The sequence below is a fragment of the Artemia franciscana genome, chromosome 4, assembly GCF_032884065.1.
Source record: "Artemia franciscana chromosome 4, ASM3288406v1, whole genome shotgun sequence".
Taxonomy (NCBI): Eukaryota; Metazoa; Arthropoda; class Branchiopoda; order Anostraca; family Artemiidae; genus Artemia; species Artemia franciscana.
In genome coordinates, this window is record NC_088866.1 from 49,340,236 (window position 1) to 49,484,414 (window position 144,179).

Sequence of the window (144,179 nt, forward strand, 5' to 3'; positions counted from 1 at the left end):
TCCAAGTGTCGCTGCATATAAACAGATTTTCAGGTTTACCGACCCTCGAACATGCAACGTACAATTGTCCATGGGAAAAACAATCAGTATTAAGATCTATACCACATTTTTCTAATGATTGACCTTGAGCTTTGTTAATGGTGATGGCAAATGCTAATCGAATTGGGAATTGCAATCTTTTAAATTGAAAAAGCAGATCCGTTGGAATCATGGGAATGCGAGGAATAAGAACAGCCTCACCCTCATAAGGCCCTGTCAAGATTGTGGCCTCTATTAGGTTTTCCATTGTTTTTTTTTACGGCAAGTCGCGTGCCATTGCAAAGCTTTGGTGGGTTGATATTTCTTAAAAGTGTTATTGGTACGCCTATTTTTAGTTGTAGCACGTGTGGTGGAAACCCTGAAGGATCTATGGAATTTAAAAATTCAGATGGATAATTAACCGCTTCATTTGGTTCCAAAACTGTGTCGACTGACTTGTAAAGGACTGCCTGGTCTCGAATCTTGGTCAAAACAATATTGTTGATTTCGTGGACGTCTATATTCTTGGGTGCGAGAATCGCTCTTTCACTTAGCCATTTATTATTTTTATAATTTTTTAGAATATTCGGAAATACTTTTTCAATCAATTCATTTTTGGACGTCACTAAATTACAGAAATCAGCAGGTAGTTGTATACGTCCTGAAATTGAGTCTACTGTTTGACCAGAGTCATCGTTTTGCAATTGGACACGCATATTTGTAGTTAATTTTAACATTTTTACGTGTGCCCATAAATTAGAATTTTTTAGGCAAGCATTCATTTCGTCTGCAGGAGTTAAACTACGTAAAAATTTCGAATATACAACATTCTTGGCTTTCCCATTGTCTCTGCATATACAAAGCCGTATGTACTAATAATGACATCATATGCAAACGCTCTTTTTACAAACAAACAAACATGCATACACACAACTCGTTTTTATATAGATAGATAGATAGATAGATACAATACAAATTAACTGCGTCAAACTTGCGAATATACAACATTCTTCGCTGTCCAAGTGTCGCTGCATATAAATAGATTGTCAGGTTTACCGACCCTCGAACATGCAACGTCCAATTGTCCATGGGAAAAACAATCAGTATTAAGATCTATACCACATTTTTCTAATGATTGACCTTGAGCTTTGTTAATGGTGATTGCAAATGCTAATCGAATTGGGAATTGCAATCTTTTAAATTGAAAAGGCAGATCCGTTGGAATCATGGGAATGCGAGGAATAAGAACAGCCTCACCCTCAAAAGGCCCTGTCAAGATTGTGGCCTCTATTAGGTTTTCCATTGTTTTTTTTTTTACGGCAAGTCGAGTGCCATTGCAAAGCTTTGGTGGGTTTATATTTCTTAAAAGTATTATTGTTACACCTATTTTTAGTTGTAGCACGTGTGGTGGAAACCCTGAAAGATCTATGGAATTTAAAAATTCAGATGGATAATTAACCGCTTCATTTGGTTCCAAAACTGTGTCGACTGACTTGTAAAGGACTGCCTGGTCTCGAATCTTGGTCAAAACAATATTGTTGATTTCGTGGACGTCTATATTTTTGGGTGTGAGAATCGCTCTTTCACTTAGCCATTTATTATTTTTATAATTTTTTAGAATATTCGGAAATACTTTTTCAGTCAATTCATTTTTGGACGTCACTAAATTACAGAAATCAGCAGGTATTTGTATACGTCCTGAAATTGAGTCTACTGGGAGCTTTCCGTTTCCAATTGTCAGCAATTGATCTGAAAATGTTTGACCAGAGTCATCGTTTTGCAATCGGACACGCATATTTGTAGTTAATTTTAATAGTTTTACGTATGCCCATAAATTAGAATTTTTCAGGCAAGCATTCATTCGTCTTCAATGGCTCTGGTGGTGCAGCCAATAGAGGAAGTTTAACTTTTCCTGAGGCGCAACACATTCCCATTGTTTCACCATTGAATTTCAAGGCCTTGCAATAGGGACAAATTTTAGACATTGTCCCGATTTGAACACATCTACTCAAGCTATTATCATCGACTGGGTTGTACCTGAATGCCAGGCGATAACTTTCAGGTTGCTCTGATTCCTCGGCACGCTTTCTTTTCTTACTTTCTCTATCAGCAGCAAGCCTGATTTCTTGCTGTTCTTGTGATTCCTCGGCAAGCTTTCTTTTGTTACTTTCTCTATCAGCAGCAAGCCTGATTTCTTGCTGTTCTTGTAATTCCTCGGCACGCCTTCTTTTTTCACTTTCTCTTTTAGCAGCAAGTCTGCTTCCGCTTTGCTCTGGTAGTTCCTCGGCACGCTTTCTGTTCTTTTTTTCTCTTTCAGCCTCAAGCCTGTTTCCTTGCTGTTCTTTTGATTCCTCGGCACACTTTCTGTTCTTTCTTTCTCTATCAGCCTCAAGCCTGTTTCCTTGCTGTTCTTTTGATTCCTCGGCACGCTTTCTGTTCTTTCTTTCTCTATAAGCCTCAAGCCTGTTTCCTTGCTGTTCTTTTGATTCCTCGGCACGCTTTCTGTTCTGACTTTCTCTATCAGCAGAAAGTTTTTTGGCATAGACTCTTTGAGCATCTTCATCGGCTTTTGCCATGGTAAGTTCATCAGTCATTATAAACTTAAACATTAACAGATTTCTCCGTGAACATATGTCTTAAATATCTTGAATGACGTCACCGTCAAAGCAAAAATGACGACAACTTATTTCTTGACGTCAGTCAACACAGAAACATGACGTCACCTGATCCACAGACAGACACACAGACAGACAACTTATTTTTATATATATAGATAGTAACAAATAGTAACAAGTAACTTTGAATAGTAACAAATATATCATGGTGGTCCTACATTTTCATTTTAGCTTCAAAATTGTTTTATATTTTTTTCTGAATAGTATTTTAAAAAACATTTTTTCAACTTTAAGTCCATTTGGAGATAGAAGCTTGTATTACTTCTTTTTATTGTTATTTCAATCTTTTTAGTCTTTGATAAATCCTTTAGAATAAAAGGCAGGTCTTTCTATATTCCAACTGAAGGATTGTCATATATACCACAGTTCTAAACGGACCACAAAGTGTGACAAAAATATATAAAACATTTCAAAGTGTTTTTTGGGGGGAGGAGGGGGCTTACGTGGTTTATGCGGCATTTTCAATACTGCATAGTAGAAATTTCAAAACAAATATACAAAAATATAAGGCAGCGTCATGCAGCCAGGGGGCTGGTGCCCCTGCTCCCCTTATAGGCGCCCATGGTTGGGATATGATAAACCTATTTGTTAGAAGACTTACTGTATACTGAAAAATAAAACAACCAATAATTATATAGACATATTGTATGTGTGATAATCTGTGAACTCTATTTTAGACATGACCTTCACAAACGATGGAAATTCTACTGTTCAAGAAGCCTCCGGCCTAATCAATTTTGAGAAAATGCATCTACTCGCTCAGACACTCAGAACACTTAGATTCTGTAGGGGACGTCAACTGTGTAAGTCTACAGAAGTTGTTCACTTTGACTATCAAAACACTGGTACAAAAGCTTACAAGGCGTCGGGTTATTTTTCATGGAAGGGTGGCGGGGTCAAAATTAATAATTAAACTTTGAATTTATAGAATTTAAAAATTTACCATTTGTCAATTAATCTGGAGGGGAGGGTCCATTTGGACCGATGACAGAGATTACCCTCCTCGGTTGACTGTAAGCTGTTAACCTGAGTATACAAGAAATATTTCGAGGAACATAGAATTTGGGTATAAGATGACAGGGCATATACTTCATCAGACCCTCTGGACACTTAATTCTGTAGAGGATCTCAACTATTTAAGTTTGTATTTACATTTGATTATAAGGGCGCAGTTCATTTCCTTAGGAGGTACTGGGAGATTTTCCTTACTGGGAATCGGGCAAAATACGAAAAATGTGCATTTGTACCCCAATATTTTTTAAACAATCTGAATTAATTCCTCTGGACAAATCCGGAGATGCTATGATATTAGCACCATGTTTAAACTCAATCTACAGTAGCGTAATTTACTTTAATGGAAAATTGTGGATCAGTAGACATAAGGTCCTTTTTATACCAAGTCTCTTAGAAACCCTTATATATTTATGTTTCAACTATAACAATGTAACTTAACCTTGTTGAGTTTATTGGGCTTTGAACGCAAAGCGTCCAAATATCAATCGAACAGATGCTGATGACCTGTAAGCCAGGAGCGACTCGCGCTAAAAGTTCACAAAACCATAAAAAAGGTGTTGATAAAACTATATAAATCAAAGAAATCATGATTATAAAAATGGTAATTTTAAACGTTTTAAATTCATCAATTTTAAAACAACCAAAATTTAAAAGCCGGGGAAATTTGCTTGATTTTTAAGAAGGGGGGGGGATACCCCCTGAAAAGACGACTGATCTTGATGGAAATTCAGCCATCAAATTTAACATAAAAGAGAACGGTGTCGTAGAGGTTTGAAGCCCTTATCTACAATGTTAGAGTTGACATCCCCCCTAATATGCGGTGTAATTGCTGTTAGTTTTAATCCTTATTTCATTCTTTATTTTTTATTTTTTAACTTTTTATCTAATCATCTAAAAAGATTTCCAGGTTTTTTTATTATTGAATTCTTTATTTCCATTTATAAGCTTTTTTTTATAAAGGACGGGCTGATCTGTTGTATTTTGATAAGATGGCTTAGGAGTAAATAGTCAGCATTTCTGGTATCATATCTACTCTCTAAGAGGCTTATTTTTATTTATTTAACATCAATTATTAATAGAAATATGCTCTCTTAGAATTTCAACACTACTCTTTAATTTCAATAAAAAAAAAAAAAAAAATGGTTTATCTAACGTGTTTTGCAGCCAAAAACAGCACCTTACTCTGGCTGACTTGTGGCTGATAATTACTTAAACATAACATTTTGTGTAACTTGGGGTCGGAAATTATTTCCCCGAGACAGCCTTTTATTTTTAGTTTGGTTTTAGCATAGTAATGCAGTATTATTCTAAACTGAATGACCATTACACTATGGTTTCATCATAGTATTACAATATTTTTTCAAGTCTATCTGGCCCTTTCGGATATAAATTGTTTTTGAAGGTGGAAAGGGTGCCATTCAGAATTATAGAATTTTAGCAATAAAAAGGGGCCAAACTTAATTATTATTTAATTTGGTTAGCCACTTTCCAAATTCCTTTGATGACTGGTATGCTACAGCTGCCCCCCTCCCCCAGATCGAAGAACACAAAGGAAAAAATTATTAAATAACAGATAACTACAGATTTAAAAAAAAAACTTGAACTCTCCTAGCGTGTACTTCTGCATTGGCTGTATTTTTGTTAAGTAAGTTAAGCTTGTTTGCACTTATCCTTCTAGATGTGAATTCTGTGAAAAAAAATTCAACTAATATAAGTTAATTCTCTCGTTCCCTTCGTTCTTTAATTCAGCAGATGAAAAATATATCGGCCAATTAATCTTCATTATTGTAACCTCATAATCTCAAAGAAATGTTTAGATATAAAAAGAAAATATCCTTTTTTAAGGAACATTTTATTGGTTTTGCTCCAACGATCCTTTGTAAAGATCCAAATATTGTTACAATGAGAAGGCTATTTTTAGGCCCTTCCTTCAACCGTCTCTCTCTCTCACCCCTCCCCCTCTCTCTCCCTATGTAGCTCCTTCTCTCTCCCCCTCACACTCTCGTTATATGTTCAACCCCCTCCTGTCTTCCTCCGTATTTTTCCGCTTTCTCTATCTTATTCCTTTCATTGTCTCCCTCCCGATAATTCTTTATTTTCTCTGTGATTTAGAACACAAAGTCTCTATCTTCTTCGCTTTTGACACTTTTCTCACAATTTCTTTGTCAACTCTCTAATTCGTCCTTTTGTTTGTGTGTTTTTCTGCCCTTATCTAAGTTCAAATACATAGAAACAGAACAATTACTAAAAAATAATTATGACTTAAAAAGTATCCGTTCTTTTTACTGGCTTAGTATTTCCCACAGAAGAACCAATCAGGTTTCAAAAAGGTGAAGATATTTATCTCTCCGGAAATTACATTTCCTTGTTAGTCTAGATTTGTGATTCATAATTAGTGGTCCGTGCATTTGCAACAGAAAATGAGGTTATTTGGCTTTTCTTTATGGTATACCCTACAGACATAAAGTTTATCGCCTGCAAAAATTTTCGCAAAGCAAACCGATAGAATTAACGAGTATTTTGTAACACGGAAGTATAGGGCAGCTATCGTTTCCTTCGCTGTTTGCTTTAATTAAATTTTCTTTTTCAGTAAGTCAACCACCAAAGCCACGTAGTGAAATGGAGGTTCAAAATTATCTTCGCAATCTTCGAGTTATTGACAACCAAAGGATATTAACAGGACTTTCTCAACGCTTAGAACCGAAACGACAATAGTCTAAAAATTAAAAATTATGGGACCAGTTCTTTATGTGCTCTCTTCTTTTATTTTCTATCGCTTTGTATAATTGTATATCTATTTTTTGTTCCGGAGTCTGATTCGTCAAATATATATCGCATGATAAACTTCTTAATAATCGAATAGCTGTTCACAAGTAACGGAGGTAATCAGAATCAGGGCCTCTCATTTTTTTCATACTGTATACACTTTTGAATCCCCCTCTCTTTCCCCTTCTTTAATAGAGACAAAAACACGTCTAATATCATCTCTTGTGCCCTTAGTGGTGTTTGCTCCCGTATTGGGACTGGAGTCTTAGACCTGGATGGAATAATTGCGAAACAAGTACAAGACTCGATAACCCCGGAATTTGATTCCCGTTGATGAGGTTATGCGAAAGTGTCTCCCTAACAATCAATACAAAATAAAGAAGAAGTTACACCATGACCTTTTTGGTCCCACGATAGAATATGGGAAAAAATCATGTGAGAATATGCAGAGTATGACAGGAGTATAAAATGTAATTATTGAAATAGAAAATGAGCACAGTAGAATTTGAGGCTATACTCGATAGAATATGATAAAAGAAGCAGAATAAGGGTATACTGTTCTTAATTAGCCACCCAGTCAAAATCCTGTCATACCTGACGAATCTTGGTAAAAGCCATTTCTGAGGCATCCAAGATTAAGGGTGGGAGGGGGGGTAAGTAAATTCAAGATGTATACTCGGGCCACGCTTGAACAAAAAAGAGGTCAAATGTTCGTAGGGTATTTAAATGTTCGTAGGGTATTCGTAGGGTTCGTAGGATTTTTCTTCAATCTTCAACAGCTTTCCCTCAGCGCAATATTGTTATAAAGAATTAGGAGGTTAGAAAAAATGAAGGCAAAGCTAAACAAAAAATCAAGCTTGACAACCTCTTGGACACTGGAAGGAGAAATTAGTAGATAGATGAAGAAAGTGGTAATCGTTTGCAGAGTAGGAATTCTGGCTGGTACAGAAAAAAAATGCCAATGAAAAGACTAGTTCAATTTAGGGAGGTTTATTTGTATCAAGTTTGAACGAAAATAAAAATTTCAAAGGTGTGTCGCTATATAAAAAGAACTGTTACCAGTAACTCCAATTTACTATCAATATAACCGTAATGTTGACGTCGTTTACTGGCCCTAGCCGTTTTTCCTACAGATAGGCTTCATATTGTCAATCAAGAAAAGTCAATCATGACGTCACGACATGACGTGAATCAAATCAAGACGTTACACATGTTCTGAAAGATAAAGGTAACAATTACGTGACAGTATTCATTGGTGGCATGCTTATCCTTTGGCCCAAGATAGATTGATGGCCCAAAAGCACGATCTTTTCCTATCTGTAATCCTTCAATTGTAAAACACGGTCTAGCCATACTAACCGTTCTTTAATCGTGTCACTAAAAAATTATAATCAATTCATATTTTATTACAGCTTAGGCTACTGTAAGATATATGGTAAGTCGAAAAAGTACCCAGGGCGAATTTTTTTTAAGCAAATCCAAATGTGTTATTATGCATTTTATTACGTTTTTACGAGTCGGACAAACGTTTTCGGGAGGGGAAAATTCAAACCCCTCCGCTGAATACGGCCTTGCGAGTATCTAAAGCTATCCTTTGACAATTCGTTTCGAAAATATTAACAGATCTTCCTCAGGCTTTAAAAGCATCCACATTTCAAAGCCATGCTTAACCACAGACATTACTTTAGCTTCAAATATTCTAATATTAGTTCATAGACGCATCTTTCTAGTCTTCCAAACCTTTTTCAACTGCAAAAAATATCTCTTACCATGGTTATATTACCTTTTATATCTTCACTGCACCCACCCCTATACTAATAATAGCACCAAGTTAAGTGAAATTATCCAATGAAGCAATCTATTTGATTGTTGATATGTTCGTAAAGCTCAATTGTCACGTGATCTGTCAGGCCCCCTCTCTGTCAGGTAAAATGACTGAAGAACCTACAATGGCAACAGCCGAGGAAGCTGCTCAAAGAGTTTATGCCAAAAAACTTGCTGCTGATAGAGAAAGTAAGAAAAGAAAGCGTTCCGAGGAATCACAAGAACAGCAAGAAAACAGGCTTGCGGCTAAAGAACGCAAAACCGAGCAGTTAGATGAAAATCCACCTGGACAGCAAGAGTCAAAACATATCAAAACTGAAAATTATAGCGATGATGATTGGGTTTGGGATTTTGACTTGGATAAGGTCATCAATGCCTACCAGATTTAAGTTAAAAAAACAAAGGTTCGTCGATATGTACTTCATAGTGACGCTGAAAAATAAAGAAGAAAAAGAAAACTGAAAAAAGAAAAAAGGTAAAAAACTAAAAAAAAACTAAAAAGAAAAAACACTCAAAGAGAAATTACAGACCGGGACACAAATGACGACCGAGACAGAGGGAATATAAGTGACGACCGGGAACCTCAAAGAGAAATTACAGACTGGGACACCCGGACACAAATCACGACCGGGACACAGGGAATATAAATGACGACCGGGACACAGGGACACAACTACAACGGGGACGCCGGTGGCACAGGCGGGATATATAAATTACGACCGGGACACAGGGATTGTTCGAATAGAAATTACAGACCGGGACACCGGGACACAAATGACGACCGGGACACCGGGACACAGGGAATATAAATGACGACCGGGACACTCAAAGAGAAATTACAAACTGGGACACCGGGACACAAATGACGACCGGGACACAGGGAATATAAATGACGACCGGGACACAGGGACACATCATTAGAATAATGAGGTATAGATCTGAATACGGATTGTTTTTCCCATGGACAATTATATGTTGCATGTTCAAGAGTCAGTAAACCTGACAATCTATTTATATGCACAGACAATGGGACAGCGAAGAATGTTGTATATTCGCATGTTTTACGTAGTTAAAAACATATATTTATATCTATCTCTATTCACAGGTTTAACATGTTCTTAACTACGTAAAACTTGCGAATATACAACATTCTTGGCTGTCCTATTGTTTGTGCACATAAATAGATTGTCATGTTTACCGACTCTTGAACATGCAATATATAATTGTCCATGGGAAAAACAATGTGTATTCAGATCTATACCTCATTATTCTAATGATTGCCCTTGAGCATTGTTGATGGTGATTGCTAATCGAACATTCCCTGTGTCCCTGTCGTCACTTATATATCCCTCTGTGCCCACCGGCGTCCCCGTTGTAGTTGTGTCCTTGTGTCCCGATCGTCATTTATATTCCCTGTGGCTCGGTCGTCATTTGTGTCCCGGTGTCCCAGTCTGTAATTTCACTTTGAGTGTTGCGGTCGTCATTTATACTCCCTGTGTCCCGGTCGTCATTTGTTTTCCGGTCGTCATTTGCTGTTGCCATTGTAGGTTCTTCAGTCATTTTACAATTAAACATTATTCCGTCCACGATCTTCTTACAATTAAAAATTTGTTTTTGAAGGATTTTCTTAAATACATTTAATGACGTCATCGTCATAACAAACATGACGACAACTAACTTCATGACGACATGATGACAAGAATACAAATTTTGCAACAAATATGAAAATATGCATATTTATACGCATATAAATACGCATATTAATATGCATATGAATACAAATATGCAAATTTTATTTTGATTATTCATGTACGTAGAGGCAAAATAAAATCATCCACTAATTCAAAAACGTTGAAAAACTAAATTTAAAAAAACAAGGTTTTTTCAACTGAAAGTAAGGAGCGACATAAGAGCTTAAAACGAAGAAATTGTTCCGTATATGAAAGGGGCTGTTCCCTCCTAAACACCCCGCTCTTTACACTAAAGTTTGACTCTTTCTCAAAACTCTACTTTTAAAATAATAAAACACTTAAGTGTAAAGAATGGGGCGTTTAGGAGGGGACAATCTCTTTCATATACGTAATAATTTCTTCGTTTTAAGCTTTAATTTCGCTCCTTACTTTCAGTTGATTTTTTTTTTCAATATTAATACGTTACAGAGGACCAGTTAAACACTTGTACCTTTTATGCTTGTGCTTACGCTTACGCTTGGCAGGTGCTTACGCTTGTTCTTCGGAGTGACGGAGAGAAAAGTGCCTTTTCTGGATTGCAAGGTGTTGGTCTATCAGACAAAACAAAAGGAATATATGTGAAAAATAGAAAATGCCTAGAATCCAAATTAACGTGACCAAAAAAATATTATATTACAGAGTAGAAGTAAAAAAAATATTATTTAGAATTTTAAGAATTAAATTAACAATTTGGGAAAATTGGAAAAAAATTGAAAAAATTAAAAAATGGGAAAACGACCTACTTTCCGTGTAGCCCTAGACGGTTGGCCAAAAAGGACAATCTTCGGTAATCTGTCTTCCTTCATCCGTATAACGTGGCCTAGCCATCTCAACCTTTCTTTCATTATAGCCCTAGAAAATGAATGGCAAAATTATTTAGCCTATTTAGCTTAGGCAAATTATTATATTCAAAATAGCCCTTCATTTTCAAAACTCACTTTCTTGAATGTCAAATCTATTGACGAAACTTTCTCTATTCACGGTCCAGTGTATTTTACCACTGTTGACTGCGATTATTAATTTGTTATCATAGATTCATAGATTCATAGATTCATATAGATTCCACAAAATCTAAAAAAAAATCCAAAAACTAAATCCAAAAACTGTACATAGAAATAGATTTTCAGATTTACCGACTCTTGAACATGCAACATATATTTGTCCATGGGAAAAAAAATCCGTATTCAGAGCTATACCTCATTATTCTAATGATTGCCCTTGAGCTTTGTTGATGTGATTGCTAATCAAACATTATTATTTAAGAATTAACGACGCTTCTTGACTACTAAGGTCCTTGCTACGGCCCTGCAGTGCATTCCTGCAGCGTGATTCGATCTCTGGGTCCCGTATTACCAAGGTAAGGTCAAATCCACTGCGCCACCACAGGACCTAATCAAACATTCCCTGTGTCCCCATCGTCATTTATATATCCCCCCTGTGCCCCCCGGTGTCCCTGTTGTAGTTGTTTCCCTGTGTCCCAGTCGTCATCTATAGTCGACAAACATTACGTCAGTGAACACACAAACATGACGTCAGTCTACACACACGTCCCAGTCGTCATTTGTGTCCCGGTGTCCCAGTCTGTAATTTCTCTTTGAGTGTCCCGGTCGTCATTTATATTCCCTGAGTCCCGGTCTGTATATACATTCCTTTTTGAATTGGTATATGATGAAATAAATTTTTTGTTTTTTCCTTTTTTCTTTTTAGTTTTTTTTTTGGTTTTTACCTTTTTTTTATTTTATTTATTTTTTCTTTTTAGTTTTTTTAGTTTTTACCTTTTTTAGTTTTTTTATTTTTATTTTTAGTTTTTTTAGTTTTCTTTTTCTCCTTTATTTTTATTTTTTCCTTTTTTCTTTTTTTTTCTTTTTCAGTTTTTAGTTGTTTTAGTTTTTTATTTTTTATTAGTTTTTAGTTTTTTTTCTTTTTAGTTTTTTTGTATTTGTTACCTTTTTTAGTTTTTTTCTTTTTTAGTTTTTAATTTTTACCTTTTTTTAGTTTTTTTGTAGTTTTTACCTTTTTTAGTTTTTTTTCTTCTTTTGTATTAATGCTAAAGCCAAGGTTCGAACCAGGAACCTCTCGGAACTAGAACCTGGAACATAACGCTTTACCAACTCAGCTAATTCGGCTTGAATACATTTACCTTTTTTAGTTTTTTTTATTTATTCTTATTTTTTTAAGTTTTCTTTTTCTCCTTTATTTTTCAGTTTTTTCCTTTTTTAGTTTTTTTTTATTTTTCAGTTTTTAGTTTTTTTAGTTTTTTTAGTTTTTTTGTTTTTTTATTAGTTTTTTTGTAGTTTTTACCTTTTTTCAGTTTTTTCAGTTTTTTTCTTTTTTAGTTTTTAGTTTTTTAACTTTTTTTACTTTTTAGTTTTTACCTTTTTTAGTTTTTTTTCTTCTTTTGTATTAATGCTAAAGCCAAGGTTCGAACCTGGAACCTCTCGGACCTAGAGCCTGGAAAATAACGCTTGTCCAACTCAGCTAATTCGGCTTGAATACATTTACCTTTTTTAATTTTTTTTTATTTATTCTTATTTTTTTAGTTTCCTTTTTCCCTTTATTTTTCAGTTTTTTTTCTTTTTTTTATTTTTGTAGTTTTTACCTTTTTTTATTTTTTTTAGTTTTTTTTTCTTTTTTAGTTTTTAGTTTTTTACCTTTTTTTAGTTTTTTTGTAGTTTTTTTTTGTAGTTTTTACCTTTTTTAGTTTTATCCTTCTTTTGTATTAATGCTAAAGCCAAGGTTCCAACTTGGAACCTCTCGGACCTAGAACCTGGAACATAACGCTTTACCAACTCTGCTAATTCGGCTTGAATACATTCGTTTTTCAATTGGTATATGATGAAATAATTCAGACGTCATATGCGGACAGAGACGTCACTCGACAGACAGACAGACAACTTATTTTTATACTAGCTGTTGGGGTGGCGCTTCGCGCCAACCCAACACCTAGTTGGTGGGGCGCTTCGCGCCCCCCCAAGCCCCCCCGCGCGCTTAAGTCGTTACGCGCCATATTAGTTACGCGCCATTGTAGTTGTGTCCCTGTGTCCCACCTGTGAATATAGATAGATTTATATATGTGTTTCAAACTACGTATAAATTGCGAATATACAACATTTTTGGCTTTCCCACTATTGGGAGCTTGCCGTTTCCAATTGCCAGCAATTGATCTGAAATGTTTGACCAGAGTCATCGTATTTCCGAATATTCGGAAATACTTTTTCAATCAATTTATTTTTGGACGTCACTAAATTACAGAAATCAGCAGGTAGTTGTATACGTCCTGAAATTGAGTCTATCGTATCATAAATGTCTTTTTGTTCCGACGTTAACTTGGAAATGTTATTTTGTACGTACGACAATAGATCACTCGTACTGTAACTTTGTTAACGATCCAATTCTACACATGTCGAAACAGCAGCGATACGGTTAGGTGAAGGCATTCCCAAATCCCGAAGAGGTTTGTTTGCCATACGTACGCACAAATCTTCTATAATAACTAAAGTGTAGTTATAAATTTCTGATGTAAAATCAAAAGTCATATCTGACGTCTCTAACTGTTTTCGATTTAGTATATCTTCGGACATTTTTGACTTACATTTTTCCCATAACTGTGTAGGAGCTGATGGAGAGCAAGTTGTTAAAATGATGCCAAACAATGCACGAAATTGACTTGGGGTTGACGTTTCGCACTAATGGGGAATATGGAACAACCCACTGGTTATCTACTTCGATGGTGGTACCGTTGCCACCATCGAATCCTGGTCGTCATTTATATTCCCTGTGTCCCGGTCGTCATTTGTGTTCCGGTATCCCAGTCTGTAATTTCTCTTTGAGTGTCCCGGTCGTTATTTATATTCCCTCTGTCCCGGTCGTCATTTGTGTCTCGGTCTGTAATTTCTCTTTGAGTGTTTTTTCTTTTTAGTATTTTTTAGTTTTTTACATTTTTTCTTTTTTCAGTTTTCTTTTTCTTCTTTATTTTTCAGCTTCACTATGAAATACATATCGCCGAACCTTTGTTTTTTTTAACTAAAATCTGGTAGGCATTGATGACCTTATCCAAGCCAAAATCCAAAACCCAATCATCATCGCTATCATTTTCAGTTTTGATATGTTTTGACTCTCGCTGTCCAGGTGGATCTTCATCTAACTGCGCGGTTTTGCGTTCTTTAGCCTCAAGCCTGTTTCCTTGCTGTTCTTTTGATTCCTCGGCACGCTTTCTTTTCTGAATTTCTCTATCAGCAGCAAGTTTTTTGGCATAGACTCTTTGAGCATCTTCATCGGCTTTTGCCATTGTAAGTTCATCAGTCATTTTAAACTTAAACATTAATAGATTTCTACGTGAACATATATGTCTTAAATATCTTTAATGACGTTACCGTCATAGCAAAAATGACGACAACTAACTTCAATTCGTCAGCCGACACAGAAACATGACGTCACCTGATCCACAGACAGACAACTTATTTTTATATATATACTAGCTGTTGGGGTGGCGCTTCGCGCCACCCCAACACCTAGTTGGTGGGGCGCTTCGCACCCCCACAAGCCCCCCCGCGCGCGTAAGTCGTTACGCGCCATATTAGTTATGCGCCATTGTAGTTGTGTCCCTGTGTTCCACCTGTGAATATAGATAGATTTATATATGTGTTTCAAACTATGTAAAAATTGCAAATAAACAACATTCTTGGCTTTCCCATTGTCTGTGCATATACAAAGCCATATGTACTAATAATGACGTCATATACAAACGCTCTTTTTACAAACAAACAAACATGCATCCACACAACTCGTTTTTATATAGATAGATAGATAGATAGATACAATACAAATTAACTGCGTAAAACTTGCGAATATACAACATTCTTCGCTGTCCAATTGTCGCTGCATATAAATACATTGTCAGGTTTACCGACCCTCGAACATGCAACGTACAATTGTCCATGGGAAAAACAATCAGTATTAAGATCTATACCACATTTTTCTAATGATTGACCTTGAGCTTTGTTAATGGTGATTGCAAATACTAATCGAATTGGGAATTGCAATCTTTTAAATTGAAAAAGCAGATCCGTTGGAATCATGGGAATGCGAGGAATAAGAACAGCCTCACCCTCATAAGGCCCTGTCAAGATTGTGGCCTCTATTAGGTTTTCCATTGTTTTTTTTTACGGCAAGTCGCGTGCCATTGCAAAGCTTTGGTGGGTTGATATTTCTTAAAAGTATTATTGGTACGCCTATTTTTAGTTGTAGCACGTGTGGTGGAAACCCTGAAGGATCTATGGAATTTAAAAATTCAGATGGATAATTAACCGCTTCATTTGGTTCCAAAACTGTGTCGACTGACTTGTAAAGGACTGCCTGGTCTCGAATCTTGGTCAAAACAATATTGTTGATTTCGTGGACGTCTATATTTTTGGGTGCGAGAATCGCTCTTTCACTTAGCCATTTATTATTTTTATAATTTTTTAGAATATTCGGAAATACTTTTTCAATCAATTCATTTTTGGACGTCACTAAATTACAGAAATCAGCAGGTAGTTGTATACGTCCTGATATTGAGTCTACTGGGAGTTTTCCGTTTCCAATTGTCAGCAATTGATCTGAAAATGTTTGACCAGAGTCATCGTTTTGCAATCGGACACGCATATTTGTATTTAATTGTAATATTTTTACGTGTGCCCATAAATTAGAATTTTTCAGGCAAGCATTCATTCGTCTTCAATGGCTCTGGTGGTGCAGCCAATAGAGGAAGTTTAACTTTTCCTGAGGCGCAACACATTCCCATTGTTTCACCATTGAATTTCAAGGCCTTGCATTAGGGACAAATTTTAGACATTGTCCCGATTTGAACACATCTACTCAAGCTATAATCATCGACTGGGTTGTACCTGAATGCCAGGCGATAACTTTCAGGTTGCTCTGATTCCTCGGCACGCTTTCTTTTCTTACTTTCTCTATCAGCAGCAAGCCTGATTTCTTGCTGTTCTTGTGATTCCTCGGCACGCTTTCTTTTGTTACTTTCTCTATCAGCAGCAAGCCTGATTTCTTGCTGTTCTTGTAATTCCTCGGCACGCCTTCTTTTTTCACTTTCTCTTTTAGCAGCAAGTCTGCTTCCGCGTTTCTCTGGTAGTTCCTCGGCACGCTTTCTGTTCTTTTTTTCTCTATCAGCCTCAAGCCTGTTTCCTTGCTGTTCTTTTGATTCCTCAGCACGCTTTCTGTTCTTTCTTTCTCTATCAGCCTCAAGCCTGTTTCCTTGCTGTTCTTTTGATTCCTCGGCACGCTTTCTTTTCTAACTTTCTCTATCAGCAGCAAGTTTTTTGGCATAGACTCTTTGAGCATCTTCATCGGCTTTTGCCATGGTAAGTTCATTGTAAACTTAAACATTAATAGATTTCTACGTGAACATATGTCTTAAATATCTTGAATGACGTCACCGTCAAAGCAAAAATGACGACAACTAATTTCATGACGTCAGTCAACACAGAAACATGACGTCACCTGATCCACAGACAGACAACTTATTTTTATATATATAGACTAGCTGTTGGGGTGGCTCTGTGCATATAAATAGATTGTCGGGTTTACCGACCCTCAAAGATGCAACATACAATTGTACATTGGTAAAGATATATACCGCATTTTTCTAGTGATTGCCCTTGAGCTTTGTTGATGGTGGTTGCAAATGCTAATCGAATTGGGAATTGCAATCTTTTAAATTGAAAAAGCAGATCCGTTGGAATCATTGGAATGCGAGGAATAAGAACAGCCTCGCCCTCATAAGGCGCTGTCAAGATTGTGGCCTCTATTAGGTTTTCCATTGTTTTTTTTTTTACAGCAAGTCGAGTGCCATTGCAAAGCCTTGGTGGGTTTATATTTCTTAAAAGTATTATTGTTACGCCTATTTTTAGTTGTAGCACGTGTGGTGGAAACCCTGAAAGATCTATGGAATTTAAAAATTCAGATGGATAATTAACCGCTTCATTTGGTTCCAAAACTGTGTCGACTGACTTGTAAAGGACTGCCAGTAAGTTCCAGTAAGAAAAGTCTTCAATGGCTCTGGTGGTGCAGCCAATAGAGGAAGTTTAACTTTTCCTGAGGCGCAACACATTCCCATTGTTTCACCATTGAATTTCAAGGCCTTGCAATAGGGACAAATTTTAGACATTGTCCCGATTTGAACACATCTACTCAAGCTATAATCATCGACTGGGTTGTACCTAAATGCCAGGCGATAACTTTCAGGTTGCTCTGATTCCTCGGCACGCTTTCTTTTCTTACTTTCTCTATCAGCAGCAAGCCTGATTTCCTGCTGTTCTTGTGATTCCTCGGCACGCTTTCTATTCTTACTTTCTCTATCAGCAGCAAGCCTGATTTCTTGCTGTTCTTGTAATTCCTCGGCACGCCTTCTTTTTTCACTTTCTCTTTTAGCAGCAAGTCTGCTTCCGCGTTGCTCTGGTAGTTCCTCGGCACGCTTTCTGTTCTTTCTTTCTCTATCAGCCTCAAGCCTGTTTCCTTGCTGTTCTTTTGATTCCTCGGCACGCTTTCTTTTTTCACTTTCTCTTTTAGCAGCAAGTCTGCTTTCGCGTTGCTCTGGTAGTTCCTCGGCACGCTTTCTTTTCTGACTTTCTCTATCAATATCAAGTTTTTTGGCATAGACTCTTTGAGCATCTTCATCGGCTTTTGCCATTGTAAGTTCATCAGTCATTGTAACCTTAAACATTAATAGATTTCTACGTGAACATATGTCTTAAATATCTTGAATGACGTCACCGTCAAAGCAAAAATGACGACAACTAATTTCATGACGTCAGTCAACACAGAAACATGACGTCACCTGATCCACAGACAGACACACAGACAGACAACTTATTTTTATATATATAGAAGATAGATAGATAGATATATAGATGATAGATAGACTAGCAGCGGAGAAAAGAAGAGGATAAATCTGTGTAACCCTTGTTAAAAATTTTATTTTCCTTGCTGTTCAAACCAGGGAACTAGACATTTCATTCATAGATAATCTTATTTTGAAGAACTTTTCATGAAGCTAAAATTATAAAAAGAAAATATGCATAGCAAGATTTATTCTTAGCTGTCTCTAATTTTTCCTTATTTATTTTTTCTAGTTTTTCCAAATTGTTAATTTAATTCTTAGAATTCTAAATATTTTTTTTTTACTGCTATTCTGTATATTCTGTGCTATTCTGTGTAAGAAAACACTTAAAATGGAGGGATCGGGGTGAAACTTTGTGGTAAAAATAAGGGATTGACATAACCGGAACGGATCTTCTCTCTTTGGAGGAGTTGGGGGGTTAATTCTAAAAATAGAAAAATGAGGTATTTTTGACTTACGAAAGAGTGATCGTATCTTAATGAAATTTCATATTTTGAAGGACCTCAAGACTCAGATCTCTTATTCTAAATCCCGACCGGATCCAGTGTCATTAGGGGGGGGGCGGGAATCTTAGAAAACGCTTAAAGCGGAGAGATCAGGATGAATTTTGGTGGAAATAATAAGCAAATGTCCAAGATAGGTGACTGATGTAACCGGACCAGATCAACTCTCTTTGATGGAGTTGGGGGGGGATTAATTCGGAAAATTTAGAAAAAATGAGGTATTTTTAAATTACGAACGGGTGATCAGATCTTAATGAAATTAAATATCTAATAGGATCTTGTGCTTTAGAACTCTAATTTTGAATCTTGACCAGATCCGGTGACATTGAAAGGAGTTGAAGGGGAAACAAAATTCTTGGAAAACGTGAAAATCGAGTTATCTTACGAATGAGTTATCGGATCTTAATGAAACTTGATATATAGAAGAATCTTATGTCTCAGATGCTCTATAATCAATTCGAATCGGATACAAAGATATAGAGGGTTGGAGGAGGGAAACAGAAATCTTGGAAACCGGAAATGTTGGAGAGTCCTTAGAGTGAAGAGATCAGGATGAAACTTGATGGGAAGAATAAGCACAAGTTTTAGATACGATACAAAATTGGTACGGATCTGTTCTCTTTGAGGGAGCTGGGGGTTGTTAATTTGGAAAAATCAGGAAAATTGAGGTATTTTAACTTTATCTTTTGTATTTTAACCAGGTCTTTTGACATTGGGGGGAGTTGGAGGGGAAAACTGGAAATCTTAGAAAACGCTTATAAATGTCATAGATACGTGATTGACCTAACCAGACTGGATCCGCTCTCTTTGGTGGAGTTAGGTGGTGGGGTTTAGTGCTTTGGCGAGTTTGGTGCTTCTGGACGTGCTAGGACGATGAAAATTGGTAGGCGTTTCTGGGAGCTGTACAAATTGACTTGATAAAGTCGTTTTCCCTGATTCGAGCATCTGAGGGGCTGAAGGGAAAGAAAAAAAATAGAAAAATTGAGGTATTTTTAACTTACGAGTGGGTGATCGGACCTTAATGAATTATGATATTTAGAAGCACTTTGTGACTCAGAACTCTTATTTTAAATCCCGATCGGCATTAAGCCTCTGATTTTCCTTTTTAAAGCAATCTATTGACTCTTAGAATTTCGCTAGAGCTCAAACCATATGAGCTCTTGGCTCTTGGCTCTTTCGACCTCGTCACAAGTGCCATATGAGCTCTTTGCTCTTGTTTACGCTAAAAATTTGACTCTTTGTCACAGTTCTATTTTTTAAAACAATAAAAAACTTTAGAGTAAAGAGCAAGGCGTTGAGGATGGAAAACCCCTTTCATATACGGAATAATATCTGTCCGTTTTATGTTTTAATGTTGCTCCTTACTTGAAGTTAAGAAAACTTGTTTTTTTATTTAATTTCTGAATGTTTTTGAATTAATACATGTTTTAATTTTCGCTCACAGCACATGAACAACTAAAACAAGATTTGCACATTATTTTTTTTTTTGGCAAATGGCTTTTTCATAATTCTGATCGGATGATTTTCATAAAAATGAGGTGGGGGAAGAGGCCTATGTACCCTCCCATATTTGGTTACTTGCAATGCAAACAGAACGTTTTATTTTTTTACAAACTATTTATTCGTAAAAAATTACACGTAAATTACGAATGAACTTACGTAACGAACTATTATATTTGTAATTTATATACTTATATGTGTGGGTTCGGCCCCACATCAATACCTCGCCCTTTACACTAAAGCTTGAATTCCATCCCAATTCTTTAACAACTACCCCTGAATCACAAAGGCAGTAGAATAAATATTTGAAACTACTAAAACATACTTTAGCGTTAAGATCAAGGTATTGTGGAGGAGACGAACCCCCTTATATACATAATATTTTCTGTTCGCTTAAAGTTTTAATGCTGCTCCTTACTTCCAGTTGAAAAAACTCCTTTTCTTTTTATGTTCTCATTGTTTTTTTAAATAATCCTAGAAAATCCAACGCCGCCTTAGATACTCCCACGTAGCCCCCTCCCCTCACCCCAGTCCCACTCGAACTCGAAAAACTCCCCCCTGAAAACGTCTGTGCACTTTCCAATAACTATTACTATATGCAAACAATGGTCAAAGTTTGTAACTTGCAGCCCCTCCCCCGGGGACCGTGGGGGGTTAAGTCATCCCCAAAGACATAGTTAATAGATTTTTCGACTATACTGAACAAAATGGCTATGTGAAAATTTTGATCCGTTGACTTTGGGTAAAAATGAGCGTGGGAGGGGGTCTAGGTCCCCTCTAATTTTTTGGTCACTTTAAAAGGCACTAGAACTTTTAATTTCTGTTAGAGTCAGCCCTTTTGTGACATTCTAGGACCACTGGGTCAATACAATCACCCCTGAAAAAAAAACGCATCCTTGATCTGTCTCCTGGCAAAATATACAAAATTCTATATTTTTCTAGAAAGGAAAATGTTCCTTTTTTCAACAGTCTTGACGAGGGAGGGAGGAAGGAGCAGCAACCAAACTCCTGTTTGTAGTACTTTCTGATTGTTTGTAATTCGATTTCATTATTCATTTTAATTTTTACTCGTTTCAGGATCTATTCATTTGTCTAAATCAGTATCTTCAGTCTTAATATTTAAAGTGATTATTAATTTTAATTTATGTTCATTTTGTGTTTCATCGTGTTCAATGACGTTAATTTATAGCATTTTTAAGTTGCATTATTTAGGGTTCGACTCATATTGATTTTTGGGGTCCGATATCGATATATCGGTATCGCACTGATAAGATTTTGCAATAATTTGACGAAAAAATTCTCCTCCGAAAAAAAAAGCATACCTTAAGCTTACAACCCCCTTTTTCTGCCTATAGTCGTACTCAAATGTTTATCCCTGGCCTAATCAAACAGTTCGTGGTAACGAACTGTAGTAAGGAGCGACCCGGCTCAATAGTAACCAAAACTCTAAAAAATTGAAGTTTGATATCAATAGCTACATCAAAAGAATCGCATATTAATGCTGATTTTAAATATATAAGTTTCATCAAGTTTAGTCTTACCCATCAAAAGTTACGAGCCTGAGAAAATTTGCCTTATTTAGGAAAATAGGGGGAAACACCCCCTAAAAGTCTTAGGATCTTAACGAAAATCACACCATCAGATTCAGCGTATCAGAGAACCCTACTGTAGCAGTTTCAAGCTCCTATCTACAAAAATGTGGAATTTTGTATTTTTTGCCAGAAGACAAATCACGGGTGCGTGTTTATTTGTTTTTTTGTTTTTTTGTTTTTTTGTTTTTTTTTCTTTTCCCCAGGGGTCATCGCATCGACCAAGTGGTCCTAGAATGTCGCAAGAGGGCTCATTCTGACGGAAATGAAAAGTTCTAGTGCCCTTTTTAAGTGACCAAAGAAATTGGAGGGCATCTAGGCCCCCTCCCACGCTCATTTTTTCCAAAAGTCAACGGATTAAAATTTTGAGATATCCATTTTGTTCAGCATAGTCGAAAACCATAATAACTATGTCTTTGGGAATGACTTACTCCCCCACAATCCCTGGGGGAGGGGCTGCAAGTTACAAACTTTGACCAGTGTTTAGATATAGTAATGGTTATTGGGAAGTGTACAGACGTTTTCAGGGGGATTTTATTTTGTTTGGGGGTGGGGCTGAGGAGAGGGGGCTATGTTGGAGGATCTTTCCTTGGAGGAATCTGTCATGGGGGAATAAAAATTCAATGAAAAGGGCGCAGGATTCTCTAGCATCACTGTAAGAAAACAATGAAAAATAAACATGAAAACGTTTTTTCAAATGAAAGGAAGAAGTAGTATTGAAACTTAAAACGAAAAGAGATTATTCCGCATATGACGGGTTCTAAGAATACTTTAGCATAAAGAGCGAGGTATTTAGGAGAAGATAAATACCTTGCTCTTTATGCTAAAGTATTTTTAGTAATTTCAACTATTTATTCTAACGCCTTTCTGATTCAGGGGTCATTCTTAAAGAATTGGGACAAAACTTACGATTTAGTGTAAAGAGCGAGGTATTAACGAGGGTACAAACCCCTTCGTATACATAATAAAAATATAAGGTTATGAAAGTTTGTTACGTAAGTTAATTCTTCAGTTACGTATATTTTTTACTAATAAAAACGGTCGTTAAAAATTAAAAGTTCTAGTCGCCTTTTTAAGTAACAAAAAAATTTGAGGGTAACTAGGCCTCCTTCTCCACCCCTTATTTCTCAAAATCGTCTGATCAAAACTAAGAGAAAGCCATTTAGCCAAAAAAAGAATTAATATATAAATTTCATTTTAATAATTTATGTGCGGAGAGCCAAAACCAAACATGCATTAGTTCAAAAACGTTCAGAAATTAAATAAAAAAAACTAATTTTTTTAGCTGAAAGTAAGGAGCGACATTAAAACATAAAACGAACAGAAATTACTCCGTATATGAAATGGGTTGTCCCCTCCGCAGTCCCTCGCTCTTTACGCTAAAGTTTGACTCTTTGCCACAATTCTACCTTTTAAAACAATTAAAAACTTTAGCGTAAAGAGCGTGGGACTGCGGAGGGGACAACCCATTTCATATACGGAGTAATTTCTGTTCGTTTTATGTTTTAATGTCGCTCCTTACTTTCAGCTAAAAAAATTAGTTTTTTTTTATTTAATACACACCAAAGAACAGCCTCAGTAACTCACTCTGGATCCCAAAACTTAGGCCACTTACAAGAATTGTTTGATTTTCATTACCCTTTTTTATTAGCAGCTTCTGAGCAAATAAAAGAAATGGCATATATTTGCGGAGCTTCTGAGCAAATATTACGCATAATATATGATGCAGACAAAATTACAAAAGAAAGATGATTGACAAGAAAAATCATGAATGATCATATTAACGAGTTCCTACCAAGATAATAAATTACATCATTTCCATCCCCCAGGAGTGAACGTATCGTTTGTATATCTATAACACATGCGATATTACAAAAGGATCATAGTTAAGTATAAATACCAAGCGTAATTAGTCTATTAAAAAAAAAGGCGTCTCAAGTATTTTCGTTGTGCCTAGAGACCAATTTAGCAAGCTAGACCATAAACGGTACAAGAGCAATCTGGGCAGACAAAGTAAAGGGTGTTTTTAACAAATTCTTAAGTAATGATAAACTAAAATGAAGAAAAAATATATACAGTCAGAAGACATCTGTCAGTAACAATTACAACGAGTCAAAAACAAAAGTGAAAAACAACGAACTAGACGGCTAGAAGATATGACGTCATGTGCCAACATAATTTTGAATTGAACTTTTTTGATTGAAATTTTTTACTGAAACTAGAAAATACTTGAAAATTATAATTTTCATTTAAGTTTTATTACATACATAAAATCAACAACCTGGACCATCAAATGAGACGAGATCAAGACGGGTGGTTAAAGAAAAGGGCATTGGCAATTTGTCTCAAATAATCAAAATCCAAACTGAAGAAGAAAGAAAAAAGATTTGAAGATAAGTGACAGAAAGAATGTCGAATGAAAATGCCAAAATTGTGTAAAAATTGAAAATGTGTCGAAATTGAAAATGAAGAGCAAAGATAAGTTCGGGTTAGAATACATGGGAAAAAGAGAATTGCAGTGCGTCAAAAATGAAAAAGAAAGGAATATTACGTTAAAAGAACAACGCCATCACAATTCGACGTCAATAAAATGTGGCACAATATCATAGATATCATCAGATGCCATAAAAAACAAAACTGTTTATTACAAGTATTGCTCTTGAACGTTCAATGTGTTCCCTGGAGAGCTCTCCATGTGCCCGAGGAAAGAATCGCAAAAAAAGCTGACTCATTTGGATTTTGCTACTTTAAAAGTAAATGGTAAGTGGCAAGTGGAGAATTTTAAATGCAAAATTATTTGAATTATTCTGTTTCCTAATTCTTGTGTTTTTCAAGGTATGATTATGGATATTAAGAAAAACAAATAGATTATTATTCAGTAGAGAGTCCAAACAAAATTGTGAGAACTGAGGCTTGCGACTTAGTGATATGTTATTTATAATAGTAATAGTAATATGGACTTTCAAGATTGTGTTCTTACTTGTGAAAAGCAATTCCATTGCGGTATATGTAAGCGAGGTTTTAGTAGGAACAGTGACCTCACTAGACACATGAGGATCCACACCAGTGAAAAGCCATTTAAGTGTGACATATGTGAGCAAGGTTTTAGTCAGAGTGGCAACCTCACTAGACATATGAAGATCCACACCGGTGAAAAGCCATTCAAGTGTGACGTTTGTAAGCGAAGTTTTAGTAGGAACGGTGACCTCACTAGACACATGAGGATTCACACTACACACATTAAGATTCATATCGGTGAAAATCCATTCAAGTGTGACATATGTGATCGACGTTTTAGTAGGAATCACGACCTCACTAGACACATGAGGATCCACACCGGTGAAAAGCCATTTAAGTGTGACATATGTGAGCAAGGTTTTAGTCAGAGCGGCAACCTCATTACACATATGAAGATCCACACCGGTGAAAAGCCATTCAAGTGTGACGTTTGTAAGTTAAGTTTTAGTAGGAACGGTGACCTCACTAGACACATGAAGATTCACACTACACACATTAAGATTCATATCGCTGAAAATCCATTCAAGTGTGACATATGTGATCGACTTTTTAGTAGGAATCACGACCTCACTAGACACATGAGGATCCACACCGGTGAAAAGTCATTCAAGTGTGACATATATAAACAAGGTTTCATTACTAACGGTGACATCACTACACCCATGAGTATCCACACCGATGAGTGAGGTATTTGTAAGAAAGGAACCTCACTACACACATGGGGATCCACACCGGTGAAAAGCCATTCAAGTGTGAAATATGTGAGTGAGGTCTTAGTCAGAATGTTTGCTAAACTAGACACATAAGGATTTACACCGGTGATAGGCCATTCAAGCGTGGCATATGCAAGCAGGATTTTATTCAGGACTAGGACCTCACTAATCACGTGATTATCCATGCCAGTGAAAAGCCATTCGAGTGTGATTAAATGAAAAAAAAAGTTTTCACTGAAATGTTATCTCACAAGACGCCAAAGGAATATGAAATGTATGGTAAACTGAAAAAGCTGAAAGAATGCTATTGAACATTAGAAGGGAATTTAATCTTATTAAACAAAACAGGAAAAGACATTAAGTTTGATAGATATAACGAGAGTTTCAGTCAAAACGCCCCAGACATTAAATCTCTAGAAGTGTTACAGGCGTTTAACACCCTTTTTAGCTGGAATTTATCAAAAGCTTCAACTCTGTGTAATTTGAGTTCATTCAACAGTTCATTCAATGCTCTCGTCAGAGTAAGACGCATTTAATACCTCTGTGTGGATTTATGTGAAAAATATTATTTCATGATCTTTTGGATACTCATTCAATGCTGAAAACATTATTTCAAGAACTGTTGAATATTTAGTAATACTTATTAATATTTGGATATTAGCTGTTGGGGTGGCACTTCGCGCCACCCCAACGCCTAGTTTGTGGGGGCACTTCGCGCCCCCCAAGCCCCCCCGCGTGCGTAAGTCGTTAGGCGCCATATTAGTTACGAATATATTACGAATATACAACATTCTTTGCTGTCCCATTGTCTGTCCATATAAATAGATTGTCAAGTTTACCAACTCTTGAACATGCAACATAATAATTGTCCATGGGAAAACAATCCGTATTCAGATCTATACCGCATTTTTCTAACGATTGCCCTTCAGCTTCGTTGATGGTGATTGCTAATCGAACATTCCCTGTGTCCCCGTCGTCATTTATATATCCCCCTGTGCCCCCCTTGTAGTTGTGTCCCTGTGTCCTGGTCGTAATTTATATTCCCTTTGTCCCGGTCGTCATTTGTGTCCCAGTATCCCAGTCTGTAATCTCTCTTTGAGTGTCCTGGTTGTCATTTATATTCCCTCTGTCCTGGTTTCCCGGTCGTCATTTGTGTCCCGGTGTCCCGGTCTGTAATTTTTCTTTGAGGGTCCCGGTCGTCATTTACATTCCCTGTGTCCCGGTCGTCATTTGTGTCCCGGTGTCCCAGTCTGTAGTGTCGTCTTATAATGACGTCATATTCAAAGCCTTATATACTTATAATGACGTCAAATGCAAACCCACAAACAAAGAAACATGCATATATACTACTTTTTTTATATATATAGATACAGTTTCTTCTTTAGTTTTTTTTTCTTTTTTAGTTTTTTCTTTTTTTTAGTTTCTTCTTTTTATTGATTTATTATCTTCAATTTGTCAATGTTCATTCTAACATTGACACTTGGACAAATCTTTACGAGCCAAGCATGCTAAAGCTCCAACAATTTATATTAAACCTTAAAATTTGGGGTATCTGTTTTAAGGTTTTCGAATTACTTTAATCTATTGTCAAAATATATTGAAATATTTGTGCAATTCCAGTTTTTTTTAGTTTTTTCTTTTTTTAGTTTTTTAGCTTTTTTAGTTTTTTTTCTTTTTAGTTTTTTATCTTTTTTATTTTTTACGTTTTTTCTTTTTAGGTTATTTCTTTTTTTAATTTTTTAATTTTTAATTTTTTTAGTTTTTTTCTTTTTAGATTTTTTTAGTTTTTTACCATTTTTCTTTTTTCGAATTACTTTAATCTATTGACAAAATATTTCGAAATATTTATGCAATTTCCAGTTTTTACATTCTAGTTTGTTTTCTTTTATATATATAGAAGATATAATCTGGCGTAACAGACAAAGTGTAACAGACATAACAGACAGACAACTTATTTATATATATATACTAGCTATTGGGGTGGCGCTTCACGCCACCCCAACACCTAGTTGGGGGCCTCCCCGCGCGCGTAAGTCGTTACGCGTCATTTTAGTTACGCGCCATTGTAGTTGTGTCCCTGTGTCCCACCTGTGAATAGAGATAGATATAAATATATGTTTTTAACTACGTAAAACATGCGAATATACAACATTCTTCGCTGTCCCATTGTCGGTGCATATAAATAGATTGTCAGGTTTACTGACTCTTGAACATGCAACATATAATTGTCCATGGGAAAAACAATCCGTATTCAGATCTATACCTCATTATTCTAATGATGTGTCCCTGTGCCCCGGTCGTCATTTATATTCCCTGTGTCCCGGTCGTCATTTGTGTCCCGGTGTCCCAGTTTGTAATTTCTCTTTGAGTGTCCCGGTCGTCATTTATATTCCCTGTGTCCCGGTCGTCATTTGTGTCCCGGTGTCCCGGTCTGTAATTTCTATTCGAACAATCCCTGTGTCCCGGTCGTCATTTATATATCCCATATGTGCCCCCGGCGTCCCCGTTGTAGTTGTGTCCCTGTGTCCCGGTCGTCATTTATATTCCCTGCTTCCCGGTCGTGATTTGTGTCCGGGTATCCCAGTCTGTAATTTCTCTTTGAGGTTCCCGGTCGTCACTTATATTCCCTCTGTCTCGGTCGTCATTTGTGTCCCGGTCTGTAATTTCTCTTTGAGTGTTTTTTCTTTTTAGTTTTTTTTTTAGTTTTTTACTTTGTTTCTTTTTTCAGTTTTCCTTTTCTTCTTTATTTTTCAGCGTCACTATGAAGTACATATCGACGAACCTTTGTTTTTTTAACTTAAATCTGGTAGGCATTGATGACCTTATCCAAGTCAAAATCCCAAACCCAATCATCATCGCTATCATTTTCAGTTTTGATATGTTTTGACTCTCGCTGTCCAGGTGGATTTTCATCTAACTTCGCAGTTTTGCGTTCTTTAGCCGCAAGCCTGTTTTCTTGCTGTTCTTGTGATTCCCCGGCACGCTTTCTTTTCTTACTTTCTCTATCAGCAGCAAGTTTTTTGGCATAAACTCTTTGAGCAGCTTCCTCGGCTGTTGCCATTGTAGGTTCTTCAGTCATTTTACAATTAAACATTTTTCCGTGAACAAATGTCTTAAATACCGTTAATGAAGTCACCGTCATAGCAAAAATGACGACAACTAACTTCATGACGTCAGTCGACACAGAAACATGACGTCACCTGACAGACAGACACACAGACAGACAACTTATTTTTATATATATAGATAGATTAGTACAATTTTAATGTAAAATGGGACGTAAAAGGAAAAATCCGAATCGAGAAGGTATGAATATTCCACTAGACACCTCAGATGATAGCTCTAGCTCGAAAGCGGAAATATCAATACTAGCTGCAGATTTTAAGCAAATTCTTGAAATCGTAAAAGGAAATGGCAATACATTAGACAGTTTGTGCAATCAATTAGGTACTCTTACTACAAGGGTCGATAATCTGGATAAAGAACATTCGGTTCTTAAAAATAAGATGGTTAATAGTGAATCGAAAATTGGAAAAATTGAAAATGATACGTCCTGCCTAGATTTGCAATTAAAAATTTGTACCGATGAGTTAATAAAATTAAAAAGAAAAAATGATTATTCAATGTGTCGGATTGTGAAATTGCAAGCCGCCAAGTTAGAAAATAATATCATCATAGGGAATGCAGTTTGTGAGGATATTGATAACACTAAAGCTTTATTTACAGAAGTTGTTCGCCATGGATTAGAATTGCCTGAAGTAAATTTTACAAGCTCGCAATATGACAGAAATCGTAAATTCTTAAAGGTGACACAAAATAAAAAAGACGACAAGTTTTCTATTATAAAAAAATGCAAGCAAGCTGAAGGACAAGACATTTCATGGAAATAATAGCAACTTGTTTATTAGTGATGATGTGCTAGCCGAAATTGGTAAAATTCGTAAGCTGATTTTAGCGAAACGGGATAAATTGCGGAAGATTCTTAGATATGTGGCATGGATATCAAAGGGGATTCAGACAAACTTGTTTGTGAAAAGACCTGACGGCTCTATTACAAAATATTCCAGCATACCAGAGGTTGACAACTTTCCAAAAGCCCAAGGACATGTACATCATAGCTTTGCAAGTGATGTTTCAGTGAAATAAAATCATATCGTCTAATAGTAAAGCGCCCTGTTAGTATGTTTTAAAATATACAAGTAGGAAGCGTTTAATCATGTTTTGTCTCGTATTTATTTGTTTTTTAGTTATCTTCTCACTAATTTTAGTTGCTCTATATATTTATTACGATTCCTTTTCTTTAGTTATCTATTTTTTTGTGTTTTTTTACTGCTTGTTCTGAAGCACACAGATTGAAAGAATTTGTCTTAGAATGAAGACATTTCTCTTTTCTTTTCTTAGTTATTTCTGTGTGAGTTACCTTTTATTTTTGTTTGTTGGGCGCATGGGTCGTGGTGTGGTTATTCTTGTCATGGTGGTATTTGATAATGGATAGAGATAGCGATGGAATTCTATCATCAAGGTTAAAAGAATTTGAGCGAGATTCTCTTTTATTTCATTCAGTTTTCCAAAATATTGTAGCTAGTGATAATGAGGATAATAGCAGCATATTAGATATGCCAAAAAATCAATATTTATTTTTGAATGGATTGGCAAAGAAAAATTTTAGAACAAGGAGGATATCGTTTTGGAATTGCCGGGGCTGGAGGACTGCAAGGGATACAATTGACACTTTTCTATCGACATCAGATACGGACATATTCGGTTTATGCGAAACTTTTTTAGATGAGTTTTCAATTGAAAGTATTCATGTTGATGGTTATCAATTGTTTCATGTTGGAAAGAATATGCAAAAGAAAGGTGGTCTTGGTGTTTTAATTAAAAGTTTAATACCAACCCGTGCAAGACTAGACTTTTTGCCGATGAATATTGAAATGATATTTGAGTCCTGTGTTGTTGAATGTTTTTTTCCAAATAATGAGAAGATTCTAATCGCAGTTATTTACCGTAGTCCGTCAGCTAGTCAGATGGAGTCTAGGAATCGTTTTGAAAAATTTATGGATAAATTAGCTAGTCTTAATACTTCTTATCTAGTTATGGGATATTTTAATATTGAATTAATGAACCTTGTTTCTGCTAATCAGAATAGACTGAATAGTAACACTTTGAAATTTTTAGAATGTCCGCTATCTCATGGATTATATCCTGTATGTCTTGTACCATCCAGAAAAACTGATACGTCATATTCACTAATTGATCATATTTTTTCACCTAAAAGTGCTGTTAGTACATATGTCATTCCTGATGATTCATCTGATCACTGCATACTTATGGCTGATTTTTTGCGATATTTCCCGTATAATGAAAAGAAATCAACAAAGTGAAGAGACTTTGGGGAAAAAAATTGTCAAAATTAAAAGAAGCACTCGGTAGTGTAGGGTGGAGTTCAGTAATTGATGAAATGGATTACTTATCTTTTATGAGTTTGTTCTATTTTTTTTTGTCTGTACCGTATTATATTATGAAATCATTATTACGATGAGATGTTGATGTTTTTTCTTATGTTTTTGCACTGTCCCAGCCTTACGAGCTCTGCTCTCTGTTGGGGCATAATATTGTTTGTGTATTTTTTGAGCTGAATAAAGAATAAAAGTTGAAAGTTGAAAAGACATTAAGTTTGATAGATATAATGAGAGTTTCAGTCAAAACGCCCCAGACATTAAATCTCTAGAAGTGTTACAGGCATTTAACACCCTTTTTAGCTGGAATTTATCAAAAGCCTCAACTCTGTGTAATTTGAGGACCAAAATGTGCATGTGAAATCTCCAATTCTACCCAACTCTCATGGTAAGCTTCAAACTGACGTGTCAAGAATTTTTGACCAATGGGAGATAGTAGTGATGACGTAAAGAAGCTATATGCATTCTCCAACCTTTGTACTGAAGAGTTTCGATCTTGTTGAAACTTGTGACGCAAAGGGAGGGATGTATTTTAGGATGGAGAACTAAAGTCCTATGTCCTAGAAAAATTCACATTGTTTTAAGCTTATCTTGATAATCAATTCGAATTTAGTTTATCCGTTGCTTATCATTGTTTAATTTCTTATATCTTTTCGTGAACAAGCATTTTATTTTTAACGGAATCAATAACATTGTGCATAGTAAAAGAATGAGGTGTTTTCAGTGCCAAGAGTACGGATACGCTGCTAAGGACTGTAAAAACGCTACTCGCTGTTCCCTTTGCAGTGGCAATCATGCGAACAATAAAGAGAGACCCCAGGATGTAAAAGCTGTTGTATCTAATACCAAGATGGATTATATGTAAATGTAATGATTGACGAATCATAGATCTATAGGCATAATATTTCATTGCGCTGCATTTCTCATCCATTTCTTTGTTAGTGGCTGGATTTATCAATTTAAAATTAAAGTGATAACAATTTTATGCGTATCAGTAGGCATCAATTCGATTGCTGTTTTGAAAAGAAGCACTAAATTATTATTTTTGTGGAAAAGATGTTGCAACTGGGAAACAATTGTCCTTTCAACGTCTTTTTCTTTTATCATCGATATCACTTTCAAGTTGTTTTGTTTGTTTTACCTTGGCTTGTCTTTCGTCACTATGAAATACATATCGCCGAAACTTTGTCTTTTTTTTTACTAAAATCTGGTAGGCAGTGATGACCTTATCCAAGTGAAAATCCCAAACCGAATCATCATCGCTATCATTTTCAGTTTTGATTCTCGCTGTCCCGGTTTATTTTCATCTAACTGCGCGGTTTTGCGTTCTTTAGCCGCAAGCCTTTTGGCATTATCTCTTTGAGCCACTTCCTCGGCTGTTCCTTCTGCCATTGTAGGATTTATACTAAATATTCTCTTTGAATCGCAAGCCTTATATACTTATCTATGGCCCCCTGGATCCGCCCCTGCTCTAATTTTCCTACTACTCAGAAAACTGCAAAATTCAAGACGAAAATGAAGCTGCATGGCATTCATGACGTAGAAAGACTTTTTGAATAGTAACAATCATGGAATAGTAACAAATAGTAGTAGTAAGAAACATATAATAAAATAGTAACAAATAGTAACAAGTAACTTTGAATAGTAATAAATATATCATGGTGGTCCTACATTTTCATTTTAGCTTCAAATAGATTTTTTTCTGAATAGGATTTTAAAAAACATTTTTTCAACTTTAAGTCCATTTGGAGATACAAGCTTGTATTCCTTTTTTTCATTGTTATTTCAATCATTTTAGTCTTTGGTAAATCCTTTAGAATAAAAGGCAGGTCTTTCTATATTCCAACTGAAGGATTAGCATATATACCACAGTTCTAGACGGACCAAAAAGTGTGACAAAAATATATAAAACATTTCAAAGTGTTTTTTGGGGGGGAGGAGGGGGCTTACGTGGTTTATGCGGCATTTTCAATACTGCATAATAGAAATCTAAAAACAATATATAAATTTATATTTATATACATGACATGACCTTCACAAATGATGGAAATTCTACTGTTCAAGAAGCCTCCGGCCTAATCAATTTTGAGAAAATGCATTTACTCGCTCAGACACTCAGAACCCTTAGATTCTGTAGGGGACGTCAACTGTGTAAGTCTACAGAAGTTGTTCACTTTGACTATCACAACACTGGTATAAAACCTTACAAGGCGTCGGGTTATTTTTCATGGAAGGGCGGCGGGGTCAAAATTAATAATTAAACTTTGAATTTATAAAATTTACAAATTTACAATTTGTTAATTAATCTGGAGTGGAGGGTCCATTTGGACCGATGACAGAGATTACCCTCCTCGGTTGACTGTAAGCTGTTAACTTGAGTATACAAAAAATATTTCGAGGAACATTGAATTTGGGTATAAGATGACAGGGCATCTACTTCATCAGACCCTCTAGAAACTTAATTCTGTAGAGGATCTCAACTATTTAAGTTTGTATTTACATTTGATTATAAGTGCGCAGTTCATTTCCTTAGGAGGTACTGGGAGATTTTCCTTACTGGGAATCGGGCAAAATACGAAAAATGTGCATTTGTACCCCAATATTTTTTAAACAATCTGAATTAATTCCTCTGGACAAATCCGGAGATGCTATGATATTAGCACCATGTTTAAACTCAATCTAGAGTAGCGTAATTTAATTTAATGGAAAATTGTGGATCTGTAGACATAAGGTCCTTTTTATACCAAGTCTCTTAAAAACCCTTATATATTTATGTTTCAATTATAACAACGTAACTTAACCTTGTTGAGTTTATTGGGCTTTGGACGCAAAGTGTCCAAATATCAATCGAACAGATGCTGATGACCTGTAAGCCAGGAGGGACTCGCGCTAATAGTTCACAAAACCATTAAAAAAAAATGTTGATAAGACTATAAACTATATAAATCAAAGGAATCATGATTATAAAAATGATAACTTTAAACGTTTTAAATTCATCAATTTTAAAACCCTCAAAATTTAAAAGCCGGGGAAATTTGCTTGATTTTTAAGAAGGGGGGATACCCCCTGAAAAGACGACTGATCTTGATGGAAATTGAGGCATCAAATTTAACATAAAAGAGAACGGTGTCGTAGAGGTTTGAAGCCCTTATCTACAATGTTAGAGTTGACAACCCCCCTAATATGCGGTGTAATTGCTGTTAGTTTTAATCCTTACTTCGCTCTTTATTTTGTATTTTTTAACTTTTTATTTAATCATCTAAAAAGATTTCCTGGTTTTTTTATTATTAAATTCTTTATTTCCATTTATAAGCTTTTTTTTATAAAAGACGGGCTGATCTGTTGTATTTTGATAAGATGGCTTAGGAGTAAATAGTCACCATTTCTTGTATCATATCTACTCTCTAAGAGGTTTATTTTTATTTATTTAACATCAATTATTAATAGAAAAGTTAACATTAGTATAATATGCTCTCTTAGAATTTCAACACTACTCTTTAATTTCAATAAAAAAAATTGTTTATCTGACCTGTTTTGCAGCCAAAAACAGCAACTTACTCTGGCTGACTTGTGGCTGATAATTACTTAAACATAACATTTTGTGTAACTTGGGGTTGGAAATTATTTCCCCGAGCCAGCCTTTTCTTTTTAGTTTGGTTTTAGCATAGTAATGCAGTATTATTCTAAACTGAATGACCATTACACTATGGTTTCATCATAGTATTACAATATTGTTTCAAGTCTATCTGGACCTTTCGGATATAAATTGTTTTTGAAGGTGGAAAGGGTGCCGTTCAGAATTATAGAATTTTAGCAATAAAAAGGTGCCAAACTTAAGTATTATTTAGTTTGGTTGGCCACTTTCCAAATTCCTATGATGACTGGTAAGTTGCAGCTGCCCCCCTCCCCCAGATCGAAGAACACAGAGGAAAAAAAAAATTAAATAGCAGATAACTGCAGATTTAAGAAAAAAAACTGAACTCTCCTAGCGTGTACTTCTGCATTGGCAGCATTTTTTTAAGTAAGTTAAGCTTGTTTGCACTTATCCTTCTAGATTTGAATTCTGTGAAAAAAAATCAACTAATATAAGTTAATTCTCTCGTTCATGTCGTTCTTTAATTCAGCAGATGAAAAATATATCGGCCAATTAATCTTCATTATTGTAACCTCATAATCTCAAAGAAATGTTTAGATATAAAAAGAAAATATCTTTTCTTAAGGAACATTTTATTGGTTTTGCTCCAACGAGCAAAACCTTTGTAAAGATTTAAATATCAAACAGTTCGTGGTAACGAACTGTATCAAACAGTTCGTGGTAACGAACTGTAGTAAGGGGCGACCCGGCTCAATAGTAACCAAAACTCTAAAAAATGGAATTTTGATACCAATAGCTGCATCAAAAGAATCGCATTTTAATGCTGGTTTTAAATATATAAGTTTCATCAAGTTTAGTCTTACCCATCAAAAGTTACGAGCCTGAGAAAATTTGCGTTATTTTAGAAAATAGGGGGAAACGTCCCCTAAAAGTCATAGAATCTTAACGAAAATCACACCATCAGATTCAGCGTATCAGAGAACCCTACTGTAGAAGTTTCGAGCTCCTATCTACAAAAATGTGGAATTTTGCATTTTTGCCAGAAGGCAGATCACGGATGCGTGTTTATTTGTTTTTTTGTTTTTTTGTTTTTTTTTGTTTTTTTTTTCTTTTTCCCAGGGGTGATCGTATCAACCCAGTTGTCCTAGAATGTTGCAAGAGGGCTCATTCTAACGGAAATGAAAAGTTCTAGTCCCCTTTTTAAGTGACCAAAAAAATTGGAGGGCACCTAGGCCCCCACCCACGCTAATTATTTTCCCAAAGTCAACGAATCAAAATTCTGAGATAGTCATTTTATTCAGCGTAGTCGAAAAACCTTATAACTATGTCTTTGGGGACGACTTACTCCCCCAGAGTCCCCGTGGGAGGGGCAACAAGTTACAAACTTTGACCTGTGCTTACATATAGTAATGGTTATTGGGAAGTATACAGGCGTTTTCAGGAGGATTTTTTTGGTTTGGGGGGGGGGGGGGTTGAGAAGAGGGGGATATGCTGGGGGAACTTTCCTTAGAGAATTTGTAATGGGAGAAGAAAATTTCCATGAAGGGAGAGCAGGATATAGGCTACTAGCATTATTTTAAAAAAAAATACAATTAAAAAATAAAAGTGAAAAAGCTTTTTCAGCTGGAAGTAAGGAACAGCAATAAAACTTAAAACAAACAGAAATTATTACCCATATGAGGGGCTCACCTCCTTCTAATACCTCGCTCTTTACGCTAAAGTATTTTCAGTAATTTAAACTACTTATTCTACGGCTTTTGTGATTCAGGGGGTCATTCTTAATGAATTGGGATAAAATTTAAGCTTTAGTGTAAAGAGCGAGGTACTGAAGATGGGGCGAATCCCCTCATATATGTAATAAAAACATGAGAATACAAAAGTTCTTTACGTAAGCTAATTTATAAGTTACGTAAATCTTTTACCAATAAAAAGATTCGTAAAAAATTAAAAGTTCTAGTTGCCTTTTTAATTAACCAAAAAATCGGGGGGCAACCAGGTTTCGTCCCCCGCTCTTTTTTCTCAAAATCATTCGATCAAAATTATGAGAAAGCCATTAAGCCAAAAAAAAAATATGCAAATTTTGGTTTTGATTATTCCTCTGCGGAGAGCCAAAATCAAAACATGCATTGATTCAAAAACGTTCAGAAATTAAATAAAAAAAACAAGTTTTTTTAACTGAAAGTAAGGAGCGACATTAAAACTTAAAACGCACAGAAATTACTTCGTATATGAAAGAGGCTGCTTCCTCATCAACGCCCCGCTCTTTACGCTAAAGTTTTTTACTGTTTTATAAAGAAGAATTGAGAGAAAGAGTCAAACTATAGCGTAAAGAGCGGGGCGTTGATGAGGAAGCAGCCTCTTTCATATGCGAAGTAATTTCTGTGCGTTTTAAGTTTTAATGTCGCTCCTTACTTTCAGTTAAAAAAACTTGTTTTTTTTTATTTTGTTACAGTTACAAGGCTAGTTTTAGGCTCTTCCTTCTACCGTGTCTCTCTTTCACCCCCTCCCCTCTGTCTCCCTGTGTATCTCCTTCTCTCCCCCCTCACACTCTCTTATTATATTTTCACCCCCCCCCCCTCCTGTCTTCCTCCCCCTCATTCCTACTCCCTCTCTCTGTATCCACACTTTCTTTCGTTTAATATTTTTTCGCTTTTTCTATCTTGTTCCTTTCTCTTTCTCCCCCCGATAATTCTTTATTTTTCTCTGTGATTTAGAACACAAAGTCTCTATCTTCTTCGCTTTTGACACTTTTCTCACAATTTCTTTGCCAACTCTCTATTTCGTCCTTTTGTTTGTTTGTCTCCCTGCCCTTATCTAAGTTCAAATACATAGAAACAGAAAAATTACTTTAAAAATAGATTATGACTTAAAAAGTTTCCGTTCTTTTTACAGGCTTAGTATTTCCCACAGAAGAACCAATCAGGTTTCAAAAAGGTGAAAATATTTATCTCTCCAGAAATTACATTTCCTTGTTAGTCTAGATTTGTCATTCATAATTAGTGAACCGTGCATTTGCAACAGAAAATGAGGTTATTTGGCTTCTCTTTATGGTATACCCTACAGACATAAAGTTTATCGCCTACGAAAATTTTCGCAAAGTAAACCGATGGAATTAACGAATATTTTGTAACACGGAAGTATAGGGCAGCTATCGTTTCCCTCGCTGTTTGCTTTAATTAAATTTTCTGTTTCAGTAATTCAACCACCAACGCCACGTAGTGAAATGGAGGTTCAGAATTATCTTTGCAATCTTCGAGTTTTTGACAACCAAAGGATATTAACAGGACTTTCTCAACGCTTAGAACCGAAACGACAATAGACTAAAAATCCAAAATTATGGGACCAGTTCTTTATGTGCTCTCTTTTTTTTATTTTTCTATCGCTTTGTGAAATTGTATATCTATTTTTTGTTCCGGAGTCTGATCCGTCGAATATATATCGCACGATAAACTTCTTAATAATCCATTAGCTGCTCACAAGTAACGGAGGTAATTTGAATCAGGGCCTCTCATTTTTTTTCATACTGTATACCTTTTTGAATCCCACTCTCTTTCCCCTTCTTTATTAGAGACAAAAACATGTCTAATATCCTCTCTTGTGCCCTTAGTGGTGTTTGCTCCCGTATTGAGGTTGGAGTCTCTGACCTGGATTGAATAATTGCGAAAGAAGTACAAGACTCCATAACCCCGGGATTTGTTTCCGGTGATGAGGCTATGCAAAAGCGTCTCCATATCAATCAAAAACAAAATGAAGAAGAAGTTACACCATGACCTTGTAGGTCGCAGGATAGAATATGGGACAAAATCATGTGAGAACATGCAGTATGAAAAGGGTATAGAATGTAATTATTCAAATAGAAAATGAGCAGAATAGAATTTGAGGATAAATTCGATAGAATATGATAAAAGAAGCAGAATATGGGCATACTGTTCTTACTAGTACATGCTGGTTCTACGGTGTGTATAACTATTAGGCTTGTACTTTATTAGCCACCCAGTCAAAATCCTGTCTACCTGACGAATCTAGACAAAAGCCAGTTCTGAGGCATCCAAGATTAAGGGTGGGGGGGGGTAAGTAAATCCAAGATGAATGCTCCAGCCACGCTTGAACAGAAAAGAGGCCAAAGGGTCCTATGGTATTTCAAGATTTTTCTTCAATCTTCAACAGTTTTCCCTCAGCAAAATATTATTATAAAGAATTAGGAGGTTAGAAAAAAAGAAGGAAAAACTAAACAAAAATTCAAGCTTGACAACCTCTTGGACACTGGAAGGAGAAATTAGTAGATAGAAGAAAAAAGTGGTAATCGTTTGTAGAGTATGAATTCTGGCTGGTAAAATAACAAAATGCCAATGAAAAGACTAGTTCAATTTAGAAAGGTTTATTTGTATCAAGTTTGAAAGAAAATAAAAATTTTCAAAGGTGTGTCGCTATAGAAAAAGAACGGTTACCAGTAACTCTAATTTACTATCAATGTAACCGTAATGTTGACGTGGTTTACTGGCCCTAGCCTTTTTTCCTACAGATAGGCTCCATATTGTCAATCAAGAAAAGTCAATCATGACGTCACGACAAGTCAATCAAATCAAGACGTTAAAAATGTTCTAAAAGATAAAGGTAAAAATTACGTGACAGTATTCATTGGTGGCATGCCTATCCTTTGGCCCCAGATGGATTGATGGCCCAAAAGCACGATCTATTGCTATCTGTCATCCTTCAAGTGTAAACCACGGTCTAGCCATACTAACTGTTCTTTAATCGTGTCACTAAAAGATTATAATCAATTCACATTTTATTACAGCTTAGGCTACTGCAAGATATATGGGATGTCAAAAAAGCACCCAGGGCCATATCCAGTATTTCTTTTTAATGGGGAGAGGGTTTAACAAAAAAGTTTTTTTAACGAATCCAAAAATGTCATTATGCATTTTATTACGTTTTTACGAGTCGGACGATTTACTATTATTTAAGAATTAACAACGCTTCTTGACTACTAAGGTCCCTGTGTCGGCCCTGCAGTGCATTCCTGCAGCGTGATTCGATCTCTGGTCCCGTATTACCAAGCTAAGGTCAAATCCACTGCACCACCACAGGACACGAGTCGGACGAACATTTCGGGAGGGGGAGATTCAAACCCTTCCGCTGAATACGGACTTGCGAGTATCTAAAGTTATCCTTAGACAATTCATTTCGAAAACATTAACAGATCTTCCTCAGCCTTTAAAAGCATCCACATTTCAAAGCCATATTTAACCACAGTCATTACTTTAGCTTCAACTATTCTAATATTTATTCATAGACACAACTTTCGAATCTTCCAAACCTTTTTCAACTGAAAAAAAATTTCTTTCACCATGGTTATATTACCTTTTACATCTTTACTCCCCCCACCCCTATACTAATAATAGCATCCAGTTAAGTGAAATTATCCAATGAAGCAATCTCTTCGAATGTTGACATGTTTGTAAAGCTCAATTGTCATTTGATCTGTCAATCTGAGTTGGTTCAATCTGATTACGAGACAAATCAAGATGACTTAGACACCTTGAACAAAAAATGATTTAGTCTTGTTTTGAGTGCTCTGTCCGTGATACTTTCTTCTTCTTGTTTGGATTTTTATGAAGATACTCTTGCATAATCTTAGAATATGTGTTGAATTAAGGGCCCTGCTTCTGAAATTTGGGACTCAGACCCAGAGGCTCAAATTCTGGGTCCTGTATTACCAAGCACAGATCAATCCTACAGCACCACTTCAGTAAACCCAACACCATCACAATATTAGATATAATGGCTACACCGTTAAATGAATAAGGGCTAAAGCTTTAAATGAATAAGGGCTACCACGATTGAATATAAACACTAATAAGTTTATGAATAATTTATTTTTAACAAATAAATAAATATTCGGTTTCATAATTGTTAAGGTATATTCATAAATAGATTCATGCTAATAGGGAAAAATTAATAACATTAAATTACTATGAATAAGTACTATAGCTTTAGTTTAAGACAATTAAAAAAATCACTTAGATACGTCCAGATATTTTGCTTGACGTTCAAAATCTCTGTCATCTAAAATGCAGAAATACCAGACTTAAGAGGTCAAGCATACAAGAAAATAATATAAAGAGATAAAAAGCCGTTATGTAATAAAAGAAAAACGAAAAACCCGTCTTAACAACTATATTTGTTGTTAAGTAAAAGTTCTTGACAACTCCAATATGATGGAAAAATATGCTAAACAAACCTAAACAAGCTTAATTTTAACAGGGTGGCAAATAAAGTCCACTGATATCATGGTTATTTTAAAAACGTACCCCCCTGTATCACTAGTTTAGGTCAATGCTCTTGCGCACGATGAAACGCAAGCACATGTATGCTGGGAATTAAAATCTGTACCATCTGTCTCAAGTCTGATACAACAGTCAGTAGTAGTTTCAGGCCTCATAATCTGGAAAGAAGGGGCAAGGTATACCACAGGAGTATAAAATATAAAAAAGAAATTAATGTCAGATGACAAACAAAATGGGGAAGCTGTCCTCCTGCCTAGGCCTAGAACCACCATTGTCAACAATACTGTGAGATGATCTTTGATTGAATGAAAGTGATTGCAAGAGATCATTTTAAAGTAACCTGAGGCGTTTGCACTGGCAGAAAGTTATTGTGAGGGAAAGTGGTAGTTTATGCATTTAGTCAAATTATCACTGACCGCCAATGAAAACATTTCTTTCTCAAGTACGTAAGATTTTCTTGCTGCTCAAATTTGAGAGAGATGGTAAATATAGCGTTACGGGAGTCTAAGCTAGTGAATTGGCAACCATATTCACCGTCCTGTTAATGATGTTATTGTCAAATATTTGAGCATTATCTTATGATATTAGAATATAATAAAAATAAGGGTCTAAAAAGCACCAAAAGTACCGTGGCATATTTACGAATATAACGTATGTTGTATTCCTTCGGGACGACCACATGAAATTGTTTTTGGGACGAGTGGTAAAACTGGTCTCTGAATAGATATCTAGCATCTCTGAAGATATACCTGGACATTGGGAATCTATAAGATGACAACAGTTTCACAATCGCAGTCGTCAGTGGTAAAATAAACTGGACCATGAAAATGGGAAAAGTTTTGTCTATAGATTCGACATTCAAGAAAGTAAGCTTTGAAGACAAAAGGCTATTTTGAATATAATATTTTGCCTGCGCTAAATAGCCGACCCACTACCGATTGAAGAATGGCCTTAAAAGTAAAGATGGCGTTAAGAAAAATATAAATTTAAAATTCATTTTTGTGAGCTGCTAAACAGCATTTAGTATGACAGATCGGTTAATCAACTCGACACTTATTAAGAATAAAGGATATCTTCCTCATTCAGTTTTTAATAAGCTTTTGAAAAAATACTCGAGGAAAGCTAGAAGAAAATATGCTGCAATACAGAGAAACCAGACTCATGAAGGTTGTGGTAAGTATTAATTGATTTCTTCTCAGTTATAGCTTACCATATGATTGAAATAGATTCTTTTACCGTTTTCTGGAAGTTGAATTTCTGAGATGAAGGTTTATATGGTAAAATTCCAGTTGAGTGACTTCTTACTATCTCAGAAAGGGGTTAGGTTAGGAAAATGAAAATTTCAGGGATTGGTCTACAGGCTAAAGTATATCCTGGGAAGGTACTTTGAAGAATCCACCTTCACTCCTTCTCCCTTTAGAGAGCCCTGAAATTTGCTTACATGACATTTCTATAGCTATTAATTTTGACAAAACTACATTTTACCTTAATTTCCAGTTACCAGTTGCTTTTTCTCTGCCTTAAGTTCTGAAAAAGCAATTCCTGTCGTTTGAATAGAATTCTGAGTCATATCAATGTTTTTTTCTCAAAATTTAGGAAATGTAGGCCTATCTTCATATCTTTAGAACCTTATAAATTAGGATTGAGCAAAATAGTGAATCTGAAAACAATTTTGTTGTACTTCTTTAAGCAGAAGGTTTATTCTGCAAGATTTCACATTTATATGCACATTTTTAAAGGTCATCAAAGGTCAGGGCCCTCTAGAGGGAGAATGAGCAGAGGAAGGTACTTCAAAATACCTTCCAAGGACATACTTTAGCCTGTAGACCCATCCCTGAAAGTTTCATTTTCCTAACCTAACCCCTTTCTGAGATAGCAAGAAGTCACTCAACTAGAATTTTAACATTTAGATCATTCTATTTGTCTTGGACAGTAGGTTTAGTTGAGTTAGGGAAATGAAACTTTAAACCAGAGTTGTGAATGATCAAATGCATAATTTACCAAAATATTGCTTGAAATGCCTTTAAAAGTGTATAATAATGTAAAATTTTTTTAATATAATATTAAAATATTCTGGATATTATAAGGTAATAATTTCTTTGTTTTAGTGTTTTTGTTTAGATTCTAAATAGGCTATTCCTTGGCCTAGTCTATATAGGGGAATGTCAAGGAGAGGGTGTACCCACTTGTGAGTTAATTGCTTATCATATATAGAAATAGCATACAAAAGCATCAAGTAGTATGTTTACCTTGCTCCCTCCTATATCAGTAATTGAAACATATATATATATATATATATATATATATATATATATATATATATATATATATATATATATATATTGACCTCTACTCCTTCCCCCATCACAGGGTGCTGACCTTCTATGATCTTTGGGCTATTAATCAAAACAATATGTAGTAAATGTTACACCATCAGTAATACTGCTGTAGGCTATAGCTGGTTTTAGCTGCCTTCCAAGGCAGCCATATCCAAGGTGTAGTTATTCAGCCTATCAGGGTAAAGCTTTACTTTCATCACAAGGTTTCAAAATGCATAGTACTGCATATAGCAAGATGCTTATGATTGCATATTGTTTCTTAGTCATTATTACTGAAATGTGTCTATTTTTCAGCTTTCTAAAATCCCTCTTCAATAAAACTAAAAATGTGTAAAGGGGGTAGGGTTTTGAACCTAAAATAACAAGGTTTGAAAAAAAAAGTTGGCAGGGTTTAAAAACTAAAATATCCTCCCTTCTAACTTTTAACACAGAAGCTTGCCCTTAAGTAACCACAATCTCTGCAGCAAATGGGGTTGTAATGATGAAACATCAAACAAGGCTTAACCAGTCAGACCTCACCCTGCTGCCTGCAGGGCTCATTGACTAATAGGCTTTGCTCTATAAGTAATGTTACCTATAAGCAAAATTGGACATTGCACCGCCTACCTTTTGTAATATTTAATTAATCACTCTGATTTGCTGGTTCAAATTTTATCACAGGCCAATGTCACAACAGCTACTATTGCATTTGTTCAGAAACGGCTAATTTAAATGTGAAAGTGAACCATCTTACAGATTAGCATTAATGAAAATGGAGGTTTTTAATCTTTCAACTTCCTACTATAGAGGAATTACCAGTGATGACTGGAATTAGGATTTAAGATATAATTTCATTCATATTGTGCTACCCCAACTTTTCCCTTGGCTTCAAACCCCTGCCCACTTAATACGTTTTTAGTTTGCCCCATAGATGAGAAGGGTCAACCAGAAATGGATGTGCTTCTAGAATTAGCATTTCTAAGTGCCATAATATGGAAACTATGCTGCTTTGCAGCATAGTTTCCAGTTTAGACAGCTTGTGATTAAACTAAACAATTACCCTTAGCAGAACTAGACTATTTAGGCAATTGAAACTTTCAAAAATTAGTTCAGATCCTGAAAAAAGTTCCCAAAAAAATCCTAGAAATTTTATTCTCCTAGCTCATCTGCTCTCTTTTAAACACTAAAGAAAGTTTTTCTTTGCACTCTAATTTTGTTCTAAGTTTTGTACAGAAAATTAGGCCATACCTAATTGTACAACCTAATTTTCAAGAAAGCAAAAAACCCATAATTTACAATTCTAACCTGCTGGCTCTTTTAAGAAAGCATCTTTACCTTTTGTTTTTTTTTAAATCCCATCATTTAGAATTCTAAAGCTTGTTGCAAAGTTAGAATTTTTTTGTTCTAAGGAAGTACAAGTTTCATAAATGCAGCATACATACAGCCCTACTAAGGTTCAATAAGCTATTCTAACCTCATAAGCTTACTCTAGTGCTTCTAAGATTAAAAGATCTAACTTTGAAACAAATTTGGTTTCCTGGCTCGAATCCTGAGAACTGCCCAGCAAAATCCCATAGACTCTGGGACAAAACCTGATATTGATTTTTCATAGTTAAAACCAGTGATTGGTCTCTCTTTACAGAATTATTAAACCTTTCAGGTTTATGTTTATGTTTTGTTTATGTTTATGTTTTGAAAGGTTTAAACAACTTTTTTAAGATTGTATTAGCTATTGGTCTATTCCTTTATGAGTCTTGCTCACATAGCACAAAAACATCTTTTGATGCTCCTTAAAAGCTATTGCCTTACAGAGGGGAAGGGGAGGGATAAAGATAGATGCTTAAAGACACCACTGCATGTCTTTATTTAAGGTGTGGTTCTATGCATGGTTCTTTCATTCACCCTAAAGCTTTGCATGACAGGGAAAAACTGATATTCTAGGGCTTTACCACTGCTTTTTAAACAGCAATTTTTTTTACCAAAGATGTATTTGAGATTTTGGTGAAGCTTCTATTTAAATCATAAATTGATTTGTCTAATTTCTATAGAAAGTTGATAAAACTGTGCAATATGACTGGTTTGTCACTTTAGTATTTAGATTATTCTTTGTTTTTAGGTTTCGTTGATCAGTTGCTGTTCTGCTTTTGCTTTTATAGCTAGTTTATGTAACATTTCAGTTTTAATTTGTAGTTGCTGATATGAGGAATTCTGTTTTATAGTTTTTTTTTTTTTTTTACTAAATTTCTTAAAAGAAATTCTATTCAACATTACTAAAAAAATAAAAGAATAAACCATCCCAATAGTTCTGCTCCTCCTTGCTGGTTATAGGCTACTATTTTTCCAATCCCCCCCCCCCTTTATGTGTTTTATTAACCAGTTTAATTTGTTACACAATTCCTACTATCTTTACTTGATTTTAATCTTTTTGACATGTTGAGTTATGCTTCATGTGTGCCTAAGATATAATAAGCCCAATTTACAAATCAGATAAATGTTTTTAGTTTTTCTGGAGATTTTCCTTTACTCTCCCTCCACCCTTTATCCACCATGGATAGTAAGTGAAAGGAAAGATTATTAAATCCTACTGAGATATCTGCAAGGCCAGTCTCATGCTATGACTCATATGCTTCTAAATGCCTTTGATTTGTGTCAAGCATAGATCAAAATAATGACTTACGTTGTTATATGCTCTGATCAAACACGGGGGGGGGGATGCTTCCAGAACCTCTTCATATCTCATTATTTAGATTTATTTTTATTATATACTAGCTGGGTCCCGGTGGCTTCGCCGCCGGGCCCCAGCATGGCAAGCGGCAGGCTTCTATATATGGATTCTCATCGTCCCTTGTGTTCTAACCGCAGACAGTGCTGGGTCCTGGCGGCTTCGCCATCGTGCCCCAGCCTGGCACGCGGCAGGCTTCTATATATGGATTCTCATTGTCCCTTGTGTTCTAACTGCAGACAGTGCTGGGTCCTGGCGGCTTCGCCATCGTGCCCCAGCCTGGCACGCGGCAGGCTTCTATATATGGATTCTCATTGTCCCTTGTGTTCTAACCGCAGACAGTGCTGGGTCCCGGCGGCTTCGCCACCGGGCCCCATCATGTCACGCGGCAGGCTTCCATATATGGATTCTCATTGTCCCTTGCGTTCTAACCACAGACAGTGCTGGGTCTCGGTGGCTTTGCCACCGGTCCCCGCGGGCCCCAGCATGGCACGCGGCAGGCTTCTATATATGGATTCTCATTGTCCCTTGTGTTCTGGGTCCCGGCAACGCTATGCCATTTTTGGATCGAATTGATGACGTAAATTGGTTTGGTTTTCTGTTTTAAGGTTTTCAAATTGCTTTAATCCATTGTCAAAATATATATAAATATTTGTGCAATTGCCATTTTTTTTACATTTTAAGCAATTTAGTAATAATTTCTTTTTGACGTTAATTGGAACTTTGACAAATTTTCTTTGAGCAGCAAGCATTCTAAACTTCAACAATTTCTACTAAACTTCAAACTTTTGGTTTTCTGTTTTAAGGTTTTCGAATTGCTTTAATCCATTGTCAAATATATTGAAATATTTGTGCAGTCACCAGTTTTTTACATTTTAAGTAATTTAATAAAATTTAAAAAGAGCGTCAGTTTTTTTAGCTCGTGTAACGGTAATAACGATAAAGATAGTGTAACGGACACTACATTTATATATATATATATATAGATTTTGCTCTATTTTAAAATAGATCATCTCCCCAGTAGGCCTACTGCTTTGAGAATTTGCATTCTTTTAAAATAGAATGATGCATATATATTTGACTACCATATTTTGCTAAAAAAAATATGTAATTAAAAAATAGTTAGTTTATAACTGTGTACTAAATATGTTTTGCAGAAGAAAACATCAGTGATTTTGATGAAGCTGCATATGAAAGTGAAAGACAGAGGCACTATGAGGAATGGATAGAAAGAGACAGGATTGTACATGAAGAATGGAAAAAGAAAGAAGAGCAAAGAATTCTCCTTCAAAAGCAGAAAAAACAGGAAGAGGTTTCAAAGTTTTTTTTTTTCATTTATACCTCTCTTTGAATTACTATGCAAGTCTACATTTCAGCACTTTTAACTGCTAGTCTTAAACTTTAAATCTTGTAAATGTAAACGTAGATTGAAGAGACTAATAGATCTAATAAATTAATAGAATTAACAAAGCATTTAATCTATATATATAAAAATAAGTTGTCTGTGTGTGTTTGTGTCGAGTGACGTCATGTTTGTGTGTCGACTGACGTCATGTTTGTTGATTGACGAAATTACACCCCAGGACATCGGGACACAAATGACGACCGGGACGCCGGGGCATCTATATATATAAAAATAAGTGGTCTGTGTGTCGAGTGACGTCATGTGTGTGTGTCGACTGACATCATGTTTGTTGATTGACGAAATTACACACCGGGACATTGGGACACAAATGACGACCGGGACATAGGGAATATAAATGACGATCTGGACACTCAAAGAGAAAGCGACCGGGACACAAGGAATGTTCGATTAGCAATCACCATTAACAAAGCATCAGGACACAAATGACGACCGGGACACAGGGAATATGAATGACGACCAGGACACTCAAAGAGAAATTACAGACCGGAACACAAATGACGACCGGGACAAAAATGACGACCGGGACACAGGGAATATAAATGACGACCGCGACACTCAGAGAGAGATTACAGACTGGGACACCGGGACACAAATGACGACCGGGACACAGGGAAACAACAACAACGGGGACGCCGGGGGGCACAGGGGGATATATAAACGACGACAGGGACACAGGGATGTTCGATTAGCAATCACCATCAACAAAGCTCAAGGGCAATCATTAGAATAATGAGGTATAGATCTGATTACAGATTGTTTATCCCATGGACAATTATATGTTGCATGTTCAAGAGTCGGTAAACCTGACAATCTATTTATATGCACAGACAATGGGACAGCCAAGAATGTTGTACATTCGCAAGTTTTACGTAGTTAAAAATATATATAATGGCGCGTAACTAATATGGTGCGTAACGACTTGCGCGCGCGGGGGGCTTGGGGGGGGCGAAGCGCCACCCCAACAGCTAGTATGTATATATATATATATATATATATATATATATATATATATATATATATATATATATATATATATATATATATATATATATATATATATATATATATATATATATATCTATATTCACAGGTGGGACACTGGGACACAACTACAATGGCGCGTAACTAATATGGCGCGTGTCGTCATGTCATCATGTCATGTCGTCATGAAGTTAGTTGTCGTCATTGTTATGACGATAACGTCATTAAAGGTATTTAAGAAAATCGTTGAAAGACAAATTTTTAATTGTAAGAAGATCGTGGACAGAAAAATGTTTAATTGTAAAATGACTGAAGAACCTACAATGGCAACAGCCGAGGACAAAAAAAGCTGCTCAGAAAAAAGCTTCCAAAAAGGAAGCTGCTGCACCAAAATAACTAAAAAGTAAAAAGAAAAAAAACTAAAAAAAAACTAAAAAAAAGGTTAAAAACCAATAAAAAACTAAAAAGAAAAAAAAAGGGAAAAACACAAAAATTTATTTCATCATATACGAATTCAAAAACAAATGTATATACAGACCGGGACACAAATGACGACCGGGACACAGGGAATATAAATGACGACCGGGACACAGGGACACAACTACAACGGGGACGCCGGGGGGCACAGGGGGATATATAAATGACGACGGGGACACAGGGAATGTTCGATTAGCAATCACCATCAACAAAGCTCAGGGGCAATCATTAGAATCATGAGGTATAACTAAAATAACTAAAAAAAAGGTAAAAAACTAAAATCTAAAAAAAGGACCAATTCAAAAACGAATGTATATACAGACCGGGACACAAATGATGACCGAGACACCGGGACACAGGGAATATAAATGACGACCGGAACACTCAAAGAGAAATTACAGACTGGGACACCGGGACATAAATGACGACCGGGACACAGGGAATATCAATGACGACCGGAACACAGGGACACAACTACAACGGGACGCCGGGGGGCAAAAGGGGATATATAAATGACGACGGGGACACAGGGAATGTTCGATTAACAATCACCATCAACAAAGCTCAAGGGCAATCATTAGAATCATGAGGTATGGATTTGAATACGGATTGTTTTCCCATGGAAAATTATATGTTGCATGTTCAAGAGTCGGTAAACCTTACAATCTATTTATATGCACAGACAATGGGACAGCTAAGAATGTTGTATATTCGCAAGTTTTACGTAGTTAAAAACATATATATATATATATATATATATATATATATATATATATATATATATATATATATATATATATATATATATATATATATATATATATATATATATATATATATATATATATATATATTCACAGGTGGGACACAGGGACACAACTACAATGGCGCGTAACTAACATGGCGCGTAACGACTTATACGCGTATATATATATATATATATATATATATATATATATATATATATATATATATATATATATATATATATATATATATATATATATATATATATATATATATACATATATATATATATATATATATATATATATATATATATACATATATATATATATATATATATATATATATATATATATATATATATATATATATATATATATATATATATATATATATATATATATATATATATATATATATGTGTGTGTGTGTGTTTGTGTGTGTATATATTAAATAACCACAAAGACCACGGTGCTTTTCCATAATATAAATAAAAAAAGGTGAAACATGCAACAGATCGGGGAAAATATTGGTTATTGCACGAAAAAACTAGTTATGTCCTGATTCTTTGGACAAACAAATTTAGTCCCAACTCGGTGCAGAAACAAGCTGGAGGCAAAAGTGGCCTAACGCTCCCTGTAACCCAAGGCACTTCGCTTTGAGTATATTTTCATGCAAAGGTGTTGTGGGCCCATCTTTTTTAATGGAACTGTAAATGGAGAGGACTACCTGGACATGATTAATGAATTATGTTTTGCAACTGGTCGAAATTAAACCTAACTTTTATGAACACTTTTTTTTAGAAGAATAGAGTACCGCACCATTATCAAACAGGTTAGGTCGTAGTGAACTGTAAGTAAGGAGCGACCTGCCTCAATAGAAACCAAAACTGTAAGACATGGCATTTTGAATCCAATAGATTTATCAAAAGATTTGGCTTATTATGCTGATTTTAAATATATAATTTTCATACAGTTTAGTTTTATCCTCTAAAAGCTACAAGCCTGATAAAATTTGCCTGATTTTTGAAAAAAGAAAGAAATACCCGCTAAAAGTCATAGAATTAATAAAAATTGCACCATCAGATTCATCATATCAGAAAACCCGTACTGTAGAGAATTCAAGCTCTTATATGCAAAAACGCGGAATTTTTTTCAGGGGATTCATATCAACCCAGTATTCCTAGTATGTCTTGAGATGGCTCATTTGAACGGAAATTAAAAGTTCTAGGGCGCTTTTTAAATGACCAAAAAGATTGGGTGGCAACTAGGCTCCCTTTCCAGCCCATTTTTCCCAAGATTGTCCAATCAAAATTTTAAGATATCTATTTTGTTCATCATAGTTGAGGGCCCAGTAACTATACCTTTGGATATGATCCTTCCCCCCCCCCCCTCAGCCCCAGGGGAAAGATCTTAAATTTTTTTAATTTCCCATTGCTTATGCATAGTATTTGTTATTGAAAAGTATGTATACATTACGGATGAGGGGGGGGACGAATTTTCTGCGTAGGGTTTTTCCAGGGGTGAATTTTCCATGGGGAGGAGATAAGTGTACAGGGGGTGAACTTGTCAGAGGAAATTATACACTGTGGAAATTTGCCAGAATCTCTATACAATATATTTCTTTTATGTTTTGCTTTCTCTATTCCATCTCAATTTTATGCGTGGAGCTGTTGAGGATAAGATAATTTTCCGGGGTAAATTTTCACCAGCATTGAATTGCCTAGAGAATATTTCCATGGGGAAGGGGATTTCTCTTTGGAGGTGGGGTCAAATTTCCTGACATTATTTAAAAAACGATCAGAAATTAAATAAATAAAAAAAAGTTTTTCTACTGAAAGTAAGGAGCAACATTAAAACTTAAAACGAACAAAAATTGTTACGTATTTGAAGGGGAATGCCCTTTCCTCAACATCTCGAACGCTACAGCTTGAATTTTGTCCCAATCCTTTAAGAACAACTCCTGAGATGCAAAGGTTCTTTAATTGGAACAATAAAAAGCTGTTTTAAAAGTACTCAAATCTTTAGCGTAAAGAGCGAGGTGTTGAGGATGGAGCATTCCCCTTCATATACATAATAATTTTTATTCGTTTCAAGTTTTAATGTTGCTGCTTACTTTCAGTGGAAAAAACTTGTTTTTTTACTTAATGCATCAACAATAAGAGGCTACCTGATCAAAGTTTCTTTACAGCGTTGGTTCAGAAGAAGGGGCAGCATCAAATGGCCTCTGCATTCACCTGACCTGACACCTATGGATTTCTTTGCTGTTGGGTTTTTATTCTGGGGGAGATATATATATATATATATATATATATATATATATATATATATATATATATATATATATATATATATATATATATATATATATATATATATATATATATATATATATATATATATATATATATATATATATATATATATATATATATATATATATATATATGTATATATATATATATATATACATATATATATATATACATATATATATATATATATATATATATATATATATATATATATATATATATATATATATATATATATATATATATATATGTATATATGTCAGAGGTTATAGGCTTGAGATTACAAATGCAAGAGACGATATGAGAGAAAACCATGTAGTGATCAAGATGGGCCTAGGTTTGCATAAGAATCTATTAAAGTGGAGGTCCCAAGCCTTCTTGCTGCCCAAATCTAAGCAGGTTTAAGTGATTTGTATAAAGTTTTGAAGAAGTTATTACTCGCTAGCCGGCCGTGTTGGGACTGGTGACTTCAGACGTTTTGAACTAAACTCATCACAAGTTTCAGAATTTCATCTCCCAAGGTTAGGAAAAAAGAAATTTGGTGGTATAAAATGTATAAATTCAAGTAGGAAAGCTGGAGTATATAGGCATATTGTAGAGCTCATGATGAATAAGGAGGCTTTGTAGGGAAGGGATTAATAGTATAATTCTAGTTGTTCATTTTATGATAAGAAAGTGCCCCGGTAGAATCGACTGACGGAGACAGTAGTGACTCAGATGGATCTTACATACATCTACAGGGACAAATAGACAAGCTCCAAGATAGAATAGAAATATTGTATTTTTACTATGTTAGTGACTCAGATGGATCTTACGTACATCTACAGGGACAAATAGACAAGCTCCAAGATAGAATAGAAATATTGTATTTTTACTATGTTAGTGACTCAGATGGATCTTACGTACATCTACAGGGACAAATAGACAAGCTCCAAGATAGAATAGAAATATTGTATTTTTACTATGTTAGTGACTCAGATGGATCTTACGTACATCTACAGGGACAAATAGACAAGCTCCAAGATAGAATAGAAATATTGTATTTTTACTATGTTAGTGACTCAGATGGATCTTACGTACATCTACAGGGACAAATAGACAAGCTCCAAGATAGAATAGAAATATTGTATTTTTACTATGTTAGTGACTCAGATGGATCTTACGTACATCTACAGGGACAAATAGACAAGCTCCAAGATAGAATAGAAATATTGTATTTTTACTATGTTAGTGACTCAGATGGATCTTACATACATCTACAGGGACAAATAGACAAGCTCCAAGATAGAATAGAAATATTGTATTTTTACTATGTTAGTGACTCAGATGGATCTTACGTACATCTACAGGGACAAATAGACAAGCTCCAAGATAGAATAGAAATATTGTATTTTTACTATGTTAGTGACTCAGATGGATCTTACGTACATCTACAGGGACAAATAGACAAGCTCCAAGATAGAATAGAAATATTGTATTTTTACTATGTTAGTGACTCAGATGGATCTTACATACATCTACAGGGACAAATAGACAAGCTCCAAGATAGAATAGAAATATTGTATTTTTACTATGTTAGTGACTCAGATGGATCTTACGTACATCTACAGGGACAAATAGACAAGCTCCAAGATAGAATAGAAATATTGTATTTTTACTATGTTAGTGACTCAGATGGATCTTACGTACATCTACAGGGACAAATAGACAAGCTCCAAGATAGAATAGAAATATTGTATTTTTACTATGTTAGTGACTCAGATGGATCTTACATACATCTACAGGGACAAATAGACAAGCTCCAAGATAGAATAGAAATATTGTATTTTTACTATGTTAGTGACTCAGATGGATCTTACATACATCTACAGGGACAAATAGACAAGCTCCAAGATAGAATAGAAATATTGTATTTTTACTATGTTAGTGACTCAGATGGATCTTACATACATCTACAGGGACAAATAGACAAGCTCCAAGATAGAATAGAAATATTGTATTTTTACTATGTTAGTGACTCAGATGGATCTTACATACATCTACAGGGACAAATAGACAAGCTCCAAGATAGAATAGAAATATTGTATTTTTACTATGTTAGTGACTCAGATGGATCTTACATACATCTACAGGGACAAATAGACAAGCTCCAAGATAGAATAGAAATATTGTATTTTTACTATGTTAGTGACTCAGATGGATCTTACATACATCTACAGGGACAAATAGACAAGCTCCAAGATAGAATAGAAATATTGTATTTTTACTATGTTAGTGACTCAGATGGATCTTACATACATCTACAGGGACAAATAGACAAGCTCCAAGATAGAATAGAAATATTGTATTTTTACTATGTTAGTGACTCAGATGGATCTTACGTACATCTACAGGGACAAATAGACAAGCTCCAAGATAGAATAGAAATATTGTATTTTTACTATGTTAGTGACTCAGATGGATCTTACGTACATCTACAGAGACAAATAGACAAGCTCCAAGATAGAATAGAAATATTGTATTTTTACTATGTTAGTGACTCAGATGGATCTTACGTACATCTACAGGGACAAATAGACAAGCTCCAAGATAGAATAGAAATATTGTATTTTTACTATGTTAGTGACTCAGATGGATCTTACGTACATCTACAGGGACAAATAGACAAGCTCCAAGATAGAATAGAAATATTGTATTTTTACTATGTTAGTGACTCAGATGGATCTTACGTACATCTACAGGGACAAATAGACAAGCTCCAAGATAGAATAGAAATATTGTATTTTTACTATGTTAGTGACTCAGATGGATCTTACGTACATCTACAGGGACAAATAGACAAGCTCCAAGATAGAATAGAAATATTGTATTTTTACTATGTTAGTGACTCAGATGGATCTTACGTACATCTACAGGGACAAATAGACAAGCTCCAAGATAGAATAGAAATATTGTATTTTTACTATGTTAGTGACTCAGATGGATCTTACGTACATCTACAGGGACAAATAGACAAGCTCCAAGATAGAATAGAAATATTGTATTTTTACTATGTTAGTGACTCAGATGGATCTTACGTACATCTACAGGGACAAATAGACAAGCTCCAAGATAGAATAGAAATATTGTATTTTTACTATGTTAGTGACTCAGATGGATCTTACGTACATCTACAGGGACAAATAGACAAGCTCCAAGATAGAATAGAAATATTGTATTTTTACTATGTTAGTGACTCAGATGGATCTTACGTACATCTACAGGGACAAATAGACAAGCTCCAAGATAGAATAGAAATATAGTATTTTTATTATGGAACTTTATTGCCCAGATTGGGATAGACAGTATCCAAGCTTTGGTAAATTTGGCATAGGGCAAGAAAACAGCAATGGTAATAGATTACCGCAGTTTTGTAGTTACAACAATCCAGATATAAACCAATACAGTATTGGGTCATTAAATGGCGCGCTAGTCAGCATGGTACTCACACGATGGTAAGAGGGCCAATATTAATGGTTAAACTTGAAGACTTGTAGAATCAGTACAATTCGCTTGGGTCTTTAGAATTATTATTATTGATGCTAATGCTAATGATCACTATCTAATAGTGTTTAGAATTAATTGAAAGCTGAAATTTGGGAAAAATTACAACCTTTTGAGAAGTTATTGTGTAAATAGAGTCCTGGGTGAGAATCGTAGAGGCACTTTCATGGATTAGTTGAATATAAAATCGTAGAATATAAAATTTGATAATGCAGAAAATGAATGGAATATTTAAAGACAGTAGTTTGCAAAGTTGCTGACGATGTCTTAGGGAGGAAAGTTTGAAAACCAGCTAGGAGCATTAATGGAAAAACTTTAAGCTGAATAGAAGATAGTGGAGGTTTTTACAAAAAGTGTCTTAGTGACTGATTTTACGAGAATAAGAGGAAAGTAAGGGGAGTAGAGAAGGTATTAAAGTGTGAATTCAAGGTTTGTGAAAGGGAGGCACGGATATAATTTTCAAGAGCCAGGAAGATGCAGCCTGGGGGCAAAATAGTAAGGTATGATATTGACATGTTAAGAAATTAAGAGGGAGTTGTCAGTCTAGGCTTATCCTTGTTAAAGATAGGAATGGAGGCTCCTTTATTGATAAAAAATTGTCAAAAAAAGATGGATTAAACTGTTATAAAGGCATGGAAAATGAAAGGCGTGAAAAAATGAAAAAAAAAAAAAATAAGACAGTTTGGAAGACAAGGAAGATTATTTGCATGGACAAGTTGGAGGAAGCTTTAAGAGGATTGAAAAATGAAAAGGTCTCTGGTTCTGATAGCTTGGTATTGTAAATATGTTTAGAAAATAGGGTGGTTGTGAAGTTTAAGATTAGTTATTGAAGATTATGAAAACAATTTTTGAAAAAAGAAGTATTTGGTAATTTTGGGAAAATTTTAATTCAACCTGTACTAAGGAAAGGTAATAAGCGTGATTTTGCTAACTGCAGAGGCATTGGATTTACTTTTGCTGGTAGCGAATGACTGAGTATAATGATACTTATTAGACTAAGGTTGGCTGTAGATATAGTTTGAAGAGGAGAAGAATGTGGTTTTAGGAAGGGGAAAGGATGTATTAGACCAATTATTTACTCTTAGATTAATAATTCTGAAATGTCTGAATCATCAAACTGAATCAGCAAACAAACAAAAGTTCTCGGTTTTATGTGTCGTGAAAAGGAATTTGGTTAGGTCACAAAAACGACTTGAGTGAATGTCCTGTTTTTGTAGCATATACCAGATCAGCTCATTAAACTGATTAATGTTTTGTACAATAGTATTATTGCTGTGAATTAGGCTTTATAGTGAGGCTAGTTTGTTGGCTTGATGTGTAATCAGGAGTTGATCATAGTTTTGTCATTTTTCTGTTTATATGGGTTTATTTTAATGGACTTCGTCTGACGAACACAGTAAATACTTTTGGATGACATGGTATCAAATGGTCTGGTAAAACTCTTTTAGACTTAGATGATGCAGATATTTCGGGTGTTTTAGTCAAAGACATTAGTGAAACGACTGAATTTTGCAGTTTTGAAAGTCCAAGACGTGAGAAAGGTTTTAAGATAATGCTAAGTAGACCTAATTCGACTTGATTAGAAATAAACAAGAGTGAAGAGGGGATTTTAAGTAATAAGAAAATCGATCAAATGGGTAGCTTCAATTACGTTGGTCCTATTATTAGCAAAGATAAGATTTACAATTTACAAAATGACCATCACAAGCCCCGAAAGACCAAATTCGCATTTCGGAGTCATAAAACCATAAAAATAGCACAACAACTAAAAAAACTGGTCAGACTATGTCAAAAACAACCTAATCAGAAAGGGTTGAAAAGGTTTAAAAGAGAACATATAAACAAAGCAAATTGAACAAAAGAATCAAACGAACATAAAAATTGGGTATCTCCAGTACCAAAGAAAAAAAAGAAGGATAACTAGCGGTTTAACTAGGTTAAGCAACATATGGAGGAACAGATAGAAACGGGTTCAGAAACAGCACATGGCAGGTTGTGTTTGGATGGGGAGTGTCTTTTGGGGAAAATATTTCCCGTACGAAGGTTTATTATTGCATTTTTTGCAAAACGGAGGTACAATGTTCATCTCCTGTGGTCAAGAGTTTCCAGCTTTGCCTTTTTTAAAAGGAACTAGTATGGTCCCTTAGCTTCTTTAGAAATTATTCTCAGAGCTCTTTTTTGAATGGATTCATTGTGTTGCGGAGCAACACTACTGCTTTCGTAGTTTTTTTTTGTTTTTGTTTTTGTTTTTTTTTCACCGTGATCAGAGACCTGTAGCTCCGAAGTGGTAAGAGTTAAAAATTTGAGATTTTTCAGAGGGAAGGGAAACGTGAAACAGAGTAAAAAAGTTCCAGAGAAGTTCTTAAAATTTCTAACTGTTTTCCATAAAAAAAATAAAACCGTTTTTTTCTTAGAAACTGTGCGTTCGATGTTTGGCGTTAAGTTAAGACGACCTTAGCTTCGGAAATAAACTTGTTAGAAATACAGTTATGCTGAACTCATGTAGAACTTTCATTTGTCTCTTCGAGAACCGGAGCACAAAATTCCGTAGCTCTTACAGATTTCCCGGAAAAGTCCATCTCGTTCCGATTTTTTTTGGAATTTTCTCAAATTTTCGATTTTGATGTTTCTTATATTTTTATCGAGTAGTGCTATGAAAAGTATGCAAGAAGAAGTGAAGTGTTCTATATACCAAGTTGCTTCGTTCTCTAAGAAATAATTTCCGAAGTTTCGACGTTCTAGAGGTAACTTCTGTTCTGGACCAGCTAGAATTTTTTTTCCAACGCGGTTCCAACAGGTCTCGATCTCCTAACAACTGGAGCTTACAATAGTTTCTCCGAAATAAAATTCCTTCTTTGGGTTTTTCTATTTGGAAGTTTTGTCATGCTCTCGGGGCAATTTAAATTTTTTGGTGAATTTGGTTTGTTTTATATTTTCCTAGCTTAGACCATCAAAAGTTAAGAAGAAAACTATAAGATGTTATTTCCGCATCTCTTTCAAATTTCCCGGAAATAATTCCCGAAATGTGCGTCTCGAAACATAATACTTCGAATTGGCGTCAAGTTAAGACGGCCCTAGTTTCGGAAGTAAACGTTTTAGAGATAAAATAATTCTCGTTTATTTCTGGACCATCTAAACATTTTACCAAACTCAGTTTAGTAGGAGCTCGAAATAAAACCATATCAAAGATGCTTCAAGATAACAATCGAAGCCGCATTAGAAAAATGTCCTCTGAAGGACATAATGGAGACTGTTGCTCCGCAACTGTGTCTCGTAGGGCACAGTTGCACGTGTTGCTCCGCAACTGTGCCCTAAGGAACAGGGCACAGTTGCTGCAACACTTCCCGTTGCACAGGCAACGGAGGTCTAGTTTTTTTTCTGATTTATCATGGGAGATGCCTGGATGCCAAACTGGACATGCATATTCAAGATGAGGGCGGACATAGGAAGTATACCTCCGTAAAGAATGGGATGGGGGGAGGTTAAATTTATTAAAGAGCTTAAGGAGAGACATGGACGCATTAGCTTTGTGAACAATATCTTTAACGTGGATGTCCCACTTTAAATTAGAGGAAATTTTAACCTCAAGTAATTTAAAGGAAGACATCATATCTTGTGGAATAGGGTTGAGTAAAAGGGGTGAGGTTTTAATGAACTGGAATTATTATAGATTTAGATGGTTTTAATTTAATGTCCATGACCACAGTGTTATCTGTAATATCAATGAGGATGTTCATAGGGTTGCTTACTAAGTTTCGGTAACAGGTTTTAACAACCGTTGAGTCATCCACAAATTACCATCTGTCAGGAAAATTTCTTATCAAGGTTATTTATCATAACAAGAAAAAGGAGTTGATCAAGGAGAGTACTTTGGGGTACCCCTTTGTGGACAAGGAGGGGACTGGAATAATGATTCTGATATTTGACTACCTGTGATCTATTTGATAAAAAGGAGGCAACCGATTTAACCTGGAAAGAATCAATACTGAAATCATTTTCAAGTTTCTCAACCAGAATATTGTGGTTAACACGGTCGAATGCTTTTTGAAGGTCAATGAAAATTGAGTTTAGCGAGCAATTAGGTTTTTCGAGAATCTTTCCAATTGAGTCAGTAAGAAAAACAAGGTAATGGGAAGTAAAAGTGAATTTGATGTTCCCAAATTGCCTCAGGTCAGTAAAACGTAGGATTTTCTCCTTTAGTTAATCTGCAAGGAATCCTTCATATACTTTAGAGAATATAGGGGTGAGTGAAATATTACGAATACCTTCAAAACTAGGTTTTTCGTCTTTCTTTTTTATGGGGGGTTAAGAAACCCAGTTTTCAAAAGGTATTGGCCAGACTCAGTATTGTCATTGAAAATAACAGACAAGGGCTTTGACAGACAGTCACAGAAAGCACTAATAAGAGGAAACGGGTTATCTAAAGAGCAGACACCGTAGTTTTCCCAATTTTTCTTTCAATCTGAGATGGAGATATGGAGGGGAAAGCAGGTGGGAGAATATTAGTGGGTAATTGATAAGGCAATGCCAGAAGGCTCTGGACGATAGAAGCAAGGAACTTGTTAAGATAATTAGCAGTAACTTATGGGGATTCAGGTAGGTTGAAATCAAGCTGGTCTAGACTCCTAAAAACAACTTTTCTTTTAACTCAGGATACGAATCTTTTGGTTTATTGGTAAACAATTCTTTGACCTTTTTCTTGTTGTAGGACTGGGCAGTTTTATGTATTTCTTTTTTAATTGCTTTTCTTAGTTTATTAGCTTCATCCAGTTTACCATTTCTGAAAAGATTCAATTTTATTCTAATTAGCGCTTTTATTGGTTGATTAATAGATGGTTTGTCATTGGAGCGCTTTTTAAATCTTTTTTCTGTGAAAGAAATTAGATATTTATCGTTTAGCTTTTTGTGAAAGGTAGTGATTTTTCCATCAAGATCGTGCTAACTATAAATATCTGACCAATCCTCGGTACTCAGCCACATTCCAAAGAAAGTAGGCCAGTTTTTTGAAGGAGGTGGAAAGAGCCATAAGTTACTGAGAATGTACGCTTAAAATCAAAAATGGGGGAGTGGAGGAGGGAATAATGATAACTCCCACCCAATGGAGGCAAAGCTGAGGGAGGACTGTAAAAATTATTCAGATTAGTTGGAATAAGTTGTTGGTATTTTAACTATTTGCTTAACCTTTAGAGAAGAGAAAATTGAAATCATCTTAAGTTCACTGGCGTCACCAACTAGAAAAAGTCCGGCGTTTGGTACTTAAAAAGATGGTGGATGCAGTGAATATGTAAAAAGTAGAACAGCGAAGGTCCAGGTTGTGATTTCACAGTTGAAATTTTTCTGAAGAATGAGAAGACAAGTCTGCGAGCTAGCATTAGAATATTGGAAGCCACTGTAGCTACAATGGCCAAATATGATTCTTAAACATGGGTCTTTCGAAAAATTTTGGACGACTTTTAGAAGAAGTAGAAGAAATATCTTTTCATTTAGTTGTCTCTCAAGAAAAATCCAAGAACAGTTTCAGGTCCTCGAGGTCCTCGTTTGACTGACAAACAAAAGCTGTACAAAAAAATGTATTATGATCCTACTTTTTCGGACTATATTGAAAGAAAGGTTAAGATGACTAGGCCGTATTTCTCAGATAAAGAATGATATATTGCTAAAGATTGTGCTTTTTGCCCATCCCCAAGGCCAAACAAAAAGTAGGTCTCTCCTGAATGGGTTGGGAAAAGGTCACAAGAAAAGATCTGAAGAAAATTGGAACTTCAGGGAGGGAAAGTGATGCTTCGAATAGGCCATGAGGGAGGAGGTCTGTGCATGGCTGTCTTGCCTTCAGTTGGCCCCTTTTTGCTTGAGCATATGAGCTTGAGATATCTGGTAACAGGCTAAAAATGGCTATTAGTTTCAAAGAAGTTTAATTATAGCTGTTACACATTTTCCTCTTTATTACACAAAATAAGAAAACCGGTTACGGAATTGTAATTCAGATATTCATTTTTGTCTTTTTTAGCAAAAAATACGAGAAGAATGGGCGGATTTGAAGAAGAAAGCGGAAGAAGACTTAGCCAAGAAAGAGAAGAAAAAACAAGCCGAAATAGATAAACAGGTCCTTATCTTGATGGATACCGTATCCTTTTTTACGCTTTTTAGATACGTGTTTTGGCCATCCTGAATATTCCTAACATTTTTCATCAAATTTTAGTAGATATCTAAAAAATTTCTAAGAAATATATAAATTTGCCCTGTAGTTTAAACATAAAAGTCGAAAATACGTATTAAGATCTGAAGCAGCTATAAATATAAAACCCTAACCATAAAACAAAACCAGTTCACAAGTATTTTTCATATGATTGTATTCACAAATTCATTGTTTTTATATCGTTTGAATTTTTTTTTGCATCTCGGGGACTTGAGTAATAAGAGTTTTCTCTATCTTTGTTTTGTTGTGGAAATTGACCAGGACTTTGGTAGAATCATGGAAATACATTTGTTTGTCTAACAATTTTTCTAAGGACAGTGGAAACTTGCCTTTGATTCTTCTATTAATATTATTTTCATACCCAGATCATTTCTCATTTGACATTCATTATATGCCAGTATTCGAGTTTTTGAGTTCCGTAGTGAGATCTTTTTTCTTTTTTTTTTCTTAATGACGTTATTGCTTTTAGTCAGTACACTGATTCAAGAATTTCTCTTTATTAGATCTTAATGCTATGAACCGAAACGGATTGTAGAATAGACAATAAAAATAGGAAATGAGGAAAAGGGTTAAATGAGGTTGTGTCAACTGGAAGGGGAACATTTTCTTTCTTCTTAGTTCTTGAATTTTTTTTGGGGGGCGATGTTTTTTTCGAAAAATAACTGTTTGGTATTTTCATTGAAGGAATTAAAATAATTCCAAATTTGCTCCCCCTAGATTTTGAAAAACTCACTTTCCCCTCCCCTTAAATTTTTGTGAGCTTGTGTCACTGGTTCCATTCATAGATACGAGTTCTAGATACTAGACAGTTGTTTCATAGAACTAGTCGTTTCATAGATATAACACCAAACAGGTATTTGAATGAGGATATGTTCTAATGAATGTGTAAAACGAAGATAAAGCAAACAAGTCTTAGCAGAAACGTAGCCAGTGATTATTAACGTAGTATAGTGATAAACATAATGATAAACAGTAATAAACATACATCACGATTATTAAGCCCAAATATTAAACAGAACAAAATAGAGCCCGAATATTTTGTGAAACCTTTCGCAACAGAAAAAAAACAGTTGAAAATTATTAAGATTGTTTCCCAGAAGTTTTCCCATGCTGTTTCCAAGTTCACTGGCCTCAATAAGTAGTCTGAAAATTGAAGTTTTTTCTCTCAATTTAAAATAGTGGATACTGTGTTAATTAAACAGAAAGCTACTGTAAAATCCTTTGAATTCTTAGAGACTCATCCTGCATAGAAAGAAGTAAGAATAATGATTCTTAGTTCGTGCGGGTAATCAAAATGAATAGTAACCTATTATAGTGTTTCAGGCAAAAGTGTTCCTTGCTTTCATCAGACAAATGCAAATCTTTTTTGTTGTTATTGTTGTTTTCTTGTATGTTTAAATTCTTTTTTAGCCTAGCTTTCTTTTTCTGTTGATAATAATATATGAATTCAGCTACTGTATATATATTTATATATATATATATATATATATATATATATATATATATATATATAAAAATATATATATATATATATATAATATATATATATATATATATATATATATATATATATATATATATATATATATATATATATATATATATATATATATATATATATATATATATATATAATATCTTTTTTCCATGTATTCTTAAGCATAATATAGATTAATACTTTTGTATCTGATTAGCAAATAAAAAGATATGTACATATACAACAATTCTAACAAAATAAATGTTATCCCATGCATTCTTAAACATAGTCTAGGTTAGTGCACCTATTATTATAATAGTTTTTACTTTAATTTGAATTAATTGGATTTTTATTAGGTATAATATAATTCCTAAATTAATTGTAAATATATTATTATGAGTGCTTTTGCAGTATTTCATAATGATTTATAGTTTGCGATAATTTACTGCGATCTTAGTCTATCGATTTTAACGCTTTAATCTTAATCGTAATAATTGCCTGCGTTTTATTAAATTATAATTATAAAAAAAATGAATATTTTTGTCTGCTACCCTGGTAGATAGATAGATAGATAATTTTTTATTTGCAACAATTACATAAATAAATATGACAAACCAGTGTACATGCCTGGTGGCATAGCAGAGGTGCATAGATGTCGTAAATTTGTATTAGTGCTTTAAAAGTTCGTTCGATCATTACTTTTTTGACTTTTAAACTAGTTTGACTTCCTACTTCTTTTAATAAAAGTTTGACATTTACTAGATAAGCTCAAACTTTTGTGTGTTCACCTTCTAAATTCGGATTTTCTTCTTAATAGTACTACGACAAAATATTAAAATTTTCACCCATTGCTGTTTATTTTAACCTTTATTCGCAATTTTTTCAAGTGCTATTTTCTTTATTTTAATTCGGATATGGCAGGAGTGAAATGAAACTTCTTCTTCGACAGCCGAATTTTATGTCGTCTGATGAAAATATGTCTGAGAAACATATCTGATGTTTTGGAGTAGGTCTGAAAATCGTTTCTTTGGCCGAGCAAATTGTAAATTCAATTAAGGTTTCTTGCTTATATTCTAAGAAAGATATGCAATTTATATGTTTAAAGATAGATGTTTGTAAGCAAACACTTTAAAAGGGCTTAAAAAAATTATAGGCAGATTTTAAGAAATTCAGTCAGACCAACTAGCTGAACTTCGAACTTCGATACGGCTTGGTCGTCCTCTGTCAGAACAAATTTTAGACATAGTCCCGATTTGAACACATCTACTCAAGCTATAATCATCGACTGGGCTGTACCTGAATGCCAGGCGATAATTTTTACGTTGCTCTCGTGATTCCTCGACACGCCTTCTTTTTTTACTTTCTCTTTCAGCAGCAAGTCGGGTTACGCGTTCCTCTGGTGATTCCTCGACTGGTCTGTTTTCATAATTCCGGTCCTTGAATTGGCAGAAATTTTTGTTGGTTAGAAAGTGTCTTGGTGTAGGCGAAAATAAAGTTCGCCTCTTCTCTTGATTAGGATCAAAAAATTAGTTTTCCGACCAGTAAAGACTTGATTAAGTGAAAAAATGTGGGGGAATCTAGATTTCTCTTCTACATCAGAATTGAAAAATAGTTTGTTTTTGCCATTTAAAACCTGATTAAGTGGAACATTTCTCCGACGAGAATTTTTTTTTTCACGGTTCGCTTTCTTCTAGATTAAAGTTGGGATTTTAGTTTTTCCGGCCGGAACAATGACTTTTTGTGGTGATAAAAGTTGACGAATTTGTTTTTCTGGCCGGTAAATTTTAGCCAATGAGAAAACTACTCGCTTGTCTTCTTGATCAGAGGTGAAAATACATCCCTTCGACCGGTAAAAACTTAAGTAACCTATCAAACCACAGTGCTTTCCCATTTACTGAGAAGAAAAACGGGTATAATTTAAATAAAGCAGTGGAACAAAAAGAAAATCAAACAACAAACTTTAAAATAGTAAAAGTACGAATATTTTGACTCCGTCCGGCAGCCTTTATCAAGGAAAAAAAAACTAAATTAAATTAAACGCAACATATAAATAAAAAGACAAAAAAAGGTTAAAAAAAATACAAGTTATACCTTTTTTCTCTCTCAAATTCTGTAAATAGTTAAGAGAATTCAAATATATATAAACCAGTGGAAATTCATGGAGCAGATTTCTTTTCTGTCTTGCTACTATAGCAACGTTCTTATTATTCCTGAACTTGGTTAGACAGGAAAGGAACGGTTCCTTAATAAAACAGGAAAGCTTGCCTATTCTTCTTAGTCAATTAAAGCAGATTAATTAACTAGAATATTAGGATACACATATACCAGTTGTGTCTTGGGCACTGGTGTAATATTCTGCTTATTTTTGTGAACTTATTATGGAAAGGCAGAGTTATTACAAAAAACCTGTTAAAAAAATATGTATACTAGTTAACCTAGGCTACAACAATTGATAAAATATTAGACTCTATCGGTATGATGTGTATGACTTTATAAAAATGTGCGTATGAATGGAATGGGCTTTGAAAAAAAGATGTAGGAATGAGTCGTACTGAAAAAATATGACTTTTCAGTCATATCTGCAAAAAAAAGAAGCAATCTACGAAATATAAAAAATTTATATAAAAAATATCTGCAAAAGAAATGCAGTAAGTATTTTATTCATAAATCTGTTTTTGATTTATAAGTAGGGTCAAGATCAATTAATATAAATCTAAAACAGAACCAAAAACTTCAGTTAATTCTTTTTTTAATTTAGGTTAATTCTATTTAAGTTATTCTTTTTTATTTATTCAAACTCCTTAATAAAACCTAGAAAATGAGGAATTAACTGGAATAAGGCTTTTTTTTTTAATAAAATAGGCCTTTGTGTGATATCTTAGCTTACCTATATACTAAGCGTAGATATACCTATACTTCCTTAATCATATTTTATAGTATTTGAACTTCTTCTTATCACCCTACAGGAGCAATGGTTGAACCAAATCAAGGAGATAGCTCAAAATGTAAGTCTCTTTTATGTAACTTTACTGCCACCCATACGATAGAAGCAGAGAGAATGATTTTCTATAATTCAGTGGTACAAGAATACTTTTCTTCAATTGGTTACGTCTCTCTTATTAGTTTACGTCTTCAGACATTAGTTTGTTGTTGTTTTTTTTTTAACCCAGTAAGGTATTTCTCATGGAAAGTTCAGTTCTTAGTTTTGGACAATAAAATTTTAGAATTTTCAGATTATTTAAACCATATCAGAGTACAAGTTGGTATTTATTTTTATTCAGATTTAATAAAGATTGACAGATTATATGACACTACCTTCCCTTACTGGGTTCATTCATACGAAAAAAACCACTGCGGACTAGTCACCATAATTTTTATTGAACGAAACAGACAAATTGCCGAACGCTCCTCCTCCATTCTACCTGTTTAAAGTACCAAGGTTTAAAGTACAAAAAAAAACAGTGAAAATAAAATCTGGTCGTTTGAATTGGTGAAGATCCAAAAAATTACTCGACCCGGCTTAGGTTTTGCCTGTTCAACAGTAACGTCATCTCAGTCCTCCTTTACGCTACCGAAACCTGGAGTTTGAACCAGCAGCAGGAAAAGAGAATCCTTGCATTCAAGAATAATTGTCTTCGAAGAATTTAAAAATTCAAAGGTCAGACAGAATCACAGATGAAAAAGTCCGCAAACTTGCCAACCAGCCTCTAGTGACACGTTTCTGAAGAGACAAATAACTTTAACGCCTTTTAAAACCAAACTGGTTCTCCTGTTTGAGCCATTTTAAGTTATATAAACTAAAGTACGGTTCCAGCTAATTGGTTCTACTGTGTGAAATTTGAAGCCATTTCAAAGAACGAAAAGTTTTGAGCCACAAGATATTTTAAAAGCAGTTTCTCTGTTTTTCTATGGTAAAAGTATCTTCACTGCATATGCTACATATTTTTTGTAATAAAAGTACGTTTATAATACATTTTATCATTTAAGGGGTTGAAGTACCTAGTTCTTCCTTTTCTTTCAAACATAAAGCATTATGACGAAAAAAAAGTTCTGCAGTTTGGCCAGTTCAGTACGTTTTTCGAAAAAATTACGGATTTGAATTTAACAGAAATAATATATTGTTACTTATAAAACAAGCTTGTGAAAAATAGAATACGAAACGATAAACCTCAAAAGTCGGCCACATATATTTTTCAAATGATGACTTTTGCAGGTCGATTTTTGTTTTTTGAATTTTTTAAAGTCTGAGCTTAAAAATACGTCTATTAACTGAATACTGTTAACTAAAGTCAACTATACTGGATAAAAATTTTCTTAAACAATGTTTCAAGCTGTTAGAGGATTTTTCTAACAATTGTTGCTTATAAAACAAGCTTGTTCAAGCAAGCTTTTAATGGAATACGAAACGGTAAAACACAGAAGTTGGCCACAGATATTCTTCAAACGAGGGTTTTTGCAAGTCGATTTTCACTTTTTGAATTTTTAAAATTCTGGGCTTAAAAATACATAAAAAAAAATTTTTATTGATATTTCAAGCTCTTTGACTTTTTCTAATAATTATTGCTAATAAAACAAGCTTGTTGAAGCAAGCCTTTGAATTTGAATATGAAATGGTAAAACATAAAAGTCGGCCACATATATTCTTCAAACGAAGACTTTTGCAGGTTGATTTTCAATTTAAATTTTTTTTAAATTCCGAGCTTAAAAATACGTCTCTTAACTGCATCTATTATCCATTAACTAAATTCATCTATACTGAATAAAAATTTTCTTTAATAATGTTTCAAGCTGTTAGAGAACTTTTCCAACAATTGTTGCTAATAAAACAAGCTTGTTGAAGCAAGCTTTTAATGGAATACGAAGCGGTGAAACACAGAAGTCGGCCATAGATATTCTTCAAACGAAGGTTTTTGCAATTCGATTTTCAAATTTTTGAATTTTTTAAATTCTGGGCTTAAAAATACATAAATTTTTTTTTATTAATATTTCAAGCTGTTTGAGGATTTTCCTAATAATTATTGCTAATAAAACAAGCTTGTTGAAGCAAGCCTTTTATGGAATATGAAACGGTAAAAAATAGAAATCGGCCACATATGTTCTTCAAACGAAGGTTTTTGCTAGTCGATTTTCATTTTTTGAATTTTTTAAATTGTGGGCTTAAAAATACATAATTTTTTAAAATTAATATTTTAACCTGTTTAAGGATTTTTTTTTAATAATTATTGCTAATAAAACAAGCTTGTTGAAGCAAGCCTTTAATGGAATATGAAACGGTAAAATACAAAATTTGGCCACAGATATTCTTCAAACGATGGCTTTTGCAAGTTGATTTTCGTTTCTCAAATTTTTAAATTATGAGCTTAAAAATACATCAAAAATTTGCTTTGACAATGTATCAAGCTGTTTGAGGATTTCTCTAACAATTGTTGCTAACAAAACGAGCTTGTGAAAATTAGAATATGAAACGGTAAAACACAAATGTTGGCCACAGATATTCTTCAAACCAAGGCTTTTGCTAGTCGATTTTCATTTCACGAATTTTTAAATTTTGGGTTTAAAAATACGTCAAAAGTTTTCTTTATAATGTTTCAAGCTGTTTAAGGATTTCTCTAACAATTGTTGCTAATAAAACAAACTTTTTGAAACAAGTTTGTGAAAAATGGAAAACGAAACGGTAAAATACTAAAGTTGGCCACTGATATTCTTCAAACGAAGGCTTTTGCTAGTCGATTTTCATTTCACGAATTTGTTAAATTTTCGGTTTAAAAATACATCAAAAGTTTTCTTTAACAATGTTTCAAGCTGTTTGAGGATTTCTCTAACAATTTTTGCTAATACATCAAGCTTGTTGAAACAAGCTTGTGAAAAATGGAATATGAAACGGTAAAACACAATAGTCGGCCACAGATATTCTTCAAATGAAGGCTCTTGCAAGTCGATTTTCATTAATCGAATTTTTTAAATTCTGAGCTTCAAAATACATCGAAATTTTATTTAGCTACCTTCTAAGTTCTTAGAATGTTTAACAATTGTTATTGACAATTTTTGTCAAAATTATTAGTTTTGTTTTTTTCTCAAATCTTGTTACAATAGTAGAAAAACGTACCTTGTATACGTTATTTTTAAATTGTTTTTATTTCTTTTAAGGACTCTGTACCATATGGTTGGAATATTCCTCAGCCAATACCCGAGGGGCTGATCAATTGTCCCTTTTTCAGTAAAGTTGGAGCGTGCAGATTCGGGGACAGGTGTTCTAGGTAAGATGGAGATTACACTGTCCTTTTGTTTAATTTATGAGGATCAGCTCATTTGAAGACAAATCGCCGAAAATTTTCTGGACTGCTAGCTTCTCGGAAGTTGTTTGTTCTAGTGTATGGCAAACAATTTTCTAGACAACACTGCCTTTCCATTTGTAATTAAAATGAAACCAACGTATTGGAAATGGGTAAAAATTTAATGAGATGGTGGAAGTAGGAAACAAAATTAACGTTAACAAAAATTAACAAAAATAAATAAAAAATCTTAAAGTACCAAAAACCGTGAAAGTAAAATTGGATTCTTTGATTGGTTAAGTGGAAACTTAACATGTATTAATACTTAATACATGTACTTAACATGTATTACTTAACACAGTTGAAAAAGCTATGCTGTCTTGACTTTTTCTAATATAGATTTTTCTAATATAATTTTTTTTTTCTTGATTCTCAGTTTGTTTTTAGGACAAGGCACTCAACTGAGCATGCATATGCAATTCTTTTTAATTATTTACGTAAACTTCTTGATTCTAGTCTGATACCTGCTGTCTCACTGGTACGAAAACCATTAGACTTAAAAAACACAAGATTCTTTTCGGGAACTGTCCCGTATTCGGATAAAAGAAACTTCCTTTGTCTGCCCCGATCTTGAATATGTTTGTCCATGCACCGTGGTACCTTCCGTGAAGAATCTGAAAAATTGAATCGATCCTAAAAAAATAACTGGGAATAATTTTCAAATAAGTACCATTACTTATTTGGGTATGGGTCGAGGGTCTCTTCTGAAAAAGAAAATGTCAGGATGGAAACACTAAGCGGAAGGGAGTTATGTTGTGCCTCCGTTTTACAAAAATACACGGAATACACGGAAATCCACGGAAAACATTTTTCCGAAAAGACACTCTCCATGTCCGTCTCGCCTCGGACTGTTTCTGAGCCCGTCCCTATCTTGTCCCATTCGTTACTTTACTTTCAGATATAAAAGAAAATTTGTCCCTTTCATTACAAAAAATAAACAAAAATCCCATTAGTCTTCCTCTTGTATTATATGGTACTGGTGCTGCCAAGTTTTGTATTCGTTCGTTCGTTTTGTTCCCCTCTTTTTTTTATATGTTCAGTAAAACCTTTTTGAATGTACATATTATCTATTTTTAGATAATTAACTTGTTTAGACACTTTTCACTCTAATTACTTTGACTAACGAACTATTTTTATTTGATACTGTTTTTTGGCATTGTTTGCAGTTTTTTACTTTTATTTTTCTTTTGTTTGGCTTATATTGTTTTTTATGACTTGAAAATCTGGATTCGGCCATTGGGGGCTTGTGATAATAATTTTTTCATATAATTTTCTTGACTACTCAATCTTGGTTTCTTTCACATGTATTAGGTCGAATCATATTACTCATAGTTCCTGCAGTTCTGTAATCCTGCAGTTCATAATTCCCGCAATCAGTTCCAACTCAAGTTCCTGAAGTATTACCGACCTCATTAAAAAGCAGACAAACTCAAAGAAAATTGGATAATTGAGATTAATACTATGCATGTGAAAAAGGTAATAATAGGATAAAAGATAAAAAAATCAATTAAAAAATAAGATAAGCCTATATGTTTTCAAGAATTGTTCCAATCAAACAGTTCGTGGTAACTGTAAGTAAGGAGCGACCTGGCTAAATGGTAACAGAAACTCTAAAAAACGGAATTTCGGCTCTAAAAGATACATCTAAAGAATTGGATTTTCATGCTAATTTTAAATATATAAGTTTCATCAAATTTAGTCTTTGTCATCAGAAGTTACGAGCCTGAGAAAATTTGCCTTCTTTTGGAAAATAGGGGGAAACACCCCCTAAAAGTCATACAATCTTAACGATCACACCATTGTATTCAGCGTGTCAGAGGACCCTGTAGCAAAAATTTCAAGCTCCAACCTACAAAAATGTAGAATTTCGTATTTTTTGCCAGAAGACAGATCACGGGTGCGTGCTTATTTGTTTTTTTTGTATTTTTTTTTCTCCCAGGGGTCATCGTATCGATCAAGTGGTCCTAGAATGTCGCAAGAAGGCTCATTCTAACGGAAATGAAAGGTTCTAGTGCCCTTCTTAAGTGACCAGAAATTGGAGGGCACTTGGGCCCCCTCCCACGCTCATTTTTTCCCAAAGTCAACGGATCAAAATTTTGAGAATGCCATTTTGCTCCGCATATTCGAAAACTTTAATAACTATATCTTTTGGGATGACTTACTCCCTCACAGTCCCTGTGGGTGGGGATGCAACGTTGACCAATTTTTACATACAGTAATGATTATTGAGAAGTAACAGACGTTTTCAGGGGGATTTTTTCGGTGTTTGGGCTGGAATTGAGGGTAGGGGGCTATGTGGGAGGATCTTTTCTTGGAGGAATATGTAATGGGGGAAGAGAAATTCAATGAAAAAGGCGCAGGATTTTCTAGCATTACTATAAAAAGACAAATGAAAAAGTAAATATGAAAAAGTGTTTTCAATTGAAAGTAAGGAGTAGCATTAAAACTTAAAACGAACAGAAACTATTACGCATATAAGGGGTTCTAAAAATACTTTAGCATAAAGAGCGAGGCATTTAGGAGGAGATAAATACTTCGCTCTTTATGCTAAAGTATTTTTAGTAATTTCAACTATTTCTTCTACGGCCCTTCTGATTCAGGGGTCATTCTTAAAGAATTGGGACAAAACTTAAGATTTAGTGTAAAGAGCGAGGTATTAACGAGGGTACAAACTCCCTCATATACATAATAAAAATATAAGAATATAAAAGTTTGCTACGTAAGTTAATTCTTAAGTTACCTATATTTTTTACTAATAAAAACTTTCGTCAAAAATTTAAAGTTCTAGTTGCCTTTTTAAGTAACTGAACAATTGGGGGCAACTAGGCCTCCTTCATCACCCATTATTTCTCAAAATCGTCTGATCGAAACAAAGAGAAAGCCATTTAGCCAAAAAAAGAATTAATATGCAAATTTCATTTTAATAATTTATGTGCGGAGAGCCAAAAGCAAACATGCATTAATTCAAAAACGTTCATAAATTAAATAAAAAAAACTATTTTTTTTTAACTGAAAGTAAGGAGCGACATAAAAACTTAAAACGAACAGAAATTACTCCGTACATGAAATGGGTTGTCCCCTCCGCAATCCCTTGGTCTTTACGCTAAAGTTTGACTCTTTGCCACAATTCTACTTTTTAAAATACTTAAAAACTTTAGCGTGAAGAGGGAGGGATTGCGGAGGGGACAACCCATTTCATATACGGAGTAATTTCTGTTCATTTTAAGTTTTAATGTCGTTCCTTGCTTTCAGTTAAAAAAAAAAATTTAATTAAAAATTCAGAGGCGTAGATTACCTTGTTGAAATATGAGCATGATCAGTAGTCTAATGGACATAGATTGAACCCAAGTAGTTGGTAATTATGTTTAATGCTAATGGTAATCTAATATTTAACAAGGCTTAGTATGCACAGAAAATTTGAGTTCAGATAGGCTCGGAAACCACATTAGGGTAGAACTGTAGACCAGGGGTTTTTCACTCTCTTGAAGTGCTTGAGCTCGGAAATGAAACTTTCGGGGTCGAATCAAAAGCTAAAAATTACTCACTAGAAAGGCATTTTTAAGCTCAAAAGGATGCTGAAAACTTCAGATGGTGTTAGTAACTATTTACCACTTGCCTGTTTCTCCAATGTCAGTTTCAAATGTTCTATGAGGCTGTAAGATTTTTTTAAGAAATTAATTTTGATGGTCAAGCCATATCTGATAGAACGCAGCAATTTATGATTATGTATTAATTAACTGTAATTAATTACAATAAGCTCTGTAGAGTGGTGGTGGGGGGTGGGGTTGTAATCCGTGTACTTAATTGTCTGGTATCCAAAGATAGCACCATTTTACTAGTCCTAAAAGCACCAAAGTCTCTTATTGTTGCATCTTTATGGTCGTTTTCGATGGTTACAAGAATAGATTTGTAAGTAAGTTTACTATATAAGGGCTAGTTTATCAAAAAGGTTATTATGAAGAAAGATTAAAAAATTAACGATTATTCGTTATTTGATCATTCGTTATTCGTTATTAACAATTATTCGTTATTCGATTATTCGCTACTCGTTATTAACGATTATTCTTATTCGATTATCTGCAACGCTGCTCTGGGATGTCAAGTTTTGTAGATTCTTCGTCATTTGTAGATTCTCATTTGTAGATTCTTCGTCTCTTTTTTTTTTTACCGACATTGGGTGGTGATTTTTTTCTTCGTTTTTTTTTCTAAAATGAGAAAGAATGATATAGGAAGTGAGGCTGGAGGACAACCTAACACATTTGTGGTCAATTCAGTTCAATGGTTTGAACTCTGTACAATGTTACAGAAAGCTGTAACATTCTGTATATGTATATGTTACAGAAAGCTGTATATGTTACAGAAAGCTGAGAAAACCATTTATTGGAAAGTTTTGAACCTAGGTGAATGAAACCTTCTGGAAATCCCAAATTAGGTTTAACCTAAATAAAACAATCGAATATATATATATATATATATATATATATATATATATATATATATATATATATATATATATATATATATATATATATATATACTCTGGTGTTGAGATAGGGCCAAAATGGGCCTTGGCCATGATAATGGCCTTGCCTTTACAAATCGAAGAGTCACAATAAAAATACATTTCTAATTGAAAACTTTGATCTAAGTTAAAATCTATTATGTTGTTGCTTAATCTATGTTTGTTTTACAAACTAGAAAGTTTTGATGAATTCATTTCGTTAAATACATGCATGAACCACATTGCTCTCATCTATTTCCACTAATCAATGCGAAGAGATCTTACGACGTATGATCGTGGGATTTTACATTTATATATATACTAGCTGTTGGGGCGTTTTACCCCCCCCCCCCCCCCCCCAAGCCCCCCCCCCACGGGCGTAAGTCGTTACGCGCCATATTAGTTACGCGCCATTGTAGTTGTGTCCCTGTGTCATATAAATAGATTATCAGGTTTACTGACTCTTGAACATGCAACATATAATTGTCCATGGGAAAAACAATCCGTATTCAGATCTATACCTCATTATTCTAATGATGTGCCCCTGTGTCCCGGTCGTCATTTATATTCCCTGTGTCCCGATCGTCATTTGTGTCCCGGTGTCCCGGTTTGTAATTTCTCTTTGAGTGTCCCGGTCGTCATTTATATTCCCTGTGTCCCGGTCGTCATTTATGTCCCGGTGTCCCGGTCTGTAATTTCTATTCGAACAATCCCTGTGTCCCGATCGTCCTTTATATTCCCTGTGTCCCGGTCGTGATTTGTGTCCGGGTGTCCCAGTCTGTAATTTCTCTTTGAGGTTCCCGGTCGTCATTTATATTCCCTGTTTTCCGGTCGTCATTTGTGTCCCGGTATGTAATTTCATCAGTTGACAAACATGACGTCAGTCGACAAACAACTTCATGACTCATACAGCTCAATCCTTATAATGACGTTAGTGGACAAACATGACGTCAGTCGACACACACACACACAACTTATTTGTATATATATATAGATAAACTAGCTGTTGGGGAGGCGCTTCGCGCCCCCCCCCCCACAAGCCCCCCATGCGCGTAGGTCGTTACGCGCCATATTAGTTACGTACCATTATAGTTGTGTCCCTGTGTCCCACCTGCAATATATATATATATATATATATATATATATATATATATATATATATATATATATATATATATATATATATATATATATATATATATATATATACTAGCTGTTGGGGTGGCGCTTCGCGCCACCCCAACACCTAGTTGGTGGGGGCGCTTCGCGCCCCCCCCCAAGCCCCCCCGCGCGCGTAAGTCGTTACGCGCCATATTAGTTACGCGCCATTGTAGTTGTGTCCCTATGTCCCACCTGTGAATCGACCATTCCCTGAGTCGCCATCGTCATTTATATATCCCCCTGTGCACCCCGGCGTCCCCTTTGTAGTTATGTCCCTGTGTCCCGGTCGTCGTCATTTATACTCCCTGTGTCCCGGTGCTTTGTTGATTGCTAATCGAACATTCCTTTTGTCCCGGTCGCTTTCTCTTTGAGTGTCGTCATTTATTTAGATTGTTTCTCCTTTATTTTTCAGTTTTTTTCCTTTTTTTAGTTTTTTTTTTCTTTTTTAGTTCTTTTAGTTTTTACCTTTTTTATTTTTTTTTTAGTTTTTTTCTTTTTACTTTTTTTTTAGTTTTTATCTTTTTTATTTTTTTTTATTTTTATTCTTAATTTTATTAGTTTTCTTTTTCTCTTCTATTTTTCAGTTTTTTTCCTTTTCTTTAAGTTTTTTTTTTAGTTTTTAGTTTTTTTAGTTTTTTTCCTTTTTTTCTTTTTAGTTTTTTATTGGTTTTTACCTTTTTTTTAGCTTTTTTAGTTTTTTTCGTTTTTTCTTTTTACTTTTTTTTTAGTTTTTATCTTTTTTATTTTTTTTTATTTTATTCTTAATTTTATTCATTTATATATCCCCCTGTGCACCCCGGCGTCCCCTTTGTAGTTATGTCCCTGTGTCCCGGTCGTCGTCATTTATACTCCCTGTGTCCCGGTGCTTTGTTGATTGCTAATCGAACATTCCTTTTGTCCCGGTCGCTTTCTCTTTGAGTGTCGTCATTTATTTAGATTGATTCTCCTTTATTTTTCAGTTTTTTTCCTTTTTTTAGTTTTTTTTCTTTTTTAGTTCTTTTAGTTTTTACCTTTTTTAGTTTTTTTTAGTTTTTTAGATGAAATTTTTTTTAGTTTTTTTCCTTTTTTTCTTTTTAGTTTTTTATTGGTTTTTTAGTTTTTTAGTTTTTAGCTTTTTTAGTTTTTTTCGTTTTTTCTTTTTACTTTTTTTTTTAGTTTTTATCTTTTTTATTTTTTTTTATTTTTATTCTTAATTTTATTAGTTTTCTTTTTCTCTTCTATTTTTCAGTTTTTTCCTTTTTTTTAAGTTTTTTTTTTAGTTTTTAGTTTTTTTAGTTTTTTTTTCCTTTTTTTCTTTTTAGTTTTTTATTGGTTTTTACCTTTTTTTTTAGCTTTTTTATTTTTTTCGTTTTTTCTTTTTACTTTTTTTTTAGTTTTTATCTTTTTTATTTTTTTTATTTTATTCTTAATTTTATTAGTTTTCTTTTTCTCTTCTATTTTTCAGTTTTTTCCTTTTTTTAAGTTTTTTTTTTAGTTTTAAGTTTTTTTAGTTTTTTAGTTTTTTTAGTTTTTTTAGTTTTTTAGCTTTTTTATTTTTTTATTAGTTTTTAGTTTTTTTTGTAGTTTTTGCCTTTTTTTAGTTTTTTCAGTTTTTTTTTTAGTTTTTAGTTTTTTACCTTTTTTGTGGATCGTCACCTGATCCACAGATCCACAGACAGACAGACAGCTTATTTTTATATATTTTTTATTTTTTTTTATTTTATTCTTAATTTTATTAGTTTTCTTTTTCTCTTCTATTTTTCAGTTTTTTCCTTTTTTTAAGTTTTTTTTTTTAGTTTTTAGTTTTTTTAGTTACTTAGTTTTTTTAGTTTTTTTAGTTTTTTAGCTTTTTTATTTTTTTTATTAGTTTTTAGTTTTTTTTGTAGTTTTTGCCTTTTTTTAGTTTTTTCAGTTTTTTTTTTAGTTTTTAGTTTTTTACCTTTTTTGTGGATCGTCACCTGATCCACAGATCCACAGACAGACAGACAGCTTATTTTTATATATATATTTTTTTTTTTATTTTATTCTTAATTTTATTAGTTTTCTTTTTCTCTTCTATTTTTCAGTTTTTTCCTTTTTTTAAGTTTTTTTTTTAGTTTTTAGTTTTTTTAGTTACTTAGTTTTTTAGTTTTTTAGCTTTTTTATTTTTTTTATTAGTTTTTAGTTTTTTTTGTAGTTTTTGCCTTTTTTTAGTTTTTTCAGTTTTTTTTTTTAGTTTTTAGTTTTTTACCTTTTTTGTGGATCGTCACCTGATCCACAGATCCACAGATTCACACACAGACAACTTATTTTTATATATATAGATATATATTTTTTATTTTTTTTTATTTTATTCTTAATTTTATTAGTTTTCTTTTTCTCTTCTATTTTTCAGTTTTTTCCTTTTTTTAAGTTTTTTTTTTAGTTTTTAGCTTTTTTAGTTACTTAGTTTTTTTAGTTTTTTTAGTTTTTTAGCTTTTTATTTTTTTTATTAGTTTTTAGTTTTTTTTGTAGTTTTTGCCTTTTTTTAGTTTTTTCAGTTTTTTTTTTAGTTTTTAGTTTTTTACCTTTTTTGTGGATCGTCACCTGATCCACAGATCCACACACAGACAACTTATTTTTATATATATATATATATATATATATATATATATATATATATATATATATATATATATATATATATATATATATATATATATATATATATATATATTTAACTACGTAAAACTTTGCGAATATACAACGTTCTTGGCTGTCCCATTGTTTGTGCATATAAATAGATTGTCAGGTTTACCGACTCTTGAACATGCAACATATAATTGTCCATGGGAAAATTAATCTGTATTCAGATTTATACCTCATTATTCTAATGATTGCCTTGAGCTTTGTTGATGGTGATTGCTAATCGAACATTCCCTGTGTCCCCGTCGTTATTTATATATCCCCCTGTCCCCCCCGCGTCCCCGTTGTTGTTATTTCCCTGTGTCCCGGTCGTCATTTATGTCTGGGTGTCCCAGTCTGTAATTTCTCTTTGAGTGTCGCGGTCGTCATTTATATTCCCTGTGTCCCGGTGTCCCGGTCGTTATTTTTGTCCGGGTCGTCATTTGTGTTCCGGTGTCCCGCTCTGTAATTTCTCTTTGAGTGTCCTGGTCGTCATTTATATTCCCTGTGTCCTGGTCGTCATTTGTGTCCCTGTGCTTTGTTGATGGTGATTGCTAATCGAACATTCCTTGTGTCCCGGTCGCTTTCTCTTTGAGTGTCCCGGTCGTCATTTATATTCCCTATGTCCCGGTGTCCCGGTCGTCATTTGTGTCCCGATGTCCCGGTCTGTAATTGTCCCCGGTCGTCCTTTATATTCCCTGTGTCCCGGTCGTGATTTGTGTCCGGGTGTCCCAGGACACAAATTTCTCTTTGAGGTTCCCGGTCGTCATTTATATTCCCTGTTTCCCGGTCTGATGTCACTCGACACACTCACACACACACACACACACACATACAACTTATTTATATATATATATATATATATATATATATATATATATATATATATATATATATATATATATATATATATATATATATATATATATATATATATATATATATATATATATACTAGGTGAGTTGGTGAGGCGCTTCGTGCCCCCCAAGCCCCCCCGCGTGCGTAAGTCGTTACGCGCCATATTAGTTACCCGCCATTGTAGCTGTGTCCTTGTGTCCCACCTGTGAATAGAGATAGATATAAATATATATTTTTAACTACGTAAAACATGCGAATATACAACATTCTTCGCTGTCCCATTGTCTGTGCATATAAATAGCATTTATATTCCCTGTGTCCCGGTCGTCATTTGTGTCCTGGTGTCCCAGTTTGTAATTTCTCTTTGAGTGTCCCGGTCGTCATTTATATTCCCTGTGTCCCAGTGTCCCGGTCGTCATTTGTGTCCCGGTGTCCCGGTCTGTAATTTCTATTCAAACAATCCCTGTGTCTCAGTCGTCAATTATATATCCCGCCTGTGCCCCTGGCGTCCCCGTTGTAGTTGTGTCCCTGTGTCCCGGTCGTCATTTATATTCCCGGTCGTGATTTGTGTCCGGGTGTCCCAGTCTGTAATTTTTCTTTGAGGTTCCCGGTCGTCACATATATTCCCTCTGTGTCGGTCGTCATTTGTGTCCCGGTCTGTAATTTATCTTTGAGTGTTTTTTCTTTTAGTTTTTTACATTTTTTCAGTTTTTTTTCTTCTTTATTTTTCAGCGTCACTATGAAGTACATATCGCCAAACCTTTGTTTTTTAACTTAAATCTGGTAGGCATTGATGACCTTATCCAAGTCAAAATCCCAAACCCAATTATCATCGCTATCATTTTCAGTTTTGATATATCTTGACTCTCGCTTTCCAGGTGGATTTTCATCTAACTGCGCGGTTTTGCGTTCTTTAGCCGCAAGCCTGTTTTCTTGCTGTTCTTGTGATTCCTCGGCACGCTTTCTTTTCTTACTTTCTCTATCAGCTGCAAGCCTGTTTTCTTGCTGTTCTTGTGATTCCTCGGCACGCTTTCTTTTCTTACCTTCTCTATCAGCAGCAAGTTTTTTGGCATAGACTCTTTGAGCAGCTTCCTCGGCTGTTGCCATTGTAGGTTTTTCAGTTATTTTACAATTAAACATTTTTCCGTGAACGCATGTCTTAAATATCTTTAATGACGTCACCGTCATAGCAAAAATGACGACAACTAATTTCATGACGTCAGTCGACACAGAAACATGACGTCACCTGACAGACAGACAGACACACAGACAGACAACTTATTTTTTATATCTATATATATAAAAATAAGTTGTCTGTGTGTGGATCTGTGGATCAGGTGACGTCACCTGAAAAAACTGGATCAGGTGACGTCAAAACTGAAAAAAATAAAAAAAGGCAAAAACTACAAAAAAAACTAAAAACTAATAAAGAAAATAAAAAAGCTAAAAAACTAAAAAAACTAAAAAAAGGCAAAAACTACAAAAAAAACTAAAAACTAATAAAAAAGCTAAAAAACTAAAAAAACTAAAAAAAGGCAAAAACTACAAAAAAACCTAAAAACTAATAAAAAAAATAAAAAAGCTAAAAAACTAAAAAAACTAAAAAAACTAAAAAAAAGGTAAACAACTAAAAAAACTAAAAACTAAAAAAAACTAAAAAAAAGGAAAAAACTGAAAAATAAGCTAAAATAAAGGTAAAAACCAATAAAAACTAAAAAAAAACTGAAAAAACTAAAAAAAGGCAAAAACTACAAAAAAAAACTAGAAACTAATAAAAAAAGTAAAAAAGCTAAAAAACTAAAAAAACTAAAAAAACTAAAAAAAGGTAAAAAACTAAAAAAAATAAAAAATAAAAAAAAACTAAAAAAAAGGAAAAAACTGAAAAATAAGCTAAAATAAAGGTAAAAACCAATAAAAAACTAAAAGAAAAAAGGAAAAAACTAAAAAAATTTTCATCTAAAAAACTAAAAAAAACTAAAAAAAATAAAAAAGCTAAAAAACTAAAAAAACTAAAAAAAGGCAAAAACTACAAAAAAAACTAAAAACTAATAAAAAAGCTAAAAAACTAAAAAAACTAAAAAAAGGCAAAAACTACAAAAAAAAACTAAAAACTAATAAAAAAAATAAAAAAAGCTAAAAAACTAAAAAAACTAAAAAAACTAAAAAAAGGTAAAAAACTAAAAAAACTAAAAACTAAAAAAAAACTAAAAAAAAAGGAAAAAACTGAAAAATAAGCTAAAATAAAGGTAAAAACCAATAAAAAACTAAAAAAAAAACTGAAAAAACTAAAAAAAGGCAAAAACTACAAAAAAAACTAAAAACTAATAAAAAAAAGTAAAAAAGCTAAAAAACTAAAAAAACTAAAAAAACTAAAAAAAAGGTAAAAAACTAAAAAAAATAAAAAATTAAAAAACTAAAAAAAAGGAAAAAACTGAAAAATAAGCTAAAATAAAGGTAAAAACCAATAAAAAACTAAAAAGAAAAAATGGAAAAAACTAAAAAAAAATTTCATCTAAAAAACTAAAAAAAACTAAAAAAAGGTAAAAACTAAAAGAACTAAAAAAGAAAAAAATAAATGACGACACTCAAAGAGAAAGCGACCAGGACAAAAGGAATGTTCGATTAGCAATCAACAAAGCACCGGGACACAGGGAGTATAAATGACGACCAGGACATAAGTAAAAAAAAAAACTAACAAAACTAAAAAGAAGGTAAAAACTACAAAAAAACTAAAAAGAAAAAAAAACTAAAAACTAATAAAAAAACTAAAAAAGAAAAAAAAAGGAAAAAAATAAAGGAGAAAAACAAAACTAAAAAACGAATGTATATACAGACCGGGACACCGGGATACAAATGACGACCGGGACACAGGGAATCTAAATGACGACCGGGACACAGGGACACAACTACAACGGGGACACCGGGGGAAACAGGGGGATATAAATGACGACCGGGACAAAAAAACTAAAAAGAAAAAAAAAACTAAAAACTAATAAAAAAACAAAAAAATCTAAAAATCTAAATAAACTAAAAAAGAAAAAAAAGGAAAAAAATAAAGGAGAAAAACAAAACTAAAAAACGAATGTATATACAGACCGGTACACCGGGATACAAATGACGACCGGGACACAGGGAATATAAATGACGACCGGGACATAGGGACACAACTACAATGGCGCGTAACTATTATGGCGCGTAACGACTTACGCGCGCGGGGGGGCTTGGGGGGGGCGCGAAGCGCCCCCACCAACTAGGTGTTGGGGTGGCGCTTCGCGCCACCCCAACAGCTAGTATATATATATATATATATATATATATATATATATATATATATATATATATATATATATATATATATGATAGTGTGTGTGTAACATTTAATATATATATATATATATATATATATATATATATATATATATATATATATATATATATATATATATGATAGTGTGTGTGTAACATTTAATCTATGTGTATATATAATTTTTAATCTCTCTCTCTCTCTCTCTCTCTGTCTCTCTCTCTCTCTCTCTCTCTCTCTCTCTCTCTCTCTCTCTCTCTCTCTCCTCTCTTTTTTTTCGGGTTGTGAAACAACAAGTTGGGTTGACCTGATTCTGCTTCAGGATTGTTATTTATATATATTTTTTAATTGTGTATAGTGTTTGTAGATTTATTGTCAGCCCAATTATTCTTTCATTTATGCCTGTATAGGCTTAAATTTTGAACAGCGTATCATTTTTTGGTATACTTTAATAATAATTATGCTTAATTAGTTGGCGAACTTTATCATTAACAGGTCCGAAGAATCTTTTATAATGAAAAAGGAAAAGTTTTTTTTTAATGGGTTCTTATTAGACGTATATTTTACAAAATACGATGATTTGAAAAAAAAAGATATAAAAGTCCATTGTCATTTTTTTTCATTTCTCTAAATCAAACTGCTGTTTTTTGAAGGTACCATGAAAAACCTGTAATTAGTACGACAGTCCTTATTCCCAATTTCTACACAAACTTAAAATGGGACATTGGGAAAGATGACAAATCAGATCAAGGTCTAGAATTTGAAGACTCAGAAATATATCACCACTTCAGGTAATTTCAAAGTTTAATTGTTTATTTAACATAACCTATTGCATTTTCTCTATATTATTGTTTCAACGTAAGGTCTTTGGAGCTCGATATTTTATATTTGTTTAATATATTCCATTTTTTTTCTCGCTCCCAACCGTCGAAAAAATTTTTACAGCAAATAATTTAATAAAATATAGCCTGAAACGTTCTACCTCTCCCTCTTAATCGAAAGGAATCCTTCTCCGAGTTTGGTCCAAAAAGCCCCCCTCCCAGTAATTGGCCAGAAGAAAAGATTAAAATAATAAAGCCTATGCATGAACTCGTGAACTCCATAAAAACAATTGACAGCTTGGATTTTCACTGCTCTTCTGAGTAGTTGTATTTTTTAAACGTTATTCTCGATTATTTGTTCCGTCATAAATTACATTACGTCCAAAATATTGCTTATTCTGGACTAAATTGGGGAGGGAACGAATATAGGCAAGCCAGTGGAATGTCTGATTATTAACGAGTAAAAGATAAACCAAGGAAAGTTTCTTACATCTACCATCCATCATGACTCCCTGGAAATCGAAGAATTTGAGAATACCCCCTCCCTGGGCGTACACCAAGTAGAATTTAGATGCAGGAAAGTGCGTTACCTCTACCCAGTAAATGAGAACCATCAACCCTCCTTAAAATAGAGTATACCCGCTGTACACCTAGAGGTAAAAGGCTTATAAACTTATGCACAATCCTTCAAATGGACTCACATCTTTCCTTCTTTTAATTGAAAAATTAAAAGCGCAAAAATCTTTATCATCCAAAGGGTTATATAAACTTGAATAGGCGCAATAAGCTCCTGACCAAGATTCGGGGATGAAACCCATATGACTGGGTATGACACCTAGCTTTATTACACACTATCGAGAACGTCCGCCAGCAAGACAAATGGCTCCGATCCAAATTTGATAGACGTCGACCTGTTAGACCGAACAACTTAGCTTACCAAAACTTGTATAGTGTTGTCGAATTTGGTGGAAGTATAAAAAATCAAATTGTAATTCAAGACATATATTTTGCATGTGCAACTTTTGCAACTGCAATATATTTGGCAATGGCAATTGCATTACAGAGGCTACACTTTCGTCTTTTCCAATTTTACCTGTCTATTCCAATTATTTCAGCTTATTGTTAGGAAATAGAAAGGGTCTAATTTCTGCGATTTTAACTAAAAGTGCGGACATCAGTTTTAGTTGTACTAACTTAATAACTCTCTGGGACCGAAGAGGGTGAACAGCAGAGATACTTCCGAGTAAGTTGTGTCAGTCTTTTGAAACGACTGCTGTTATTTTGCCACAATTCTAATGAACAGCTTTTTCTGCTGTCAATGACAGTCCCACTCATGACCTTTCCAGTTCTTGTCAAAATTGTCTGCTGACTCTTCTTCCTTACTTGTTGAAGCTGCAAGCATGTTATTAAACAGGCAGTCAAACAAACTTGGTGTGCATACTCTCCTTCGTTTTGGGTTTTCCTCTTCGGGTGCAGCGGCTAATTTTATTTCTTCCAATATCTGACACTGTGTTTCTTCTTGTATCCACATTTTGGCGCTACTGGGTACCTCTTGATTTAGGGGGTCGGTGTTTGTATCTGTGATCCAGGAGACAAGCAAGAACAACTTCTCTGGTTGTACGCTCTTGAACTAACCATACATTTCGAACATTGCTCCACTAGGTGTGTATTGACAAGTATTGACGACAAATATACTTTGACTTCATTTGACTCACCTTTGCTTCTCTCCCCACCATGGTCAGACTTAGCTGGTGGCTCCAACCCCAAGGACTGAATAGGCAATATTTACCCGAGGAAATCTGGCGCCTTATTTTGGACTGGTGCTCATAAAAAAATAAAATAAATAGCAACCGACATCCGATGTATGATAATGACACTGATCCACGTATCCACCCGATAATATCGGCCGGCCGATATATCGGTCGGGCTCTATTATAGACTGCTGGAATTTTGTGGGTATAACAATCTATTTAAAACCAATACAGTATGTGGTTATAAAACGGCCCTCATGGTGTCAAACTGCAAGTAAGGAGGAACTCGGCTCAAAAATAACCGAAACTCTAAAAACCGGAAGTTTGATATCAATAGATACATCAAAAGAATCGGCTTATTATGTTGATTCCAAATATATAAGATTGATCAAGTTTAGTGTCACCCATCAAAATTTACTGCCGGAGAACATTTGCCTGATTTTTTAAATAGGGTGAAAGCACCCCCTAAAACTCAGAAATTTTAATGAAAATCACACCATCAGATTTAGTGTAGCCTACTTTAGAAGTTTCAAGCTCTTATATACAAAAATGTGAAATTTTGTGTCTTTTGCCAAAAGACACGGATGTTGGTTTATTTGTTGTTGTTTTTTTTTCTCTCTCCCAGGGGTGACCGTATTGAAACAATAGTCCTAGAAGATTGGGAGAGGGTGCATTCGAACGAAAATTCAAAGTTTTAGTACCCTTTTGAAGTGACCAAAACGATTGGAGGGCAACTGGCCCTCCTCCCACACCCATTTTTTCCCCAAAGTTCTCTGTTAAAATTTTGAGATAGCCATTGTTCAATATAGCTAGCTGTTCATTATAGTTGAATGTTCAGTATAGTTGAAAGACTAAATAACTATGTCTTTATGGGTTAAAAGGACCCCCACAGTTTGTGGGGAGAGGCCTGTTTTTCATGTATATGTCCATTGATACCGTATAGTATTTCTTATTGAGACGTATACAGACATTTTTGGGGGGGGGGTAGATTTTGTGCTTTGGGTGGATTTACATAGGAAGAATCTTCCTTGGAGAGAGAAAATTTCGGGGGATTAATTTTCCAGGTGAAATTTTACACTGGGGAGATTTATCAGAGTTCCTGTACGAAATTCTTTTTAGTTGTCTTGCATTTTCTTTGCCAACTCAATTTTATATGTGGAGATGTGGAAGCTCATAGAATTTTTCAGGCTGAATCATCCGTAAGTAATTTTACGGGTAGGAGGGATTACCAGCAAGGATGGAACTGTCCGGAGTGAATTTGACGGTGGGAGGTTCACTTAACGTTGGATGAAATTCCTATGGAGGAATTCTCCGTGAGGGGGGAGGGTATATTTTATAAAGGGTAAGCCCGATTTACCTGCATTATTTGAAAAACAATAAGTAATGAAATGAATAAAAACAAGTTTTTTTTTCCACTGAAAGTAAGGAGCAGCATTAAAACTCAAAACGAACAGAAAATATTCTGTAAATCGAGAGTTGGGCCCCTCTTCAATACCTTGCTCTTTACGATAAGGTTCGACTGTTTGTCCCAATTTTTTAAGCACGGCTGCTAAAACAAAGGGGTCGTTCAATTAGAATAGGCAACTTTTTTGAAAGTGCTAGCAGCTATAGCGTAAAGAGCAATGTATTGAGGAGGGAGCAACCCTTCACATACGGAATAATTTCTGTTTGTTTTGAATTTCAATGCTGCTTCTGACTTTCAGTTAAAAAACATTTTTTTTATTTAATTGTAAACAGAAGACTGGCTGGATTGATGCTACTTATACGGTATTTAGGAGTATTGTTGTTGATGTTAAAAGGTAAGACCACCATCTAGTAGTGTTTAGGGTTAATATAAAGCTGAAATTTAAGAATAATAATTATCCTCCGGGAATTTATGACGTTGGCGTACGCCAGGATGAGAATAATAATAAAAAAGTTTCCAGGAACAGCTGAATATAAAAGCTAAAGATTTGAAATTGGACAATGCAAGAAATAGGTGGAATAATTTTAAAAAATGGCGTGTGAAGTCTAATTGAGATCCAAGAAGCCAATCGTATGGATAGCCGTGACTAGACTGTAGCCATTCCCTCATAAAATTCAAATTGAGGATACACGCCTGAAAACATAACTGTACCCGTGGATCAGGTTTTGTCAAATGACTTTCGTCAGCTTGTGAGGAAATTTTGCCGTTTGAGAAACACCTTTACCCCACCACAACACGCGCACACATACAGGGATTAGACAAGGTACATGCGTTAACACACAACAAGGAGCAAGGGTCTTGCTTTGCAAAGGTTTAGTTGGAACCAACGCGTAATTCTCAAGGATGTGCTTATAGCCTCTAAAAATGCGAAATTAAAATATTAAATTATTTTAATTTGTTTTGGACGAAATCCAATAAAAACTTAATTTAAATACACTGATGAAGAGAATTGAATAACTCTTACCTCTCCCCATGGAGTTTGGATATGGTCCCGGATCCATAAGAAGGTAAAGGAAATTAGCTATTGCCTCTCATCAAATGTGGTCTAGATTGAGCAACCTCCTCTAATAGATAATCGTTCGATAAAAATTAGGGCCTCCCCCTCCCCTGAATACGTTGGAATGGGTCTACATCCTATTTTTTTTTTTTTTTTTACGTCTTGCTTAATTTTTGGCTACTATGGGCCGTGGTTCGTTCTGTACTAAATCGCAAAATATAGATAACTTCTGATTTTCTGGATTTTTCTAATAAGGCAACTTTATCTGTTAGACGCCATGATTACGGTCATCTTTTCCCTTATTACCCACATGACTAAAAATCAAATGGACATTGGCATCTAGATCTTAAGGATAATTTTCAAAATCTTGGGATGGATGCAATTTTATACTTTTTTCTCAGTTTTTTTTTCTATGATAATACCAAAAAAGCCATTTTTCCGTTGAAAATAGAAGTTTAAAAAAACACTTTTTGACAGAAAATTTCTCTCTGCATTTGTTGCCGTAGTAGGCGTTGAACTCATATCCTTCCACATAGAAGGAGAGCAACTTAACCGTTGTAGCTATGGCCTGTGACGACTGTGACCTCTGTGATGACTTTTAAGATTAATAAAAACAAATAAAACCTAATATTTGCTAGGAGCAGAAGTTTATATTTAACTCCTTTTGATTTTTGAGAATATTTCTAGTCTACGCTGTTTTTATTATGGTAAATAGTAACATTAAACCCCAAAATACGCAGAATTTATTACTTATAGTAGGGGGTCTGTCCCTTCCTCATTCCTAACCTACTCTTCGTGGTCTTAGAAACTTCGGAGGATGCTCATTTGATAAGAAATTGAGGGTTCTAGTCCCTTTTGTAAGTCGGAAGTGATGAATAAAAACCAAAAAATAGTTGTGGGGTAAGTTAGAAAAGCTAAGTAAGTTTTAAGTCACAATAATTAGCATCGAAAATCATGCAAGTTTTGATATTTTTTAAGATAATTTGATAATTTTTTAAATTCATTTTTTAAGAGTCAGATTTTACCTATAATTATCTCCTGCAAATATATCTGGAGATCAAAAATATTTGAATACGAATTGACTTTGAAAGAGTTGAAAAATGTTTTTGAATGCTTTTGCTTTGTGACCTTTGCCACCATACATTTATAAGAATAGCTCAAATGAGCTGACTTAAAGACATCTCTCTGCATTTGTAGGATTATGCAAATCTAGTACTAGCATTAAATAGACTCATGTTAAGAAGACTAAGTCACTGAGGCTAGAAATAAGTGAAGGTGAAAAGATGGTTTTAGGGAATGAGAAGATTGATCAAGGGGGCAGCTGCATTTACGCAGGTAGTATTATTAGTAAAGATGGTGGGTGCGGTGAAGTTGTTAAAGGTGGAATAGCCAAGGCTCATGGTGTTTTTTTCACAATTGTAGAAAGTTTGGTAGAATTGGAAGATAAGTCTGCAAACCAAGACTAGAATATTGAAAGCTACAGCGATGACAGGGGTGAAGCATTGTTCTGAAGCATTGGCGTTCCAAAAAACTGAGAATGTTTTCTAGAGAGATTATATACGGTCTGTTTTGGGTACCCGACTTCCATGGACTGACTGACCCTATCTCAAACAGTAGTATGTACGACAAGTGTGGTACAATCCCGCTTTATAGAGGTATAATGAGAGAAAGGTTCAGATGGCTAAGGCAGGTTTTGCGGATGAAGGGTGACAGATTGCTTTAGATTGTCCTTCTCGGTCAATAGTCTAGAGCCAAAATGAAAAGCAGCTAGTCCCCGGTTGGGTTGGAAGGATGTAAGGAATGATTTAAGGGGAATGATAACTTCCTAGAAGAATATAAAAAAGGGAAGCACTAAATAGATTGGGATGGAAGAGGAGCGTGCGTAGCTGTGTTGACCTCAGGCAGCTTGGTGCTACAGTGAGTTGCTAGTAGAAGTAGTAGTAGTAGTACTTTTATGTAAACACAAAACCAATGCACAAATACAGGATGTGGGTTTAGGTAAAGCAAAGTATAAAAAAAAAAACGTGGAAAATAAAAGACTGATCAATCAGGCTTTCCATAGTCTTTCACCAGCCATGATATTAATCAGACAGTTTGTGATGGGGCCTGTAAGTAAAGAGTGACCTGGACTAATATTAACCAAAGCCCTAAAAAGTGACGATTCTACAACAATATATACATCAAAATTTCTAGAGAAACATGTGTAAACATAGGCTCAATTTGTATCCTTCCACGCACTAATAATGCTACTGGTGATAGCTAATTGCATAACCAAGCTGTTTAGGGCCAACCAAGTTGTGCACACTCCTCCGCCATCCGCCATAGGCTCAATTTGTATCCTTCCACGCACTAATAATGCTACTGATGATAACTAATTGCATAACCATGCTGTTTAGGGCCAACCAAGTTGTGCACACTCCTCCGCCATCCATGCCTATTGAAAGCTTCCACATTTAAACCCTCCCAAGCAGTTCCAATTCCCTCTAAATCCTTTTTACATCTTTCAACCCCATTCGGGGACGAGCACTTTTTGTTTATTGCGGGGACGAGGTGACGAGCTGTAAAAATGTCCCTCATTCGGGGACGAATAGCAGCAGCAATATGATTTTCAAAGGTTAGGAATAGCAATAATTAGGCTCCGTAAGACGACGTTTAAATTTCAGTACGTAATAATACCAACGATTAAAAAGGATTGGGTTCATTGGGCTACATTGTAAATATAATATTTTTGAATTTCCTCCTGGGATATCTGACCAAAGTGGTGCTCCCGCGACGGTTTGATTCCTGGAGTCGAAAAAGGGCTGCTGCAAAATACTAAGCAAAATAAATCTTCTTATATTTTAGAGAATTTTATGAAGATGTGGAGCCTGAATTTCGAAAAGCTGGGAAAGTCTCACAGTTCAGAGTTTCTATGAACTGCGAACCTCACTTACGTGGCAACGTCTATGTTGAATTCAGTCGGTGTCAAGGTGCAGCCAAAGCATTTTTACAGTTTCAAGGTCGATTCTACGGTGGAAAACAGCTAGCAGTACTTTTTATCAACACACCAGATTGGAATTCTTCTGTTTGTGGTAATCTTTTGTCATATATTAGGTTAGTTTGGTAGGCTGATGACCAACGAACTGTGGCTTTCTGAGGCTAATCAGACCAAGTCCACGTACCATTTTTTGAGGTTTTGAAGTCAAAGCATTTCACCAACTCTTAGCTTTATCTTAAAAAAATGCCAATAAAAGTAACAAGTAGCATTAATGCTTAAGAAATTATGAGTTATGTTAATTTTTAGGGTGTTTGTAAATATAAATTGATGGTTCAAGCTATTTGAAAGCTTTGAATAGGTTGGGGTGGAGAAAAAGCGTGCAGACCTGTATGAGCGTCAGATGGCTTGGTGCTGCAGCGAGTTGTTAGTAGTAGTAGTAATATTTACTAATTGCTCATGTTCGTTGCATTCTTTTTGCTTTTAGGAAAGCACTAGACACAATTTAGCCTAAACAGCCGGAGGAGGCAGCATCGCATATCACGGTCAGTTCTATTCAATCTAAGTCTAAGCGTTGCGTTTATCTTTAGGTGAAAAGATTTGCTTTTTAAAATCTAATCTCTGTTCATTTTACTTTCTCTGTAAATTCTAAATTATAGACTGCATAATAATCTGTTAATAGCAAGTTATTACATATTGATCTGCTAGTACACCATTAAATGGGAACGCTTCCTTTTAAACTTTGCATTGTATGCCTACTTAATAAATTTTGCCTGGTGATATTTTAGTTATATTTGGAACAAAATGGTTGAAAATTTACATACTAAAGTGTGGGTTTTTACCGCCTAAATAAAGGCACCAGAACTAAATAAATTTCTTTTGAATAAGCCCTGTTTCTTATCAATGCCTTAAAAAGGCTAAAAAATATCAAACTATGAATTTTCGGGTGATTGATTGCCAACTTTGGAGATACCCATGCCAAACATAATTCAGAGTTGGTCTTGAGAGTTTTATTTAGCAGGACCACGAGATGGCCTGGTGGCCCCTCTTCTTGGTGGGCTGGAGGGCAACCTTAAGAATAAATCTTACTATCATGCGTTTGGACAACAACTCAAATTGCAACCAGTCATTACGACATTCTCAATGGGCACCATTTGAAGCTACTGGCTGATCACGTGACGATTGAGGGCTAGGAAGGGCTATTGAGGAAGATAACTGAAACTCAAGTTTCAATGCGTAGAAAACTAAAGCAATTTTAAAGCAAGACCTCCAAAGGAAGAAATCTGAAGCACACTTCCGGTTTCATCTTTAAAATAAAATCATTTCTAAGACCCATGGCTCCCAGGAATGAATTGTATGAAATGTAGGAATGGAATGTCACCCTGTTCCCATAAGCTAGGCTTTATCCTCAAATAGAAAAAATTTTCCACGATTAATCCATTCTTACCCTATCTACATCTTTTATTAGGTCAGTTGCTGATCAAGCTTGTATTTTCACTGATACACCTCCCCCCTTTCAAAAAAATATATTGCTCCTCTTCAGAGTATTCAAAAACGGAACAGTGAGATTAACAACATGAAACATATATCTTATCAACCCCTTCAAGTATTATAGAGTGCTTTGGTAGAGCCTTTGTCTGGGCTCTACAGGTATATCGCAAAAGCTGATTTGGGGATCTGAGGGACTAATGGGATCTCTCTACGATAGTGCTGCATCTCAGAAAGCAGTACTATGGCTGCAATAATAGCCAAGACAGTTGGAGATCATATCTGGTAGAGGTTAACCAATGATATCTGCCTACAATAGTGTAGCTACTCAGGAAGCAGAACCAAGGCTACAACACTAGCCAAAACAGTTGTTGGAAGTCATACCTGAGAGGGCTTAACCAATGGGATCCACCACAATATTACAGCTACTCAGGAAGCAGCACCGTGGCAATAGCACTAGGCAAAACAGCTGGTGAAGGTCATACCTGGGAGAGCTTAACCAATGGGATCTGCCTACAATGTCCAGCTGCTTAGGAAACAGAACCATGACTACAACACTAGCCAAAAACAGCCGTTGGAAGTCACACCTGATAGAGATTAACCAATTGTTCACATTTCAGAGGAGGAGAGTGCACCCATTAGGAGAAAGACCCACTAGGAGGAATCAGAGGAGACCTATTAAATTGGTGAATCGTACGAATTTTGTAGAAGAATAGAAAAATCGTAATTTCTGACGGGGTTGAAGCTACGCATAAGACAAAGTGTACAGATTGTGTAAATTCAAAGTTGTAATATTGTTTGTATATATGCAGCAGATTGGGTATCTTCAGTCTTCGGTATTGTCCCTTACTCGTTCTGTCTAAGAAAAATACCATTTTTGGGAACATTTTATTAAGAAGAAACTCTTCCCTCAATGTAGTGCTCCTGCACGGAAGAATTTACGGTGAGTATATGGTACATTTCTGGTAATTATTCATGTTATTTCTAATAATTCATAGTGAATTTAGACACTTTATGAACCAGTCTTCGTGATTTAAGAAATGGTTCTTTCATCTACGAGCACTTTGTTGTATTTAAATTATTTTTCAAGTCATTAGTCATAACGAGCCGTCCATTTTATGCCTTTTATTTTCCTATCAACTATTCCCTTCTTGAAGAAGAAATATTGTTTTTGATTTCACAAGGATCCATTTTTGATGCCCCCCTTTTACGATTCCAGAAATCATTACAAAATATTTGTATTAACGCGATTTTATTCCTTTGGGTTTGTTATTTTCTTTAGCTAGTATTATTTTACGTCTTTCGAAAGGTTTTCTGCTTGTTATTGAATTTCTAAATTTCTTGTGTTTTTCTTCAGAAACTACACCTGTATCTTACCAAACCGAAATTGTTAATTTTACTAACAGTCTCTTTACCTAAAATCACCCCGCTTATCTGTCATCACTTTACCTAAACTTACCAACCTATCATCAAGCTTTCAAAACCTTCTATTAAGCCTGAACAGCTGAGTGAGTTCATCGTTAAGATTCCGGTATGTTAAGTTGAAATTAAAACTGTTCGTGGTCTCTGTACCATTAGCAATAATGGTGTACCATTATTCCTAAGATACTTGTTTCTATTAGATATTTTTTTTTAATACAATTAGAAGTATTTAAATGAGATAATGCACCAGTTACATATCAAACTGACGAAACTCAGAAACCAAACTCATGAAAATTGTTATAACTTTAACTAACCACATAATTGAAATAAAGTAATTCCCCGTTTAAAAAGAGATAATAACATGGTTTAAACTCCAAATAAGCTTACTCTGAATCAAAACAACCTAACAACCGGAACAACTTAGCATTCACTAAAAACGTATTATTGTAACGTGCTGAGACATTAGAGAAATTTACAGCTTAAAATTTGCATAAAAAATTGCCAAAAAAAGATTGAAATGATCTTATAACTTGAAAAAAAGACTGCAACAGACTACTTTTGTGTTGCCTAGGTGTAGATGTCGTCGATTAAGAACTTACAAGTGCCTGCAGAAAACTTCTGGTGAAAAACAAAAAGCATATAAGACAGATGTCCAACTGGCCTATTCTATCGGTAAAAAAGGGGGTACGACATTTGGCGTGCCTTGAACCTCTACGTAATGATGGTGTTTGCAGGCAGCCAGTGCTGCTATTTTTATTAAAACGTGGTATTGGTACTCTGTATTGGAAGACAGTGTTGCCATATTTATTGCTGAAAAGTAATCCCTGAAAATATATCATAATTCCTAATTTGTTCTTTATTCTTTTGAATTTCTTATGTATGTATCCAACGCTCTGATTAACCTTCATTTGAGTTTGTAGCATTCATGAAAACATTTTTGGAAGAAAATGAAGACAGACAGCTGCAAACACTGAATTTATCGGTTACCTAAAATAATTGCTCGGTTGGATTGTATCATATACCTTTTTCTGTGGTTTTGGTGGTTGGTAATACGCCAACAAAATAAGATGGAATATAAAATTATTGTGTTGGTGAGACTTATATTACCTTACTAAGTTTTACAAGTTCATGAAGCTTTTATATATTTAAACAGAACTTCACCGGCCTAGGAAACAAATTTTCTCTTTCTGGACAAACGCATAAAGGTTAGAAGTCGAAGGCGTAAGAACTCATATCTGATGGGTAAGGTACTTTAGGGATACCCCTAAAAGTATCCAATTCTGAATTCAAATATTTTGTAATTATAAAGTTGAAGCTACTTCGCTTATAGGCGTTTTTACAGATTGGTGGCATTGTTGCCAGTTACATGATTCTGTTCAGTCCTGTAAGCGAAAATGCTGAAAGCACCATTGCTCGAACGAAATCGTGTCGATTGTGCAACATTAAAAAAAAAATTTGATGATTTCGGGGATTCGATATGGCACCACTTTAAAAAAAGCACTCAGAAGTTTTAACACCGGCAACACTGGTCAAGAAATAGCTTTAATTTTACCAGTGTTTCTATACTTACCATTTGAATTTGCAAATGTCATTGAATAACTGTTTGAATTTATTTTGTCTTAAATAAATATTAGGAACTCTTCCTTTTTATCTAAATTGGCAGATTTGCATAGCAGACAGGTTTCTGGTGTCTTAGCAAAATGGTTACTAACAATTTTTACCAATAAACAATAAATAGTAATCGAAACTCTAAAAACTGCAAGTTAAATACGTTAAAAGCTTCTATGTATCATAAGAATTTTCATTTTTGACTGATTTTAAATGTGTAGAACTTGCTAGATTTAAATCCATTCATCTAAAAACGTTAACATAATTCAATCGCCATTACTTACGCCATTACTATGGCGAGCCGTTACTTAGTAAGCAGGTTGATTTAATCACTGCCGTAAACAACCTAACTTCTAAAATACAAGTCTTAGATAATGACGCTTTAAAAATAGACAGAAAAATAGCCGAATTAGAACAGTCACTTGAAGGACAAAAGTAGAAGAACATAAAATTAGAATAGATAAAAGTAGAAGACTATCGACATAATTCTAATTAACATAATTAAGCATAGCTTTGGAAAAAGATCGTGTTTGAACATCACTCCCAAAGCGCGCTTTGGTCTTGATGAAAACCACAAAATTAAATTCCACAATCGCCATAGCATTGTTTTTTTGTTTTTTGCTCATGAGTGTATGTTTATTTGTTTCTTTGTTTTGTTGTTTAGTGTATATTTATTTGTTTCTTTGTTTTTGTATGATCGTATAAAAAAAAATTGTATTTTCTTATTTAATGCCATAATAAATTAAATAGCGTAACCAGTAATAATTGGTTATTTAGTTTGTTTCTGAGGGGTTTAAAGTGTAAGGAAATATACCTGTTTAAGTACCGAGAAGAATATATTTCTGTGAAAAATAGTCTTTTTTAAAGAATATCCCTACTGCTCTCCTAGAAAAGGCTCATATGTGGCTGGTGAACCATTACCATTCCTTTTAGTTTCAACTTTCTTTTAATTTGACCTTTTAGCATTGTTTTTCCTATTATTAAGCTGTTGCGCTTCTTTTTAGGTTGGTATTTTACACGCCGGTGTCCACGAGAGAAGACCTGTAACTTCCTCCATGTCTTTCGAAACCCTAAAGATGAGTATTCGTTGAACAGGGTCCGTAGCATTAATACTAAAAAACCAAACTCTTTGGACCTACGGACACAACGTTGGAGTGGATCACTATCACCGTCTCCCGAAAGGAACAAGGACGAGTTTAGACAAAGATCAAAGAGAAGGGAAAGCTGTAGGTATAAAACACAGGAAGCTCACTCAAAACGGCAAACTAAAGAACGCTCTCCATCTTCAAGAAAACTGTCTCCAGGCCATGAATACAGATATCGAAATAGTAAAACGAGAATTAGACAAGTGTCCAGTGAAAAAGAAAGCTCAAAAGCGGGTCGCTCAAAGTGGCGGTCAAAAGAACGTTCTTCGTCTAGGTCAACTTCGAGAAGATTGTCTCCGAACCACGAATATAGATATCCGAATAGTGAAATACGGAGACGGCACACTTCTTTTGAAAAAGAAACAAGGTACACACAGAAAAGAAAACATTCTGATTATCGGTCCACTTCGCCCAGCCCGAAAAAAGGAAAAGGGCGCATAAGTTCCGACGGAAGTGATTCAGATCGTTCGGGTTCTTCCATGAGTGCTCAATACAATAGAAAGGGCACTGAAGACTTGAAATACAGAAAAAAACAGAAGTATATTGAATCTAACGTTGCAAAAGGTGAAGGAGATATGTCAGCAAACCATCCAAAAAGACATAACAATAGCGAAAGTGATTCCGATGTATCAGTGAATTCTGTATCGTCCTCTATGTGTGGCTCAACTAATCTTAAAAGCTCTCAATGCAAGTCCGTACGACAATTTCCAACTCATCTTGAAAGATCCATGTCTCGCAACTCGGATGTTAAAAGTGTGGTGGATTCTGTAGACCATTCAAAAAGATGGTCAACCTCCAGTGATTGCAGTCCAGATGTGGTAAAAAATTCTGAAAAATCTTTCAAAGAGTCAAGGAGATTTGTTAATCCAACAGAAATGATATTAGGTGGTAACATCACTGAACGTTCTAAAAATAAAGCAGTTACCACCTATTCTGAAAACAGAAAGATTGGTGTCGATGATCAAAGTGGTGTGTTGGAACCTGCAAGATCTCCGCTCCAAAGCTCTGATTTGTTGATTTTAGAAGCATTGGAACTGCTACAACAAAATAAATAGGACGGTATTCAAAAATTGCTTTATATCGCCCGACTTAGTGACATTTTTTAAATAAACTTGATTTTGTAACAAGCTCTGCTTTTACTTGGTATTATTTTATTTTTAATTTTTTTACTAATGACATCAGTCATTTGGCTTGCCAAACTTTTCCCACCTATTTAAGGAAAAACTTGCCCCTCCAAAAAAAAGAAAAAACTGACTATGCAGATTTTATTATGTATACTTTTTATATCATCATATTCCGCGGCCAAATGAAAACTTCGATAATTCCAAACCGAGACAAATATTAGCATTAGAAGAAAAATTCATTAAAACACCACGCTACCCAAAGCCAAGACAGCTGTGCATGCTCCTCCTTCACCTAAGATGTGTTCCAATCCCTACTTTTTACCCCAATCAGATGGAGTTCTGCAAGAACCTGCAAGATCTCTGCTCCACAGCTCTGATTTGTTGATTTTAGAAGCATTGGAACTGCTGGAACAAAATAAATAGGACGGTATTCAAAAATTGCTTTATATCGCCCGACTTAGTGACATTTTTTAAATAAACTTGATTTTGTAACAAGCTCAGCTTTTACTTGGCATTATTTTATTTTTAATTTTTTTTACTAATGACATCAGTCATTTGGCTTGCCAAACTCTTCCCACCTATTTACGGAAAAACTTGCAACCTCAAAAAAAAAAAAAAACTTCTGTACATGTTCGATTGGTGAAAACCTTTGATTACAGATAAGTGTCTTTTGCTTCTTCCGCCTTATCAATCTTTTGTTACGTCTTCATTCATTTCACTAACTGTATTTATTAAAAATTGGAATGATTTCTTATTGCGATATTTGCTTTCTCTGCAGATAAATACAGTTAGTGAAATGAATGAACCTTTTTATCTTGTAAAATGTTAGCTTTTATCAGACAGTCTTGGCTGAACTTTTCATTAAGAAGTAATGATGCCAAGGCTATTTTTAAAAAAATGGATTTTTAACTGAGAACATTTATTGTAAGTGTTTTATTGTTTTTATTTTTTCTTTGCTGAAGACGGCCCTTAGATATAGGGCCGAAATATTCAAATAGGTTTTGTTGGTTCACTGTCTTGAGAAAAAAGTCTTCATTATTCTCTCTTTTGTTGTTGTATTATGGAAAGGCAGTGTGGTCTTCGTCATTATTTTAGATAATTGGGGGAAACAACCCCTAAATGTCATAGAATCTTAACAAAAATCACACCATCAGATTCAGTGTATCAGAGAACCTTATTGTAGAGGTTTCAAGCTCCTATCTACAAAAATGTCGAATATTGTATTTTCTACCAAAAGGTAGATCATGGATGCGTGTTTATTTGTTTGTTTGTGTTTTTGTTTCTTTTTTTTCCTGGGGTGATCGTATCTACCCAGTGGTCCTAGAATCTTGCAAGAGGGCTCATTCTAACGGAAATGAAAAGTTCTAGTGCCCTTTTTAAGCGACCAAAAAACTGGAGGGCACCTAGGTTATTTCCCACGCTAATTATTTTCCCAAAGTCACCAGATCAAAATTCTGAGATGTCCATTTTATTCTGCGTAGTCAAAAACCCTTTTAACTATATCTTTGGGGAGGACTTACTCCCCCACAGTCCCCGTGGGAGGGGCCACAAGTTACAAACTTCTACCAGTGCTGACATATAGTAATAGTTATTTGGAAGTTTACATACGTTATCAGGGGGATTTTAGGCTGGGGGGGTGAGAATAGGGGGATATTTTTGGAGAACTTTCATTGGAGGAATTTGTCTTGGGGGAAAAAATTTCATGAAGTGAGCGCAGGATTTTCTAATATTATTTAAAAAAAATGAAAAAATAAATATGAAAAGTTTTTTCAACTTAAAGTAAAGAGAAACATTAAAACTTAAAACGAACAGAAATTATTGCGCATACTATGGGCTCACCTCCTCCTAGTATCTCGCTCTTTACGCTAAAGCACTTTTAGTCATTTCAACTATTTATTCTACGGATTTTGTGATTTAGGGGTCATTCTTAAGAAATTGGGACAAAATTTAAGCTTTAGTGTAAAGAGCGAGGTACTGACGAGGGGGGTGAACCCCTTTATATACGTAATAAAAACATGAGAATACAAAAGTTCGTTACGTAAACTAATTTTTAAGTTACGTATATTATCTTTTACAAATAAAAACATTCGTAAAAAAATTAAAAGTTCTAGTTGCCTTTTTAAGTAACCAAAAATTCAAAGGGTAGCTAGGCCTCCTCCCCCGCTCCTTTTTTTCAAAATCATCCGATCAAAACTGTGAGAAAGCCATTTAGCATAAAAAATAATATGCAAGTTCGTTTTAATTATTCATCTGCGGATAGCCAAAATCAAAAAATGCATTGATTCAAAAACGTTCAGATATTAAATAACAAAACAAGTTTATTTTAACAGAAAGTAAGGAGCGACATTAAAGCTTAAAACGAACAGAAATTACTTCGTATATGAAAAGGGATGCTTTCTCATCAACGCCCCGCTCTTTACGCTATGCAATTAAAATGCATTAATTAAGGCGTTAACTGGAAGTAATTGAGGCGGTATTATAAAAAGACCTATAACTGAAAATTTAATGGAGAACGGAAAAACTGAACTTTTTTTTGAGTTTTTTAAAAGATATTAACAGCCAGTTTTTTTTTATGCAAACACGTTTTGAAGGCATCCTGAACACAGCAAATAATATTTGATATAAGCTAATCTGATAAACAAGTACTTCAGTGAGTAAGAATAAAATTTGAAATTTTTTTGAGAGATCGAAACTTTTTGTATGTCGAGAAAAAAAAGATAAAACATAGAAAGTCAAAAGTTTCACCAGAGCCAACGCTAATGCGTTGTCTATAGTAAAGGCAATAATACTCAAAAGCTTTTATTGTTGTTTTTTTTCCAGAATAACTTTAGATGGAAGGGGTCATAAAACAAACTTTGGAAGGGGGCTAATTCGATTAAAAATTGGAAGTTCTTTTAATCTTTTTAAGAGTCAAAGGCGATCAAACGGCAACTAGCCACCCCATCCCACGCCCTTTTTCCCCAATAGTTAAAAGATCAGATATCAAAATCTCCTGGATCGAAGCAACCCCTCGGGCCCGAGTGCCAGTATTGTAAGTAGTGTACTTGAGGTATATATGATTCTCATGGAGGGGATGATCGTACAAATTTAATAGGGGAGTCATTCAATGGGTAATTGGAAATTCTAGTGCCTTTTATAAGAGTCAAAAGTGATTGGAGGGTGACTTCCCCTTTTCCAAACACATCTGACAAAAATTTTAAAATAGCCATTTTGTTTAAATAGTTCAAAGATGAAATAACTAAAAATCTGGGGTCGACACAAACCCTTGAGCCCAGAAGAAAGTGTTGTAAGCTACGCCCCGGAAGTATTGAAGTTTTTTACATAAGAGTCGAACCTATGAACTTACGGAGAGGCTCATTTGATCGAAAAGTGAGAGTTCTAGATGAACACAAGTTTTTTTCTTTTTTTTTAATTTAATTCATGATTTCTATGTTTTTTTTTAAGCAAAACTAAAGAAAAAACTGCAGAAAGGGGGACATTTCTCCGGTTTAAAATAATTCCTTTTTGACTGGAACGTATATTAAACTTTCTGATAGCCTATAATCGAAATAAATAAAAGCGGTTTGCTTCAACTTTGCCTCCCCCCGCCCCCGCATCTCAAAAACATTACAATGTTTTTTTTAATATAATACTAAAATAAAGTAATTTTTAATTGGAATATAAATTTGACACAAAAGCCTCAAAATTTCAATATCCTTGGCTTTTCAAAAAAAAATACAAACCGCTTTTATTTATTTCGATTATAGGCCATCTGAAAGTTTAATATACGTTCCAGTCAAAAAGGAATTATTTTAAACCGGAGAAATGGCCCCCTTTCTGCAGCTTGTTTTTGAGTTTTGCTTAAAAATAAACATAGAAATCATAAATTAAATTTAAAAAAAGAAAAGAAAAAGTTCCGTCTTTTTTTGTTTGTATTGTTTTCTTTTTTAACAATACAACACATCAATCGCAATCTTTGCAAAAGCAAAAAAGGAAAAACACAGATTACCTAGAAATGACTCGCTAGCTTCTGAGCAGAAATTGTTCGCCCAGGTAGAGCGGTTCCTTGAATATACGCTAAAAGTTTTTTAAAAGTTTTTGATTAAAGTCAGTCGTTTGTGCTGCGCTTCTGTAGGAGCAAGTATATTGGTGTCATTGATGCTACTGAAAGACAAAGATAGTTGAACTGTACAATGGAGCTGAGGCCGAAAACATTTGGATGGACTTTGGACATAGACCAATCAAAGACTAACTTTAAAGTTAGTCTTTAAGACAGTTGCTTAGGCGGCGCTATTGAAGGAACAAGTAGACTTTTGCTATTGAAAGACCAAGGCAACTTGAACTGTAGAATGGAGATGGGCCCGAAAACATATGACAAGGATTTGGACATGGACAAATCAAAGACTAACTTTAAGGTAAAGTCTTCGATTTAAGTCAGCTGTTTACAGGGCGCTATTGAAGGAACAAGCAGATTTTTGGTGTAGATGCTACTAAAAGACAAAAGTAGTTGAACTGTACAATGGAGTTGAGCCCAAAAATATATGAAGACGATTTGGACATAAATACACTGTTCAGTGAGCTTTTATCAGAAATTACTGGTAAAGTGTCCCCAATGGAATATACTAAATTACACGCCAACTTTTTGGAGATCAGGAATTAGTGTGAGTCAACTGTTGTTTTGGCTTAGCTAATGAGCCAATAAATAAAGTCAAAAATTGTGACCAAAGTGACATTAAAAGTCCCCAATATATTTGACCGATCAAGGAGATGCCCCAAGGGCTGAAGAGCCCATTCCAGCAGAGGAGAATTAACCATTTAAAACTCTCTGTGTCTTGGTGGTTTTCAACCTGATTTAGTTGCTGGAATAGTCAACTAAAATTTCTTGGGGTTTTCTAATGTCACTTTGGTTACAATTTTTGACTTTATTTATTGGCTTAAATAAATGGGAGTCAACTGTTGTGGCTGTTCAATTTTCGCCTTCATTTAGTGGCTTATCATCTAAGCCAAAACAGTTGACTCGCATTTATTTATTACCGATAGATGGAATCAGGGAAATGCCCAATTTCAGTCTCTCTTTTTTCTCTCATAAAAAATATAATCAGCTTGGTGCTGTTAGAATAAGGAAACGAGTTTGTTAAAGAATATTATTTTACTTTGAAAAAAAAAGAAATCATAATGAAAACATAAAAAGAAAAAAAAAATGCCAACAGCACCCGGTGTTCCCAGGCGGTCACACATCCAAGTACTGACCGGGCCTGACGTTGTGTGACTTCCAGGATCTGCCGAGACTGGGTACTTTCAACGTGGTATGGCCATTGGCTGAAAGATTTTGTAACAAAATGATTGTTGATCCACAAACCGAAAAGAAACAAAATGCCTAATTTTAAGAGTCATGAAGCAAGGTTTTTAGTAGACAAATATTTAGAAAGAATCAAAATATGATTATCAATTGTTTTTTTTGTTTTTTGTTTTTTTGTAAGCCTCTTTTCCTTCTGAAACAAAACGACAAGCCCCCCAAAATGTTTCTACCTTTGATGACTACCCTATGGCTTCCTAGGCTAGTTTCGATTAGTCGAATTAGAGGCTCTTTGCATTGGCTTATGGTTATTTTTAGAAACAGTTCCTCGATTTTTGCGTATAATCTATTGGTTTCTTAGGTGAAAATGAGCTTCCTCTCAATTTCTATGCTTTGTAACGAGATCTATGAATGTAAAAGCAGACTTTATTGTTTGTAACAAAAGGGCAAGCTTGAAATATTAAAAAACTAAAAAAACTAAAAACTAAAAAAAACTAAAAAAAAGGAAAAAAACTGAAAAATAAGCTAAAATAAAGGTAAAAACCAATAAAAAACTAAAAAAAAAACTGAAAAAACTAAAAAAAGGCAAAAACTACAAAAAAAACTAAAAACTAATAAAAAAAAGTAAAAAAGCTAAAAAACTAAAAAAACTAAAAAAACTAAAAAAAGGTAAAAAACTAAAAAAAATAAAAAATAAAAAAAAACTAAAAAAAGGAAAAAACTGAAAAATAAGCTAAAATAAAGGTAAAAACCAATAAAAAACTAAAAAGAAAAAAAGGAAAAAACTAAAAAAAATTTTCATCTAAAAAACTAAAAAAACTAAAAAAGGTAAAAACTAAAAGAACTAAAAAAGAAAAAAATAAATGACGACACTCAAAGAGAAAGCGACCAGGACAAAAGGAATGTTCGATTAGCAATCAACAAAGCACCGGGACACAGGGAGTATAAATGAAAAAAGCTAAAAAACTAAAAAAACTAAAAAAAGGCAAAAACTACAAAAAAAACTAAAAACTAATAAAAAAAATAAAAAAGCTAAAAAACTAAAAAAACTAAAAAAAGGTAAAAAACTAAAAAAACCAAAAACTAAAAAAAACTAAAAAAAAGGAAAAAACTGAAAAATAAGCTAAAATAAAGGTAAAAACCAATAAAAAACTAAAAACAAAACTGAAAAAACTAAAAAAAGGCAAAAACTACAAAAAAAAACTAAAAACTAATAAAAAAGTAAAAAAGCTAAAAAACTAAAAAAACTAAAAAAACTAAAAAAAGGTAAAAAACTAAAAAAAAAATAAAAAATAAAAAAAAGGAAAAAACTGAAAAATAAGCTAAAATAAAGGTAAAAACCAATAAAAAACTAAAAAGAAAAAAAGGAAAAAACTAAAAAAAAATTTCATCTAAAAAACTAAAAAAAACTAAAAAAGGTAAAAACTAAAAGAACTAAAAAAGAAAATAATAAATGACGACACTCAAAGAGAAAGCGACCAGGACAAAAGGAATGTTCGATTAGCAATCAACAAAGCACCGGGACACAGGGAGTATAAATGACGACCAGAACATAAGTAAAAAAAAAAAACTAACAAAACTAAAAAGAAGGTAAAAACTACAAAAAAACTAAAAAGAAAAAAAAACTAAAAACTAATAAAAAAACTAAAAAATCTAAAAATCTAAATAAACTAAAAAAGAAAAAAAAAGGGAAAAAATAAAGGAGAAAAACAAAACTAAAAAACGAATGTATATACAGACCGGGACACCGGGATACAAATGACGACCGGGACACAGGGAATATAAATGACGACCGGGACACAGGGACACAACTACAACGGGGACACCGGGGGAAACAGGGGGATATAAATGACGACCGGGACAGGGAATGGTCGATTAGCAATCACCATCAACAAAGCTCAAGGGCAATCATTAGAATCATGAGGTATAGATCTGAATACAGATTGTTTTCCCATGGACCATTATATGTTGCATGTTCAAGAGTCGGTAAACCTGACAATCTATTTATATGCAAAGACAATGGGACAGCAAAGAATGTTGTATATTCGCAAGTTTTACGTAGTTAAAACCATATATATATATATATATATATATATATATATATATATATATATATATATATATATATATATATATATATATATCTATATTCACAGGTGGGACATAGGGACACAACTACAATGGCGCGTAACTATTATGGCGCGTAACGACTTACGCGCGTGGGGGGGCTTGGGGGGGGCGCGAAGCGCCCCCACCAACTAGGTGTTGAGGTGGCGCGAAGCGCCACCCCAACAGCTAGTATATATATATATATATATATATATATATATATATATATATATATATATATATTTATATATATATATATATATATATATATATATATATATATATATATATATATATATATATATATATATATATATATATATATACATATATATATATATATATATATATATATATATATATATATATATATATATATATATATATATATATATATATATATATATATATATATATGTTTTTAACTACGTAAAACTTACGAATATACAATATCCTTCGCTGTCCCATTGTCTGTGCATATAAATAGATTGTCAGGTTTACCGACTCTTGAACATCAACATATAATTGTCCATGAGGAAACAATCCGTATTCACATCTAGACCGCATTTTTCTAATGATTGCCCTTGAGCTTTGATGATGGTGATTGATTAATACGGGACCCAGAGATCGAATCACGCTGCAGGAATGCACTGCAGGGCCGACGCACGGACTTTAGTAGTCAAGAAGCGTCGTTAATTCTTAAATAATATAATAAATGATGGTGATTGCTAATCAAGGTTTATTTGAAAGATGATTTAATCAAAATTAACCTGTATATAAAAAAAATAGAACTGAGTCGTTGAAAAATATTTCAAATTTCAATCTCTGTTCAGCAGAGCCGTAACCAGGATTCTTTCCCTCGGGATGGGGGTACAAACGACAACAGTAGGCACAGTTAAATCCGCACCGGCAGAGGCGGGCATCAACCGATTAAGCAGAATTTCAGGGTATAATACTTGGAAAGAGGAAACTTTACATTGATCGTTTCTTCCTTGTCTTCATTTTCAGGTACTGGCAATAAAAGAGCACGATGGGGATAAGGTTTTCCATAATTTTTATTATCACCAGTGATTTTTCCATTTCTATAGTCTACTACCCCAGAATAACTTATTTCTTCTTCTCTTGAAGCACTAATGTGGCACTCAGTAGATTGTAAAATGATTTCTCCTTCCTTGTAGTTCCATTCTCTTTTATAAGACACCGAATGCTCCTTTTCATCTGTGTCAGCGTTGATGACTCCAATTCTAGAAGACTGAAGCTCTACTCCAATCATCTCTATATTGCTCAAATATTTTGGGAACCCGTTATTTAAGATTTTTTTCATGTTAATTAAAACAATGAGTTTTCTACCAATCCTAATAAATAAATTCTCATAAAGACTCAAGATTAATTCATCATAATGACTATCAATTCTTTTGATATCCCGGTAATACTCAAGTTGAGCGTCAACTTGAGCGTCAAGTTGAGCGTCAAAAAATATACAAATTTTGTTATAATTATTTCTCTGCGGAGAGCCAAAATCAAAACATGCATTGATTCAAAAACGTTCAGAAATTAAATAAAAAAAAAAGTTTTTTCAACTAAAAGTAAGGAGCGACATTAAAACTTAAAACGAACAGAAATTACTTCGTATATGAAAGGGGCTGCTTCCTCATCAACGCCGCACTCTTTACGTTAAAGTTTTTTACTGTTTTAAAAAGAAGAGTTGAGAGAAAGAGTCAAACTTTAGCGTAAAGAGCGGGGCGCTGATGAGGAAGCAGCCCCTTTCATATACAAAGTAATTTCTGCTCGTTTTAAGTTTTAATGTCGCTCCTTACTTTCAGCTAAAACAACTTGTTTTTTTATTTAATAACGTCACAGGATGAGATCAAGCAGGTTTTTAGTTATAGTGTAACGTCATTGAAAACTGTTCGTAATGACGTTATCTATATATATATATATAAAAGTTGTCTGTCCGTGTGTCTGTCTGTCAGGTGACGTCATGTTTCTGTGTCGACTGACGTCATGAAGTTAGTTGTCGTCATTTTTGCTATGACGGTGACGTCATTAAAGATATTTAAGACATGCGTTCACGGAAAAATGTTTAATTGTAAAATGACTGAAGAACCTACAATGGCAACAGCCGAGGAAGCTGCTCAAAGAGTCTATGCCAAAAAACTTGCTGCTGATAGAGAAAGTAAGAAAAGAAAGCGTGCCGAGGAATCACAAGAACAGCAAGAAAACAGGCTTGCGGCTAAAGAACAAAAACCGCGCAGTTAGATGAAAATCCACCTGGAAAGCGAGAGTCAAAACATATCAAAACTGAAAATGATAGCGATGATGATTGGGTTTGGGATTTTGACTTGGATAAGGTCATCAATGCCTACCAGATTTAAGTTAAAAAACAAAGGTTCGGCGATATGTACTTCATAGTGACGCTGAAAATTAAAGAAGAAAAAAAAACTGAAAAAATGTAAAAAACTAAAAAAAACTAAAAAGAAAAAACACTCAAAGATAAATTACAGACCGGGACACAAATGACGACCGACACAGAGGGAATATAAATGACGAACGGGAACCTCAAAGAAAAATTACTGACTGGGACACCCGGACACAAATCACGACCAGGAATATAAATGACGACCGGGACGCAGGGACACAACTACAACGGGGACGCCGGGGGCACAGGCGGGATATATAATTGACGACTGAGACACAGGGATTGATTGAATAGAGATTACAGACCGGGACACCGGGACACAAATGACGACCGGGACACTGGGACACAGGGAATATAAATGACGACCGGGACACTCAAAGAGAAATTACAAACTGGGACACCAGGACACAAATGACGACCGGGACACAGGGAACGTAAATGTTATTTATATGCACAGAAAATGGAACAGCGAAGAATGTTGTATATTCGCATGTTTTACGTAGTTAAAAATATATATTTATATCTATCTCTATTCACAGGTGGGACACAGGGACACAGCTACAATGGCGCGTAACTAATATGGCGCGTAACGACTTACGCGCGCGGGGGGGCTTGGGGGGGGGGGGGGGCGCGAAGCGCCCCACCAACTAGGTGTTGGGGTTGCGCGAAGCGCCAACCCAACAGCTAGTTTGAAGATATAAATTTGCTTATTTAGTAAATCTTAGTCAGTGTAAAAACTTCTTTCGATAGATAAAATGAAAAAATTCGTAGATTTCTTTCTCCCAAAATATTTCAGCAACACAGAGATGAATGGAGTAGAGCTCCAGTTTTCTAGAGCTGGAGCCACCAACACTGCCACAGATGAGGAACATTCGTTAAGTCGTAAACTTGAAGTTAACATCTGGGCAGGAAAAGTTACTTTCGAGTCTACAGAAGTTCGCAGTATTGCTGCAAGAGAAGAAGAAACAAAATATATTGCAATATTAGACGTTAAAAATGGAATAATAGCGGGCGAAAAAACAAACAAACAGAACGCCCTATAAAAGGAGCAGTAAAAGAGCCAGCCACTCAAAATTAGAAGACAGACTCTACCCTTATTTATCTTAATAGTCAGTCAACTGTGCCCACTCCAGAACAAACAAGTCTTGTCAATGCTGTTAGCAAGGACTCAAATTTAACAGAAAAGTAATTCGAAGAAGAACCAGGTATAAAGATTGAATTAGAAGAGCCAAGTCCTGAGCCTATCCAAGTTACTATTCTTCTATTGCCAGTAGCAGAAAATTAAAACAGGAACAATTATTCGGGCTAAAGTATCTTCTTGCCAAGAATTATACACTGAAATTCAGTCTCATAAGTGATGCCCGCCACTCCCGTTTCGGATATAACTGTGCCTACTATTGTTGTTGAATCTCTTCCGTCGTCTCAAACGTCTATTGCTGCGCCAAAGCTGTCAATTCCAACAATAAAAAGTACTAACGCAGAAAAAGATATAGAAGAGAAAGAGCCCAATATCTCAGAAAACTTCCCACATAGAATCAGTGACAAAGAAACCAGACGCCGACATGTTTTGTTGATGCCCAGCTTGAGTGTTGCCGAGAATTGAGTATTACAAAGGGTTCAATCGTAACGGAAAAGCAATTCAAAGAAGAAACAGATCTAAAGAATGAATTGGAAGAACCAAGTCCTGTGCTTATCCAAGATACTACTCTCGCATTGCCAGTAGCAGAAAATGAAGAAAAGGAATGATTAATGTGACAAAGCGATACACTCTGAAATGTTGTCTAATCTAGTGATGCCCCCAATCCCGTTGCAGATTTAATTGTGCCTACTGTTCTCGTTGAATCTCTTCCGGTGTCTCAAACATCTAATGGTGCTCCAAAGGTATCGATTCTAGCAACAAAAAGTGCCAACGCTGAACAGGATGTAGAAGAGGGGAAAGAATCGAATATCTTTGAAAAAGTTCCACCTGAAATCAGTGACAAAAAGATCAGTGGCCGAAATGTTTTAGTTGACGCTCAACTTGAGTATTACCGGGATATCAAAAGAATTGATAGTCATTATGATGAATTAATCTTGAGTCTTTATGAGAATTTATTTATTAGGAATTTTAGAAAACTCATTGCTTTAATTAACATGAAAAAATCTTAAATAACGGGTTCCTAAAATATTTGAGCAATATAGAGATGATTGGAGTAGAGCCTCAGTCTTCTAGAATTGGAGTCATCAACGCTGACACAGATGAAAAGGAGCATTCGGTGTCTTATAAAAGAGAATGGAACTACAAGGAAGGAGAAATCATTTTACAATCTACTGAGTGCCACATTAGTGCTTCAAGAGAAGAAGAAATAAGTTATTCTGGGGTAGAAGACTATAGAAACGGAAAAATCACTGGTGATGATAAAAATTATGGAAAACCTTATCCCCATCGTGCTCTTTTATTGCCAGTACCTGAAAATGAAGACAAGGAAGAAACGATCAATGTAAAGTTTCCTCTTTCCAAGTATTATACCCTGAAATTCTGCTTAATCGGTTGATGCCCCCCTCTGCCGGTGCGGATTTAACTGTGCCTACTGTTGTCGTTTGTACCCCCATCCCGACGGAAAGAATCCTGGTTACGGCTCTGCTGAACAGAGATTGAAATTTCTATAGAAAAAGTCTACTTGTTCCTTCAATAGCGCCGCCTAAGCAACTGTCTTAAAGACTAACTTTAAAGTTAGTCTTTGATTGGTCTATGTCCAAAGTCCATCCAAATGTTTTCGGCCTCAGCTCCATTGTACAGTTCAACTATCTTTGTCTTTCAGTAGCATCAATGACACCAATGTACTTGCTCCTACAGAAGCGCAGCACAAACGACTGACTTTAATCAAAAACTTTTAAAAAACTTTTAGCGTATATTCAAGGAACCGCTCTACCTGGGCGAACAATTTCTGCTCAGAAGCTAGCGAGTCATTTCTAGGTAATCTGTGTTTTTCCTTTTTTGCTTTTGCAAAGATTGCGATTGATGTGTTGTATTGTTAAAAAAGAAAACAATACAAACAAAAAAAGACGGAACTTTTTCTTTTCTTTTTTTTAATTTAATTTATGATTTCTATGTTTATTCTTAAGCAAAACTAAAAAACAAACTGCAGAAAGGGGGACATTTCTCCGGTTTAAAATAATTCCTTTTTGACTGGAACATATATTAAACTTTCAGATAGCCTATAATCGAAATAAATAAAAGCGGTTTGTATTTTTTTTTTGAAAAGCCAAGGGCATTGAAATTTTGAGGCTTTTGTGTCAAATTTTATATTCCAATAAAAAATTACTTTATTTTAGTATTATATTAAAAAAAAGCATTGTAATGTTGAAACATCTATTTTGAATCTCAAACTAATGAGTTTAACGGTCAGGATACATATGTTTAAATACAAGAAAACGCTAGCGCTGTAAATCCTCCTAGCGGAAGGTTTGGGATAGTGCCATCTATACCCCTAACAAAGTTTATATAGATATACGAAAAAAGTTTTGCATCTGCTGGATAGGATTTGGAGTCCGTCTGCACAATGAGGAATCACACTTGTCCCCTATTTAGAAAAATCATAGTACTAAAAACCTATTTCCATTTTTTTTCTTTAATATTTGTCTAGTTTTCAGGTTAGTTTCCAACTTTTATTGTTTATTGCTAGTTTACACCTTTATGTCTGAAGTTTGTTGGTGTTAATCAAGGGGAGGGAGGGCGGGTGTTTACTGAGATAGTTTATATATATGAATGTTTTCTTTGGTTTTGAAAAGTTATGTTTGTCATATTATTTTATTAGATCATTTTGTCCGATCATTTTCGTTTTGTTTTTAGTGCTCAGATTGATGACGTTGGTCCTCTTTCTAACCCGTTTGCTAAAAAGCAATATGTATCTTATGTTAATGATTGGGACATGCCATCTCTGAATCTTTTTCGGAATGCTTGTAATGACTCGCAAACATTTGTATACAGTTTGAATTATTGATATGGAGTTCTAGAGAGAATTTTTGCGTGACAATGTGTGAGTTAGGAAGAAAATTTACTATAGTGAACTCACTTATGCCCTGTCTCTTGCAGAAAAATCGGCATTGCCAATTAGACGAGTATAAATTAGAACTGAAGGGCCCGGTTGGTCAACTAATCATAATTTGCGTAATGTTTGCATCTCAGCTAAATTTTGGCTTTCTGTTTGGATTGAAGCCGATAGAAAGTCCTATGGGTGGCTGCGAAAACTGTATATTTGTACCAGACGCCAGTTTGAAAATCAGCTTTCTCTACATGGACTTCGATTATTTCGTCTTGTTCGGAGAAAATTGGGTAATGGCCAAATAAGCTGTGGTCAACTCGCTAGCTGAAGAAATCTTTCCACATTAATCTTTCCAACAGTGTAGTGCCCAATTAAAGTAGCTTTATCAGGTTTTGTACTGCCAAGTCGAGCGTTCTAATCTCCAGCAGTAAAGAGCATGACTTGACTATGTCCTGGTTTTCATTTTTAACTAGAATCAAATGACTTCACTACTAAAAATCCGTTCAATAGACAGACTGCGTTAATCACTAGGTACTTAGTTCTTGCCCAATCTAGCATTAAAAAAATATAAATGTTTTTTGTGTGCAGCAATGAAGACGGCTTGGCAGAGGTTTAGAGAGGTTAGGCGCTATAGCCTCCCCTCCTCCCTTAATTTTTAAAAGCTTATTATACTTGTTTAAAGTTTTGTATTCAAACCTTCACTTTCGCATTTCTTTTAGGATTTACAAAGGGTAGAGGTTATTATTTTTCTTGTTAGTGATGGCTTTTTTCCATTTTATATTTTTTTTCTTCTGCATGAATTTTAGTAGTGAGGCCTCACTGGTTTTAAGATGGCCCACAGGTACTACTCTTTTCTTTCTCAATGGTTTAAGATCTAAAGGAAGTTTAACAGCGATTTCCTCAAGACGCAGGAGTTATAAATTTACATAAATATGTACCTGTTAGTTACATAATAGGGGCTTTTTTGTTTAATTATGCAAATGTTTTCTATAAATATTTCTTTGGTTGTTATGAAAAAGAATGGTTTACTTATACAAATGTTTTCTTTAAGATTTCTTAGATTCTCATGTTTCGAAACCTGTGACGGCCAGGAAAACAACCTTCAGGGGCCCTTCCGAATCAAGGTACAAGCGTACACGTTATATTATAGTTTTTTGTGATGCTTTAAGACCCAAGGGTGTAGGAAGAAACCCTCAGGGCCCTCCAAAGTAGGGAAACAGTCAAAATTGACCATAGCCAAATATTTTTCTGCTTCAAACACTGGTTCTTTTTCTATTTGTTATCAGCGAATAAAGAAATTTCCCGCTATTTTTAGGAACAAAGAGTAAAGCGTTACGTGATCCTATATTGACTTTTTAGGAACAAAAGTTCCTGTTATACAGTGATGTGTCATTCTTTTAGTGGGACCAGGTGTTTCCCTTGTTCTCTGGGGGACTGTAAAACCTGCTCTCATACGAGCATTCTCACCAGTTTTACATTGGATATGGATATGGCAAGTCGATTTAATAAATTAAATTCGTCCCAATGATACCAACAGGTAATCCTCTATGTGTTTTACGGACACCCCCTCCCCCCAGCAAAACAGCCAAGATTATAGTCGACTAGGAGCTAGTATAATTCAATATATGGAATTAACGATTAAAACCCTGTTCAACCTGCTATTGTATAGCTCCGTCACCGATAAGTTAATCTAATTTTTCTTGTAAAATACACATGTCACCCACTTGCTTTTTTAAAGCGCTTCCCGTGTTCTGACCAGCATATAATTAAAAACTGTCATATATCTGCGTAGCTTTTCATTATACCCCCATTTGGAAAAAGGGTCAGTTTCTAGCAGATACCCAACGTTACTCAATTAAACAGAGCATCCTTCCTTGTAAATTGAAACTCTATTGTATTACGAACGAACCATAAATAAAGATGCTTTTATTGATCAAATTGGCGAGCTATATTTACAATACATCTTAGACCTTTTACAGGGTGGCCTAGTTTGTATATTCAAATATGACTATTTCCATTTTAAGTAGTCAACATCAGCTATTACATGCTGGTTAACTACCAAAAAAAAGAGTCATTTTTTTACCTGCATTCTATGGTGAATTGTCTATCTAAAAAAATTGCTTCTTTACATGGATTTCTCAGAAAAATTTAACTTATTCATGCTTTAAATTATGGGTGCGGGTAATATTTTTCCCTGTAGTAAATAAAAAATAGGCGAACAAGCAATACTTTGAGCATAATAATGAATTATTCTGTGAACTCCCTCTTCTTAATTAGACTAGATGGAAACATAGGCTAAGAGACTAAAGGTTTGCTGATTGTATAGCTTTGTCTCTAGCCTAATGAATTATGATACATATTTGTCATAAAAAGTTTCCCCTTATAAATAATGTAGCCTAAATCAAACAAAAGTGCAAAAATTCTTGTTTAACTACTTCTTTGCTTTTTTAAAAACGAGTTAGGATTGGGAAATTAGCCTTTCAGAGACAAATCTTCCGACTAAAATATGCCCTAAGAGGGTATTTAGAAGCACCTAGCAATAAAGGGCAGAGGCGTGCGATGGTGATGCAACCACGTCTATCCTACAAAGAAAAGATGCAGAACCTTTTGCTGTCTCCCAGCAAAGCGGCGAGAATGCAGCCAATTCCTTTCTACAAAACCATGATACGGGCACTTTACGAGGTGGTCCCAGAATGTAAAATGGAGTTGCCAGCACTAGCATAAGCAAAGTCACTGACACCCTGTGATGATTTTCGTAAAGCTTATCTATTCGCGGTAAAAATATTATTGTTTTTCTGTATGGGAAAATAACTAGGATAATCAGAACCTTGTCTTTCTCCCGCCAGGGGTATAGGACAAGGTTCTGATACCATCATTGGTATTGCCCATCCTAAAAAAATAGTTTTTTCAGTTTAATAAACATAAAATACCAGAACCCTCGAGGTAGTTTTGAGGGGCCTTGAGGAGCTCCCTAGTCCCAAAGATATATAACTTCATCAAGCTTAAACAGTTGAAATCTAATGTGTTTTAGTATGGTGAATCCATTCTTCTAGAGAATTGCTCGATGTTGTGAAAATAAGATGTTTTTGTTATTCAGCTAGTGACATGTTTCTTGATTTGCTTTCTGGGGATATTTTTCGTGCTCTCTAGGGGTAATTTGGAAATTTTACTAATACTACTACTAATTGCTTGATGCAGCACCAAGTGACCTGTTGCCAACAAAGCTACACATGCTCCTCCTCCAATCTAACCTATTCAAGGCCTCCCTCTTTGGAAACTCTAAGGAAATTCCCATTACATTTAAATATTTATTTATGACATCATCCCAACCCAGACGAGGACGACCTATTTTCTGCCTAGGCCCTGATGATTGGCCAAAAAGCAATTTTCAGCAATGTTTTGCCCATGAAATTTCATCCTTTGTTGTTTTTCAAGAAAGCCTAGCGAAATGTAGGGCATTTTAGTAGCGTTTTACTGTTGAAAGGGGGTCATGTTTCTGCCTCTAAGAAGGGGGTTTGAGGACACTAGATCTCAAATTAATAATTGTATGTTCTTTTCTGAGGCTAATATACTTTCTATTTTACAGCTTAAAATCAAAATGTTTCAAGAGAATTACAATTGTATTCTTTTTTCAGGTATGGGGTGATTTCTGGCTCTTAAATACTTGGCTGTAAAATACCATTGTCACTTTGGCCTCATTTGTGGTATACTTTCTGTGTCTTTAACCTTCAGTTGGAAGAAGACCCTCAAAATTTCTGAAATTTTAACATTGTCCTCTCAAGAAATATTTAAACTAATAATATATTCTTTTTGTAGCCTAATATATTTTCTTTCAGGATGCTGTTTCAATGGGCTAATAAACTCTTTTTATTTTTAGGTTCATATACCTACGCGATTATCGACTCAAATAGCCTACAATATCTATGAGGATATTGAAAAATTAATGCAGTCGGAACAGGCCCTAGAGGAAAGAGAACATGAGGAGGATTCTAGTGCACGGGTGAACCCAAATCAAATAGCTCCCCAATGCTCAATCGAAACGCTTTTTTGCGAGATCTGGGCCGCAAAAAATATAATACAAATACAGAAGAGAGAATACTGAGGACTTTTTATCCCAAGACAGTGAACGAAAAAATCTATCTGAATGTTTCAGCCCTATATCTAAGGGCAGTCTTCAGAAAAGAAAATAATAAAGAATAACACACTTACAATCAAAGGTCTTGGCTAAAAATCCATTTTTTAAAATAGCCTAGGCATCATTACTTCTTTAAAAAAAAGTTCAGCCAAGAGTGTGTTAAAAAATATCGAATATAAATTCTTTTAAAGCCTTAAATCCCACACCAGTAAACGATTCAAATAAGCCCAAAACACGATTTATCTACCATATATTCTGAATATTACTTCAAAACTGAAAAAAAGCTTGTTTAAAAAATAATTTACGTACTGTCTTCATAAGTAATTTAAGTATAATGAATTGTCTTAATTCTGGTACGTTTAAAACCCCACTTACTCGTCTAACAAGGATTTCTCAAATACCAACTAGTTGTGGAAACTATTAAATTGGTCGAGCCGACCAAAATTTAGGAACAATAATATAGCAACACAATTGAAGTGTTGAAAAAGCAATAAATCTAAAAATAGCTCAATATCTTTCGATTCAGCTTTAAGCAATCATATTTTTGAAAATCCAAACTAATATGTTCTATTTGATGAAACATCTCCAATTAGCAATTACCTAGGAATAAGCAAACTTACCGCGAGGTAATCGAAATCAAACGAAACTTAAATGATAATACATCCGTAAATGGAAGCTTGTGTGAATACACACTCAGCCCTATGTACACAAAATTAATTAAAGAAAATAATATTAAATTCTTTAATTTAATATTAAATTTTGAAAAATTGATTTTTAACCAAGATCTTTAATTGTAAGTCTGTTATTGTTTATTATTTTCTTTGTTGAAGATGGCCCTTAGACATAGGGCGAACTATTCAAATAGATTTTTTTTTGTTCACTGACTTGGGAGAAAACTCCTCATTATTCTCTTTTCTGTATTTGTCTTATGGAAAGGCAGTGTGGTCTTCGTCATTATTAACAAAACAGTGAATAGGTTGATCAGCTACCGCCAATCGAGGTCGAGAAAGTACCCATCCCATAATGTGACCTTGATGAGGTGAAACCGAAAAATGTGGTTCTGGTTCAGCCCTTAAACTACCAGAGTTTACCTAGCTTACAAAGCCTTGCGCAATATTTGTCTTTAGGGCTGAGTTTACAGACATCTTCAACATCCTTACATATGGTGGTATTCATACGTATCCAATCAACATAGTCCACTCCTACGTAGGCAAGATTCAGGTCCTTCTTGAAAAACAAATTCTTGAGGGGCTGGACGGGATAGCATGAAAGCACTCATCGCTCAAAAATATTTTTTAAGAAGAAAAGTCTGGTGAGGTGTACTCAACTTACCTGGAAACGGAAATCCAGACGCTTCATCCACACTTGTATATTTTGAGGTTATTAGTTTCAGAGTGGGTTAGAACTATTCTTAATAGGGTTGAAAATCATAATGAGATGGGGAGTGACAAAGTGGTTTTGTTTATCCAAAATTTAGATTTAAATGCTATCAAATTTAAAAAGGAATTTGTTTTAATAGGCGATAGGTAGGGGGGGGGGACAAAATATTATGTAGACTTAAAGGGTTTTAAAGGTTTACGTCACCTCTCTTTCGACAAGGGCAAAGAGTACTTCAAGTACGTAATTCTTTTGGTAGGGCATAAACTTCGTTTTAATGATGTTAGTAAGAAACTATTGGGCAATTTGGAAGTTAATGGAGTTTAAATTTCTGCTAAAGTAATTAAACATATTCTTCCATCGATTATCACCCCAATTTACCATTTGATTAATAGGTCATTTCAGCTAGGAGTATTTCCCCAACGTCAAAAATTTGTACGTGTTATAGCTCTCTTTAAAGGAGGTGACCGAAAGGATCCTGGGAACTATAGGCCGCTCTCTTCTGTCAGTGTTCTCTAAGATATTTGAAAGGACAATGCTCAAACGTCCGTTGAGATTTCTTGAAGCTAAATTTTTTTCCATCAGCATCAGTTTGGGTTTCACGCAAAGTATTCTACAAAACATGCTTGTAATAGACTTCTTCAGTCTATACGACGATCTTTAGATTCTAATCTTATTCCTGCAGCCATTTTTTTATGTAAAGAAAGCTTGTGACTTCGTAGCACATAGGATTCTCATTGGTAAACTTTGTCATGTTGGTGTCCGTGGGGAAGCATTCTCTTGGTTTTCGTCATACCTAACTGACAGATCTATCGCCACGGAAGTTACAGACGAAAAAACTCTAATTCAATATGGAGTACCCCAAGGCTCTATTCTTAGGCCAACCCTCTTCCTCATCTATGTGAACGATCTCTACCGACTTTTCAACACCCCAATTAACAATATTTGTGGTGGATTGTGTCACAAATCTTACTTTCAGAGTACGTTGGTGTTCACAGCTGATAGTCGAGAACAATTAATAGTATTTGCAGATGACACTACTTTAGGTGCTGCAGCTCCGGAGGAATCATTCCTTATTCTAAAGCTTCAAGCAAATGACTGAGAAAATACTCTTTTGGTTTGACATAAATCAATTAACTTTAAATGTAAAAAAGTCCTATCTTCTTACTTTTTCTCGTAAAGGTGTGAGCTGCCCCAAAATTACTGAGCTTCATACACCAAGAGGCTCCATAAGTCGTTCCCCGGATCGATATGTGCGATTCCTGGGAGTTCTTTTGGATGAAAATTTTTCATTTGAGCAGCATGTTCAAATAATAAGAGTGAAAATTTCCCGTGGGCTTGAGATAATCCGAAATTAAAGCGTTTCCCTATCCTCCGTCTCTTATACTTTTCTCCGATTTACCCTTATATATGTTACTGTTCGTCTGTGTGGATGTCCGCATTTCCCTCGGTACTTGCTCCTATTCACAATCTTTATGAGAAAGCGGCAAGATTTCTCCAGTCGGCTACACACACTCCTCTTGACCTCCTCAAATTCAAAGATATTTATATTTTATCTCAATCTTCGTTGGCATATCAATACATCCAAGGTGATCTCCCATGTTGTTTTTGGGACTGCTTAAATTAGTAGGGAAAGTAAATTTTTATATGCTTCATAACTGAGAGAATGTGATGATTCCAGCTAGTCCCTCTTTTCGTTCAGACTTCGGCCTGGCTGTGACTGTGGGGCGTGCTTGGCACTTGGTTCCCGCTGAGATCCGGCAGTCACGAACACTTGGCTCCTTTAAGAGATAGATGAAAAGTTTCTTATTAAAGGCTTCTTATTAAATGTTTCTTATAGTTTATTTATTATTTTTCTTTCTGTTTTGGGTTGTTGTTTTGTTGGTGTTGTATCCTCAATGACGCGAGAATTTTAATTTGTATTTTATTGTCGGGTGAGGTGAGGGTCGCTATTTCGTGGGGACTGCCGGTGAGTTGATTTCTTTTCCTTACATATTTATATTAAGATGTTGTTTAGTATATTTTTGACAAGTTTTATGATTCTTTATTTATTGTATGCCGTTTCCCAAATAACGGGCCATTCAGCCCTTTGGTATGTGGTTTTTGTTATTGTTATTTTATGAAAATAAATAGAACTTGAACTTGAGGAGGGGGCAGTGTTTCCTAAACTAGATTTTAACTGTTTAAAGGTTCAATTTCCTGTAACACTTAAGAAGATACACATTTTCGAGAGGGCCAACGACCATTTAAAGATTGCTGTTACAGTTTTACAATACACTAAAAAAGCACGAAGAGTATAACACAAAGATAAAAAAGGATAATATTTTTAGTGAGGGCTTTATCCATCAAATCGCTGAAATACTGATACCGCTTCTTTACGAGCCTGATCGTGACCCTGATGTAATTAGAATTTTTTTATAACGCACATTAGTCGTGTCTTAAGTGAGGGTGGAAAATATAGTAACTTTCTACTATTTTCCAACGTGTCTGTCTAGATTCTATACAGTGTTAAAACTAAAACATCAATTGGTACACCATAAGCGTCATGGGTACTAATCTGTGGAGACAGTTCTGGGCGACAATACCATCTTGCGCTTCTAGACTTTCCAGAATTTGTTTCTGCAGAGCAGCAAGTTGATACTAGATATCGAGCCTAAACTCATGGATATGCGTGATCCATCATACTCGAATCATTTTAAAGAACTTGAAGCCTTTGCAATCTCTTAAGGCCATGCACCAAAGTATACTAGTAACACTTTGTAATTGGCAGAGGTATTTCAGACATTGAGTTTGGAAGAATGTGTAGACACAGCTGTGGTTGAACCTATTAAAACAGCCAATATGTTAATTTCACAGCTACACAACGTAAGCTATCCGATGACTTTATTACCAGAAGAAGAGTTGTCAATTAAAAATAAAAGTAATGTGTTTAGTTTGTAAGGGAAAATTTGTTGAAGGTACTGGGGAAACATTAGTTCGCAACCATGATTATTTAAGCAATCTTATTTTATCAGGGGTCGGAGTAACTTTAGTGGACTGGCACTTATATTTTGTAATTTATATGGTAAGCAACAAGATTTTCAACCGGTTAACATGCACAATTCCAACTATGATATGGAACTCATATTACAATTGTTCGCAAAAATGTGCCCCGTTCGCAAAAATGTGAAGCTGTAGATGGCGCTTGGTAGATGTGTCTTTTTCATATAGCCTCCTGCCCAAATCATCTGAGAAGTTTGGCTCTTAGAGTTCAAACGGAAAACAAATGAAAATAATAATATGTACATGAACAAAATCCATAAATCAATTGATTGAAGTACGAAACTACGACAAAGGTAATAGTTTTCTCCTCCTTAAACAGCACTTTCTAGGTGATGAAATGCATGATCTATTGAGAAGTAAGGGCATATACCCGCATGAGTACAGCCGATTCACCTCGAATTTACGTGAGTAAATTTTACCACCCATCGAAGCGTTTTATTATCCACTTCACGATTGTCAATTCAGCACTAACAACTATGAATTTTCTAAAAGAGTTCGGGCCAAGGGGATGCGACAGTGGTAAAAAAATAGGGAGGTTTAATGTAGAATGTACCTTGCAAAGTGATGAATCGACATTGTTGGATACTGTCTGCAAGAACACTTATAAAATTTACACGGGCCTTGGGCTAAATATAGGGTATTATTTTTCAATCGCTCATCTGGTGATGATTTTAATTGTTAAAATCAGTAAAAAAGAAATAGGTCTGATCACTGACGTGGATTAGCACTAATTTTTAGAAAGGTCAATGAAGGGATGGTATGCTGTTCACGGAGATCGTATCCTGGAAACGGTCCTGACTGGACAACGCACTGGTGGAAGTCGAACGCAGCGTTCCTTGATATGAACTCCCTATAACCGTCGGATATGTTTCACTACTGTTTGCCACGTGGGAATTAAATATTGCTGGACAGTTTATGTAATCTAAGTTTCTCCGACATTATCACTGTTGAGGAGAATGGACTACAAGGATAGTCTTACGAAATTGATGTTGAAATACAAATGGAAGTTCATGACTCGGTAAGGGATTTTGTTCTCCTCTGCATAAGCAGACAGGTGTCTAGGGACACACTGAGTCCACGTTTCATTCTTTGGTAGAGGTTCAAACATCAAATGAATTAAACTTATTTAGACAAGGTTTTTTTAATGCCGAGTTATTTGTTGCTTGCCATGCAAACTAGGCTTCTTAAATGAATTTCTAAGTAGTACTCAAGAGTAAATGCGTAATATCATTTGGTTTTATTTCAATTAATACGTCAATAAATTGAGTAAATGCATCTGGGGCCACGTCGTTAAAGCTTCATACAATATTCCGAAGACGGAGAATTGTTTTTCATCATATCGTCAAGTATTCTTTGAGAAAATATTTTTCCTTTGAAGAGATTATTCTCGAAAATCATCATCTAGAATCAAACGTTTTCCGAATTCACCAGAATCCGTATGCTGTTTTATATCTCAAATCCAGCTATTTTTGATCCAGACACTCTTGTTATCGATAGTAGACTATCAAAGAATTAAGATTCTTTCTCGCTAGTAAAATATCCAACAACAAATGTTAGAAATTCACTCCTTTTCTACAGATTGAGTTAAGGTTCAATAAATGTATACGTGGGTAAACTATCATTGTCACTATTAACATCCGCATGGTTTTTCATCAATTGATCTTTAAATTCCATGCGGATAATATCTGCTAGGGTCATTTTTGTTTTACCTGTGATAATTTTGTCTATTATCACATTAGTTTCACATAGATTGCAGTATTGGTACCTAGACAAGATATGTTGCGGGTTAATAGTGCGGGGGTACACCCGTCTTATTTTAACCTTTCTTTGAATGTTAATACTAGGTAGGTAGTGATACGATTCATCAAGTGGTATCATTTTACCAGCAGCATCAGCATAAGCAAGAAGTTGGTCTTTGTCATCAACAATTTTATGCTTGTGTTATCCTTCAAAACTAACTCCTCTGGTGATGTTACTTTCGCATATTCACCTCTATAACAATTGAATTTTCTCAGTATTCCTAACTCAGTATTCCTAAGAAATTTAGCTTCTTAGTGTCATAACAATGCATGGATACATATCCACTAGTGTTACCATTAGCACTATTTACAAAATTCAAAAATTTTCTCTTTCTCGGCATTCAATGTCACTACAACGCTATTATGTTCACACACCTTCTTTGAATATTTCATCTTCAATATTTGAAAAAAAAAATTGTAGATGATTATTCTTCTGATGTTCAAATAAAGTTCAAGTGAATCGTAAGCTCCACGTCGCGCAAGATTATATCATCCTCAATAAATTTAACAAGTTACACAACTCTGATTTTATAATAAAAAAATCTCCATCTTGAGGAAAATTAATTGCATCTGCGTCTTGAGGTTATCGCCGTGAAACTTCATCATGATCTCAAGTCATTAAGGAAGAAAAGAGTATAGGCTACGGGCCATTCAAAAACCAGTGAAGCCTCGCTACTTATTTTGGGCCACAGAGCATTTCGGGGAGTATTTCACAATATATACACTTTTACTATTTAAAAAAAATTGTAATTGAATTTCTGTGAAGAAATTTCCACAAAAGAAGTGCTCAAAAGAATATATCATGCCAATGGAACTGTTAAAAGACGATGGAAAGCTTGGCAGTATCAAAGTTTCTCTCTATGGCTGTAATTGCGACTCTTGAATAGCAACGTTAGGTCAGTTCTGCTTTACGCAGCCGAAACCTGGTACTTGAACGAGGTTCAAGAGAGTAGAATTTTAGCTTTCAATAACATAGGTCTCAAAAGAATTCTCCGACACCCACCGACTACGGAAAATAACCAACCAATCCAAAAATGACATGACGGGCCAGCCTCTTGGACACTTACTGTGTATGGACAGTCCCTGACTATCAAAGAATGATAATAATTTAATTCCAACCCTCTTTACATGCATGAAATGTACTTAGAGGAGTACAAAAGTACAGAAAAATAAAATGAAAATGGAAACAATAAACAAGAAAAACGCACAAAAAATAAATAATAGCGCAGCTACTTAAGCAAAATAATTTAGAATTACAGTTAAGGGGAAAGTCGACGATATTTTCTCGACGTCTACGGAGCCTGTAGTCAATTTTTAAAGAAATAGTCAAAACGCTATATCTACTCGAAAAGTAACGGTTGTGAGTCCAAGGCAGTAACTGCAGAAGATATTCCTATACCAACATTGATAGTAATGGAAGGTTGATGACATGAACTGTAAACGAAAAGCTATGGGTTAGAGGAGGTGACTTGAAGCCCATTCTCACTAAAATTAGAGCAAACTAAATTAAATGTATTTTGGAGAACTGGAAAATCATCTCTTAGTAGAAGGATATCGTCTGCGCCACACAGGTGGCTGAAATTAATAGGGAGATCAATTGGAAATGGAAGAAAATTTTTATTAAAGGTTCAGATGGCATTATTGAAAAGGGTCGGACCAAGTACAAAGCTTTGTTTCACAGAATTCCGAACAGTGAGGGATTTTCTTAGCTGGCTTTTTAGCCGAACTTCTATGGACGCATTACTATGCTCATTATATAAGAGAAGACAGAGAAAAGGGTTTATTCCACTTCTAAATAGAGAAAAATTTCCACTGGCAACATTAGGATATACGTCGCAAAGGCAGGCCCAGAAACCTCAAGCTCCGAATAAATAAAACAGATGTTCAAAACCTGAACACCTCAAATCATCTTCGGTGAGAGGATTAACCAAAGGCGGCAAACCTTTGGGAAGATTTGTGGCTCCTTTTTGATGCCCTGGTTGTCTTAGGACGCATAGGTGAGTCTAAGGTTAGGTGAAGAAACTTTTTGAAATTAGTTAATGCACGATATTTTGCATTCATTTAGTTAACAATTATCTCTGTCGTCTGAAATTATTCAAAAAAAAAATATAGATGCATGTGATTTTTGAGCAAATGAAAAACAAGAAAAAGAAAATAAAGAAAAAAAAAACAACAATAGGAAACTTGGCAATAAGGCTATAACAACTATGACAGCTCTCTCCAAATTGGGAAGAATAAGGTGCTTAGTGAATCAGTAAGGAATAAAGATCAAGAATGAAAAGCATCAGGCTAATTAGTCACTTAATAGCTCAGCTAAACATTTACTGTGGAAGCTGGCAAGCCCAAAGGAATTTGAGGTGGTATGAAGGTGAAACTTAAGGGAAAATTGATTGGGATGTTGAAGTAAGTCATAGGACGTTTTATGCATCCTACTGTTCAAAAAAATTTATCTGTTGTATTCCAAAAATGGCTGGGATATTAACTTGAAACTGACGGTTTCTGTGGACAAATAGTATGGGAAAATAGTCTTTGAGGAAAAAATAATGATGGAAAGGGAGGCTAGTTGCACTCTTATCTTTTGATTACTTATAAAGGGCGCCACGACTTTGGATCTCCAATTAAATGAGCTCTTTGCAGATCTTCTGGTACCATTGGTTCTATACAATCAAATATCAATATTCAACTGCTGTCAAATAGCAATTCTTATGTCAAAAGAATACAAAATTTTGTGAGACTGTCGCTTGTTCATTTGAGAACTTCATTTCATGTTAATTCATTCATTGTTCATTCATTGTTCATTTCATTGTTCATGTGTTCATGTGAGAACACAGAGGACTAAGGTGGGAAGTAAGATTTAGTTTTAAGCTAATAAGACATCATCATAATCTTCAAGATTTTTTATAGAATCCTTATTACCTCTTTACACTAACTATATAAAGCGAAAACACCTCTATACAACAAATAGCTCGCTCTTTACACTAAGGCTTAAATTTTGTCACAATTCCTTAAGAATGATTGCTGAATCACAAAGGCTGTAGAATAAATAGTTGAAATTAATAAAATTACTTTAGCGTAAAGAACGAGGTATTAGGAGGAGGTGAACTTCTCATATGCATAATAATTTCTGTTCATTTTAAGTTTTAATGCTGCTCCTTACTTTCAGTTGAAAAATCTTTTTAATATTCTATTTTTCATTGTTCAAAAAAAAAAAATTGCTAAGAAATTCTGCGATCCCTTCATGGAAATTCCCCCCCCCTGACAAATTTTTACAGGTAAAGTTCCCTCCGTTTAACCCCGTCCCCTCAACCCCTTCCCGCCAACCAAAAAAATCCCCCTGAAAGCGTATGTACACTTCCCAATAACCATTATACATGGAAACATTGGTCAAAGTTTGTAACTTGCAGCCCCTCCCACGGGGAAAGTGGGGGAGTAAGTCATACCCAAAGAAATAGTTATTAGGTCTTTGACTATCTTGAATAAAATAGCAATCTCGGAATTTTGATCCGCTGACTTTTGGAAAAAAGAGTATGGGAGGGGGCCTAGGTACCCTCCGATTTTTTTGATCACTTAGAAAGGGCACTAGAACTTATGATTTGCGTAAGAATGAGGCCTTTCATGACATTCTAGGACAACTGGGTCGATACGATTACCCCTGGAAAAAAAAAACAACAAATAAACACGCAACCGTTATCTGTCTTGTGGCAAAAAATGCAAAATTCCACATTTTTGTAGATAGGAGCTTGAAATCTACAGTAGTGTTCTCTTATACGCTGAATCTGATGGTCTAATTTTCGCTGAGATCCCATGACTTTAAGGGGTGTTTTCCCCTATTTAATAAAATAAGGCAATTTTCTCAGGCTTGTAGCTTTTGATGGGTGAGTCGAAACTTATTGTAACTTATATATTTAAAATCAGCATAAAAATGCAATTCTTTTGATTAGCTATTGTTGTAAAAATCCCGTTTTTTAGAGTTTCGGTTACTATTGAGCTGGGTCGCTCCTTTCTACAGTTCATTACCACAAACTGTTCGACTACCAAACAGTTCCGGTAACCAGGATCACTTATTTCATATCACTTTATATGTTCTTTGATGGGGATCAGCCTATTATATATAAACCTGCATAAATCTATCGTATTTTCTTGGTATTCTGTAACAGTAACAGCATTTTTTTTTTCGTCAACATGAAAGGCAACACATTTTTGACAGCCTTCTATATTTTGGACTTTTTTCAGCCAATAAATTTCTTTTTGGATAAGAACTCCAGATATTTCATCTCGAATCTTGGCATTGTCTTCTAGTTTCACAATTTTTACGACAATTTTTTTTCTGCTGTATTGTCTATCGCTTGCAAAGAGGACTTCTCCATTTCTTCCCTTTCCTATAACTGTCTCGCTCAAGCAGTAATCATCATTAAACATCTCTATACTTGTCCTAATATATCCTTTTATATATGCCCATCTCTATACCAGGTTACAGTTGCTGCTGGAAGTATGGCTAATGTTGGGTACAAGCACATTATCACATTTAGCTCGAGAAATCATAGCCTTAACACGGGCAATAACATTTTTTATTCCTACCACTGCCTTTCTCTGAATACTGTCGAAACTTCTTTTTACCTTATTCTTGTAGCAACATATTACAGCTGAAACACTGTAAAATACATTACGAAGTCTAATCATCACTTCTTTTATCATCGGTGTAAGGTTTACATCACGCGCAAGATCTGCGGGCTGGGAAGAACTCAACTTCTGCTTTGGGATTTGCAGTTATCTTTATGGAAAATCTTTCACTTTCTAGTTTTTTAGAAATTTCTTTTTTATTATTTATGATATACGGTAGATTTAAATATAAATATTCCAAAATTTCTTTGGTATTCGGCCTTTTGTTTGGATCTTGGTTCAGACACATGAACAATAAATTTTTGACCGGTGGTGAAATGGAGGATGCAGATATTTTGCTTTCCAGAGCTTTCAAGTCTGTGCTCTCCCAAAATATTATTGGTTCAAGAAGTAAAAGTTGTGCCAAGATTGCTCCCAAAGTCCATGTTGTAACTGGACCTATTTCATAGAGTCTAGTCATTTCTTCCGCGATTTTTTTGTCACTTTCTGAAATGAATTCATATTTATGAGTATTGTATTTTTCTTTCATTCTTTGGTGATGGCCTTTCAATTCGGATGGAGGATAAATATTGTCAAAACGTAGTGCACCTTTTACTATTTTCTCTTCCATATATGTCGAGGCATCAAAATCAATTAAAGTTACCTTGAAATTGCCATCTATAAGTATATTGTCTGCCTTTAGATCTCCATGAATAATTCCACACTCTTCTAATCTTGCAACTATGGATACGATTTGTTGAAATATTATAAGTACTTCACATTCATTCAATATTTCTTTTTGGAATTTCTTAATGACTTCACATTCACTCAAGCAGCGATCACTTACTTCATGTTTGATCTGTTCTTTGATGGGAATCAGCATATCATAAATAAACTTGCATAAATCCACCGTATTTTCTTGATATTCTGTAACAATAACAGCATTTTTTTCGTCAAAATAAAAGGCAACACATTTTTGACAGCCTTCTATGTTTTGGACTTTTTTCAGCCAATAAATTTCTATTGGGATAACAACTCCAGATATTGGATCTTGAACCTTGACATTGTCTTCTAGTTTCACAATTTTTACGGCAACTTTTTTTCTGTTGCATTGCCTATAGCTTGCAAGGAGGACCTCTCCATTTCGTCCCTTTCCTATAACTGTCTCGCTCAAGCAGAAATCATCATTAAACATCTCTATACTTGTCCTTAGGCTCTTTACCGGGTTACAGCTGCTGCTTGAAAGATGGTTAATGTTAGGTACAAGCACATTATCACATTTAGCTTGAGAAATCATAGCTTTAACACGGTCAATAATATTTTTCATTCCTACCACTGCCTTTCTCTGAATACTGTCAAAACTTCTTTTTACCTTATTCTTGTAGCAACATATTACAGCTGAAACACTGTAAACTACATTACGAAGTTCAATCATCACTTCTTTTATTATCGGTGTAAGGTTTGCAAGCTTCTTGTATTCCATTTTGCTGAGTATGCTTTTTATATGAACAGTATTTTCCGGTTTGTCATAGATAAGCATTTCTGTTCTTTTATTCAAATGATCATCACATTGGCCAAATTGGTGCATGGTATTACTTCTTTCGATCTTTTGAATGGGTGTGAAGTCTGTATAAAGCTTTTTCTTGTAGTTGTGCCTATTTTCAGTTGATTTTGCGTCATTCCCATGCTTAAAAACCACATTCTTAGGCATAGCATCTGTAAGGATCTGCAGCATCTGTGTAGTATCTGTAGGCTCTGTTGTTTTTTCACGTGTTTTTACAAAACATGGTAAATAATTATTAAAGTCTGATGTGCTGGTTAATTTTTGCAGAAAGCGGTGAAACCAATTTTGGAAGTTTTTTTTCATGTTGCTAATACAATAAATTCTAGAATGACTCAATTGTACTAAACAATATGTTATATAGTCGAAATGACGTCATCACAAACAATTTTCAATGATACACTGACTAAAATAAATTTAGCGTCATCATATGACGTCATAAGCGGTGTAGCTAGTAGTGTTAGTGCCCGATTTCGTTATTTTGAATTAACCAAATATCCACTTTCAACTCATCCCGAAATTTTAAGAATTCTTATCTGAATTATAAATTTGGATTCTATGAACAATTTTGAAGATTCGGGAAATGTCTAATTGACTTAAAACTATATTTTTGTACTTTTTGAAGGTAAAGTAGACAAAAACAAATACTGCTTTGGATTCTTTAGGCCCTACTGGTGGTGTTGATCACTGTTTTACGGCACGTCAGCCAAGGAGTGCAATGGGAGGGAGGACAGCCTTCTTGTGCTTTCACAAACACTTTCTTTTCACCTTCACCAGATGCCTCCTAATGCCAATTTAGAGCTAGGTAAGCTCTGGCTGAGCTTAAAGGATCAAGCCACTGACCCTGACTCGAATCCAGAAGAAATAGTATACCACATGGGTACTGGATGTTTTTTTGGTGCTGGACTAGTGAATCCATATTCTGGTAGGCCTTGTCAATACAAAACACTCCTCAGCTGAAAAACAAAATCAAGTATTTCACCGTCAGTAGCATCAATTCACGAAATTTTGACTTTTTTACGAAAATATAAAAAATAACAAAAAAATTTTTTATACAAAATACATAAAAAGGTATTTTTTAGTGAAAATAGCCAGAAATATGTTTTCCAACATCTGCTTGAAAGAAAAATCTAGGAAAAAAATCCTCCTGTATTGACACCATTGTTTACTTTTGTCCCATACAACCTTAATTGCATTCGTATATTTTTTTTTACACAAGCATTTTGGGCTCGTAAATTTTGTGGTGTGTGTCCTAAAAACCAAGCGGAAGATCAAATATATTTATTTTTTCAAAAGTATTTTTAGAAGGGTATGACAGGGTTCTTTTCATAACTAAAACATGAATTGGGTTGAGAATGAAACTGCTACCAAAACAAAAAAGTTTGTGAATTGACAGCCCAGCAACATTAAAAACATTGAAATCATTTTTTTTTATTCCTGTTATGTAAAAAAAAAAGAAACTCACTTCTGAGCCCAAGATCCTGCATATTAAGTGTTGACTTGCAAATGCAACAAGATAAGCAAAGTTTAGCCTCTGATTACCTCCTCAAGAAAGAAACATATTCTTAATTTGATTTTGGAGGAATCCAAATTATTTTTAAAAACAAAACGTAGGAGTCTAAAAACAGAGAATGTCAATATTTCGAGGCTTCTTAAGACTTTGAGAACTGTAAATATGCAGCTTCTTCCGACAAATTTGGGATAGATCGTCTGTAGAATACTTCCCGGGTCTCAAAAACTTCTCTGTTGTATCTGTTGTATTTTAAAATAGCTGGGGGTATTAAATTGAAACTGTCGAGTTCTATGGACAAAAAGACAAACAAAATGGAAAAAAGAAACAGTGATCTTATATGTACAACCGAAGGTCTTTTATGGACAAAAGACAGTCTTACATGGATAACAGAGAGTCATTCATCGGTAAATGACAGTCTTATCTGGAGACTCGACGGTCTTACAGGGACAAACCCAAGTATTATATTGTCTTTTATGGTGACGGTCTTTTATAGATGATATTTATGGTGCAATTTACAAGCGTTTAGGCTAGTAGGCTACCAGAACATCATAAAGAGAGATTTTATTGCTCATATAAAAGCTGTTACTCATAACTATGTGCTTCTTTATAAATTTGACCATCTGCAAGTGCCATATAGCATTAACATCGGAACTGTTTGTGTCATTCATGCATTTTTGTTACTTATGTACGAGTCGGAAAACAATGAGGAGGGTCAAGCCTGGTGATCTCTCTCCCCCTGTTTCTCTCCTTGATGTTGCCCTATGAGATGTCAAACGTTCTTAGCAGCATTTTAGCAAAAAATTATAATAATGAAAGGAACAACTCGTAATGAATGAATAGCTGATGAGGAATAACTTCCTCAGGTACATCATTCCAAATTGAAGTGGAACGTCAGATCAAACTTTTATTGTAATGCTTGAGGCTTACAAGCCTCGAGATATTTGGACAGAGCTCTGTGCCTTCCTTTTCGTCATGTTGGTTGGACAATTAGAGCCTTAATAAGAAAGCGTTCGAGCAGGGTTGAATATCACTAATTATAGAAACTCCTATCAATTTCAAAAAGCCTAACTTTAGTTTTTGAGAGGCTATTCTATTAAGTAACACAAACGATTTTTACCAATACGTTTAGGATTTTGTTTTCTATCGTAAATATATTATCATCAATTAATTCCTTTTGCGATCGTTTTCGGTTGCTCAGTCGACTGGCTTTGTTTTTTGTTGTAGAAGTATCTCAATGCACTCGATATGTTTCAGTGGCACAGAGAAATACGGTTTTTCTTATCATATGAATACGAATCCATTTCCGATTGTAATCTTGTATTTAATCTCATAATTAATATAATAAACATTATATTAAATATGATATAACATAATTAAATCCATAAAAATGAATTATTAAATAAAATAAGAAGTTTAATTGAAAGATGATTTAATAAAAATTAACCTGTATATAAAAAAATAGAACTGAGTCGTTGAAAAATATTTCAAATTTCAATCTCTAATCAGCAGAGCCGTAACCAGGATTCTTTCCGTCGGGATGGGGGTACAAACGACAACAGTAGGCACAGTTAAATCCGCACCAGGATAGGGGGGCATCAACCGATTAAGCAGAATTTCAGAGTATAATACTTGGAAAGAGGAAACTTTACATTGATCAATTCTTCCTTGTCTTCATTTTCAGGTACTGGCAATAAAAGAGTACGATCATGGTTAGCCCCAGGACTGGGCTCTTCTATTTCATTCTTTATGTTCTACTTCAAATTGCTTATCTATTACAGTTGATTCCTTTGTAACAGAATCTGGCAGTGATTTATGGACTAATTTTTTTTTTATCTAGAAGACAAATTTTGGGCTGGAAGTTCAAAGTTCTGGATCCAGATTCTGCTAAAGTAGCCAAAATTTTGTACCCTTTTTTTCTCTATCGGTACCATTTCTCATAATGATTATGGTACCATTTCCCATATAGATTATGGATTAATTCATCATAATGATTATCGAATGTTTTGATTTCTCGGTAATGTTCAAGTCTAGCGTCAACTCAAAAATATAGGCCTCTGTTCTCTTTTTCAATGATTTCAGGTGGGAAGTTCTCTGGGATACTGAATTATTTCTCTTCTTCTATGTCTTGTTCTACGTTAGTACATTTAGTTGTTATAATTGGTACCTCTGGAGCACCTAGTTCAAAAAACTTATCCATTGTGTTTTAAAGATAGCTGGGGGTATTACCTTCAAACTGTCGGGTCCTATGGACAAACTGACAAACAGAATGGATAAATGTTCACAGAATAGAGAAATAATTATTTCTCTTCTTCTATATCTTGTTCGGCGTTAGTACATTTAGTTGTTAGAATTGATACCTCTGGAGTTGCAATAGATGTTTCAGACACCGGAAGAGATTCAATGACAACAGTAGGCACAGCAAAATCAGCAACGTGATTGGCAAGTATCACTAGATTAGACGGAGCTTTACAGTATAATTCATGGCTAGAAGATACTTTAGTCACATTAATCCCTCTTTTTCTTCATTTTAGGCCACCGACAATGGAAGAGCAATATCTTGGATAAGCACAAGACTTGGCTTTTCTAATTCAATCTTTAGACCTGGTTCTTCTTCGATTTGGTTTTCTGTTAAAGTTGAGTCCTTCGTAACTGGATCTACAAGACTGTGTTTTTCTGGAGTGAGCTCAGCTGATTTTAAGGGTGGAGACTGTCTTCTAATTTTAATTTTTTATCGTACTTTGGTCTGATTGTCTTACTGCTTCTTTTATAGGGTTTTCCACAATTTTTTATTTCACCTGTTATTTTTCCATTTCTATAGTCTACTACCCCAGGATAACTTATTACTTTTTCTCTTGAAGCAATAAATAAAAATACTCAATTGGACTTAACAGGCCCTACTTGTGGTTCTGTTTTCCCGTTCAGGCCTATTAGCCAGGAAGTGCAATTGAGGGGACAGCCACCTTGTGTTTTCAACCAGCGTGTGTTCCCCGGGGAGACCCTCCAACAAGGTTGACTCTAGTTCATCATTGTGTATTGACATGCATGAGAGGTGTAGCATAAGTGGGAGACAGTAACAACGGCAATGAAAGGGGTAAAATTAACCTTGACTTGATGCCCACTTAATTAGACAATCTGTCTTGGCTTTTTCTACAATTAGCCATGAGTGACTTTTCCCACAACTATTCCATTTTCAACTATTCTATTTTCAAACGCACCACTCTTTATGCTAAAGTTTTTTTACTGTTTTAAAAAGTAGAGTTAAGAGAAAGAGTCAAACTTTAGCGTAAAGAGCGGGAGTTGAGGATGAAAAACCCCTTTCATATACGGAGTAATTTCTGTTCGTTTTAAGTTTTAATGTCGCTCCTTACTTTCAGTTAATTTTTTTTTTTAATTTAATCAGCGACATAAATCAACTACAATAGGCAAGAAGTCATTGGATCCATTTTTTTTTTATACGTGAACCCCAGACACTCATATTCTCTTGATTCTTTGCTGGCTGGTATGATAAGATTTTATTTCAGAAAATATGGCTATCACAAGCAGAGATGGGTCCTCCGCTCTTTACAATGGTGCATAAGCCTAAGGTTTCAGTAACTTAGGTCTGAAAAGGTTTGTTTTGGCTGTTGCTTCTTCATCGCCTTACTGCGTGTTACACACTCACTTTTCCATTTCCAAGAAGAATGGTTGTGCCCAGCAGCTCTTGGCTCCCTTCTACAAAATTTGATGTTGAATTACCACGTTTTCACTTGTTATTTGTACTTCGACTTACTTTTTTTGTAAATGGTCAAAAATACCAGAAATACGACTAGGGGAGGACATAGGCAGAGATAATTGAAACCATACCAGTAGCTGTTCTATCTTCTGCACTTACACAATATAATTTGAAAGTTTTTTGTGCTAATTCTTTTTCTATCATCATTTCATAAAAGAGTGTAAAGAGCAAATAATTGGCGAAAAGGGTGAAAATCCGGTCCATGGAGTGAAAGAGTGCAATGAAAAAAAAGAGTGCATTGCACACGAAAAGTGTGGAAGTTCGCAACCCTCCTTTAAATTGGTTCCGTAAATGATATTAAATAAAAATTTGTTCTTGTATTTACTATAGGGAAAAATATTACCCTTGCCCTTGATTTAATGCATAAATAAATTACGTTTTTCCGAGCACTCTACGTAAACAAACAATTTGTTTAGATAGACAATTCACCATAGAATTCAAACGACTCTTTTTTGGCAATTAACAAGCATGTATGCTGACATTATCCACTTGAAATGGAAGTATTCATATTTGAATGTACGAAAAAGACCGCCCTCTAAAATATCTAAGATTTATTGTAAATACAGCTCGCCAATTTGATCAGAAAAAGCATCTTTATTTACGGTTCGTTCGTAATATAAGAGCACTTCAATTTACAAGAAAAGATACTCTATTTAATTGAGTAGCACCGGCTGTCTGTGAGCTGGCTGGCTGTATCGGATAATAAACTATTATCCGACCAATTTGGTATTTAGGAACCGATTCTAACTCGTCTGGTAGGTAGCGCAGCATCTTCCAAGTAGCGAAGCGCGTAGATTATTTTACAACAATATATGTTCAGAAAAATCTGCTTTTCAAGAGTCTTGATACATTACTTTTCCCGTCGTAGCTGAAAGGGCACCTTTATCTTATTAAGGATATCATCAAGCAGAATCTGGTATATCATTTGGTTAACTTTTCTCCAGTCTGATTTCGTGCATTATTTTCTTTGTGGTCTAGGAGCAAGATCTATTTCGACGGAGTTAGGTAACAGAAAACGATCAGATCCACTAACACTAATATCCACATGGGAAGGCCTGGAAAACTTGAGTTCAGGATAGGAAAGCATGAAATCAAGGAAAGAAGTGGCTCTGGAGTTATGTACATAATTGAATGGCCGATCATTTCGAATCGCTTGAGTATCACGACAGGCCTCAAGAAACGCCCGGGTGGGGGAACACATTTTGTCTGATAGATCACAGTTAATGTCGCCTGCAATAACCCACTTTAATTTTTTGTCACTATAAGTTTTGAAAAGGCAGGAGAGTTTGTCAAACGTGCTGAATTTTTTTTTTTTCAGACTCGCCGTCTCTGTAATTAGTGGGTATGTACACTGAAATTACTACAAAGTCCTTTATCAAAACAGCAACAAAGTAATCGGACTCCCTAAACATCGCAGGCCTTAGACTCTTATTCACTATGAGAGCGATGCCACCGGATGGACAGAATCTTCCCGATCGACGGGCAGGGACTACAAAAGTACATGTGTTTCCATTCAGCTTGAGTAGACAGAGAGAATAATTTGTTAGAAAGTGTTCTTGTACGCAAATGATTTCGTTGCAACAGATTAAGCTTTCAATAAATGGCAGTTTATCGAGCACTCCACCGTTAATGTTCCAAGAAACGATTTTTAGAGGATTAGAGTTCATTGTTTTAACAGGGCTTTCTGCACTTCAGGGCATTTAAACGAGTAGCACGGATGATTACTGGAGTCGCAGAGGGCACATTTGAGTACCTCCCCGCATGCATTAGCCTTGTCACTTTGATGGGGTCCAGCATGTATGGAGCAATTGTAACTAACACCACCATATTTTAAAAAACACTCCCTATTACGCAACAAACACCAGCATCTTCATGAAGATTAATCACTCCTGCATCTTGAGAGAATCGCAGTTAGACTTATTTGTGATCTTAAGCCATTGAGGAAGAAAAGAGTAGTGGCTAAGGGCCATTTTGAAACCAGGGAGGCCTCACTACTAGAATTCATGTAAAAGAAAAAAAAGCATAAAAAGGAAAAAAGTCACCACTAACAAAAAAAATAATTAGCCTCTACCCTTTGCAATTCCTAAAAGAAATACGAACTGAATTTTTGACTTCAAAACTTTGAACAAGTATACTAAACTTTAAAAATATTGAGGGAGGAAGGGAAGCTACAGCACCTAATATTAGTTTGATTCGAAACGAATAAAAGTAAAAAATAAATGAAACCAAAAACAAGGGTGATTTTCAGCCAATTGAAAAGAAGTGAAAAAAACAGTTATTTCGGCAAAAACCTCTGCCAAGGTGTTTTCCCAGCTGCAAACGAAAGCACTAATTATTTTTTTATAACAAATTGAACAGAGACAGAAAAAACAGTGAGAGAAAATGAAAAGACAAAATAAATGGAAAATCATTTAGCAGTTAGACTGGGCAAGAACTAAGTACCTAGTGATTAACGCAACCAGTCTACTGAACTGATTTGTATTAGTGAAATCATTTAATTTAGGCTAAAAATGAAAACCAGGACACTGGGGCGAGTCATACTGTTTATTACTGGAGATTTGAACGCTCGACTTGGCAGTGCAAACCCTGATGCAGCCACAGTAATAGGGCAGTGCACTGTTGGTGACAGAAACATTAATGGAAAGAGACCTCTTCAGCTAGCGAGGTACAGCCATCTTTAAAAGGTTGATTTTTATAGAAATAATCAGACTCTTTGTCATAATCAATCCCTGACTAGACGCAAGCTCAAAAACATCTTGAAATCTCACGGATATTTTTCAAGGCGTGAATGCAGACCAGAAAATTATCTTTTATAATGGTCAATCCATGAAATATGTCGTATAAGAGACAGTGTTTGACTTGACACTTCTGTACAAGTCCAAACCACAGCTTATTCGGCCATGACCAAGTTTCCTTCGAACAGGACGAAATAACCGAACTCCGGTGAAGAGAAAGTTACTTTTCAAACTTGCGTTTAGTGCAAATATATAGTTTTCGCAGCCACCCATCGGACTGTCTTTCCTCTTCAATCCAAACAGAACGCCAAAATTTAGCAGAAAAGAAAACATTGCGCAAATTATAATTAGTTGACCAACCGGGCTCTTCAGTTCCAACTTTTACTCGTATTTTAGGCACTGCCGATTTTCCTGCAAGAGACAAGGCATAAGTGAGTTCACTATATTAAATTTACTTCCTAACTCACACATAATCACAGACAATTCTTTCTTGAACTCCGTATCAATAATTCAAACGGTATACAAGTGTTCGCGAATCATTGCAAGCATTCCGAAAAAGATTTGGAGACGGCATGTCCTAATCATTAATATACAATACAGATTGCTTTTTAGCAAATGGTTTTGAAGAAGAACCAACGTCACCAATATGAGCACTAAAAAAAATGATATGACAAAATGATCTAATAAAATGATATGACAAACGTATCTTTTCAAAACCGAATCAAAACATTCGTATATAGAAAACTATTTCACTACACATTCCCCTCCCCCTTGATCTAACACCAACAAAATTCAGGCATACAAGTATAAAAAAGTAATAAACAATAAAAAGTTGAAAAATAACCTGAAAACTAGACAAATACTACAGAAAAAAATCAAATAGGTTTCTAGTACTATGATTTTTCTATATATTTTGCAAGCCGGATTCTTCATTGTGAATCCAGACCCCAAATCCTATCCAGCAGATGCAAAACTTTAGTGGTATATCTATATAAACTTTGTTAGGGGTATAGATGGCAGCATCCCAACCCTTCCACTAGGAGGATTTGCAACGCTAAGGTTTTCTTGTTTGTAAACACATGCTTCCTGACCGTTAAACTCATTAGTCTAAGATTCAAAATAGATTTTTCTAGACAAATCCTTGGTTTACGAACTCACATTTTCTTTATGAGTTTTTGAAATACCCTCTAGACAGACCTTTTCCAAGCGTGTATACTAGTTGTCAGATTTTGGGAGTTTGTTTAGAGCACTGACCCTTTTATAGTTTGACGATTTGACCCTGCTTTTGTCTTTTGACTAATTTAAGGTTTTCTCAAAGTTATTTCTTAAAAAGTGCACTTTAGCACCTTGGTAACATGAGATAGACACTTGAAGAGGGACGGGGAATTGGCAATATTTAAGCGTATATAGAGTTTTTAAGTTTCTGTTTCTGTTTTACCAAATTTTAATCAATTTTTTTTGGAATAATAATGCTTGGTTCTTGCAACGCACATAACCCGGACATCTGATATACGGGACAGTAAAATTGTTTGAACATCTTGCGATTTATTTCAGGCTTGTATCGCCCAGCAGCATGTCCCTGAAGGGCTATATGAAGGTCCAGTAATGTAAATTATTAAGAGAAATAAAGACCCAAAATTCTGTGACACATATCGACCGATTACTGTATGTTTGACTATTGTCAAGCTTCTTGAGAAGCTTATCTAAAGCGCGAAATGTGATCATGCGAAATGTGAAATTAGCACGAAATGTGATCATGGCGACAACCAATTTGGTTTCAGGAAAATCTTGGCGTCCATAACGCCCATGCAACTCTTCTAGCAATTGTTGAAAGACATTAAGAGGCAAAGGTTCGCCTTTTTTTGAAAAAAAGGTCTGCTCGTTTGTGCCATTAATTTTTCAAAGGCTTTTGACTCTATTCTTCACTCCCAAGCAATTCTATCTCTCTTTAGAAGTAAAATTAATCCATTTCTTTGCACCTGTCTTTGGCAGCGGTATGAAAACTCTTTATTCCGTATACGTTTGCAAGGTACGGTTAGTAATCGTATTCGTGTGCGCTTTCGTGTTAAGCAAGGTTCTGTTCTTAGTCCAGAAATATTTAACAATGCTATTAGAAAAGTCATTCGATAGATTCCCTCTATATCGCCATATATCGACGTAAGTCACTTGTCTTATACCGATGATATTCTTCTCTTTGCTGAAAATCCTTGGGCAATCCAGAACGCTGATGATACTATTTACTCCAGACTGAAAGAAACCAATCTTTCACTTGCTACTTCCAAAATCAAGTTTCTTGTTTGGACTGGAGATCGCCCCCAATGATTCAATCCAAGTCGGTCCCGCCACAATCTGATCTTCCAGTTGACCTAGGTATTTAGGTCTTCCATTTAGAAATTCCATTAGATCCACTAGGCAGCTTGTAATTGTTTCTTTGAAAGAGAAACTAGGAAAATATTATGGTCTTCTCACCAGGAAAAAGGACCAGTTTGATAAGAGAACCCTTGGCCGGCTGTATAATACGTTTTTTGCACCACATGTGTTGTTTAGACACCTATTTGGAAATTTTCTCTGCATCTGATAAAAAATCATCGACTTTGGCGTTTATTCCGACAATATATAAAAAAGAGAACATCAAAATCTGACAAGTTAGTCTCCTTCCAAAAAGACGTTTGTTCCTAAAATTGTTCAATATTTGATATAGTAAAATTGATTAAATTATCAGAGACGTGACGACAAGTAATAGCGACACTTCTTAAAGTAATTTTGTCTAAAAAAGCATTTTTCACGTTTAATTTTGTGATTCTCCATGAGACTCCAGTGAACTTTTCAAATTATAGTCTCATGATTCTCTTATTTCCATTCTCTTACTTAACAAATACAATTTAAAGTACAGATCCACCCATCCCTCCATAAAATCGAATACATATTTAGATTGCCAAAATCATAAAGTCTTTCAGAACTAATAGGAAGGGACCTTTTAGTCCATCCAAAACCAGACGAATTAGAAATTTTGATTTTTCACCCTCCCCCTCCCCATCTGACTCCGCTTGGGTTGGATACGGGGTACTAAGGGACCAAATTTTTCAATTTTTATGTCAATTGTAGTTTGTTCGGACTCAAACTAATAAGAACTGACAATTGAATCCAGAAAATATTGTAGAAATTTAAATTCGAGATTCCCCATCACCGTCCTTCCATCTCTTTTTTTGAAAAAAAAATGTTAATGCCAAATTTCGTTGAGTTGGATAAAACCTTACTGAGCTTTTGCCCTGTTTTTGTTGTTTTTGTTGAGGAAATAACTGAGGTTTCAGGATATAGAGGTAAATACATCTGTCATATAGAAAATGTTTTCTCCATGATAAAGAAATTTTTAAACGGTGGAAAAAATTTACCGCGATAACTTCTAACAGAGTATGTATCTCGAAGGGCTAGGGGTTCCCTTTTTTCGTTGTTTTCAAGAATTAATATATAAAAAAAGACCTTAAATCGACAGTAGAAAAGCTTTGAAAGAGAAATGATCCCTAAATTGTTAGAAACTCATCTGGAATGTGAAGGTTGAGGAAATGCCTCAGGTTTCTGGGTATTGAAGTAAATTCATCTCTTGTAGAAAAAATGTTTTCTCCACGATAAAGAAATGATTAAAACGCTGAAAAAAATTTACCCGATAACAACTTACAGAGTTTTTATTTAGAAGGGCAGGGGGTACAGAACCCTAGCTATTCCACTCTATTTATTGTATAATTTAGCCACCCCCCTTCCACCCTATATTGTGATTTTAGTTTGTTATTTTTCTTATTTAATTATCACTATTAAACTTCTGAAACTTAAACCAGATATCCTTACAGGTAATTCTAAAATTCAATACATTGTAATCTAATATCAAATAAGTGTCCCACCCCTCAATTAGTATATAAAATTATCGATACTTTCTTTTTATGTTCTTTATTCACTCCCAATTCATTAATTTGATGAAATGATTTTATGATTAAAAATTCGCAATAGACAGGAAACTTGTCAAATTTTAGATTTTAAATATTTAAGGTTTCTCTTGTACTGTATAACTAAATATCAGTTATAGAAAAATCTATAAGAAAATCAGGCATTTGTGAATACACAAAGTGTATTACTATCAATGAGTTGAAAAAAAATTTGATAGGTTTTACTGATTGTAAAGTCGTCGAAGAAGCATTACAATCAGTCAACCTGAAAGAATATTAATCTTTATTCAAGTCCGTTAAAAATTTTGTAATGGGAAGACTTTAAATTGCTTACATCCGGGCTGGGAAAAAAGCATTAATACATAGTTTTAGAATAAATATGACCTATAGCGTTGTATTTGAATACTAAATGTACTACGCAAAGATGGTGTTTTTCCGAAAATATATTTATTAGATCAGCAACAATATAACTTCGTAGTTATAATCGCGTGGTATGGGAGAAAAAGTGTGTGTGTAAGATTTGGATTCAAAGGAAAGTGATGAAAATAGCCCATTTTTGACTGCTTAAATGATTCGACATTGAACACATTTATTGCTAAAATTTGCAGCAAATAAGAAAATTTTAAACTTTGAAATCTGCAGTGGTGTGATTTTCGTTATGATTCTATGACTTTTAGGGGGTGTTTCCCCATATTTTCTAAAATAAGACAAATTTCCTCAGGCTCATACCTTTTGATGGTTAAAACTAAACTTGATGAAATATGTATATTTAAAATCAGCATTAAAATGCAATTCTTTTGATGTAACTATTAATATCAAAATTCTATTTTTTAGAGTTTCGGTTACTAATGAGCTGGTTCGCTCCTTGCTACAGTTCGTTACCACAAACTGTTTGATTTGTACGCATTTAAAATTTGTAGTTATCACAAAGCAGGTTGTAAACAGTGGCGCCATTGGGGGGGGGCAAATGTCCACCCCAGATTTTCCAGGGGGCCCAAGCTTCAACCAAAAAGGGTCCTTTGCCGGCCATAATAATAACACTATTTGCTATTAACCATTGTAAACTTTGAAAGCAGGTTAGATACATAATCTAATTCTAAAGTTCTGTCAAATGCCCGTTTCCTAGATGATAATATTAATATTATAAATTCTGAATATTTGCAGTAATTCCTCTAAGTTGATAGACTAAAATAGGTCAGTTCCTGGCCTATCATTTCTTGATGGAATCGTTCCTTGTTATCTTCCAATTACGCTACATAGAAGCAATCACGCGAGCGACGAAATTGCTGTCTCAGCAACTCCATGCCGTTGCCATCGACTTGATTATTTCTCGATCGCGCACCGTGATTCAGGTCACAAGAAGCAAACTCACCGACCTGCGTTCAGATGCTTCATTTGTATCGCTTTTCAAGAAGGCTAAAGAGTTTGCAACAGAATTCGAAATTGAAGTACCTGCTGTGAATGGACCCGCGACTAGACCCTCTTCTGTTGGTCAGAAAGGACGACCTTGAAGAATTCAAAAGATCACCAAGCATCGGGAACAATTTGTGACAACTTTGACGCTAGGAAAGAATTTCATCGAATCTGGAAATTCGACTACTACTTTGGCGGATGAAATGAAGCAAGAATACTTCAAAACTTTTGACCGTCTACTTGCCGAATTTGACAGAAGGTTCACAGATAACTTGCCAGTGCTAAGTACGCTCGAGGCCTTGGATCCAAGCTCAACTAAGTTTATGGACACACAGCTGCTCAAGCTTTTCTCTTCTCTTTACGGCGAGCAGGATATCGACAGCATTCTTCTCGAATCTCAAGCTGGTATTGCCAAGTGTTTCTTGCTCAATGAGGAGAAAAAGCCGGAAAACTTACTAGACATTGTCGACCATCTTCAGGCATTACCAGTGGCTTACTCAGAAGTAATTAAAGTACTTCGTATTGCTGCCACACTTCCTGAGACAACAGCGAGCAATGAGCGTTTGTTTTCTAGCCTAGAAATAGTGAAAAAATACCTGCGGTCTACAACAGAAGATGATCGTCTCAGTCACCTCCTTTTGATATTTGCAGAGAAGAATTTATTTAAAAATTTGGACTACAACCAGCTTGTTGACGATTTTGCAAAGATGAAACCTCGGCGATTCCCCTTGTTACATTGAATGTTGTTATATTTTTTTTTCTTGTTATGTTTTTCCTTTTTGTAAATATATTTGATCTGGAAGATTTCTGCTGAAGGAACACTGAGATTTTTGTTACAACCCTCAGCATAACAATGAAGGTTACTTTCACCAACGTATTGTTTACTGAAATAAGAAAGTTTCTCGCTGAGAAATGCCAGCCTGTAGTGTGGTTGAATTTTCCACTTTTAGTTTAATCACTTAACCTCGTTGTTTGTATTCTTCGTTGTTATAATTAGTCTTAGAGGTCAATGTGGCTGAGTTCCACATTTGGTTACAGTACATTTGCATTTTTACTTAGAATATTCGATCAATGTGCTGCCAAAATCCCGGATTTTTCTTAAGCGACACAAAGTGAATCGGGGAGGGGGGCCTGACGAAGTTCATGCCCAGCCCAAGATTTGGCCCAAATGGCGCCTCTGTTTGTAAACTGACTGCAAAACCAATAAATTTTACTTAAAGTCATGGCAGTGTAAGTGCAATAGTACAGCCTGGTCAAAGAGCGATATGGGCACAGTGCATTATTTTTCTTTTTTCTGGGGGGGGGTTCTCACCAGGGGTCAACTCACTTAAGTTGTAAAAACAATTTTAATAAGTTTGATTGTTTAAGGTAGGGGTCGGTCTTGTCGAAGCATTATGAATAATCTGGCCTTATTCTTTGTATGTCTTACCGTTAATAACTGTACTTTAGATTTACTTTAAATATTCATAAAAAGCATTCGAACAAGAAGATATTAACTTGACAAGGAACATATCAAAGATTGGCTGTTATATTTTATTCTGCGTTTCATATTAACTCTCTGTTATGACATACACGGTTGCCACCGTCGGTGATTTATCACCAAATTTGGTGATTTATTTTATATATTGTAATTTTACAGGAAATAATGATGATTTTATCATAAAATTAAATAAAAAAACAAGTTTTTTGAAATGAAACTAAGGAGCGACATTAAAACTTTAAACGAACAGAAATTACTCAGTATATGAAAGGGGCTTTTCCTCCTCGACACCCCGCTCTTTACGCTAAAGTTTTTTATTTTTTTAAAAAGTACAGTTGCGAGAAAGAATCAAACTTTAGCGCAAGGAGCCGGGAGTCGAGGAGGAAAATCCTCTTTCATATACGGAGTAATTTCTGTTCGTTTTAAGTTTTAATGTCACTCCAAACTTTCATTTCAAAAAACTTGTCTTTTTATTTAATTTCTGAAAGTTTTTGAATTAATGCACGTCTGATTTTGGCTCTCTGTACATAAAGTATTAAAATGAAATATGCATATTAATTCTTTTTTTGGCTAAATGGCTTTCTCTTAGTTTTGACGAGACGATTTGGAGAAATAAGGGGTGGGGAAGGAGGCCTAGTTGCCCTCCAATTTTTCGGTTACTTAAAAAGGCAACTAGATCTTTTAATTTTTAACGAACGTTTTTATAAGTAAAAAAAATATGTAACTTAAGAATTAACTTACGTAACAAACTTTTATATTTTTATATTTTTGATTATATATATGTGGGGGTTGGTCCCCTCGTTACTACCTCGCTCTTCACACTAAATCTTGTTTTGTCCCAATTCTTTAAGAATGACCCCTGAATCAAAAAGGCCGAAGAATAAATAGTTGAAATTACTTAAAAAATTTTTAGCATAAAGAGCGAAGTATTTATCTCCTTCCTAAATACCTCGTTCTTTATGCTAAGGTATTTTTAGAACCCCTTATATGCGTAATAATCTCTATTCGTTTTAAGTTTTAATGCTTCTCCTTACTTTCAATTGAAAAAAACTTATTCATGTTTATATTTTCATTGTTTTGTTTTTTTAATAGTAATGCTAGAAAATCCTGCGCCCTTTTCATTGAATTTCTCTTACCCCATGAAATATTCCTCCATGGAAATATCCTCCCATATAGCCCCCTCCCCTGAACCCCAAACCCAAACCAAAAAAATCCCCTTGATAACGTCGGTACACATCCCAGTAAAAATTACTGTATGTAAACATTGGTCAAAGTTCGTAACTTGCAGCCCCTCACCCAAGGACTGTGGGGGGTAAGTCATCCCCAAAGACATAGTTATTATGGTTTTCGACTATGCGAAACAAAATGGCTATATCAAAATTTTGATCCGTTGACTTTGGGAAAAAAATGAGCGTGGGAGGGGGCCTAAGTTCCCTCCAATTTTTTGGTCACTTGAAAAGGGCACTAGAACTTTTCATTTCCGTTAGAATGAGCCCTCCTGCAACACTCTAGGACCACTTGGTCGATACGAGGACCCCTGGGGAAAAAACAAACATTTGTCTTGTGGCAAAAAATACGAAATACCAAATTTTCGTAGATTGGACCTTGAAATTTTTGCATAGGGTTCTCTAATACACTGAATGCGATGGTGTGATTTTCGTTAAGATCTTATGACTTTTATGGGGTGTTACCCCCCTATTTTCCAAAATAAGGCAAATTTTCTCAGGCTCTTAACTTTTGATGACAAAGACTAAATTTGATGAAACTTATATATTTAAAATCAGCATAAAAATCCTATTCTTTTGATATCAAACAGTTTGTGGCATCAAACAGTTCGTGGTAACGAACTTGTCCCGGGTACAGAAATTTTAGGGGTCCAAAATTAAAAGGAAACAAACTTACGGTTATTATTCACTTGTTAATTTTTGAAGTTTTTTTTTTTTTTTTTATTAGAATAAAGTAGGCGGCGCAGTTAATAAATGAAATTAATAAATAAATAAATAAAATTAATTAATTGATTAATAATTATTTAATAAAATCAAAATCTATACAAAAATATTAAATTCAAATAATTTAATAATAATAGTTAAAATCATTAGATTAAGATAATCAATAATAATTAAATAATAAATAATTTCAATATCAAATTAAAAAATGATTAAAAAATAAATTATTCATTAATTAAATATTGAAAGTAATTATGCTTATGGATTAAAATTTTGTAGAAATTTGGCCTGAAAATTTTTGGGAGACATGGGGGGAGGTGCTAATCAAGATTTTGCCCCTGGTGCAAGAAAAGCCAGAACCGCCACTGCGGCGAAGCTAACCAAAAGTTGCCACAATGCTCTATGTTACTATAGCAACGTAGATCTAGTACGTTTTTCATTGTGTAGTATTTCCTATCGTATGTGCCATTATTAAAGCCCAAAATAAAATAACTTTTTGGGACCAGCGCCTGTTTTACTTAAAGCAAAAAATTACAATTCTGGGTGGTAACTAAAGTGTTGATTTCTCAAAGAAGCCCCCTATTTTACTGGGCACAGAGCTTTTTTGAGGATCAGTATTTTATATTTGTTTGATGAGTTTTGTTGTTGTTGTTGTTGTTGTTGTGGGAAATATATATC

The 144,179-nt window shown here is 34.7% G+C and overlaps 2 protein-coding genes and 1 pseudogene across 3 annotated transcripts; 2 read left to right on the top strand and 1 right to left on the bottom strand.

Annotated features, from left to right (window-relative positions):
• The first annotated feature begins 24,467 nt into the window (after positions 1-24,467).
• Positions 24,468-25,217, top strand: LOC136025784 (zinc finger protein 271-like). Its single transcript, XM_065701772.1, has one exon. It carries the CDS (start codon positions 24,468-24,470, stop codon positions 25,215-25,217), a length of 750 nt encoding a protein of 249 aa, XP_065557844.1.
• Positions 25,218-41,580: 16,363 nt separating this feature from the next.
• LOC136026534 (U2 small nuclear ribonucleoprotein auxiliary factor 35 kDa subunit-related protein 2-like) lies at positions 41,581-96,366 on the top strand. 2 transcript variants are annotated; one of them, XM_065703209.1, is made up of 8 exons: positions 41,581-41,761; positions 46,786-46,940; positions 61,124-61,219; positions 65,756-65,794; positions 68,937-69,046; positions 82,222-82,359; positions 89,447-89,673; positions 95,099-96,366. In XM_065703209.1, the coding sequence occupies exons 1-8, from the start codon at positions 41,614-41,616 to the stop codon at positions 96,292-96,294; spliced, it is 2,109 nt and encodes a 702-aa protein (XP_065559281.1). In that variant the 5' UTR covers positions 41,581-41,613; the 3' UTR covers positions 96,295-96,366. The 2 variants fall into 2 exon arrangements, with proteins under 2 accessions (XP_065559281.1, XP_065559282.1); XM_065703210.1 differs by lacking the exon at positions 65,756-65,794.
• A 5,177-nt stretch (positions 96,367-101,543) lies between these two features.
• On the bottom strand, positions 101,544-101,662 carry LOC136026707 (5S ribosomal RNA; annotated as a pseudogene).
• Between the last annotated feature and the right edge of the window lie 42,517 nt (positions 101,663-144,179).

Excerpts from the sequence above, each read along its gene's own strand:
- LOC136026534 (XM_065703209.1), top strand. The coding sequence starts at position 41,614 with ATGACAGATCGGTTAATCAACTCGACACTTATTAAGAATAAAGGATAT. Across the intron at positions 69,047-82,221 it reads TTCGGGGACAGGTGTTCTAG|GTACCATGAAAAACCTGTAA; the intron begins GTAAGATGGAGA and ends TGTTTTTTGAAG. Across the intron at positions 89,674-95,098 it reads TTGGAATTCTTCTGTTTGTG|GTTGGTATTTTACACGCCGG; the intron begins GTAATCTTTTGT and ends GCTTCTTTTTAG.
- LOC136025784 (XM_065701772.1), top strand. The coding sequence starts at position 24,468 with ATGGACTTTCAAGATTGTGTTCTTACTTGTGAAAAGCAATTCCATTGC.